At 44.8% G+C, this 144,179-nt stretch overlaps 1 long non-coding RNA gene across 1 annotated transcript; it reads left to right on the plus strand.

Annotated features, from left to right (window-relative positions):
* The first annotated feature begins 5,596 nt into the window (after nt 1-5,596).
* Nucleotides 5,597-108,196, plus strand: LOC138572333 (uncharacterized). Its single transcript, XR_011303903.1, has 3 exons — nt 5,597-5,679; nt 34,929-34,992; nt 108,154-108,196. It is a non-coding gene; the product is annotated as an uncharacterized lncRNA (long non-coding RNA).
* The last annotated feature ends 35,983 nt before the right edge of the window (nt 108,197-144,179 follow it).

Genomic DNA, 144,179 nt, shown 5'->3' on the forward strand with positions numbered 1-144,179 from the left:
ACCATCAATCACCGTCCTAGACTCAGCCAGCATAGAAGAAAAAACAGAAACAATCCAAATATGGATTTTGAAAAGACTGGATGGCATTGCACCAGAAAAACCATTAACCACCTCGCTAAAGAAAGCAATGGCAATATTTATGCTAATAACCTTTCTGGATCCTAGGGTTACTAGAACATCACAGTAGTTGTTCACTGATGAGCCACGTTGCTACATGACCACAGTCACAGGCGTTGGCCAACACTACACCTAGTTCAAAACAAGTTAATTAGATCCCTGCATTCCAGTACTGGGTTCGGTTTGAGCCAAAAATGCTTTTCTGAATTGAACACTGCTACTTCGCAGCAATCCATTTCCTGGAAGCGTACCATAGATGGCGCGCTCCACAACTCATGTGTTGTGCCTGCTTTCTGAGAGGAAGAAATATTTCCTCGTCAATTGTCAACAGGCAAGTTTCAAAAATATCTTTCCATCTTTTGCATAATTTATAGGTTGAAAATCTTGTTCCGCAAGGTATGACAGGGCAGTGCATGCTAGAGACAGCCATGATGACAAATATTGTACAGTAATACTACACCGAGGATAATAATTAACCTTACTGACGAGTTTATGTTCTATTAAGGAGAACACGTAGACAAGCACTGCAGAGAATATTGTAATTAGTTGGCATGTGTGTCAGTGAATCCCAAAATGTCCACAGTCCTTGTAGCTTAAACCCCCAGTGAACATCTGTAGAACTCTAGGGCATTAGAGCAGACCCAGGAGAATGATCTATGAACTACTTCAAGACAGCAGTGATCTAACCAACTATTGGGTGACTTTACCAAAATGAAGTCGGGCCTCTCAAGTGTCAGGCCAGCTGTGATAGTGATAATCGCCCCTAGAAACACTTGTGTACAGGCGCGTTATAAATGACCTATCATATCATATCTTTCGACCTAGACAAATGCACTGTGACCCGTCCAGACCTTCCTCCTTTGGTTAATTGTCACGATCTGAGGTCCACATGGATTAGTATACCTCCGTCCCCAAGTACCAGTCAGAGAAGAGAAAAGAACTCGCTAACCGGTTATTGGGGCCACAGGTGGCAGGAACAGAGAACACTGGGTCCCGGATGGCAGCAAGGAAAACACAAGGTTAGCAGATAAGCACAGTGAGTCTACAATTAAGTGTAAACAGATAGGTAAAACGCACCTACCCTTAGGGATAGCCTATGACAGCTTAGAACCTAACTGTTCCACATGAGGGTGTTGTAGGTTGGGTTAAAGGAAAGGAAAGGGAACCCCAATGTAGTAGGGTCCAGCATGGTCTGGGAGTAACACAACTTGATGCAGTACTTGATTTGATGCAAAGGTGCCTGAGCCAAAGGAGTAGGAAACAAGGTAGTCTGGGAGAGCAAATCCACAGGTCTGAGCAGTTCAAGTAGGCAGTCCACAACAAACTAAATCCAAAGGGCAAAATCAGGAGCAAACCAATATAGCAAGATCCAAGGGTCAAAGCAATGCGAGTAGGTAGTCAAAACAGATCCAAGAGACAAAACCAGGCGCAATCCAAAAGAAAATGAAGTCCGAAATCCAGAAGGTCACAGCCAATAATTCACGGAACACAGGAGTCGCTAAACGCTGCAGGAACAGCTGAGAAGCACTGATTAAGAGGGCTGGTCCTCTTTTATTACGTTCTTCCTGGTCACGTGACCGCTTTACAGGTCACGTGACTGTGTTTCTTGTAACTTCCTGGTCACGTGACCGCTTTCTGGGTCACTTGACCTTCTTCCGTGGCACACCATGTTCAATGGACGGCCGCGAAGGGGGACCGAACTTCCGTGTGCCCACAGGTGCCAGGGTAAGCCCCAAAGTGACCGGGGAAACAAGCGCCAGGGATGTCTCAGTGCGCTGCATCCACCCGGAAGCTGGGGAATTGCGGAAGCGGAAGGAGTCCGCGGCTCGTGCCGCTGCCGCCATGCTGCTGGACCAGGAAAGAGTGAGGAAGGCATGACAGTAATATAACAGATCCCTGAATCACCTGCAAGTACCAGTGCAAAGTACCAGGTCACTCCACTGCTGGAAGAGATTATAGACCCAGCAAATTCACATGAGGGTGAGGTGGTGCACCCCTTCAGGGCAAGAGATGCATGAGATGAAATGTCCCCATGCCCTCTAGTTCCGCAAAACACTAAAAGCCTGGCTCGTTCAACAATACATGCCAGATAAATCTAAATCCCTCCCTCTCTCCCCCAACAGTAAAATGCCAAGCCCAATTCTGGCCCCCTTCTGTTATAAAGCAATCCACGACTGCTGAGCTAGGTTCTTGCTATAAGCAATAAAATAAAAAATAAATGTGTATTGAGGGTTTGGGGGTGGCGGGACACGGGTCCCTCTACCAGCATGGAGAGGTTCACCTCCTCACCAATATGAAGAAGCACACCCATTCAGTGTGCTTGTAAAATCCATATAACCTGCTCCCAAACCGGAGAACTTGTGTCATCCACAGGCCCTGTGTGCTTCATCTGGACCCTGCAGCTGAACTTGCAGTGTCCACATGAAGCATGCATTTTCAGGCTGGCGAAAAAACAATGTATTCCTATGGAATCTGTCTGTTATTTGCACCAGCAAAAATCAGGCAAATTCCATAGGAATCCATTATAAACTCTGCCTGCCATGCGTAAATGGCATGCATCATTTGCTCATTTTGCACTGCAGAGTGCAAAAGAGAGGCATTAAGGCGCTTCAGCCATCATTTAACACCTCCCATTTCCACACTGTAGTGCAAATGATGACAATTGCCCAGAAGGGACCTGTGTGCACATAAGTGCAAATGTTAGCAGGCCCCTCCAGGCAATTTATGCTTTTTTTATTTATTATGTTTTTAAATTGGTCAATGAGATGGCACCATAATCTGGAGATAGGTCTAGTAACTGGAAGACTCATTACGATAAGCTGTCTTCAATTCTAATTCTTCTTGACAGGTTTTGACACTGTCAACCATTCTCTTCTCCTTTCTTCCTTCTCCCTTGGTTTTGATCTTATTTATCTAATCACACTTACTGTGTTTCCTGGCCTAGTAATAACCCCAACTCTTCCTCTTCATCATGGTGTTTCTCAAGGCTTGGTTCTGGGTCCTCTTCTTTTTTCCTTCTACACATGTCCTCTTGCATCTATTATCTCTTCCTTTGCTGCGACACCATTTTTATGCAGATTACACCTAGCTTTTTCTATCCTTTTCTCGATATGATTAATGTTACTATATCCTCTTCTCTCGTGTCTATTCATTCTTGAATGGGCAACTACTATCTTGTCCTTAAATCCTCTAAAACAGAAGTTATTTTCTTCCTTGCTTCTACTATGCCCCTTCTTCTACCTGCCTTTATTCCATTTCCTGCTTCTAATCTGCCCATCGCACAAGTTGTTTGTAACCTTGGATTCTATATGGATTCCTCACTCTCTTTTACTCGCCCTATTTCCTTTCTATTTCGTTCATGCATAGCAGATCTTTACAATATTCACGAAGCTATGCCCTTTCTTTCGTGCCATGCTAGCTCTTAATATCCTTCCTCATCTATTTGCAACATTTCAGTTGCTCCTGTCTTCTATTTGGCCTTCCTGTCTAATGCCTAAGTCCTCTCAGGGCCATCTATAACTCATCTATGTGTATTAACATCAGCATGGATTTTATGCTTAAATTAATGCAATGGAATCCGCCAGAAACTACCACCTGGTAAACCAGGCGGATTCCATAGGAATCCATTGTATATGCCTTTTGCAGTCATTAGTTGTGGGAAGCATTTACACCGGTCCACCACGGTGGAGAAGTAAAGAGTAAACATAGAAACCACCTTTGTTTTAATGCTGAGTTTTCCACTAGGTGTTGGGAAGGAGGACAATTACACGGAGGGGACCTAAAGGAGCCTTTCCCCTCTATGCAATTAACGTGGGGGCCCAACATGACCCTCCATCTCTCATCTTGCTCGATTATAGTTCTAGCCAACATAGCTCCACTGACCTCCATGCAGGTATGTTCATTCTCTCTACTTGCACTCGTACCCCACATCTCCTTTTGCTCATTCTGGAGTGATAGTTTAGCGAGATAACTACTCACTGCAGGCATGTGGCTAGCCTACACTTTACAGCTAAATCCTCTATTATTCTTAAGTCTCTAAAGTGCATTGTAATAATAACACCTAGTATTATAGAGCTTAGAAGCAGGCGGAATTTGCACGAAACACTGTACAATGCGATTTTGTTTGTCTAGACTCATGTACCCCCAAGCCCCTTCTTAAGCTCTGCGGTTGCATTTATAATGCAATCTACATGTATGGGGTGTTAGAACCCGAGCATTTTTAAAGAGGTTCGCCTGTTGGAAAAATGGATAGGAATATCTGCGTGCCCTTTATGCATGCCATTCCACCTCCTCCCCTTGGATGCTTTAGTTGCTGCACTCAACCAACAGGATGTAGGCCGCTGCATTTCTAAAGCCACCAAACTGGCGACTTTTTCCGAAGATGACTTTTTCATACTAACAGGATCATTTAATCACTGAACATTTCTGATGGCCACTGGGGCACTGGTTACCAATTCAACGTCTTTCTTAAGCAATGTCGGACCTGGGGGAAGCTTCAATATTTTACATAGTTTTGCCCAGCTCTGTTGTTGCTAATTGGGTAAGAAAGATGCATGAATATGGTGGGTGAGCATAAGTACCAGAACGCTTGGGCAAAGCAATCTGCAACAATGATCGCTTGCTAATCCAAATTTGTAATGCTTCGGCCTACATGAACACAGGTCCTAGGAGGAAAGTACCCCTCACTTATTAACACGATGCTCTGACTCACAGATGAATACACAATCCACCAAATGCATATGTCTGTAGGGCTTGGTGGTGTTTGATCATCTGACAATTGATTGCGGCAAACAGACCAAAAAAAAACTGCCCGCATGCGATCAATTGTCAGAGGATCAAAGCACAAACCAAATGCGCGCACACCAACCAATACCTCCCACCCCACTCCCTTACTTACCTGTTTGCACACTGCCTGGTCCCCTTCACCCCTGCAGCGTCAGATCCCTCCCTCTAGCAAGGGTCTGATCCAACGGCGCACGGACCCTTTTCTTTTTTTTCAGGTCCACGCCTCCCATGTTGAGGAAGCGTGGGGACAACCCCGCAACCCTCCAAGGCTAAGACATACCGATCATAGGGAGCGCGGGACACCCCCGCAACCCCTGCTCCAAATGTTCAGTATGTACTAGCATAATTGTTTGTTTTTAATCAGTCGAATGGTACAGGTCAAATTCGGTCTAATGTATCATTCGAACAAATAAAAACAAACAATTACGCTTATACCGTCTGTAGCACATGTGTATAGGAACCAAATCTGTTCATTTGGAAAAATCAATGCAAATTAGCCACTTGGAAGGTATATCAAAAGCTAATGTAGATTTCTACTCACCCTCCACCCCTCAATTATTTGCTCGTCCAACCTATCACGCAGGCGTTTCCCAAAACTCACGCGGACAGATAATCACAGTGAGGAATCTGGGCTGGGTGCTCTCGCTTCAGTGTGGCTCCCATGATATCATAATGTCAAACACCCACTCCTGCTTACCATATAAATCCCTGGTGATACAAAATGCTTTCAGTTCATCGCTCAACAAAGGGGTAACCACACCTGGAAGAAGACGCAAGGTATGTTTTGCTTTGCCTGTGATGAGTTGCTTCAGCCTTGTTGCCATTATTAGCCACTGCACTTGACAGGACAATCTAAGTGAGCCCTTTTCAGTTAGAGTCACCTTGCTCATAGAGCGCACCATCAGAGTAAGGGGGCGTGAGGCTAATAACACGTTTAGCTGGTGTATTTGGGGGAGCGAGGCTATCGTCACTCCCTAACCAATCCATAAATGCACCCATATGATTCTCACTGTAATGTGCTGCAAACTGAATGGCACCACAGGGCGGCTTCTTATTATGCAGACTTACTCTTTTTCAAATTCCTACAAGCAGTGAGAAAATTGAAACAAAACATGAAAAAAGCACCACAAGACTCATAATCCTTAGTGTGCCTGCTTGACTCTCTCCTGTGCCCTATCCCCGGCCATGTCCGCTTTTCGTACTCCTGCACGCAGAGGCACCCTAGGTGCCTTGGTTTTCACTTTCTTTGTGCCATTTTGTTATCTGTACAGAGATTGCAGGTATTTTACCTGGTGGGTTTCTGGAACATTTTGGAAACTTAGGTGGTTCACACAGTCTGCGGCACCAAGGTAAGTTACATACTCTTGGTACCTGTTAGGTAAGATTTTCAAAGCAATGATAAATCTTCCTGAACTTTGTCAACCCCAGAACCTTTTTTTGCTTTATTGGTGGATAATGTTTTCCTATACCTCAGTGAGTGGGAACCTTTTTCTACACTCACAGAATCTTTTACTCTTTTTATGGGTGTAATTTTTAAGACTCTCCATAGTGCATTTTTAATTTGAACCTCTTTGTCAACTTTTGGTATATACCGTTTTCTTGTTGCAAGGTTGCCCGTGGGGCTCCCCTTTTTAACTTTCTCTGGCTAACCTTGTGAGAACTCAAGTTCCCAAGAGCAGAAAGGATCTTTGCATCCCTTTTACATTTTGTTAAGTGAAACCAGTGCACACCACCTTATGTGGAATGCTGGGGAGATACTGGGTATCCCCTTTCTCCTTTTACCTGTAACATTTCTGGTACAGGGACAAGCTTAACATTAATGGCTGGTGGCAGTGAACCTTTTTCCTAATTCAGTGCACCTCTACCACAGGCTGTTTTCACAGCTGCGGTAAAGGCACCAAAGGGTGCCCATTTTACCAGAATGGTCCCTTGTCTTCTTTTTTCAACATTTTATTGTACCTTCCCCTGACCTTCAGGGTGGGAAAGTCCTTTGTGTCAATTTCATCTTCGGCAGGAGACCTCAGTTAAGCCCGCCTAGGCTCCAGAGGGTCTGTGAAGGCAGGAAGCGAGTTCAAAACTTCACACCCCTTTGTCTTCCAGCCTGACTGCGAGAAGCCTGTTTGATTGGCTGGGTTCCTACATAAAAATCCAATCCTGGAAGCCGAAGAAGTAGTCTACTACTGGAACCAATTCCAAAGAGGAAGATGAAGACAACATGGCTGAGATGATTTCCAGCAACCTAGAGCCTGCTGTTACCCTTCCTTCCAAGCAACCTGGGCACCCTGAAAACGATTACCCTGACCCAGACACTGGTGAGATCCACTAGACTCAAGAAAACCTGCTTTTTGAGCCATCCCACGTTGTGCTGTGACCTTGCGGGGCTGCAATACCTCAATAAACTGGGACCTCTAGACATTGTCTGGTGCACGGTCTTCCGAATTATGAATCTTGCTGAAACTTTGGTGGCATCCTGCTGGACCTCAGAACGTGAATCAAGTCAAAAAAGTCCCCTCACCAAAGTGCTGGACCTTTCAAACGACGAGAATCCAACCAGCGATATTCAGTCTTCTTCTAGCACCTGAAAAGGGTGCCAAAACCACAGACTGCATTCAACCACGAAAAAACTCTTGCCTGGTGCCTTCCCCATTTACTCTTACTTCAAAAGTCCTTCCATGGTCCTGTCTTCAGTCTTCATGACAAGTATTTCAGCAACTGGGTTTTTGGTTGCAGATCCTGAAGCCCTCCTGATGCAAACTCTGCAAACTCTTCTTCTGTGCTGAGGTACTGTGTTGTCCTGGGTATTAGCTAAAGTCTCTTATGATTCCTGTGTTGCTTTGGGGTGTTTCCTGTCATTGGAAGTCCTTTTGTCCAGTTCTCCCAGGCCCACAACTGGAATCCTCCTAGAGTGTCTTCTCACAAGTCCCTGTAACCTCAACTAACTCTAAAGCGAAATACTTACTTGTTTGACCAGTCTTCCTTAGGAACTCGGACTTTGCTACTTGTGTGCTTCATAGACTGTCTGTTGTATCTAGTGCCCCCTTCTACCAATGAGAACACTCATGCTCTGAGAATAAGGCAATAACTTTCTAAGGATTGGGCTTGTTGCCTAGAAAAGAGAACTAGTGTTTCATAGTTTACTTACTTGTACATGAGTTAGTTGGTAATTGTAGCTCTGAGAGTGGACAGTTACAAAAGTTCTTACCTTGAAATCTTGAATTTGTGTTGTGCCATTCTGAAAAGTATATACAAGGTTAATTTACTCACCTGTGAATCGGTTGTGCCTCTTCCCAAAAGTAATGCTGTTGGCTTCACCATTTTTTTCAGAAAATAAGCATATAAGTTTACCATTTGGATCTTACTTCCCCTAACTTGCTGTGTAGCTTGTTTAGAAAAAGTATGCCTTAGGTTATACCTACCTTGAATAGCTGTGTGCCATTCTTAAAGGAATAGTGCGCTCAAAAATATTATTGTCCCGAGGGTTCGGGCATGTGCTTTTAAGCATACGTTGATCGATCGTACAAACATCTCCTATGCACCTTACCATAGTTTTCCTAATTTTTACACATGCAAAATATGGCAGCAGGGCACGGCCATCTTGTACTAATCTTATCCGTTGCCACATCGCCCTAAGGTGCACTGCCCTGGTGGCACTAAATTATATCCCCCGCCCCTGAGGCTGACATCACCAAACCTAGTGATAGTCTCTGCATGTCTCCATGACATTACTGAGCAGCGTAGCCAAACGTACGCAGTCCTCACCTACGTGTTAACGTCAGTTGACGCAGAACCCGGGATATCAACACACATCATCTCACAACACAGCGTCTCACAATTTTGAATATAACACTATTCTTTTAAAGAAAACAATTTGTTATGTACTTTTATTTCACAATAAACGCTCCGAGAACATCAGACGATTGCCATATTCAAGCAAATGGGTAATTATTTTCTTTGATCTCGATCCACAAATGTTTATTGTGATTCACACATTGTTCCTTTTGGGTATAAGAAGCGCATTTGATGCACCGTGAATTGCAAGGCTTCAGCATCAGCTTGGCTCTAGGCCACTGTAAACGATGTCAGGTTGCTCCTTATCGCTGGTACAGCGTAAGGGCATATCGGCCCGTGGCGATCGTCCCAAAACACCATCATAGTGATCCAGCCATTTAAGTGTATCTGCAGCTGCCTGTTAAAGAAGCCATCATTTGGTATCTGGAATCGATGGCAATCGCAGAAAGGCAGGATGTAGCTGTTTAGAAAACATAACAGAAATGTGTCTTAGTAGCCATTCTTTATTATAATGTATCAATTTACCCGTAAATTCTGCACTGTGTGAAAATGAATGATGAACACAAACGTGAAACAATAAGAACACAGAGAAAACATTGTGGAAAGTAGTCTACAATTTGCTTGAGAGGTTAGTGCTATGGAGTATGTTTAGCTCTCAATAGGATGTGGAATTTGATGCTACAATTCGAAGAACACATAGATGGCATTTTAACTAAATATTGGCATAGAATTTGGCGTTGGTGGAACCTGGGGGAACATGATGTGGACTTCATGCATTTTGATGCTGGACTGCAATATGCCACAAACAACATCGCATTACAATGTAAGCCAGCAATAACGGTCTGATAGTGAAACCTTGACTCGTTCGTCTATAAAATCGTCTAGAGTAAAAACGTACATAATATTCAGCATTTCCATTCTCTCAGCGTAACGCAGAGACTCCATTCAGATCAATGTATTTTCATAAAAAGAAATTGCATGTTCCTTTGTTCAGTTTTGGAATGGTGAACCTTATCATATTTGAAGGTATTACACCCTCTCTTCATTCATTCCTTTCGGAATCCTCCCTTTCTTCCAAGGTCGAAAAACAATTGAACCTTATACTGTGTACGATGCGTGGGTTTGCTCAGCCCCCAAGCAAATTTCAAAGGCACTGACCTTCACTCCGAATGGGAGTGAATAGCCATTCAGACCATAGTGACATTAGAAATATTTTTGAAAAACAAATGAATTGTTTGCTGCCATCCACCAATGCCACGTGAAAATTTCTAGTGATTTACTTTTTTTAATGAAAACAGTTACAGTTAGTTTACGTCCAAATGTCTTACTCATAATGTTCCTCTGGAGAACTTTGCACTCTCCCAGGGTCTCCCACAGCAAGCCCACACCACCTGTCGGCTCAGCACGTCTCCTGTTCACACGGCAAATCACGTAATCATTTTTCGCAAGGAGCGAGTCTCGAGTCCTGACAAAATATGCTTGTACGAGAATGTCAGAGCAAGCCCTGCTGCAAACCCCTCCTGCCAGGCCACGGTCCCCTGAACCCATGACCTCAGTTCTCTTTGAACGCATCTGGTCGCCAAACCCTAACGCTCACTACCTCAACCTCACCTCCCATATACATATTCTGGATTGATCACATATTCTGGTAACGCTGACACCTACCCCCACTGTGTTTGAAATCGTAAGACTCTGAGGGCTGCAAATCAAAGAGTGGCCTCTGTGATAAGGCATCCGATTGTGAAGGCGCTCACTCCCCTCATCACCAACAAAACTCAGAATAAAGGACACATCCCAGTAGGGAATTATGTCACTAGCAAGGTGAAAGGTGTGGGGTCTTGCCCCTGAGGTAACATGTGAGGGTCGGGATTGATAGCTGTCAGGTCTGGCATATCAGAGTGAGAAGGGGGTTGAGTAACACATGTTAGTTTAGGACGGAATTTATTTTGAAAGGGGTCTGGTTTTAAGGGGGCACTATGGGGTGGTCAGCAAGGGAGGTTCACTCTTCTGGTACATCAAAGGAATAGCTTTGGAGGGGCACAAGGTTGAACAAGCACTAATTTTCCAACAGCATGAGTGAGAGGTGCAAGAGCAGGTTTGTTGAGATGGATGAACTAAAGTCATGGTTCGGCCCGGACACACATAGGACAGTGATCTCAGAGGAAAAATGAACTTAATACATTTGTATTTGTTTATTATTCATATCGTGCACCGAACCCTGAGGTAACTGGGCGCAGGGCACATTGTTTGCTTGCAACATCTTGTCTCAGCGCATCCGTGATAAAGGGACCTGGGAGGCACAGGCGCAGGAGGAAAAAGGTGGGGGCTGTCAGTGCTCGCTGTGCGTGGTGCTGCTGAGGGGAGGGGAGACTTTGCAATACCAGAATGCAGCCTAGTCCAAATATGGAGTCAAGGGTACACAAAATGGAGTCCAAGTGTGTCTTGCAATAGCCCTACCTCTGCTTATGTAAGGGCCTTATTCCCTATGGCTGCAGAAGGGCAAAGGAGGCGTCTTCCCCCATTAGTGCAAGAGCAAGTGGTCCCTTTCATGTAGAATGTATGGGGGTGGGGGGCTCAACCAACCCCCTCCTTCCTTACATTAGCACCGACCCCTAACACATGCCGCCATAGAAATATATGTCAGAATGCACCTATTTCACACCAACAACCCCCTTTGATGCGCTGTTTTGCTTACAGTCAGTAGTTCTTGCGTGCCAAGTATCTTATCTAGCCTAGGTCTCATTCCTTTTGTGGGATGCTTAGTTATTCAGCTATTTGGACAAGTGTTTGATAAGGCAAATACAGAACCCCAAAGTTGCTTTCATGCTGTTATCCATCTGACCCTCCCCCGATCAGTGAAGGACCCACAAGAGCTCGACGAAACCGGGACGTGTGAAAGCACAGCGTTACACTTTATGGCATCCTCCAGAAGGTACTACTTGCAAAAAAATTGACAAAGAGGATACATTTCAAAAGACAATTTGGACGCTTTATTTGGACACTTTATATAAACATTGTTGAACAAATAAATAGCTGCTAATCATTTCTACTGAGAAGTGAACTGTTCCACGAGATCTGCTTTCGGTGGACAGGGCACGTTTGCAATGTTTTGTGGCAATGTATGTGTCCTCAGAACAAAATCATGCATGATCTCATGAGTATGTATGTCGAACACAGTCAGAACGAGATCTTTCACAAAATGGAATTCCATTTCCTGGTATATTGGCTTGACCACCCATTTTTTGCTTCTTTTCGTAAAGGCAGTTGTGTAACGAAGCATCCCAAAGTTTCCTGCAGTCCTCAATTGTTCACGCCCCACATTCTCGTTATGCACTAATACCGCTAGTAATGTCCTATATTGCATCCCGTCTATGCCGAAATGCATACTCTTGGGCATGTACTTTAGGCACATATCATGGAACACCTCCAAATCTCCTGTGTGACAGAATTCTGTGAGTCCCTTCAGATCTCTTGATTGAGTTTTATCAAACACAATCTTCTCAAGAGCTTTGTGTGGAGGTGAAGATGGAATCAACCACTTATTCTTGCGTTCCTGCTCCGCCGGCATAGGTCCATGTGCACATTGGTGAAAATGTTGGTTTTCTGTCCAAGAGTGAGTGTTGGAACAGTGATGCATTAGTGAGCGCCATTTTTATGGTAGAATTTCCACAGACCCACCACAAGTTCTGGAGCTCCACCAAATATGGTTGTTGAAAGACTGGGACCACTGTAAAATATTTTCAGAACCTTTTTTTTCTTCCAGCAGCTGAGATTTTTTTATTGATTGATTTGGCAACGTGCCATGCATCAAATTGATGGCGAATATTTGGAAACTGCTCTCTCATGGTCTTGGCTATTGAAACATGTCTGTTGTTGGCTATGAGGTCTATTTGCATTCCCCTCGATTTGCGATCTTCCAGGGATTTGTTAAAACCATGTTTCTCCATGGCCAGTGAGGATTTACATTCAGACACCTGGACGACCACCAAACTCACAATGTGTTTAGTTTCCATGTCCTGAAAGTGGTGTGTGCAGTACTTTGCTAAAAATCCGGGGCTGTCACACTGTCCATCGCCAGCTAGCCTGAACCGTTTGTCAGAGAATGTCCTTTCAATTGACATTTGTTCAATTTTCCAAGCTTCACTAATAGCAGGGAATAAATATTCTCGTTGATATTTGTAGTACTGCGTTTTAGAAAGGAACTGGAGTCCCACACATTGACAGAAACTGGACAACTTACTAAAAGTAGAGCCAATGAAAAGTAAAGCTGCTGCACACAGTAGATATCCAGTTGGCACTTTCCCCAGCATCTGTTGAGCGGACCATAAAAATATAGCATCGAGCAGATCACAGGTGGCTTGTATTTTCAGGTTAGCGCCTTGTGATACACGAGTCACATTCAACAATGGCTTCCCACATACTTCCACCCTCACTGGATGGACACATTTCAGCATCAGTGTAATCTCTTCCAGGCAGCTGTCGAATACAATGTATTTGGGCTCCTTTATTAGACTATCGTCCTCCATGAATGTGGTTTGTGACTCAACTGTGGTGGACATATCGGCCGAACAGGAGAAACTGTAGTCGAGATCTTTGGCTAGTTCCTCGGTCAATTGTGTTGAGGCTTCAGTCTCTGTCATTTCAGCTTGTGTCATTTGAACAAGAGTCAGAGAAACCGTCAATGTTGATTGTTTGTTGGGTAGCCCTTTTTTTGCGGGTGTGATTGTGTCAAGTGGTCTGTGAGTAATTAAAAAGTATCTTCATTATATTCAGTTTAATCTTCATCCTGTGGGGTTCTCGCATTGTAGCAATGGTCCAACAACACTTTGCTGGCTTCGCCGGTCACATTCAATTCATTTTCTGGCCATTGGGCATAAGCATCTCATGTCTGCTTATTGGTTTGAACATGCTGCGCCTCAAATAATAGTTGCTCCATGGTGAAATCAGTTTGGCAAGCAGCATTTCTGGTTTCAGTAGCTGTCTGTGTCTTCATAGTTCGTTTACTTCTGGGCCTCTAGGAGATGGGTTGTAAAAACATGTTCAGTGTAAAACAAACATACAGTATATAGCGCTTTAGATTAAAAAAAAAACATGTTATGAAGACACCAGCCCAAAACACTTTTTGTAATCAAAATTATTTGTTAGTTACCCAAGCTTTCTTGATTTTCTGTAACGATTGCACCAACAAGCTGGTCCGCCACCTCAGATCAACGTGCCTCCTCTTCTATTTCCCGATCTTGTATACATCCCTAGAATAGAATATTCATTAAAAAAAAGTAAATCATATTTGAAATCCAATTCTTTACACGCACACATCGCTTACATACTTACCCTCGTACACTGTGTATGTCATTTAGTCAAAATATAAGTTTCGAATTTCACCTGAATAATGGCTAGTGTACTCAATCAGAGATCACTGTGCGAATGCGGCTGCAGATGCGGAATCAATCACCCATCAGTGCGAAACCCCCTGATAGTAATGTTGCACTCAAGCATTTTCAAGGCGCGACGAGGCAAGGGAGGGGGAACAGAGGGAAGGCAGACAACAATCTTACTAGGCCAGGTGTCATTCAGATCGCGCAAGTACAAGGGAAGGGGGAAAGGTGCGCGGGGTCAGGGGAAGGGGAAAGTGCAGTTCATGGGATAATAAATAAACAAGATCAATAAAAGAACAGAAAGTGCGGTACATGGGATAATAAGTAAACAAGGTAAATAAAAGAATGGCCAGCAGGTGGCAAGTGCAGGGTGAGTGCAGACGTAAGTAATGGTGAGAGGACTGTAGGGATACAGACAACAGTCCCCAGGTGCAGAGTTTGCCAGGGAGGCAGTGCAGGCGTGCAACTGGCAGGGCCTGAGCCTGACATTAGAAGGGTGGCCAGGTAACCAGTGCAGTCTCAGTATCAGCCAGGAATTCAGTAGAGGAGAGGGGGAGAGAAAGCAGAAGCAAAGAGGAAGGTTTTAAGGTGCTTCCGGAACCGAAGGTGGTTCTCTTCAAGTTTCAGGGAGGCAGGGAGGCCCTAGCCGAAGAGAGAGATCTACCCCCAACTCGTTGCTTGGAGAAGTGACTGACCCTGAGGGAGTTGGAGGCGGGTGAGTGAAGAGCTCGAGAAGGAAGATATTTAGGAAGAGAGAGTTGAAGGTATTGAGGCCCCAGGCCCCAGAAGATCTTGTGGACAATGCAGAGTGTTTTGAACTTAATCCTTGCAGCCACTGGGAGCCAGTGCAGAGATTTCAGTCCTGGAGAGATACGATCCCTGGGCTAAAGGCCAATGACAAGTCTCGCAGATAATGGTACATATCAATAAAAACCCAAAATCAAGAAGGCAAGTGTTACTAAATAAAAACCCATAAATGAAATGTTATGTAAACAAACGACAGGATACGTAAACTCTTTCATATTATCTATAATTCCATGAATAATATATTTCCGGAATTGAATAGCGAAATAAAACTACCTGATACACGCTCGAAGTTGTTGTTGACTCCGGCAAAGTAATGGATGCAGAATCTAGAATCTTGCTCCTTCAATTTCAGTGGATTGTCATGGAGTTGTGAAGGGAAAATTAGATTTGATTGAGAAATGTGGGAAGATCAAACTCTGAACAATATGAACATAAAGCAAGTCTGCATGGGTCACCATTGGCAAACTGGACGTGTCGGTGATGTCGTCATTGCCGATAGTCTGTGCTTAAATCAACATGCTAACCTAAAAAAATGTACATGTAAAGCAACCAATTATGACAAGATTATGCTTATTTCCAGGGGCACTATAGCATAGTTTTCTGTGTCCATAAATAGTTTTCTATGATGCTCCTAAAACCAGGGACAGATGTATAGCAAAATGGGGTGTAGTTATAAAGCAATACAATCTTGTCAATATGCATAGTATTAGAAGGAACGTTTAAACCAAAAACACCAATCTGTGCACGTAGTTACCTGTTCACTACCCAAGGTCTACAGCCATATCATGAACCGTGACTCACCTGAGGCAGCGTGTGCATGAATAGAGTTGGAATTGCATTTGGAAGCAATTTACAAGACGTTCTGAGTCAATGCTTCTTTGTGTACTATGACTGGTCATACATATTCGTGGTAAAGTGCAGGCTGCAGATGCGGAATCAATCACCCTTCAAGTCCCTCAAGACATCCTGTGCTCTACTTTCAAGCTCTTCCGGCGCAAATCTGCAATATCTGACCCATTCTCTTATTATATCTATATTCCAAGGGAATATATGGATTATTGTGCCTTTCGGTTTGGTATGTGTCTTAGAACGGCAACTGAAAACCATACAAGCAGGCATTGTTGGAAAATCTGTTTAAAAAAAAGTCCACATTCTTAAAAAAATATTTTTCATGAATGCGTGAAAAAGATGGAATTATATCATACATTTTTCTAGGCAATGTATGTTTTGGTCACAGAAGCAATAAATGTGTAGCGTAGGCGACTGTATTCTAGGATAACTTTCATACACAATTGATTGATGTGATGCAAATTGTTACTCGTCCCTTGAATGTACTATCATGCACCAAAAGGAAACTAGCTTATAGACACGGTCCGCGAAGGATTCAATTCTATCCCAATTGACACTGATGACAATTGCTATATATCGAGAACAGAACAAATTAAACTCAAGTCAATGGTAATGACAATGAGATTAATGAAAATTACACTATTGGGTACATTTGTTCGAAATAGATAGAAATTTAGAGATCAAGAAGATATGATTAGCTGACTTGCCATTACCTTGACCAACAAACAGTTAGATTCAGCAAGCAGGGTAGTTAGTAGCAGGAGAACAGGGAGATGTTCACAGGTAGCACGATGACGAGCTGACTTTCAGTGGTCACAGATGTTCTCAGGTAGCACGTTCACGAGTTGAATTGCAGTACTAACAGATGTTCTCATGATAAATATCAAGGGGTTTATAAAGAATTTGAAAAGTGGGTGTGTATGTGAATGAGTGACGTGTATATGGCGTGGTCTTATGTGGATAGCAGGGGTGCGGCCTGCTTCATGGGAGCCTGCCTGGAGACACTGGGTCTGGGGAGGCCATGTGAACAATGGCCCCTGCGCATAAGATAGCATTGAAGTGTACATGGTGTTTGGCACCTTGGCCATTCCCATCCCTGCCAGCCCCCTTGGGAGTGCACGGACACAGGTGCGAACTGCCATTGATAGGGTGGGGGGGCGGACGGCCAAGAGGCATGCAGGAAAGGGTGGAAACACTGTTGAATGGAGACACACTTATGTGGATTGCAGGGGCGTGGCCTGCTTCATGGGAGCCTGCTTGGAGACACTGGGTCTGAAGAGGGCATGTGAACAATGGCCCCTGCGCGTAAGATACCTTTGAAGGGTACATGGCCATTCCCACTCCTGACAGCCCCCTTTGGCTGCGCACATCCACTGGTGCGAACTGCCATTGATAATGGAGAGGGGATGAAGGGGCATGAGGCATGCAGACAAGGCTCGGAACACTGGTGAATGGAGACACACTTATGTGGATTGCAGGAGAGCGGCCAGCTTCAGGGGAGCCTGCCTGGACACACTGGGTATGAGGAGGGCATGTGAACAATGGCCCCTGCGTGTAAGATACCTTTGAAGTGTACATGGTGTTTGGCGCCTTGGCCATTGCCACCCTGCCAGCCACCTTGGGAGGGCATGGCCACAGGTGTTAACAGTCATTGATTCTGGAGGGGGGATGGAGGGACATGAGGCATGCAGAAAAGGGCCGGAACACTGCTTAATGAAGACACACTTGATTCACTGAAAAATAGAAACAACCATTCATAAAAGTTCTGTTCTATTTCATTTTGTTGCTGATATTGATGGCACAAATGTACTCGACATTATTACTTCGGGTTGCAGCACAGTGTGGGGAAAATCCCCTGTACTAACCGCTGACACTGGGGAATGTGTCTAATGGCACCAACAACGCAGGTGGGTATTACTCTTCGAACGCAGTGTCCAAGCCTCCCATGAGGCCACCATGTAAATGATCGATAGGCCACCAGCCTGTACCACCTGTGGAAGAGAAAGATTCAAACTGTTTTTAAATGAACAAGATAAGTGTATTGAACCTTAGTTGAAAATGCAATCTTTTATCCTATGTCATTGTTGCCAGTACAAATGTTAGTTCACGGATCAATCCACTTCGGCTTTAAAGTGTAGACACATTACAATATTGAACGACTATGAATTCCATTACATTTGGGACACAAAGAAATATTGTTTCATGGTTGTACTTGAAATAAACATAAAATGACCACTATGACTTCCCCAACTCACGAGTGATGTAGATAATTGCAAGACAACCATGAAATGTTCGTGGCCTAAGTGACATCACATCTAGAGTTCACTTACTCGTTACTTGGATTGCGAGGGCGAACTGTTGTACGTAGTTCGTGCATAAGCACCATCATAATCCTCAACACGGACCGTGTGAGGCAGGCTGCCCTGAAGTCATGCAGCTCGGTAATGCATTGTGGCCGTGTCTTGTCTTCCGATATGTAGGACAAGCTTCCAGAGTTTTCTCGGCAGCAGCAGTTCTCCTCCTCGGTTGGCATTACCGCACACCGATTGCAAGGACACCAGGTGGAGACGTCGTCCATACTTTCGAGTAATTCCACTTTGGAATACTCCGGCTCGTACTGGTAGTGCTGTATTGTTGCCATTATGCGACAAAATAAAAATAGATAGTAATGATAGTACTAGTATCTGTTCACACGGGCTACGAGCAACGGAGATAGCTGAACAGACCAGAAAAAAGGCACAGGATACAGAAAAAAAAGACAGTGAAACGATTGGAAAGCAAATCTGATGTTGTCTGATGAGAAGCGTACTTTTTATACTTGTTGTGGAAAGAGGCGTCCTGCTATTTCCACGGTGACACATTATTAGCTGAAGCGCAGAGAATGTTGACACGAGACGTGCATTGGTGTTGTGAAATGAGCGGGACGCGTCTAGTGATGTCAGCCTCAGGGGCGGGGGATATCATTTAGTGCAGCTAGGGCAGCTCACCTTAGGGCGATGCGGCAACGGATAAGATTAGCACAAGATGGCCGCGCTTTGCTGCCTGATTTCGCATGTGTAAAAATGAGGAAAACTAAGGTAAGGTGCAGAGGAAATGTTTATACGATCGATCAGCGTATGCTTAAAAACACATGCCCGAACCGTCGTGACAATAATATTTTTGAGTGCACTATTCCTTTAATAGGTGTATTGAAAGTATTACTTTCCTTAGAAACTGTTTTGCCATTCTAACAGAAAGTAGATAGGAGGTTAATTTTTTCACCTGTAAATTGGGTCCCCCGCTTCCCAAAAGTAATGCTGTTGGCTTATCTTTACTATTCCTGTTAGGATATGAATGTATGGGTGCCCCAATTGGATATTGCTTCCCCATACTTGCTGTTAGCCTCTCTAGAATAAGTCTGCCATAGGTTATATTTACCTTTAAGCTACTGATAGCTCCTTTAAAAAGTCTATAGGTTTTACTTACCTTGAGTTAGCTTTGTGCCATCCTAAAATAAGTTATTGCTTACCTCAATCTGTGTCCCACAGATTTGAAAAGCAGCTGTAGTAGTATATTACAACATTAGGTTTTACCTGCCTAGAAAAGCTGTGTGCCATTCTTGAAAAGTGTTCCATTGGTGTCGCTGACCTTGGTCTGCCTGGTGCATCCTAAATTAGTGTAAATAGTTCTTGCTAATTTTAGACTGTGTTCCACTGAGCTGAAAAGCAACTGCAATTGTATATTACACCTAAAGGTCTTACTCACATAGTATAACAGTGTGTTATCATAAATGTAGTTATAGGTGTATAATGTTCCTTGAATCTGTGTTCCACTATTGCGAAAAGTATCCTGGTAACAGGGTTGATCTATTATGTGATTTCCTTGCTAAGTGTCACTGCATAACTGACAGGGTCTAATTCCCTTGTATTGCAGAAAGTAATCTAAAAGTAACTATTGGTTTTACTGTCCACGAATAGGTGTGGCCTATACTAAATGTGTATGATAAGGCCTGACTTCCCTAGAATTACTGTTAGGTATTCTGAAGAAGGTTTTATGCTTTGGTCTGTGTACCTTAAAGCATTGTGGTGTGTTTCTATAAATGTATTTATGACTCTATAACCAGTTCTTACCCCAACACTTAACTTGGCCTACTTCTATTTATAATAAACCTTTATTTTTGTAATAATACTTCTGGTTGTAAGTTTTTCTGTTGAATGCTTGCTGTACTACATGTTCAGTGTACTTTCCTACAGCCCTCTCTCCCAACTAAGATAAGCCTGGCTACTCTGTCTATGCTAACATATACTCAGGTGGTACAGCCTTATACTAAGAGTGGAGTATTGTTCTGTCACAGTTGAATGGTTTTACTAAGCCCTTAGTTGGACTTCAGAAAAACTGTCCTAACAGTACCTATACTTGCTTATATTTAGGGGTTGCCACTGTGTGCCTATTAACATGGAAGGAGCTAGATCACACGGCCAGAAGCTTAAGATGGGGAGATAGGACTTAGCCTCAGAGGATGATTGCTGGAGTGAGTTTATGGGGTCTGTGGATTCCTCAGTAAATGAAGCTCTGTAGCTGTTTATTACTAAACAAATGGATCCTAGTGCGAAGGCTTTGCAAGCAGTAATTGAGTCCCTCAATATAAGTACCCAATATTCACCAATTGTCTTCCCAGTGGTGAAGGGTGGCAGGTGCCGGCAAAATGGAGTTTGCTCCTCTTTTATCTTCAGCACCCAAATGCACACACAGTGCATAAGAGGGAACTGTGCATAGTGATTTCCTGGTGCCATGAAGTATGTGCCTAGCACACTTTGTCAGCCCTTTGGCCAAGAGGTATCAAAAGATGTCTAAAAGGGCCAGATTGGAACTACTACAATTGCCAGGCGTTTTAGGGAATGTCTCACCTCCTATGTTCCTGGTGGATAATAATACCGGAAGCATTAATTGAGACGCGAAGGCCGCAAGCAGTCCTTGGTCCATCAAAGGTAGGAGTTAGACTGAAATTGGGGCTGGTGCCCATGTCATATTGCTTTTAAATGATGTATAAAACCCATAGAAGGGACAGTATACAAAAAATGAGAAGCGGAGGAGCCGCTTTAAACACTGAGTCGTTGTTCACTGCCTCTTTCCCAGGTCACCCAATTATTGCCTGATCACTTCCACAGCAGACAGGCGATTGGTTCTGTGAGAAACCTGAAGGTGTCTTCCTAGCTAGTTCCCAGGGATCTGTCATCCAGGTGGCCAGGACACGGCCATCGCTATTGGATCCAGTTCCTGGGGGTAGACCAGTGAGGGAGGATTACCTGGATGGGGGTTCCTCGGGGAGTGGGACATCGATGGGTGAGATGCAGTATCCCCCTTCCTTTAACACCTTTTCATCACTGTCTTCCGTAGGACATTCAAAAACACAGCCCCGCTTTCCCAACATGAACACTTTCGCACAACATGAAACACAATGGACTAATGCTAGAGCCGTTTACCTGACATGTCACAAGGGTCAGGCAAAGCCAGGCAATTGACCAGAATCACACACACCTGAAGGCCCTTTCCCTTCCCCACAGGGATAAAAAGTTCAGCAAGAGAGCACAGTACGAGCAAGGCAGACCACACATCGAGACAGCTATCCAGAGATAGCAGTTGAAGAGTAGGAGAAAGGCGGCAAACATTCAGATGCCAAAGTAGAGAGACACAACCTTGCCCTTCTTGACAAAACGCTGTAAAACGTCTGCAGAGGAATCGTAAAACCGAGGACAATAGCCCAAGTGTCCTGTAGCAGATGTCAATTGTACACAGAGCGTATTAACGTTGATAAGCCGGTGCGAGGGAGACTCCTGCTTCCGTGGTACTGGCCTTGACACCAGTTAAGAGGAAAGCCAAGCAGTTCATCACAACCGGTGAGTCAAATGGGGAACCGATAAGAACCGGGCTGTGGTAAATGAAAGTCACAAAGTGGGAAAGTGAGAGAAGTTCAAAGAACTGTAAAATTGTAAAGGAGAGACCAGCTGAAGAAAGGGACCAGCACCTTGTGTGTGCTCCTCTGAGAAACTCTGGTCGATCCTCATCTGAGTGAAACTACAGATACCAGAAGGCCGTAGGAGATCCGCCAAGATAGGTCAAAGTGTTCATACAGGAGGTCAAGAAAAATCACTGTACAGTTGAAAGCCTTTGACCTAAGAACTGTAGAGGAAGAAAGGGAAGTGAATTCCGCTTTGTGAGAAAGCAAGGAAAGTGAATCCCGCAAACATTGAAAAAAAATATGAATGTGACGTTGGCAAGAGTGAACCCGGAAGAGGGATGCTGACGAAGAGGGGGCAAAGTCTAAAGTCCCAAGAAACAGTGTGTTGACAAAGGTGAACCCGGCAGAGGGATGTCCACTGCAACTGTTTAAAAAGACATTAAGATTTGTGAATGAAGGAAAAGCCATAGTGAACCCAGCGGAGGGAGGCTAAAAGTAAAGAGGGGTCAGCGCCCAGAAGAGGGAAACCCAGGGGGGAAGAATCCTCACCCTGAGTAAAACCAGGAAGCAAACTTTCATTTTGTTGAAGGAACTTTTCTTTTGTTATTTGAATGTATCAGGCACTTGAAAGCAAGACTTTCAAGAGAAACGAGACTTGGCCATTGACGGACCTGATAGCTCGAGCGTGAACTTTGCTCCAAGATCCCACCTTACCCCATGCTCAAAACATGGGGAAGGGAGATCCAAGCTATCACATCCTGACATATTATTTGTTAACACTTCTTTCTTTTCTTGAAAACGATCCCACACCCTTTTTGTATTCGTTATTCGTTATAAGCTTTGGCAATGGATTTCTTAGTAAAGGCCCTTTTTATTTGGCACAATGCCACTAGGACTGCCTTATTTTCATTTGATGGTTGATGCTTGCTCCCATCTTAGATTTAGGTTTAGATTAGATTCCAACCTGCATAAAGTTTAATAAACACCCTTGAACTGTGATCCCTTGTGCCTGTCTTTACTGTTGCCACCATACGTTCCTTACAGTTCCTAGACAAATAATAGGCAACAGAAGGGTGTGCAAGAGTATCAGACACTCCTGTCCCCTGCACACATTGATGCTGAATAAATCAGTCAAAATTAAGTAAACAATTTCAAACTTCCAAAGCAAATGATAATCGTTCAACAATATCATACTGTGGTAGCAATAATGCAATTCGAGGTCAATTCAGTGTTACAATCTGTCTTTATATTCAAGGTCATCAGCACAATCAGTTTTGGGATTCAGGCTCCCTTCATCAGGTGCATTTCATTAATCTATAATGTAATTGACAGCGTCAGTACAGTAAGAGACTGTATCATTCAAGTATATAGTACATTCCAAATATTAACAGTGTGGTAGTATTACATTTTTGAATTCTAGGGGCATACACTCCATAAAAAGTACTGACAGCCCAAAAAAACAGGGCCATCATATTTGATCTGTATCGTGTAATTTAAATCTCGAGTGATATAGCACCAATAATAATTTGGCATTTATATAGCGCTACAAACCCTCAGGTATCTGAGCGCTGCTTATTATTACCCACGGTGTGTGGTGCTCATTTATCGACCTCGGAAGGATAAAAGGCTGAGTTTGGCCCTGCCGGGATTCGAACCTGCTTTAGCAGGCTCTGCACAGATGTCAAAGCGAGCGCTCTACTCACTGTGCCACTTGACCGCTTGACCACTACACACGCACCAAGATAAAGTGCATGTGTAGAAATATTGTTCCCAACAGGCTATACTATTTAAATAGTGTCAACATGCCAGAGTAGTATCCAAGGACAGGAACCCTTAACCAAGGTAGTGCACCGTGTAGTCAATTGAAAGCAGGAGAAGTGAACCCAGTACCTCATATGTTTGTAACTGTTCATGGAATGAAGTCAAATAAAGAGTCGAGCGAACTACCTAAGAACATCCAAGAAGGATCCCCTTGTAGGAAGAGCCAAACCGGAGGCATCTATATGTGTAAATAAGGCTGTGGGAAGAGTAGTCAAAAATGGAGGGTAAATAGACATCTGTGTCAAGACGTATGGAAAGAACATTAGAAAAAAGTATTAAGTGTGACCGAATTACCTCACTAGTCACAGTAATTCTGAAATCGTATGGAAGGGGAATGATTGTCAGCCTGTGAAAACAGATACATCAGAAACTGATGTAACCATACTGGGTAGAGCGGTGTTATGTTTAAGATTATTATTAACGTTGCAGTCACCGAAGTATGATATGTTCACCTTTTTATTAGTATACATCAACTGAACTAAATCCCCCAACCTCCGTCACCATTCCAGATCCCTTAACCATTCTACATTCCATTATACTCTAATGTTCCACTATTCCACTATACTTACTACACAACAACCCCCACCCCCTTACTTATTATCTAATTTCCTACACACATATTAATAACATTTACATTTGCTCAATTAAGCGGGTTGGCTTGCAAACCAATCTATGTGGCCGAGAATTTGAGTATGCATCTGATGAACCAGGATTTCCCTTATCTCCACAACTTTCTCTTTCCCCAGGATCCAAACTTACAAAATCAGATCCACTCCCTTGACTACAAATTCCACCATTCACAGGAATATGTCCAGATGCTCCAAAATCATCATCCAATATCATTAGGTCAGTGTTATCTTAATTCTCCAAGGAACCCCTCTCACAATCATATTCCTCTTCATCAGAGTTATCATGAAACAGTCTTTTGAAAAAAGAAGCATTCCTTGTTATCTCACAATCATTCCCTTCTGCAGTTATCATGGATCCTCTGACTTCTTTAACACTCAACGGCCTTGGCCAAAATTTAGAGTCCAGTTTCTTACGCTGTTTCTGTTGAACCAACACTGAATCCCCAACTCGAAAATCATTTCTCTCGCCTTCCTCTTGCGATGAGTCCATTCTTTAATCTTCATCCTCTTTTCTTTATCTCTCTCTCTAATGTCATTGTCCTCATCAGCTGTATAATCATCCAGACATGGAATCCTTGTGCAAGTTTTATATTTTATCATTCATTCTGAAGTTGAATGTCCTGTCATCTCGTGAGGAGTATTGCAATAGCTTCTTAACATCTGAGAAATAGCCTGTGGCATTGACATGTTATCCACAACTGCATTCTGGCGAGTCCGCTTTAAAGTATTCATGAACTTCTCAACCATGCCATTCGCTTGAGGCCACAGTGGCGTTATCTTCTGATGCTTAAAACCCATATGTGATGCAAATTTGCCAAATGCATGACCTTGGAACGGTGGCCAATTGTCTGTCTTCACCACATTAGGGACTCCCAACTCACTGAATAGTTCATCCAGCACTATTACCACATGATGGAATAAAGTGGATGACACATACTTCACCAATGGGAATCTTGAATATTCATCTAGAACCTCCAACAAATATCCTCCTTCATATAAAGGTCCCAAGAAATCAACAGCCACCCGATTCCATGCACCATCAGGAAGTGGCACTAACTGAAGCGGTGTTGGCTTAACATTTGAAGTGGTCACTTGACATGCGAAACAATTTTGCAATGTGTCTTCAACAATTACATCCATACAAGGAAACCACACTTGATTCCTTAGTACCTTCTTGGTGTTCACAACACACCAGAGTCCTTCATGCGCTAACATCACAAGAACCTTTCTCAATCTTTTTGGAGCTACCATTCGACTTCCTCTAAGCAGTACTCCTTCATCAGTTGCTGACAGTTCATTGCTTATTTTCACCAATTTCTTGAGATCTTTCATGTCCCCTTCTTCCACCCCTTTTTCCAAACTAAGACAGTGTCATTTCCCTGCTTTGGTGAATCTCACAGCCACTTGAATCATTGAATCAGCCTTGCTTTTCTCTGTGAACATTTCCTACGTAACTGCCAGCGGCAAAGCATTAAGAGATAAGTATGATATATACTCCTCAGCCATCCTTTGCAATTTACTTTCCACCACACCTTCTGGATGCCTTGACAAATAATTCGCAGGATTTGCATCCTTCCCAGGTTTATGAATAATCTTATAATCATACTCTTGCACCCTAATCCCCCACCTTTAAATTCGGGGAGGCATCTTAACTTTAGGATTTCCGAAAAGAGCTAATAAAGCTTGATGATCTGTGACAAGAATGAAAGGCTTCCCAATCACAAGCCCACACAGCCGTCAAACTTTCCCTTTCTGCTTGTGAATATGCTCGTTCAACGTCACTCAAAGCTCTGCTGGCATATGCTACAATATGTCTTTCATATTTGTGCCCCTCTCTTGGATCTATTTGTGCCAGGATGGCTCCTAGACCCACCGGACTTGCATCCACTATTATTTCAGTCTCCAACTCTGGATTAAAATATGCCAACCTCCTATCACTGACCAATTCTTCTTTAATTTTCTTGAAACTTTTCTCACAATCTTCATTCCACACAAACGCTACATCCTTCTTCAGTAGCTGTCTCAGTGCATCAGTGAGGGTTGCATAATTCGGTAAATAGCGTGCACAATATTCAGCCATTCCCAAGAATTATCTTAATTCTACTATGTTTTTTGGAGCTTCAAGATCCACAATGCTTTTCACTTTTTCCGGATCTGCTCTCATTCCGTTCTCTGAAAATATATGTCCGAAGAACTTCAAACTTTTCTTGCTCACCTCACACTTCTGTTCATTCAAGGTCAATCAATTCTCTTGTAAAACTTTACATAGTTGCTCCAGAGCTTCATCATGTTGACTTTGATCAATGCCATATATTAAAATATCATCACTATAATTAAATGCATTCTTTACTGGTGATATGACCTTTCTTATTGTTTCTTGAAATATTTCTGCAGCAGATGAAATACCAAAGCTAAGTCTCTTATATCTGAACAAATCTTCATGCGTGCTGAAAGTGGTTATGGATCTTGATTCTGGAGCAATCACCAGCTGATTATAGCCCTGATTTAAATCCAGCTTGGTGAACCTACTAGCTCGATTTAGACGTATTATCATGACCTCAATATTGGGTCCCGGGTGTCTTTCCCTCTGTATAGCCACATTCGAATTCTCATGTCTACACAGAGATGGAGACGCTCATCTGCCTTAAGTACCACTACCAATGGGGATACCCGAGGTGTCGGACCCCTTTCAACACTTTCAATGATATTATTGTCAATTAGCTGTTTCAATTCCTGTGACACTCTCACTTGTAAATGAAATCCTATGCGTCTCGGATGCTGAGGAACAGGTTGAACCGATGAGTCAATATGTAAATGTACTGTGTGATTCTTCAATTTCTCAACTCCTTGGAACAAACTTGGAAATTTCTCTTTCAACCTTTCTACATTCAGAATTTCTCCTGAGAGAACTCTTAGATCATGACGTTGTGACGGAACACCTTGTATTGTTTCTGACGGCTTGTATCTCAAATCAATAAGTTTCAGTTCTGTCACAGTTTTACAACTAATGAGGCATCTGCCTACAACCGGACTCTTTATGACATGTACATTAGTTGATACACATTGTCCTTCATGAATTAGATCACATTGCAACTGTCCCTTATGCAGTAGTGTTTTTTTTTGCTCCCCATTGAAAAATGTCAGCTCTTGATGACTGTAGAGGTTATTCGATGCCAATCCTCTCATATGCTTCTTCACTCATAACATTCACTGTCGCTCCAGTATCCACAAAAAAAGTGTATCTCTTGTCCACCCAGGTTCACTGTTACTTTTATGGCTGTTTTACCATCCACTGTATCATATATTAGCCGTACATATGCTTTGCTGTACCTATCAAATTCTTGATAGGGATACATTGCCACTTCTTCTTCTTCAACAGAGACTGGTGGGTTTTCATATGGATCTCTGTATTGTGTTTCCTCTTGTCCTTGACTTTGACGGGACACCAGAACTTGCCCTGTTCTTGACCACCTTGGCTTGCTGTTTCTATCTGTAAATTGTCCATAGCTCTTACATATCCTGGTTGAGCCCCTTGTTGATTTGTTTTCGGCATTACATTGGGTCTTATCATCTGATTTTCTGCATGCATTCGCCCTCCGAAACTCCTCTGATTATCATATCTCCAGTTCGACATCATCTGTGTATTGTAATGACTGGTTGTCATTGTCATTTTTTCACGACACATTGTCTGAAAATGATTCTCCTGTCCACATCTCAGACATAATTGACCCATGGCAGGATACAGACTCTTGTGTGGAAACTCAAATCCACACCTATAACATTGCCTCTCTCCCACATTTCTGCGTCCCAATTCTGATGTTGCATTAGTATGTCTTCTTTGCCATTGTGCATTTTGATTTACCGCAACAATAGTGTCCATTCTCTTTGGATTTTCTATGGATTTTCTATGTTTGCAGCTTGTGTGTCTATTCTCTCGTATATTCTTCCAAAGTATAGTTCCAATACTTTTTTCATGGGTAGAGGCTTTTTCAATAGATGTTGCCTAAACTCAGATGATAAACACCCTTCTATGACTCTTAACCTTATTGCCTCATCATCATTATAATTTATGAATTCACAAAATGTTGCTTTTTTTTGTAATCTCAACACAAATTGAGCTACAGTCTCATGTGAACCTTTTGTACATTGGTTGAATACAAATCTTTCATAATCCCTGTTAAATGGGATTATTAATCAGTCGATGATTGCTGTTATCAATAATTGATATGTCTTTTTCTCTTCTTCAGGTATCGTTTTGACGATGCTCTTCATTTCTTTCCCCACCAACTTTGTGAAAATGTCCAATTTGTTTGTTGCATTTTGGTCTCCCACTGCTCTCAAGAATTTCCTCAAATTCATCAATCCATTCTTGCCACCGTTGACCTTGACTCTCTTGTGGTTCTAAAGTGAAAGGATTTGGACGGCGCAGGTAGTTCAATGGGTCTGTTGACATGGATGTTCCAGAGGTGTTTTGAGAAGTACCTTGTTGTACCTTTATGTCTCCTCCTGCGCTATCTGAAAACATGTTTACTTGTTTGTATATTCAGTCTTTTATTTATATGGTGTCTCTTCACTCTGTTTTTTTGTCACTTTTTGTTTCTTACCTTATATCATTTGAGAAATGGCTGTTCTATTATGTTATCTTATCATTGGATTCTTTGCTTCTTGTTTCACTTCTATGCAGTCATTAGTTTTCTTTTATTGTTATTCTTATTATTTGCATACTTCTGTGACATTCCATTTCATTGTTTTATTGCTTATTGCCATTATATGCCTTGTTTAAATACTTCTTATAAGTATTCAGTACATTACTTGAATTGCGTATTTCTGTCATTCATACATGTTTACTGTTGCTTGCCCAACTGATGCATGTCTTATTTTATATGTGTCCGATCTATTTGTGTTACGTACCTTTCCGACCTCTATTCCTGTTCCCCTCCATTGAGATTTGCGTATTACAGCGCTATGGCAACATTTTTTTTAAGATGGTGGCACGTAATTTGACGCTTTTATGTACTTTCCTCTAATGTATATTAACGGCTTTCACTTTGCTCTCCTCGCGCTACCTTTCGCGCTTTATATAAGTTATTTTGACTTTGAAAAATGCTTCCTTTGCTACTTTCTTTCACTCTGCCATCTCCTTCCAATCATTTAAACACTATCATTCAGACTGCTTTATGAGTCTTACCGGATCTTCATTTGTCTGTTTCTTTTCAATCTTTCTTTTCCTTCGTGCCTCTGCATTGTATTATCTGTTTATTTTCCGTACTGCTGAATAATATATTTTCCGATTTCTTTGCAGCAACCTTTTCCTTGTTTGAACTTCGTTTCCCCTTGTCGCCAAGTTTTTATGTTTAAGATTATTAGTAACATTGCGGAGACCGAAGTATGATATGTTCACCCTTTTATCAGTATACATCAACTGAACTAAATCCCCCAAATTGCGTCACCATTCCAGATCCCTTAACCATTCTACATTCCATTTTACTCTAATGTTCCACTATTCCACTATACTTACTACACAACTACACAACAAGCAGTAAACAATATATTCAAAAGAATACAATGTAATCCATAGATCAAAGTATGTCCATATAGGTATGCCATGGATCTTAATCGTGGTCTGCTGTGATTAAAAAATGAACAAAGGGTCCGTTCGTAAAAGCAGCGAATGCGTGTGTGATCAAAAGTCAACAAGGATTCGTCATGTTGGGGAAATTCCAGTCTCACAAATGTCAGCATAATCATATAATGTAAAAATCGCTAAGTGGTGATCGTAGTAGGGATTGAGTCATGTCATACCTGTACATGGAGGAAATGTTCTTTAGAGTTGGGTCGGTTGGACCCCAAGTGTGCCTCAGGCTTTAAATGTAACTGTGGCAACGGTGAGAGACACAGAAATGAAGGACTAGCTGTAGCAAATGTTGTTGCTTTGCAAACATTGTACGTTGAAGTAAATGGGCAAGCCTGAAGTCAGATGAGGGTAGCAAAGAATAGCAATGGTGAATTGTGAGGTTAGAGTCTCTCAAGTACCGAAATATGTATCATCAATTTAATAATGTAAAGCCTCCTTAGGAGAAACAAGAATACAGTGTACTCTTTGACAAGTGATACTATAAAATGGACGCCGTCCGGAGGAAATAAATAGAACTATGAAATGATGGGAAATGTAGTTTGTTGAATAAATGGAACATAGCATTGCTTATAAGGAGACCAGAATTGTTCACAGCACACGCCATATATCCCAAAGGAGGATATAGAAGTAGACAAATAATATCTGTGCTGTTGATGGTACTGAAGAAAGTGACAGCCAATATGTCACTGAAACCGGTTGACCTGTTATGTGTGTATCCTTTTTGATCCACGTTATAGGGATACCACTTTTTACTCCTTACTTTTTGTTATAGTAATTTGCGTTTTTCTGGGAATTGTCACATGTGGCAACATGCCAACAAATTAATACATTTTCGGGACAAATCACATGGACGCACACTTAAGGATGGATTGAATAAAGAGAAAATCCCCTCTTAAATGCCAGATAGGTTGGTCTTGCGACATTCCACATTGTGTTTTGTATGCGAGCTTGTACCAAGTTGGAAGTTGGCTAAGACAACAAGGTTGAGCTTAGTGGAGGGATACACTTCTATCTCTATGCCATTAAAACAGGTGACGTAACACAACTCCCTAGGGTTACTTTGGGTTCCCAGGGAGAGTTTAGTTCTTCCCTGAGGGACAGTGGCAGGTTTAACAAATGTTTCTAGATTGGGTTTTGGGCAAAATAAACGGTGGTGCTCTTTTTGGGGTCACCCCTGTGTGCTACAATATACGATTTTGGTGATTAAGAGGCTAATTATACATTGAACAAGTTCCCTGTTTATGTTTGTTCTTTCTGGTTCTTGCCCATTCAGCAAGCCGCCTTTGGTATACCTTACACTTAAGTACTGGAACGAAGAAGAGGGACGCGGTGGTAATGCAGGGATTACTTACCAATAATGTTCATTCCTCTTAGTCCTACTTTCGCCTCATTACAGTACTGCATTTCTGCCTCTTGTGTCTTGACTGAATGGGGTTGTGCTTGGGTATTGCTTACTGTGGCCAGTCAGTGGGCTGTGTGGATATTCCCCAGCGAGGTTTGGACCAAAGGACTTTAGAAATAAAGGATTCCTGGAGGAGGTGGGACACCTCACACGTACCTACTGTAACCAGGAACATTAGGACTAGGAGTAATGAAGATTACCAGTAAGTAATCCCTGCATTAAACAGGGTCATTCTTAAACCAGATAATAACATGGTGCTACATCGGCTAACCCTAATGAAGTCACAAGGCAACACTGGAATAAATTCATCTCTTCCTTTAAACTACGAAAGTGTAATCAACAAATTGGGTGCCAGTGAAGCTGTTCCTGCATCCACATCATTTGCACATGTAGTTGCTGGTTCACTTTTTCCTTGTAGGCTATGAAAGGTTTTGCTGCTGTGAGGCGTGCCCTGAGTAGTCGCGAATAGACTTTCCTTGCATAATCACATCACACATTCGTGACTCATCATTCTCAAAGGTATTGCATTTCCTGTTCCCTCCGTGTTGCTCTCAGACATGACACTTGTCTGTGTGTGCCAGTTATGCAATCATGAATGGATGTGTGGTTTCCACCACTCTCGTTGAAGGGTGGAAGTGGTTAATTCAGAAAGAAACACTTGGGCAATGTATAAGTGTTAGTGGAGCTGCAACCTTCAAACCAAACCTGTATCATGCATGGTTTTTCTCACAGACTTAAATAATCAACATTTTATGACCCCGGTCTATTGATGCGAACATGATACATTCCAATCTGTCGGTGCTTATCCAGTACTGATTTTTCTTTGCATTCTGGGACTTATATTTCTGATTTTCCCATTATAAAACTCAGACTACAAGTCCCAAAATGCAAAGGAAAACCAGGACTGGATAAGCACTTACAGATTAGAATGGATCAAGTTGGCAACTATGGTGGTCTCCAGGTTCAACCCCCCAGGACTCCACACAAACCTCTTTCAGGATAACCGCCAACTGTTTAAATAGCACTTTTTTGCATTCAATCAACCTTTGTGTGGATATCCGTAAAACATAGCATTGTGTAGGCTATTCAGAAACAGACTTGGAGACTCTCCTGCGTTTCCTTGAAGACATACACACCAACATGCCCAATTCCATTCGGGAGATACCGGTTTAGCCCTAATTTGTATTTTGCATTCTGGGAGCTTAGTCGTGGGGTTCCCAATTCAAAACTCAGGAACAGAAGTCCCAGAATGCCAAGTTAAATCGAGGACTGGAGTAACTTCTCCCAAATGGAATTGGGCATGCTGGCATGTATGAATACTCGCCTGGAGCCACAACTAATACTTTTAAGACAATGGGCAGATACATTGGTGTGAAGGTCCAATGGCCAAAGAGGGAGTTATGGGTGCCTTCCACAAACTGATGTTGCTTCAAAAGAACAGTGTGCTTTTTCTGAGAATGTTTCATCTACTGGATAACAGGGGTATCCATACTCTATACTGCCAGACAACTTGTGGGACTTATTATGAGTAAACAAGACTTGGGCACCTCCGCCTCCTCTACTGATCCCACCCTGAAAGCATGCATTCCCCTTCTGATAGATTGTCGATGTACAGAAACACGGCCCCTGCAGGTCTTTGTCTTCTGTGACATGTCCAGCTGAGTACATGAGTACATATACAGAGCCTTTGCATGGGGTGCTACTGGGTGGAAGCGCAGAGTTCAGGTTCCAGTTGCAGGATACACATTGAGCAGACCCCATGATCCCAGCTGGGGTATCTGATGTCACTGAATCTGCCAGAGGAAAAAGAATAAGCCTGTATTCTGGGTACACCCTTGAGGGTTTGGCACTTCACCTGGCTTCACATAATAATTTCATGATGTTTTTGCAAAACAACTTAACATAAAATGCATTTGTCCTTAGTTTAGTCAAGAAAACCACTTGGCAGATTAGAGGTGCATTCGTGACATATCAGGTAGATGGACAAGGTACTCTGTAATGTCCCATAATTCCTAAAACATTGTAAATGTGAGCACACTATTTGTGAGGGTTGTACTGATTTAATGTTTTGCAAAGATTATGTAACGTCCCTTAGTCCCTTATAGCTCGAGAAGGCCTAAATAAAGATAGTGAGGGGATGGGGCTCAAGTGACATATCGCTTAAATATGTGCTATGGGCTGGTCAGTGGGCAATGCCTTCTCCCACTTGCAGGGTGGCATGGGAAGAGCGGAGGACCGACCACATTTTCTTTTCTCCTGTCAATGGTACCAAGACATCAGAATTAGGTTGTTGGTCGTTCTGTTGAAAGGTTTCAACTGCCCTGGTTATAGAGTAGCACAAAAGGGCCCTAGGGCCCTCTTTCCCTGAAATCACATGTGGCCCTTCACAAATTAGTGATCTCTGCCTTATTAGCCTCCAAAACTAGAGCTAGGCTATTGCAACTTGAATGACTCTCTCATTGTTATGATTATTGTTAGGAGTGCTTTTTTAACCCCTTAAGTGCCAAGGGCGAGGTATCCCATCCTTGGGATTACCGCCCTGTTGCCAAGGACGTGATAACTCGTCCTTGGCACTTAAGGGGTTAATGAAACAGAAAACGTTAGAAGGCATTGAATGGCGAAATACCAAAATCACCAAAAAAGGCCTTGGGACTGGGGGGAAAACCCATGGCAGTTTTAATCTGATTTTCTTTATTTGTGTTATTAAATATTTATCATGATAGTTTATATCCACCGGACTAATCTTGATAACTAAACACCTTACCTAAAAGACTTTGTTGATGCGCACACAACTTGCTCTTTGATGATGTATATCATACCTCAGTATTTTATGGAACTTTTGTGGAACCAATCTCGGAAATAAAGCAAGAGAGAGATATGTGCTATGGCAACTCGTAGAGACAATCCAAAGCTTCTAAAGATTTTTCGGATGAAAATGTAGAATTCTTAGCACGGATTTTTAATATTCTCTGCAGATTTGAGAAATCACCTGCACATTTCAAAACCGTTTGGCTGTTTTAACCACATTTTCTCTCTATAAGCTTAAAGTTTCCCACTCAACAGACATTGGCAAAGCATATTTCCACGGTTTTCGACAAATTTTTCAGCCGATTCGGGCTGCCTTTAGAATTGTTTATAGGCAAATAAGCTTTTGTGCTGCTCCCATTGCTACCATAGTACTGTTAGGGGGCCCAGGCTTGCCAGGCACAGGAAAGTGGGGAATTGAGTCCAAGCCAGGTGGAAACTAGACACTGGTCGTTGAGGAAAGGAAGAGGCCACGTTGTGAGAGGATAGAAACACCCAGACAGTTTGAAAGGGCCACGTGACTGTAAATGGGCGTTTGAAAGTGATAATAATGCGAATAGGTGTGTCCAGGGAGTGAGTGGCCTGGGGCGGCACGTGCTACCCTTGGAATCTGATTGGCCACCCCAGGTGCCAAAACATTATCCTAAACTATGATCATTATGTGTGTGTGCGCTCATACTTCATGCCACCCCTGCATAGGTCAGTGCCCCACTTGGGCCACCCCAGTCAAGTGTCTGGACATGCCACTGGTATTGGGGCATGTGTCAAGACAGTAACAAAGTGCGCAACTTCCATTCTAACCCGTCTAATGAAGTGACGAAGATATGCGTGAGTAAAACTCCCCGGTTTTCTATGCCTTGCTGAGGATTGCTTGTGTAGATAAATACTTGGCGTCCATAACTTTAGTTTTTGGGCTGATGTTGGAGATTCTTTGGCTATCTGATGTCTAAGCATGTTCTTTTGTTCATGGTTTCAGGCTTGAAGAACTCTCACCATGGCGAGGATCACACTGTTCTGTGTATCTGCAGTGCTGGCAGTCGGTGAGTAAACAGCAACCCCAAAGTGCCGTTCTCACAGGAGTAATGTTCACACATCATTAGCAAAAAAAGATCTAATGCAATGATGTTTGCCCCTTCAAGCCAAGACTCATTATCATGCCACGTCTGGTCGTGCTAGTGAGACGCATCCCACAACGCCCACGTGCGTGAGGCTCTCGAGAGGACCACCTATGTCGGGTATTGCCTAATGTAGAGCCAGACCTGCCAGAAACACAGAAATTAGGACGGGCATCGTTTTCCTTTTGATACCCGTTAATGTAAGCATGTATTTTGAAATCACTGCATGACTATGCTTTCAATAAACACACACACATTAACATATTAAAGGGTGTCCTAAAAACAGAATCAAAATATAACAGCCCCCACAATAAGGCATCATAAAAATATATCACAGTTAAATGTCCACAGCTAGTAAAAAACGAACTTATTTACGTGCCATATTAGCTTTGTGGACCCATGTTCCTTCCTCAGAAGTTTAAAATATTTGCTCCATTTTATTTATACATGCGGGAAAATGGAAGAGAGACAGAATGGTCCGAGCTTTCTTACAGCTCATAAAAAGTAACATAGCTGCTTTTCTTTGTAAGTGATTTCAATTCGGCACTTCACCTAAGTCAATGCCTAGTGTGTAATGCACGACTGAAATCCTTATTTATTTATTTGTGTCTAAAACGTCTTTTATTCTGAACGATGTACCACTGATATCGCGCCCCTCTCTTGGAACCCCCGCGGCCCCCTCGGTCACACTGAACCAAGAATCCGGCTGGTTTGCAAAGTTAAAATATTTATTTATATATTCACAATATAATCACACTATTTTTAATGGCGATACGATAATCACCAACGGGGTGATGTCACACTAATCAATCTCTTTAATCACAAGGAGTAATAATGATCATAAAGAATGCAGCACAGCAATAATACTTATGTGGGTTCAAATCAAATAGCAATGCGGTTACTCTTTCCCCCTGCACGCCGCTCAACCCCCCAATATGCAATGTAGAGAGATAGGAGGAGAGAGAACAGGTTTCAGGAATGCAGAATTCAAATACAAGGTCAATCCCAATTTCCCCCCAGCAAACACAAGAGAGAAACAGAGTTGATTGGCAAACTGTCAAACTGGTTTCTAAAGTTGTCTGAGAATGGATTGGGTAAAACACTAAATATGGCTTAAATCACTGAAATTGTTTAAATTATAATGGGAGCCGCTGTATATTGTTGCAGACAAACACTAGCAATGATTTGACACCAATAAGCAATGTGCAAACTGAAATTTGAGGTCGGGTGCAATGAAAAGCTATTTTACACGTGTAATATTTTGCCAAAACGAAAATTAACGGCAAACTTTTTCATGCGCGGTAATCGCGATTGCGGGAAAACTATGGTGCTATGGAAAGCTGTGGATGTTAGCTACAAGCAGACGTTTACATTTAGTTTCTAGCATAAAATTTGAAGAAGTTATGGACGTTTTTGTGGAGGTTGTTTTTATTGCGATAGGTGCAATAATGAGAAACAGGCATGCTCTTTTAAAAGACAAACAGGATTTCTTTACACTAGGGAATGACTAGGAAGAAGCAAATACTACACGGGATCACAGCCACTAGACCAGGACGCCCCTGGATCAAGTTTTTGCCTGCCGAGGAGCTTGCCTTCTTCAGATGAAATATATCAGCGCAAAGATATGTTTAACAATACTATTACAGAAGGAAGTTAGTAGGGATAAGATAAAGAGTTCAGGAAATTCATAATAATTCTAACAATATCAGGTTCGAAATACAAGAGAGGATGGGTTTGAGATAGGGATTACTATGGACAGTACATAGGCTAGTGACAGTCCTATACTATGGATACTCACTATATATGTTTGAACGGAACCATCAGGAATTCTGGTCAGTCAAGATTTCTGGACAGGAATTCTGCTGGGCACACCGGACTGGGCAGGGTCTGCAATCAGCAAGGCGCTCTGGTCACTGCACGACAGGACTGGACAGGATCGGCACAGCACGCACAGCACGGCACAGGATTGGGTTTAATCTGCCCTGGTTCTGCAGATAATAATTTGGCAGGCAAGCAGTTACAACACAGCTCAGCTGTTTTCTTTGATTTTCCCCTTTGGTGGTGGGATTCTAGTTCTGGAAATTCAAGGCCTAGTTGAAAATGGTTCAACTAATGGAATGGTCCTTTCTGCTTGCAAAGATTCTGGAGTCTGGAGCAAGGATATTGATGGATCTCCTTCAGGGTGCTTCGCCAGGATCGGGGTAGTGGGTGAATCTGTGTCTCCTTCTAAGTCCTCAGCTTTCTCTTCTTCTTTTATGCATTTGATGAAGGGGTGTGTGTGCTGGATTATCCTAAGCGCGCCCCCTAGGCTGACTATAGGTTAGAATTTCCCCACTCCCTTGATTGGAGAATAAAACAGGGTGTCACCATGATGATGTGGTTTTATGGGTCAGAGAATCCTCCCCTTGCCTTTTGAACATGAAATCTACCTTTAGAATAATACATGTTTACAATTTTGCAAACTTTATAACAATAACATATCTAGATCACATATTTTGTGGAGCAAATGCTCTTCCAAGCCCCGTCATTGTAGGATCTTTTGTCGGCTTTTGACAGAATTCTGCCCTTTTGGGCCGGAGCACGATATCTAGTTTGTCCACAAATTTGTACAACTGTGCGCATTGTATCTGGCCACACGCGTGTGAAGTTTCATGCTTTTGACATAATTACATTTGGTATAAAACCACAATTTCTACAGTTACTTCCCAGAACATAGCACCAAGTTCAGGCTCCTCTTAAAATGTGCAGCCAGAAATTAGGTTCAGAAGTCCGGGGTTTACATATTTTTTCCAATTGTACACAGTGAATTATCAGTCTTTTTCGAAATATGCTTTTTGTCCATTGTGAATCAACAAGAGTTGTCTGTCCCCGCCTCCTTCACCTTCTTGCAGCTCAGAAGCAATCTCCGCCCCCTTCCTTCTGGCAGAGGCCATTTATGATCCTTCCTGATTAGCATCTCCTTGCCTGGGAGGAAGTCCATTGTGCCCTTCCCAGAGCAGCCCAAGTGCCCCTCCCCTCTTAATCATCACATGAATGTGAGTTCCTGGTCTAGAGAGCAGAAGGGAGGTGCCTGGCCCTGTGGAGAAAGTTGTTTGTGGTTTGGCTTGGAGTCAGGCTTACTTTAAATGTCATTTTGTTACAAATTTTTCTTTGTTTAAATAAACTTGCAATTTTCAAACAAGCAGCTAGAACACTGATTCCAGACTCTAAACCATGAAGTTTAAATAGTTACAACCTAGGTTCCTCTTGATAACAGGTCACTTAGATTTCAGACATTAATTCTTAATGGTACAAACTTACAGTCTTAATGCAGGCTTTTGAAAACAGTCATTCAGACGGCCGCTGGTACTGCGCCCAGATTTTGATAGATCCCACAGGCAGGCACCTTTTGCTGTGGGTGTTTAGTTGAACAATTCAGCTTTCCAGGATATTGCAATTTCACAATGATTACTTGAATTCAGTAAAATGTGACACCCAGCAAGTAGATTGGATGTTTGTGGGTGTTTTGGACCAGCATTCTGTATTTTCAGCAACCAAGAAAGATTTAAAAACAAGATTCCGGCTTTCTTTCAGCAAGCACTGCTTTTCATGCAGGCTCCATTTTTACTGGTTGGGCAGCCTAATGACATGTTTCAGGAGTGAGGTCTCCATTCCACCACTGACAACATGCATGGTAGATTTGGCAGCCATCTTTTTGTGCGTTGTAGAGCGCAATTTCCATAGGTTTTGGCACGCATAGGGGTTTTGCAGCCATTTTTACGATTCTGACACCACCAGGACACAGTGATGCCACAGGGCGGAGCATAAGTGGGTTAAGACATCCCACATCTTGTAATGACATCTCATTGCATGAACACAGATAACTTGACAGAGGGAGACTCAGAACATATCTGACAAAAAAAGAACATGGTTTATAGTTTAATTGAAAGCACTAGCAGAAGTACCCGTTCTCCGAACTGGTTCTGTAGACAGACATGATACCACTCTCATCAATTGTTGAAAATGAATGATCCTTAATGTCGCTGTTCTGCCTCACCCTGCCGTGGTGCAGTTCGTTGCGGTGCAAATATATTGTAAACTGTGCATCCTAGGGCCTTAAAATGGGATTTTCAAGTTCCCATAGCGACCTCAAGTTTTGTTCCTTGTGCCAGGACCAGTTGGGAAACAACATTTTTTGTTTCCCTTCCCGGTGAACATAGTTTACTGCTTCATCGGCAGGCACCATCTTGCAGAAATCCTCTGGAAAAGTAGTTTCACCTGATACGCAAACATTTGGAAACTTCTGGAATGCTACCGGCCTTCACCTTTGCCTCTTAGGTTCATTTGCCGCTCATACATTTTTTGTTTCCCTTCCCGGTGAACATGGTTTACAGCTTCATCGGCAGGCCACAAACCTCACAAACAAAATTTTACTTTTGTTGAAATCCAGGGAAAGGAGTGGCATGTCCAAATATCATGTAGCCAGTAATGTCCAAAGGGTCCAAACAGGTAACTATGCAACATTTGGTGCAGATTGGTGAAACGGTGTGTAATTGTATAAGGAACAACGCTTCGCCAAGCCACAAACCCACCAACACATTTTGACTTGTGTTGAAATCCAGGGAACCGGGTGGGGTGTCCAAATGTCATGTAACCAGTATTTTCCGCAGGGGCCTAATAGGTAACTGTGCAGAATTTGGTGCAGGGTGGTGAAAAGGTGTGAAATTGTATAAGAAACAACACGTCCCCAAGCCACAAACCCACAAATCCTGCCACAAACCCACATACAAATTTTGACTTTGACATATATAGATTAGCCCTCTGACAGTCTCTGTCCGAGCAGGGGAACTGCCCCTGTAAACAAAGTAAGCACCCTTAAGATTATTGAAACATACTTTGATAAGTTGCCTTACTTGACTATGAAGTTTGCAGCCTTCTAAGTAATCAAAATTAGCCTGATTGCATAGGGCATTGAAAATAGAGCAATACTGTAACAATGACTCCCTGGAATATAACATCTTCCGATCCACCTTTAATGACAAATGAAATGCAAGATCTTTGGCTACTAGAAGTAGCTAGCCCGAGAAAAAGTCCCTAGTATGGGTGGTTGCGCACAGATTTAGCAATTATTGTGAAACTGGATTGATCTAAAAGGTTAGCTGCAGTAGTGAGGCACAGAAGGGTAATTCTCCCGGTATCCCTTCCAAAAAGTGTACACGTGTATTAGAGAATGTCTCACAAGCTGCGCTTTCCCACACGTTTATGTTGGAGGTGTTTTAGCATAGATACATATACATCCAATTTCTGTTTATAGAGACAGGTAACCAGAAGATGTATAAATAAGTAAGTATAGTCTCTGTCAGATAGTTATAGGGGTTTATTCACAAACACTACACGCCAACACGTGTTTCAGCCCTCTCTGGGCCGTCCTCAGGGCGTTTAGAAAGGTAATAGTTTGGATTCACTATTAACATACATTGTGACAAAATAAAATGGCATTACCATAATTGCCATGTATTAGTTTGAAAAGCAAGACAAACCACACAATAATATCAGGTCATATTTACACAATCAGCACCAAGTGCAGGTGCGAGGAGAGAGGACAGAGGCCAAAAGTTTGTGGGGGGAGAGAAAGGAAGAGAAGAAGAAAACAAATTAGTAAGTATTGAAGTATGAGCAACTACTGTAGTTAAACGCATAAAATAGAGAAACCAAAATAATTAGGGTCAGCAGATTTCCATTTAAAATAAAGGCATCTAGTATCCTGCCACAAAATAAGGTGTATAAGAAGTATGGTGTGACCACATCACAATAATGGAGAAAAAGAAGTATAAAGGCGCGTGGTACCTGTTAAAGTAAACTCTTCATCATATGTCTTTGTTAGCTTGATGTCTTTTTCTTTTTCCAAAGCTTACTGTAAAGTAAAAAACGTGCCACTAATTACTAAGTGTATCAGTTGCAGTGTTAAGTAGTGAGGTTAACAAATAAATACCAAAACTGGATAATGGGTTTAAATGTTTGTGCTTACCAACAGATTCAAGCTTATTGCATAGTACAAAGAATAAAGCGCTGCCGTTTCCGTGCTGTAGACTCAGCACAGACGGCTGAAGAAAAACGCCATTCAAGGCGTGGTTTCCTGGCGGAAATCAAAAGATATAAAAAGGGCAACTACCTAAAACCCAATGTCAATTACAAACATGTAAGTTTCCAGAAAACACTCCCTTTAGGTTTGAATATGCCAACAACCCCAACAACCTCAGAGGAAGAAGAGGAAGAGGAGCTAAGAGGAGGGGGAACCGGAGACACAAGGAAAAGATTCACCAGATCCAGTCTCATAGTACCACAACCCAAGCCAATTCTAAAAGCCTAGTCATTAATCTTTCAGACAAACAACTTTCACAGCAACAAACCACTGTTCTCAACTATGGCCTCTCCTTCGCACCGAGCACACTATCTGATATGACTGAGGTACAAATAGACCTATATAAATTTACAAGAAAACTGACATTGAAAAATAATTTCACAATAAACCGAATATTTTTCAACCACGGACAGAGCTACCCCCTACAAGTAGCAAGAGTATTCAGGAGATTGAGAATATACATCTTCTAGCCAACCTTGCAGGTGAAAATGGGCAATCAATTGCTGAGATCCAGAGAGATTTAGGGATACACCAACGGAATATGGACATCTTGGAACTTAAGAACAGATCTAAATTTATGCCACCAAATATTGAAGACAATGCAATAGAAATCTTTTACAAAGCAATTACCAAAGAAATTCATCATTATATTGATGGTCACAACAAAGGGTTCGTCAGTAAAAATCACAACCTGTCCAAAGCTGAGCAATTGGCTCTCCGTGAGTTATCTGCAGATGACACGCTAGTTATTAAGGAAGCGGATAAAGGAGGCAACATTGTCATCCTTAATAAATCAGACTATATCAGTATGGCTCATGAACATCCAGCAACTCCGAACTGTTACCTTAAACTCAAAAATAATCCAACGACCCAAACTGTACAAAATCTTCAGCAACTGGTACAAGAATGGTACGAACGGGGTATGCTCACTGGTGAGGAAAAACAATTTTTGAATAACACCAGCCCCGTTATGCCTACCCTATATCTATTACCGAAGATACATAAACCATTCGCAAAACTGCCATCTGTAAGACCTATTATGAGTGGCCAGGGAGGGGTCACAGAGAACTTAGCAACCTACATTGACTCGTGTATTAAGGACCTTGTACCAGAAATTCCAGCCTATTTGAAAGATACAACGCATATGTTACAAATTCTCGAAAATATCCAATGGAAAACAGACTACTATTTAGTTACCCTAGATGTTACTGCACTATACACATCTATAGAACATACATTAGCCCTCAAAACTATAGACTACCTATTCAGATCACATTCAGCATCACATGCAGCTCATGTTCAGATGCTCAAGCCCTTCGTGGACTTTACACTCAACCATAATCAATTCATTTTTGATGATGAGTACTACACCCAAACCAAGGGAATAGCTATGGGTGCAAAATATGCACCCGCCCTAGCAAATCTATTTATGGCATACTTTGAGGACTCATATATCTTTCACAATAACCCATACATAAAATGTATTCCTGTATGGAGGAGATACATAGATGATGTGTTTGCAATCTGGGAAGGCTCACCTATGCAATTTGATGACTTTATGTTATTTCTTAACCAGAACCAATTTGGTATTCACTTTACTGGCAAAATTGACCCAACTGAGATTATGTTTTTGGACCTTAGGATCTATGTAACCAATGAAATTATTCAAACCTGTAACTTTCGTAAAGACACTGCAGTCAATTCCATTTTACATGCTAAAAGTTGCCATAGAAAGAATATGATTGACAACATACCACACGGAGAGTTTCTCAGAGCAAGGAGAAACTGGAGTGAAGATGCTCAATTTGAAAGAGAATGTAAGACTATAGGAGCCAGATTTCAAGAGAGAGGTTATAAAAAGTCTACCATTTATCATGCACTTAGGAATGTGAAAACAACGACCCGCTCCTCACTACTTACACAGACTGTAAGTAAACAAACTAGCAATGCGACTAAATTTCCACAACATGTCAATTTTATCACCAAATTTTCGAGTGACTCTAAGTTTATTTACTATATTTTGAATAAACATTGGAACCTTTTGCATTTGGACCCAGATTTGGGAACTTACATTACAGACAAACCAAGAATTATTTTTTCAAGGGCACCTACTCTTAGAAACTTACTTTGCCCTTCCTTCATGAAATCTGGCACCAACAGACAGGAAAGTTGGCTCACACAGAGCACTAGACCAAGTGGTTTCCACAAGTGTGGGACCTGTAATTTTTGCCAGTTTGCCTTATCACCTACTAAAGTATTCACATGCCATGGTAACCTGAGCACTAATATTACTGAATTCATAAACTGTCATTCTAAGTTTATTGTATATGGTATCTTATGTGTCTGTAAAAAAGTATATGTCGGCAGTACCATCAGGGAACTGAGAATACGCATTAGAGAACACCTGTCGAATCTTAGTAGTCAAGACATGAAAGGCCTACAAAATATCAAACCACACGCAAGAGGAGGTAACAGGTAACTGAAACTACGACAAGTGGAAGCACGTATGATCTGTAGGCTCAGATGTGTGCAACTTGGTCTTAACCAAGAACATGAATTAAATGTGTTTCTATGAATATTAGCATGTACAACACTCATATCTGTGGTTGTTACCACATCACAAGAGATTAAGCAGTATGTCGTGAGGATCCCAAAACCAATATCAATTTGGCACTTAGAACCCAAGTCTTCGAAGATTACTGCTAGATACTTGCACATATCTGGTTACAACCCTTATTAAACTTGGCGAATTCAACTGATCAACCTTAGTTACCTTAGTTACCTTAACTATTTGCATTTACTTCCTTCCAAGGACCCATGTGAGACATACCAGGAGATATCTAATTGCTTAAACATGGCTTTTCTAGTACTGCTTTAAACACTCTTATCCATCCTGGCACTGTAACCCATACAGTCCTCATTATTGGAGACCTCTTATCTCACTATTATTGTGTAACCATTTATTATTTGGAATACATGCCTTGTATTTTTCAGGTCAGGCACTACTATTTTGCTGATTTAGTCAGGCATCTTAAATTCAGCACCCGTATATATTTTACATTGATAATCACTCCCTAGACTAAACAATGCACGTAGAATGTGACAGTAGCACTTAATATCCATCTGCATTTTCCAAAAACTGGTTGCGGTAGCAGGATTGTTAGTTTTATTGGTTCGGACTTTAAAAACACGGAAGTTTCCGAGATTAAACTCTGTACTTGGTTGCTTGGCAACCCTAATTGCAATGTATCATGTGACCGTGGTCTTTAAGGCCCATCTGTCCTGTGACTGGCTAGACCAGAAAACACCCACATTCCTTGAGGCACACGACTGAAGGACGTGCTGGAGACAGCACCCAGACATGCATTGAAGCGGCTAATGGAAGCAGCTACTGGCAAGCGGTTGCAAGCCTGCCTTTCCTTTGAACATTACGGCACAGATATGCTCAGAGCGGCTAACGGGAAACCTGCCTTTTGTGCTTTTCTCCCATGTTACCCGTAGAACTGAAAATCGATTTGCAGCACGGAAACAACAGCGCTTTATTCTTTGTACTATGCAATAAGCTTGAATCTGTTGGTAAGCACGAACATTTAAACCCATTATCCAGTTTTGGTATTTATTTGTTAACCTCACTACTTAACACTGCAACTGATACACTTAGTAATTAGTGGCACGTTTTTTTACTTTACAGTAAGCTTTGGAAAAAGAAAAAGACATCAAGCTAACAAATACATATGATGAAGGGTTTACTTTAACAGGTACCACGTGCCTTTAGACTGCTTTTTCTCCTTTATTGTGATGTGGTCACACCATACTTCTTATACACCTTATTTTGTGGCAGGATACTATATGCCTTTATTTTAAATGGAAATCTGCTGACTCTAATTATTTTGGTTTCTCTATTTTATGCATTTAACTACAGTAGTTGCTCATACTTCAATACTTACTAATTTGTTTTCTTCTTCTCTTCCTTTCTCTCCCCCCCCAATCTTTTGGCCTCTGTCCTCTCTCCTCGCACCTGCACTTGGTGCTGATTGTGTAAATATGACCTGATATTATTGTATGGTTTGTTTTGCTTTTCAAACTAATACATGGCAATTATGGTAATGCCATTTTATTTTGTCACAATGTATGTTAATAGTGAATCCAAACTATTACCTTTCTAAACGCCCTGAGGACGGCCCAGAGAGGGCTGAAACACGTGTTGGCGTGTAGTGTTTTTGAATAAACCCCTATAACTATCTGACTGAGACTATACTTACTTATTTATACACTTCTGGTTACCTGTCTCTATAAACAGAAATTGGATGTATATGTATCTATGCTAAAACACCTCCAACATAAACGTGTGGGAAAGCGCAGCTTGTGAGACATTCTCTTTGGCTACTAGCCCCAGAATATCGTTCATTTTGGACCAGTGCAATCACCAAAGACTCCTTAAACATATTTTGTAAACTTCTGCTATGGATCCTCCTTAGACAGTGCTTAGCCAGTGAGCCACTCTTGGGGGCTGATTCGCAGGGACGCTCTTTTTTGATTTAATGTCCTACATGTGTAAATTACTCCCAAGCGTGGTCATTAATTGACAATTCACTGAACAAACGCACGTCGCAATGGTGGAGTAGATTGAACACACGTCCCCAAATAGATCACAAGTGCTCCAGGCAGGTTTTGCCCCCTGCAGTCACTGTGGCTAAGGGCAAGTGCCTGAATGCCTTTGTACTTCAAAAGACCCCTATGTCACACGCTCTTTCCCCTTCCAGCACGCCGGTGGCTTGGGTCAGTGGATGTAGGTGCCAGGCGCTTCCACAGCCTTTGGTTGGCATGGTGCCACCTAGTGGTAAAATGATAAACAGCATCTTGAAACGCTATGTACCACCAATATCCAAGATACATTGGGTCCAAACCAGCATCGAGATCTGTGGATGCTGAGACTGATTTCACAGATGAAGAAACAGTTATGTAGAAATGTTGTGGACTGGCACTGAAGAGCCTAAGACACAAAAGGAAATAAAAATGCGAATTACATGAAGAGTGAGCTATTTTAGATGAACTTTCTAGGTATGTTAAAGTGAGTGTAGCCATGAATGTACAAGCTGTAACCAATGGCAGACAATGGAAGTGATGGTGTCCTCCCACAAAGGATCAAATACCAAATCATGTGTTTGATTCTCAAAACAGAAGAACATCATTTTCTTCTCTATTCACTGGCAGTAAAGTATTACTATTTTAACCTAAAATAAGTCAGGCTTTTTATCAGGGCAAATATGTAGAAGCAATTGTGAATTTTGTTAGGTTCTTCCCCATTTAAATAAAGCATTTTTGTAAATTCTGAAAAAATATAAGTTGTGTTGTTGTTTATGCGGCCACGTGTCTGTCCCTTGATCAGGACTGTAGCTACATGCTCTTCCTTCCTTTGCATCTAGGCCATTTATATGTGAAATGTGCACCATGCTCAATTGCAAAAGGGTTAGGCGCCAAACACCGTGGCACAAGGCAGTGCCACACTGGGTGTACATTTGGAAGTCTGGTGGACTTTAAACTAGTCTACTTCAGTTTAGACTGTAATCAAGGGTGCCTTTAGGCTTGGGTAGACCACACATCAGCAAAACAGCAATTTTGGCAGAGACTTGTCCATATAGACAAAGGGTGGGTCCAAAACAAAATAACTGGGAGTAGGGCTTAAAAAATACAAAAGCACCCCAATGCTAACTCTATCGGCGGATTGGGCTACTAAGGAAGTAATTGTGGCTGCGACCACGGTGTATTCATAACTAAATTACGGCTCCCATCAGCCTATTGTGAAACAAAGTTTCAGGGTGATAGCCTCAACCTGTAACCAAAATTGCGTGCATAAAACACCTCTGAACTGGTAGCCATATGGGCTACTAAAACCAGAACACCAGAAAAAAGAGTTGCAGTGGAGGGGAGATTTCATGGGAAGTCCCTGTAACCACAAAAATGAGTTACAAAATAAACATGGAAGCCAGCAACACATGTACTATTAGACCACACAAGGTGATTCTCGAATCGAAACAAGCTCTGAGATTTTCTCTCACCTGAGCCTAGTCAAGTCCTAAAATGAAAGTGGGGGGACTCATCAACAAACGCAATGGGGTGCGGCATTTCCAGAAATTATCACACTGTGATGCTGGAAATGCATCAGAGGGACAGGGCCTCCGTATCCTTGTCCTTTACTGCTTTTTATTGTGTGTTCTGTCGTGTTTTCCACGCAGGAGTTCATGTGGGACTCCTGGCGGTGCACCTCTCTCTCTTTTGGTTTGGTGAACAGACCCATGGGATACCCTTAGGGTACCCATGGGTAGGGGTGCAACCCTGTGCCCCTAGTGTATGATTTTGGGCACCTGTGTGTGACCCACAGAGCAGGGTATGGGCTGGTGGCAGCCCCGTGCTTAAATGTCTGCTGCCCTGAGCGTCCTCCATTTTGACATGCACAGGCCCTGTCATTGGAATCAGTAGATTCCAGATGGAGACAAAATGGCCCCCATGGCCTCTTGCCTTCCATCACCTGCTACCTTGATCTTCCTGAAGTCCCGGGAAGCCCTGCCTCTGTCCCTTCCCCCTGACTGGCTGTTGGGTGGAAGTTCCATGTATGGAAGTGTGGGGAAGTTCCGACCAGACTGGCTGGAGCCTTCTCAACAACCGTATGTTGTGGGTACGCCTGTGGGTGGGACCTGGGTGAATGGAGTGTGTGACGAATATGCATTCTATGCTGTGGCTGTCTAGTATCTGGTGGTTGACACTATGGTTGAGACAGCCCTTTCCGAAACCAGTATGAATGCAGCTTGGAGTGTTGAATGGCTCGGTACATGTCCCAATACACATAACTTGTTGTGAGTGTCTGGAGAGAAGTGAATGGACTGAATGCCCCGTGTGTCTGATTGGCTGCCTGCCTGCATGAATGACCGTAGTCATGATTGGATGCTTGAGTGTGACCCAGCGGAATGAATGGGAGATCAACAGTATATCTGGGGACCTCTCACTGCTAGGAATCGTGTTCAGAAGCTGAAGTCCACTACGACGAGTAACTGGAGTAACTGAAGCTTGATCCTGAAGCCCTGCAGGATGAGAAGAATTGCTGTTGCTCTCCTTCACAATCTGAAAGCTGCTGTGCCTCAAGAACTGACCCAGAGAGGACCTGGTAAGGCGCCCCCTTCCCGAGCTACGAGGGATCATCGTGCACAGCTGATCTTTGCCTAAGCTCCCTGGTAGAAAGCTCTTCGGCAGGCTGTCGACCCGATACGGGGACTGGTGCAGAACTCCAAGGAGAAGCGCCCGGACTGTTGTCCGCCACTGTCGATGACCACCGTCACCGACTGGAGCCACCGTGCTCCCGTTGCCTAAGAACTTCATTGATCCAATGACGCTCTTGTCCGCATCGTCGCCGCTGTATCCTGCTGGAGAAGGCCTGACCATCGACACGCCGAGGAGCATCCACCGGTGGGTTTCCCGCCACCCAAAGACCACAGAGATGCCGGCGACTCGACGCCCTTGCTGGGCCACAGTTCTTTAACTCTTTGCGGTCCAGAACTATTGACACTGAGGTGTCCCGCATGCCTCTTCCTGGCAGGACGTTTACGCTTCCCCGTCAACGAGCACCGCTAGGAACGATGCAGCTACTTCACCGTCGTAGCTTGACTTGTTCTCCGTCGGACGTTCGACAACCCGTGACTCCTGCCTGAAAGGGAGGACACTCAAGAAGGGTTGTCGATTTCCACAACGAGGAACGCTACAACGCCAGGTACTTTGGGGTTGCAGAACTATTGGAAAGTCTAGTGGGAACAATATATGGACTGGGCTTGTATCTTTCTCCTAAAGGTTGCCCAGGTGGGGGGATCTCCACACAGAGCTGTGTTTAACGGTAGTTACCAGTATTCTGCCTATTGCTCAACCATCTTGCTTTACTTCCTCTCTCTACTGCTGGTTTCCTCTTTATTTTGATCTGTGTGTCATTCTGACCGCATGCACTTTAAGGAGATCTAATAACGTTAGTGGTACCACTTTAGAATTGTACATATTTACCATTGTTGATTTTCGGAGTACAAAGTGAGTTATTGTGATCGTGTATATGACCTTGAATATTAATTATATAAAGACTGTGTTTTAACCGATACAGTGTGTGGACATTCCTTCGTGGGTGCTTGGGGACTACACTGTACTTAAGAACCAGCTCGCATCACCTTCCGAGAAGCTAGGCCTTGATTGCTCGTCCATTGCTACCGTAATAGAGAATCATGGCAGGGGTCTCTGTGCCTCCCCTCTACCATATAGAGAGCGGAAGTGCAGACCCCCCCTCCAGTCTTTACAGCTGGTGGCAGCAGTGGGATGCTTATGGTTTTAAGACTCAGTGTATGACTGTGCCACTTACGAAGGATATCTGCACTTTGTTAGATTGAGGTTTAGTCGTGTACAAGATAACTGCATTACAAGCAATGGAATCTATTGCGAATGGTAAATTGACTCGGATGAGCTTAGCGGCTCTCCAGAGTGCTTGTGAATCCAGGGAATTAGACTTTGTGGATAAGTCTAGGGCTGAGCTGATAGCTGGCCTGGTGGACTACCAGATCGATTGTGAAACTCTTGAAGGGGGGGATGCAACCAATGAGGACTCTACCCTGGGGGTTGTCGCCGAAACTGATTCTGGGAATGCCACCATCCCTGCTGCCTCTGTTCCGAACCCCAGCAATTCTTTAGAGCTTGAGTTACTGAGGATGAAGTCAGCCTTTGAATATCGCAAGTTGGAACTAGGTGCTGAGCTTAAGAAAGAGGAGTTGGCACAGCAAGTGGAGCTCAAGAACCGGGATCTTAAGGTAAAAGATAGGGATCTTGAACTCAAAGATAAGGACCTTGAACTCAAGAACCGGGACACTGAATGTCAGCGAATCCAGCTAGAGAAAGCTCAAGTGGAGACTTCAGCGAAACCAGTTGAGAGTGTCAGGTCCCCAGCAACCAAGTTTATGAAAGATTTGGTTGGTGTGTAAGCAGAGGGTTCTGTTATCCTCCAATGGATTGAAGCATTTGAAATGGCTTGTGCAATTCAAGATGTTGATAAGAGAGATTGGGCTAAGTGTTTGTTAAGCAGTGCCTCAAACTGGATATGACTGTATTCTGAAACTGAGTGTGGAAGAAAGGGGTCAGTATGAGTGCATGAAGTCTGTCTTAATTGCCAAGTTTGGCAAAAACGCCTACCCAATATCTTAAACAGTTCAGGGATTTTAAGAAACGAGAGAATGTGTCTTGGGTTGACTGGGTGAGTGCTGCACATAAGAACATGATGGGGTGGATTGATGGTTACAAAGTGAAAACGTTTGTTGAATTATCTCACCTTGATTTTTGAGCATTTTTCGGAAGCCTGTTCACCCGAGCTGCGTCAATATGTTGCTGACCAGAACATTTTGGACCCCTTTAAGCTGGCTAGGTTTGCTGACACGTGGGTCTCCCACCGGGTGTCCCCTAAGGACTCCAGTGGGAAGGACAAGGACAAAGAAAAGGGGGCCTCTCAGAAAGCTGAGGAGTCCCAAAAGCAGTCACAGTCAGGTAAACCAAAACCTTCCTCTCAGAAGACCCAAAAACCTAGTGGGGATAAGTCTGTTGTGGGTGGGAGTAAGAGTAGTGGTCCGCCTGCTGCAAAGCAGGGTTCCAGTGGCTCCAGTACCATACCCCGCACTCCTGGCACATGTTGGGATTGTGCGGCTCTGGACCACCGAAGTGGTGACCCCAAGTGTAAGGGTAAGGCACTTGGAGTCCAGGCTGCCAGCCTGACCTACGCCTACTCCGTACCTGAGGTAGAGACCACTGTCCTCCCCTCCTCTACTGGGATCACCTTCGGTGCTCCCATAGAGATTTCCTTAGTGTCCCATGGGGCCTGGGACCAGTACGCAGAAGTACTGGCGACTATCCCACAAAACACTCGTAGGTTTTTGAGAAGTGTCCTCTTGAATGGCCAGTCTTCTACTGGTTTGAGAGACACTGGGGCAAGCATGACAGTGGTGGACAGGATGCTGCTCAAGCCAGAGGTCTATGTAGGTGCTCCTCTGAGAACCACCACGTTAGCTGGTGGGCCTCCCAAATTATCGCCTGTAGCCTTAGTCAACATTACGATTGGAGACAAGACAGCAAAGCTTCTGGTCCTGGTTCAGGACAACGTGCCTGCGAACATTTTGTTGGGAAACGATTTGGTCGAGTTGGGGATGATCACGGATGGTCTACCCATGGCTGCTGTGGCGGTCACCCGATCGCAGGTCACACAGGGTCCGGCTGCAAGCCCGGCACCCTCCCCGACGGGGAAACCCAAGGCACGAAGGAAACGGAAAAGTAAGAAGGCCGCTTCTGTGGAGGGAGCCCCTGCTCTTCCCGCTGTTCCGGCAGCACCTATTGGGATTCATGCTCCGGACGGGCTGGGCCCAGTGGTAAATCCTGTCTCAACTCCTGCGGGAGACGAGCCAGAAGACTTTCCTGTGGGAGAGGCTCTCAACCCGGAGGATCATCCCGACCTTCAATGCTTGTTGGCTGAAGGGGGACCCTCCCGGGCAGACGTCTGTAAGGGACAGAGAGAGTGCTACTCTCTCGAGGGTCTGAGGACACAGGCCCTGTCCCAGGCACAAGGAGAAGTGCCTAGGACATTTCGGATTTATTGGGAGGGTGAGCTCCTTTTTAGTGAGCCCACTAAGCCTGAACCTCGTGCCCTCAAGAGGTTGGTGGTACCCCAGGTTTACAGGCCCTTCCTGCTGCAGTTGGCACATGAGGTGCCCTTGGCTGGTCATCTTGGTACCAAGAAGACAAAGCAGAGGCTCTCGCCCCATTTTTACTAGCCCCGATAAGTGTATAAGTGGAGTCCCACTGCAGGACCTGCCCAACTTGTCAGTTGTCTGGCAAGAATAGAGGCGGAATCATCGCCCCACTGCAACCATTGCCAGTGGTGGGCACACCGTTTGAGAGGGTTGGCATCGACATTGTCAGTCCCCTTGACCCTCCCACGTCTGGTGGACATCGGTTCATCCTAGTCTTGGTAGATCATGCCACCAGGTACCCTGAGGCTAAACCCCTTCGGACGGTTACCGCCAAGGTGGTTGCCAGGGCTCTCCTGGGCATTTTCACCTGTGTTGGATTCCCTAAGGAGGTTGTCTCTGATAGAGGGTCCAACTTCATGTCGAGTTACATGAAAACCATGTGGAAAGAATGCAGAGTAACTTACAAGTTCTCCACCTCTTACCACCTCCAGACCAACGGTTTGGTTGAGAGATTTAACAAAACTCTCAAGGGCATGTTAGGCGCTTTGGAAGAGCCCCTCAGGAAGATGTGGGATCTTCTCATGCCATGCCTGCTGTTTGCCTACAGAGAGGTACCTCAAGAGGGTGTTGGTTTCAGCCCCTTTGAGTTACTCTTTGGACATCCCGTGAGGGGACCCCTCACCTTGATCCGAGAAGTGTTGGGAGGCTACCTCTCCAGGTCCCGCCAAGCAAGTGGGGGACTATGTCTTAGGCCTCAGATGGAGGATGACACAGATGATGGGTGAGGCAACAGCGAATCTTAAGGCCAGCCAGGAATTGAATAAGTACTGGCATGACCTTAAAGCATCGCAAGTGGATTGGACTCCGGGACAGGAGGTCCTCATGATGGAGCCTACCAAGCCTCGGGCTTTGGCGGACAAATGGACTGGACCCTTCAGGATAATCTCCAAGATGGGCGGGGTCAATTATCTGGTTGACATGGGAGCCTCTGGGATAGCCCCTCAGATATTCCATGTTAACAGGCTCAAGCCTTTCCACAGGCGGGCCGAAGTCTCATGTCTCTTGCTAGCTTCAGGGCAAGAAGAAGATGAGAGTGAGCCCCTTCCTGATTTGCCGCATAGCAACCCTCAGGATGGCTCAATGGAGGGAGTGCACCTCTCTCCCGATCTGATGACAGAGCAGCAGAAGGCCTGCCGGGCTTTGCTCCGGCAGTACGCCTCTCTGTTTTCATGAAACCAGGCCTTACACCGTGGTGTGGGCACGAGATTGACACTGGTGACAGTGTGCCTGTCAAAAGCAGGTGCTACTGTATGTCAAATACCGTCAAGAACCACATCCAGGCTGAGGTCGCCAAGATGTTGGATCTGGGTGTTATTGAACCCTCAACCAGTCCCTGGTCCAGTCCAGTGGTCCTTGTCCCCAAGGCAAGTTCCCAGGCAGGTACCAAGGATTGGAGGTTCTGTTTGGACTACCGAGGAGTCAATGCCGTCACCAAAACTGACACGCACCCTTTGCCCCTGGCTGATGAGCTTGTGGACACCATAGGTGCTGCCAAATTTGTGAGCACCTTCGACCTTACCTCAGGCTATTGGCAAATAGCTCTGACGGACCATGCCAAGGAAAAGACGGCGTTCTCAACACCAGAGGGACTCTACCAGTTTAGAGTCATGCCTTTCGGGCTGTAGAACGCCCCTGCCACTTTCCAGAGATTAGTCAACCATGCGCTCAGTGGGCTGGAAGCCTTTTGTGTGGCTTACTTAGATGACATTGCCGTGTACAGTTCCACTTGGGAAGATCATTTGACGCATCTGGATAAAGTGTTGCAGGCGTTAAAAAGGGCCAACATCACTATCAAGGCTACCAAGTGCCAGATAGCTCAGGGGAGGGTCACGTATCTTGGTCATGAGGTAGGAGGGGGTCAAATCCAACCTCTCCCCAGTAAAGTACAAGACGTACAGACTTTTTGGGCCTCAGTGGGTATTATCGCAATTTCATGGCAGACTATGGAACCATAGCTGCACCAATGACAGTGCTGAATTCGACCAAACAACCGCGGAAGGTTAATTGGATGGAAGACTGTCAGAGGGCCTTCGATGGCTTGAAAGGAAGTCTGTGTAGGGCATTGTGTTGTGCGCGCCTGATTACAGCAAGCCCTTTATCGTTCAAACTGATGCCTGCGATATCGGAATTGGAGCTGTCTTGTCCCAGTTAGATGACAAAGGAAGAGAACATCCGATCATATTCATCAGTAGACAACTTAAGGGTAGGGAACTTAGGTGGGCTACTGTTGAAAAGGAGTGTTTTAGTATAGTTTGGAGCCTTAGGCATTTTTGACCCTACCTTACCAGGTCTACCTTCAAGGTCCAAACCGATCATAAGCCCCTTAAGTGGCTTGTGCAGATGAAGGGTGAGAACCCGAAACTGCTCAGGTGGTCCATTAGTCTGCAAGGGCTAGACTTTACCATTGAGCACAGACCAGGGAAGAGTCACAAAAACTCAGATGGCCTTTCCAGAAGGTATGTTGACCATCTGGATGAGGGTGCCTATCCCGTGGGAGATTAGGCACCCTAACCTCAGTCTGGGGAGGGGGGTGACTGTGATGCTGGAAATGCATCGGAGGGACAGGACCTCCGTATCCTTGTCCTTTACTGCTTTTTATCGTGTGTTCTGTTGTGTTTTCCACACAGGAGTTCATGTGGGACTCCTGGGGGTGCAGCTCTCTCTCTTTTGGTTTGGTGAACAGACCCATGGGATACCCTTATGGCACCCATGGGTAGGGGTGCAACCCTGTGCCCCAAGTGTATGTTTTTGGGCACCTGTGTGTGACCCACAGAGCAGGGTACGGGCTGGTGGCATCCCTGTGCTGAAATGACTGGTGCCCTGAGCGTCCTCCATTTTGGGATGCCCAGGCCCTGCCATTGGAATCAGTAGATTCCAGATGGAGACAAAATTGAACCCCATGGCCTCTTGCCTTCCATCACCTGTTACCTTGATATTTCCGAAGTCCCGGGAAGCCCTGCCTCTGTCCCTTCCCCCTGACTGTTTATTGGGTGGAAATTCCATATATGGTAGTGTGGAGAAGTGCCGACCAGACTGGCTGGAGCCTTCTCAACGACCGTATGTTGTGGGTATGCCTGTGGGTGGGACCTGGGTGAATGAAGTGTGTGACAAATATGCATTCTATGTTGTGGCTGTCTAGTATCTGGTGGTTGACACAATGGTTGAGACAGCCCTGCTGAAAACTGGTATGAATGCAGCTTGGAGTGTTGAATGGCTCGGTACTTGTCCCAATACACATAACTTGTTGCGAGTGTCTGGAGAGAAGAGAATGGCCTGAATGCCCTGTGTGCCTGATTGGCTGCCTGCCTGCATGAATGACCGTAGTCGTGATTGGATGCTTGAGTGTGACCCAGCGGAATGAATGGGAGATCAACAGTATATCTGGGGACCTCTCACTGCTAGGAATTGTGTTCAGAAGGTGAAGTCCACTACGATGAGTAACTGGAGTAACTCAAGCTTGATCCTGAAGCCCTGCTGGACGAGAAGAATTGCTGTTGCTCTCCTTCACAATCTGAAAGCTGCTGCGCTTCAAGAACTGACCCAGAGAGGACCTGGTAAGGCGCCCTCTTTCCGAGCTACGGGGGACCATCGTGCACAGCTGATCTTTGCCTAAGCTCCCTTGTAGACAGACCTTCGACAGGCTGCCGACCCGATACGGGGACTGCTGCGGAACTCCAAGGTGAACCGCCCGGACTGTTGTCCGCCACTGTCGACGACCTCCGTCGCCAACTGGAGCCGCCGTGCTCCCGTTGCCTAAGAACTTCATTGATCCAAGGACGCTCTCGTCCGCATCATCGGTGCTGTATCCTGCTGGAGAAGGCCTGACCGTCGACGTGCCGAGGAGCATCCACAGGTGGGTTTCCCGCCACCCAAAGACCACAGAGACGCCAACGACTCCACGCCCTTGCTGGGCCAGAGTTCTTCAACTCTTTGCGGTCCAGAACTATCGACACCGATGTGCCCCGCATGCCTTTTCCTGTCAGGACGTTTACGCTTCCGCATCAACGAGCACTGCTAGGAACGACGCGGCCACTTCACTGTCATGGCTCGACCTGTTCTCCATCGGATGTTCGACGACCAGTAACTCCTGCCTGAAAGGGAGGATGCTCAAGAAGGGTTGTCGATTTCCCCGACAAGGAACGCTACAACGCCAGGTACTTTGGGGTTGCAGAACTATTACTACCAGTATTCTGCCTATTGCTCAACCATCTTGCTTTCCTTCCTCTCTCTACTGCTGGTTTCCTCTTTATTTTGATCTGTGTGTCATTCTGACCCGTATGCACTTTAAGGAGATCTAATAACGTTAGTGGTACCACTTTAGAATTGTTCATATTTACCATTGTTGATTTTCGGAGTACAAAGTGAGTTATCTTGATGGTGTATATGACCTTGAATATTAATTATATAAAGACTGTGTTTTAACCGATACAGTGTGTGGACATTCCTTCGTGGGTGCTTGGGGACTACACTGTACTTAAGAACCAGCTTGCATCACCTCCCGAGAAGCTAGGCCTTGATTGCTTGTCCATTGCTACCGTAATAGAGAATCTAGGCAGGGGTCTCTGTGCCCCCCCTCTACCATATAGAGAGCGGAAGTGCAGACTCCCCCTCCGGTCTTTACACACATCAAGGCAAAATATGCACATTTCAGTAAATTGGCTTTGCATAACCACCCAAATGGCACAGGAAGAATGCCTTTCATAAAATCAACTCACACAAAATATATAGTGCATACATTCGAAGAAGACATCCAATGTTTCTATTTTAGCCAGGAGGGACTGAGTCCACCCTCTGAATAAAGTGAGTGGACTCTGTTCCCCCGTGTGTACCCTAGGCTCGAGCCCTGCCTCTGAGTGACTCCTGAGAGGCCTCCCACATGCTGTTTTTTTAAACATGGAAGCTCTCTCTGTGAAAGGCCGCTATTTCTCCCAGTGTTTCCACACCTTCAGTTGCAGTGGGAGAGGAAGGAGATTCCCGCCTCCCCTCAATCGATGAACTTGCTTGCCTGGTGCATGAGTAGCTGACAGCAGGTCCTATGGGGCTCCCTTGGGAAAACATGCAGGCCATCCAGCAGCCAGAAAAGAAACTACTAGACAGGAGTACAGAAGAAAGTGGTTCTGAATCATCTAAGGGAAATGTATGTAAATGAGCACACATTAGCACACTAGTAATATATACCTGGGTGTAAGCATACGTGTTGCCTGGGATAAGTAACTTGAAGGTTTGATCGTTAGTAAACAGGCCATAGAAAGTCTCTTCACCGTCAATACACAGGCTGGTTCTGACCAAAGAAAGGTTGTCTTTTCTTTTTTTGTTTTGTTTAATACAGTTTTATTAAGGTTATTAGGCAAATGCAAACAAGACGAGTCCATGGCAGTAGTGTATGTAATATGCATTACCATATAAGGTAAAGTAACGAACACACACTTTCAATACAGTGTAAGGGGATAAGTTAACATATCAGCATACATGAGATAGTTCAGCATAAACAGCAAAACTAATGAGTAAGCCATTGATCAACTGATAAATGAGGCTTGAAACATATGAAGACACAAGTGTATAAACCTTATCCGGAATGCAGAACTACATAATACATGAGCAGTATCTACTGCATTAAGAAATAAATAAAGTGTGCACACAGGGGGAAGACCAACAAAATTAAAAGTCCACATGATACATTATGGGAGGGAGGGGGCGTGGTGAAGTATGACATATTGTCTTTTCTAATCTATGTTTATTGTAAAGCGCACACGACAAACAAACTCGAGAGAGAGCCTAAATTGTTGTTAAGTTTTAGCATAAAAACGCCATCGCAGGAGGATAGCTCGGGGGCAACGTGCTCGCCTTGGAAGCAATACGACACGGAACAAAACAGGTTAAAACCCCGGGTCCGTGCTTAGAAACCTCTGGGTATTAAGCGCGTTACAAATTAACTATCATATCATAATCCATGCCAGGTTCCAAAGTGATGGCTAAATAATTGTGCACACAAGTGCTCTTTTTACTCTTTGCATTGGGTTTCTTGTTTGAGTTTGAACAGGTATATTCCCAAATTCTGAAAATCATGAGGTCAGAAGAGGCTGCATCTCCAGTCATAGATTGTTTCGTAGTATTGTGGCTATTGCAAAGAATCTCCTGTCCCCTATTCTTTTTCATCTTGTTTTGTGTCATTGTGGCTGGTTGTGGTCTGCGGACCTCAGCATAAAATATGGTTGTATCTAGGGGTGTACCGAACTTCGGCTTCGAGTAAACATTCGGCCGAATTCCGGCTGAAACCAGCTATTCGGCATTTGTCCGAATGCTTACTTGAATTGGTACTCGAAGCCGAAGTTGCACCCCTCCCCTACTCAGCACAAGCAGCAAGACGGCCAAGAACACATATAGCACTCCAATAAGGAAACGGCAGGAACCTTCTCCGGGATTAAAGGACTTCCACAGTTAAGGGAGTGTGCATAATGGTGTTGCGAAGATAACCTTTGCAACATTTGTCATCTGCCCCACCCCGCAGCCACTCACTGTCAGCACCCCCTCCTCAGCGGCCTTCCTCTGCAGCATAAGGGATAAAAGACTTTTTGTTTTCAGTAGGTGGCACCGATCTGCCATTGGATTGGGGGGGGAGGCTTTGTCAGTAGGATAAATGCGGCAGTTCGGGAGGGGGTATTGAAAGGAATGGTGCTGTCATGAGACGGAGCTCTGAGGGGAGCGGGGATCTCAGGGAAGTAGGCCTGGGCTGTCAACGTTGCACCCCAACCCTTCAACTGCATGGTCAGGGGTTGGACTGGATGCCTGCAGGATACCTGCAGCACCGAGCATCGTGCCTCACTCCCCAAAAGACAACACACCTTTGTTTTCATTTACTGAAACATGCCACCAACCTATCAGGCAGCTAAAAGGGTTGAGTGCCTGCTGTGGTCACATTATTCTAGCATTCCTTTTGCTGTCGATCCCACGCGCAGCAGCAGGCTATCACCCTTGTGCTGATGCTTTCTAATTCAACATTCTTCATGATACTGGTGTGCCCCCCATGTAGTCCCTACCTTGGACTGGAATGGCTCACAATTTCTCATGTTAGGATGTGCCTGGAAATGTCCCCTATCTCAGCAGGGCAGGTGGGAGAATGTATATTGTATGGTCCTTTCCACCACAACCACCGCTCTTAATAAACCTCTCGTCAATATTATAATATTCGAGTTTACACGGCTAGTGCCAAGAGGCCGTGCAAACGGCAGAGGGGAGCTGTATAAAAGCCAATGATATAACATGGTAGAATGAGCCATGAGTATCCGCAGCCCCTCCAAAAAAAGGGACTATGCAGTGGCTATTAGGTTATGCATATGGTGTTTTGCAAGCTTTCAGCACAACGTATTATTGTTATTATTAGACAGACAGTCCATTATCCCAATAACTGACCTGCTCTATATGTTTAGGCACAATTTAGCTGTTGTGTATATGCTCTTGCCGATATATAACACGTCATAAATACCCCCACGCCCCCCCCACATACACACACACACACACACACACATACACACAACATGTGTGTATTAGTGTCTCACATCCACTAATAGCGCTTCCATGTCTTGGCCTGGTTCTTTTCACTGCGTAGTGAAAGGGGACTCACTAATTGCAGCAAATTATCACCGTGCCCCCCCCCCTTATTTATGTTCTGCTTATTTTTAGAGCACTTCAAATGCATGCCCGTTCCCCTTGGTGGGCTCAGGGCTATTATTCACCCTTCCTTTGGGGCAGCCGCATTAAGTAATCATGGGTGTTGTAAACACTGGGGTTGGGGGGGGCAAGGGTCTGCGATTGATTTCTCATGAAGGGACTATGAGGCCAGTCACCCAACGCCCCACAGCGGCTGAGGTCTCCACAAGCAGCAATGGAGGCCCTTGGACGCAACACACCAGCTGCCCCACGTTGCCAAGCTGTTTAGGGCTTCACCTGACTGCTGGGGAGCAAAGAGACACCTGGGAAGACCCCCAGAGCCTTTCGGAGTGGATATCCTGGTTCAAAACGCAGTGCTATTTAGTGGGGTGTGCAGCGAATAAAGGCATACGACCCAAACTGACACCTCATACAAAAGTGCCATCTGAAAGGCTACACTCCCCACAAACGGCTCTGCTTCTCAATCATTAGCCCCTCATCTGAGTCAAAAGCCGAGTGCTGTCCTGATCCTGTTATCTACTGATTTACTTCCCTGCCCCCCCCTCCAGTGAAATAAACAAATACGGAAAATCCCCCATTTTTGCTGTAACTGGTGGCCGTGTACCAACTCATCGCAAGCTTACCGCCTGTCAAGGTCTTCAATCCATTTCATGTATAAAGAATCACATCGCTTACTCTAAACCACCCTTCCACAGGTCCCACCCATTTCCACATTTCGCTAAGGAGGCTTCACTTTTCCCTTGATGGAGCAGGGACTGATTTGGAAAGACTGGGAGATTACTATTTAAAGTTATTTCTTTGTTATTAGGAGTGTCATATTGTAATATGCAAATGTTTAAGTAATTGGAGTTGTGATGGAACGTTTTATTGGGAAATGAAAGCAAGCAATAATAAAACATCCCTTCTAAGCCTAGTTACAGCTATAAACTATTTATATGTACTATACATGCCCTTCACTGAAGTCCTGTTAAAACAAGCATTGACAAAGCCAACAGTTTTGGCTTGTTATGCATATATTCACATATTTCTAGTAGTTAATTACTATTCGGTTCACTATTCGGCATCAGCCGAATAGTTCAGCCAACTATTCAGTATTCGACCGATTGGTAAATTTACTATTCGGTACACCCATAGTTGCATCTATGTTTATATGTATTGTGTGTAGACTGCAACGGGGATGTGAGGCACTTACAGGCTGAGTAGATGACCTTGAAGGACATCAATTGTGGTAGCTGCAGCCAGTGGAAGATTCTCAGCTGGAGGGGCCCTAGTTGTTGTTTTTCGAGGCAGAAATTGAGTCTACCTACTGCCTTCTCCACCACTTTTTTAAATCCTAGAGTTTAATATTCTGACAACGAGAATATAGTGTGTTAGGTGACCAGTGCCACTACTACTGACATGTAGTTTTCTTTTATAATGTAAGGGTGAATTTGTTTCAGCAATTTCAGCTGTAAAAATGATGAGAGTACCAATAGACTGATTGGTGCTTTGAAGCTTCTGCATCCCACGGGGCTTTCAATGTGATCACCTTTAATTTGACAGGACCTCTTACACAGAAGAAGGTGTACTGGGAAAATGGTTTTGCTTTTGCCTAGGTGTTCTCGTCCAATAACTAGTATGTCCTTTCAGAGCTGTATAATTTACATGCATTTTGGCTCATCCCTATTTTAACTGTTTGAATTCCCTATGACACAGCAGAAGATTGGCCATACTTGCCTGTTACACGGATGTATATCTGTGTGTCAAAAGTATATGAGTGAAATTGTAGTTGAGGTTTCTGGAGTAGGTAGATCAGTGGTCAAATGTAAATATTAGAGTTGGAGAACAGTGAAGAACCCACTGTAAAGTTTCTATTCTGAGCAAGAATTGTGTTTGAACAGGCAGACATTTACTAGCAGGACCCGGCCGGTGGGGGGGAGGAGTTTGAGGGGGAGGGTTGACAGCCTCCCAGCTAATGAGGAGGCTCAGAATGGGGGGATTACCAGTTGGTAATCTCATCGGCCTGAGCTTCCTCAGCGCTGGAGGCCGCCATCTTCCCCCACTTACCTTCTTTTGGTTCCTTTTTTGGTAGCGAACATGCTGCGAACACCTCTGTCCCGATCTGCGACATGCCATGGAAAGGAAGAAGGGACTATGTGTAGTCCCTTCCCGCCTTTCCATGGCACCCATGTTTTTGTTTACTTTTTTTTACTATTTCCAATGGCCGCCATGGAAAGGGAGAACGGACTTCGTTTCCCCTTCCTTGGCATTAATTTTCTTTTCTTTGTTTTCAGTTTCCAAACGCCAGAGCGTTTCGCAACTGAAACAGAAATGCCGTTCTTAAGGGTCGGGGTACTAATAGTATTAAGCCCTTCACTCAGGCCTGTAACTATGGGTCCCGGGGCATTACCTGAAGCAGTAATGTCCCCGACTTCTCTGGGCTTATTGCTTAAGTAGTGTAACGCTTACCTTAGACTCTGCGAGGACACCACTAAAATGCGGACAACCTTCTTCTCTGGGTGCGTTGTGTTCAACTATCTCTATGTCGCTACTCTTCTTCTTGAACCTTTGTCTAGTGAGAGAACCAGGGACAACTATTAGAAAACCTATTCCTATAACTGAAGGCAACCATTCATTCCCACTGTTCTTTATATTACCTTATGTTCTTTTTTGGTGAGCTCTCCATCCTGCAACTGGCAGGGGCGCTTGTTCTGAAGACTGAGGGAACGAGAGGCTAATGATATCGCTGACTGGAAATTGCTGACTAGAAAAACTGACAGGGGTCTGAGAGAACACAGAAACAGCCAGAAGGACTCACACCATTAATTCTGCTGAGATGCTGTGTGGACAACGAGTGTTTTCAATTAACATTAGTGACAAACAACTGCAGGGAAATGCGACATAATGTTTCAAAATTTCTTCACAGAAAAATGTGTGCCTAATGTACAGCAGGAAAATAATTCTGCACCTAAACTAGTCATGAAAAAACATGTGCGTATGTGCTGAAGGAACTCTAGCCTGCGGCGCGTGACTAATTCCTAGAATACGTGTTTCTGCTGAGGAGAAAAACAAACATGTGCGTATGATGCTGAATGAACTCTAGCCTGTGACGAGTAACTAAACACTAGAATTCGAGTACCTGCTGAGGAGAGCAAATTCCCTGAGAAACTCAACGACTTGTCATAACTTAACCATAATGGCACTATTCATGGCGAACGCATAAGATTCCCAGGTGCACCACAAATTCCAAAACTACTCAAAACTTAGGTTACCTTGAAATTCAGTAATTGAATAGCAAGAAAACTGAATCTTAACAACTTCCAATAAGGGAAACAATACTTGCGGAGATTGTGTAACCCTCCGTACTCCGGATTCGATGGAATTTGACTAACTTGCTCTCTGTGAAAACTCGAACAGGAAAATACCAGGAAAAAACAATGACGTGGGCAGAACAAGGGGCAGACAAGGGAGGGAAAGGAAATACGGGCAAAGAAGGGAAAAAATGCTGAGGGAACGCTGCAGGAATTCCGAACCGCGGTAAGCGTCGCTGAAGAAAATTCAGACGCGAAGCGCGGAACGAAAAAGGGGAGGGGCTTAAATACCAAGTGAGGTGAGAGTGATCGCAACTAGACTGCAAATTCTATTTAGGGGAATTTCGTTGGCAGCCATGTTGAAATCCAATAAGTGTTCTACAAGTAACTACCAAGGACTATTTCAGCATTACCCCACAAATACCCTTCTGCACTGGAACCAAAGAAAATCTCTGAAGGGAAACCCAGTGATCATGACAAGTAGCTCCTCACAGCCGCCATCACTAATCCAACTGCCAAAGCACAGAGGGTACCAACCACAGCAGGGCCATTAAGGGGATGATATAGTACAATTCCAATAACATGGTGCAGCCGAACTATCAGTCACAATGCAACATAAACCTATACAACTGGAGTCTGAGCAGAGTCTTGGTGTCTGCTGTGTTCTGCGTGCTGTGGACAATCTGTCATTGATCTCCATTACCTCCATGAAATCTCTGGTAGTCCGCAGAGCGGACGCAGAGTCTGAGCAGAGTCTTGGTGTCTGCTGTGTTGTGCCGTGCTGTGGACAGTCTGTCCTTGATCTCCATTACCTCCATAAAATCTCCGGGAGTCCGGAGCGGCCGCGTAGTCTGAGCAGAGTCTTGGTGTTTTTGGGTCGCTGGGGAGTGAGGAGTCAGGAGTGCCCCCCTTTCCATACACGTACACCGCTAATCCACCTCATTCGATACTGAGGACTCTGTCCACTACACTGCTGGAGGGTCACCCACAAAAGAGTGTTGAGCAACCAGAGGCAGGTGCTTAACCTGTCAAAAACTCTTGCTGCAGTAGTGGAAGACATCCGTAATCGAGTGGACATGCAGTCAAGATGAGTCTGACGATGCTGCAAATTGTAACAACACCCATGCACCTTGTCCGCCTTATCTGCCTCAATGTGACTCTCCAATCTCTAAACTGAATGGGATGGCTAGCGTCCCCACAAATGTGGTGATGACAAATGCGAACTCTGCAGACACCCCAATAATTAACGCTGAAGACACGACTGCTAATACATGTGAGTTTGATGCACAATCTGAACTCGCCGCTACCAGACCAAAACACAATACATTGCTATTTGCCTCTTCAACTGCACCTGCACTCGCAACTGCCTGCCCTGGTATGAATGGTGGAATGCAGTTGGAGCTCACTGATTCCAAACAACTGGAATCAAGCAAATGCCAAGATTGCGTCCACACACGACAACGACAGCCAAGCCGACGGCATTTCTGAGGTTGCCAGAGGTGAAGAAGCCTACCGTACAGAGTCTGCATCCTGTAACTCTAGCACAATGGAGGCTTTCAACGCCTCCTATAAGGCAACAGAAGCTCATAGACTTAAAGGCGAAGCAACTAATAAAAATGCAAACAGCGACATCACTATAAAGCAAAAAATGTCCATGAGCGTTAAAAATGTAACGAACAAGACCGCAAATGCATCACCAATGAAAATCTAGTACCTCGCGAAATAGATCTTCAATGTGCGAGCGCTCGCGATGGCCAAACCTTTGGAAACAGTGCTAGCGACTCCCCTCTGCTGACTTGTCCTCCTACTGAAGTAAGAGGCACAGACATGAGATCACTTAGAGTTCACTTTGCAGGTGCTGCTGCACGGGAGGCCAGGCTTGCGGCACGCCTTAAAGCCAACTTTCTAAATATAAAATCATCAATAACAGACTGTAGCATTCCTTTTAATCATCGACCTGATGATTTTGAAGCCACTATTGTTGGACATTGCTCTTTTATGACAATCCCTTCATCCTCACGAGTGGAATCGAGACAGGTGTCTAGTACAACCCTGACACACAAACCAGCTGACCTAACCAGTACTCCTAGAGCTGGTAAACCATTTACTCTAACAAAATCAACTCAAAGATCCTTGTCACAGTCCAAAGGCAAGGAGCCCCTGAATGATATCATTCATTCAAGTGTAGGGCCATATTCCACCCCTGATAATTCAATAAGTGCAGCCAACACAACATCGCAAGTTGAAACTGGAAGTGAGCAGGCAAACATACAGCACTTATCAGTAGCAGCTGGCCTTCAGATTTACAACAATGTGCTGGCCGATTCTTCGACAGCCCTCATCCCTTTCACGAAATTGTATGAATCTGAACATGACGCAATAAAAGATCAAAATGCTTTACTAGCTGCACTTAACACCAAAGTCAGTGAACTGGAGACGTTGTCAGTTCACATCCACAAATGACTTGATTACGAAGCAGAGACCTCTGCTAAACGGCAACATCGGCTGAGTGACATCAAGAAAGTAGTTGGTGAAGAATACGAACTTATGGAGGCGGTGCTAGAATGCACAAAATGGATGCGTCACCACGTCTACAAACCATCAACGATGGGTACTCCTTGGATGTCCAAGTGCCACACGCCTCAAAAGCCAATGGGTGCCCCAACTAAAGATACTCAATTGAGTCGATTGCCTCCATTGGTCTCCGGAAACAAAGGCTTTAAGATTCCTCATGAGCTGCCGAAAAACAAAGCGTGAAAGACAGTCGCTCCTACTGCAGTTCCTGAAGCTGTAGGAATAATGCCAATACCCGACACCTCGTACGAGAACGCGCTCCTTCCAAGCATTTCACAAACTATTGTAGATCGAAGAAAAGAACCAGAGGCGAAGATGTTAGACACCACAATTCCATCCAGCTTCATATTCACCAGCTCAGCCCCAAAAGAACCTCTTTTATCAGTGCTCCCTGCACCCAACTCAACAAGTACTTCTAAAACTGAAATGTTTGACATATTTTTGGCTTCTAAAAATGCTCCACTGGACCAAACAAATAAGAAAACAATATCTAATGACATCACTAAAACTGCAGCTCTGAAAGTTGGCAAGGGATGCCAGAAAAAGTCTAATATCACGAAGAAATTAATCAGGAACTTAACAACTCCCCCTCCGATTGCCATTTTCAAATGCCTAGAAAAAATGCTTTACTAGTGAGGCCATCTAGACTCAATCAACCTATGGCAAACATAGTAGACACAAACTGTCACCCTGCTAAACGACCAAGACATGAAGATGAAGAGCAAGAAGAACATTACTCCTTTGAAGATTTGGTGAAATCTCTCTACATACTCGATTAATGACAAAGAAGATTTAAGTCATGCTGAAATAAGTGCGAGGCAACTTCAGCTCAGATTCCGAGTCCACTGTTGACAGCCCTCAAACACATGAAAGTTGGCCCTGCAATTTGAATGACTAAAGTGGCAAAACAAATGCTGGATGTGGGAAGTCCTTTGAAGAAAAGCCCTTCCATCCTGAAAAATAAAATCGCTGATGCCAAAGCAGCCCATACCAACTGGGGCGAAGTTGAAGCCGAAATATACCACCTCGCAGGTGGAGAAAAATATTGGGCACTCAAACAAGTGAGTGGATAGCTGTATGGCTGAGAGTTTGAGATACACAAAGAAACTCCAGCTTGAATACATACTACAAGATAACAACAAAATCAACCTGAATCGAAGAAACATCATGAAATTGTTAAATTGTGTGCCATCTCTTAGAACCATCGAATCCAATGACATCAACATAGCTCAATACCTTTCTGAGCAGCGTTCAGATTGGTGGTGCTACATGTTCATTCCCAGTTGGTAGCAAACACCCTCAGAAGTGCCAAAAATGAGCTGCTAACATTTGGATACAAACTGACAGACTACAAAGGCTCGGAGTCCAACCTCCAAAAGATGCCCTTTACCGAAAAACTGCAATGGCAAAGTCTGCTTACGGCCAGTGAAATTAGAAGAAAATCTTTGCAGAAGCAATTTGGGAGCATCAGAGAGGAAAATGAGTCTAAGACATCCTCGCAGGACAGAAACTCACGGTCTAGAATGGAAAAATATAAAAAATCACAGACAAAACATCAATAGCCTTCTCTCAAAAGTCAAGCACAGGAATGTTCTCTAATTTTGTGAAACACGAGAGGCTTTATGCACTTATTCCAGGATAATGAGCTGAACAAGGAACATCACACCATAATTTGCCTCCAAGAAACTTAGATGAGAACTGTGCCAGTATGCATAGGTTTTTCCATGAACTTCACTCCTGCCCTGATATATGTGTCCTCTTGCCCGTTCTCTGGGCTTGTAAATCTAATTAGGGACATTCCAGGCTGGATTGTTCTAAAGTCTTTCCACCCCAATACCTTTGTACAGGGTGTAATCATCGAAATAACCAATGCATCAACAAGTCCTAAGGAGTTCCTACTTTTAGTGAACGTTTACTGGAACCCGGAAAAAATGTCATCAAACCTTTTCATAGCATCAGTCACCTCTTTAATCGACAAATTCATGATAAATGATCAGAACTTTTCAATTATCATATGTGGCAACCTCAACCACTCATGGGTCAACTCACATGGCAACATCCAAGAGCCAAATCATGACCTCAAAATTGGCAGAACGAAGAGATGGTCTGGTGAATTAGCGAGCAGGAACTGTGTAATGTTGAACAGAAAAACGTATGGTGATATACCAGCCTGCGCAACCTGGCACAGAAATGGTTCCTTTAAAACGTTGGATTATATATAGGCTTCCTGTGACTTAAGGGCAAAAATCAAAATATTGAAAATTCTAAAAATGCGACATAGCGACCATAACGCTGTAAATTTATGTTGGATCTGAAAAATAGCACAAAGAACTCAGCTATACAACCCTCCACTTGAGATAAATCAAGGGCTAAACCGAATCAGTATTAGACCCGCAGAGATTGCTGAGCTTACCATGAAATTGGGCCTTGGTTCTATAAACGGCGATGGTACCGTCGAGTATACTCCCTTATTAGCCCAATTCAACTCGTTCGGAAGTGGTTTTAATGTTGTCCATCAAACTCACAAAAATCCCTTCAGCAAAAGAACAAATGACATGAAGAAAAGATTACAGGTCGACCTTAAGTTGCTCAAGCGATCCTGCCAACCAGCTATGTTCTTGGAAAATAAAAGGAAACTACAACACCACTATCGAAACTGGGTACTGGCGCTCAAGTGTTTCCGTGAACAGGAGCAAGCAGAATCCATGTTGAGATTGATCTGCTCTTTCAAGAGCCTCAATCATAAACGCTGGTTCAAGAACTCAGACGGCCAACATGACAGTTGGCGTAAGCGAAAACGTCTGGATATATCACTTTTCTATGGTCTTTATTGCAACACCAGATTATGATCTAGTGCAATACATCAACCCCTCTGTGCCCTGGAACTTTAGATATAGTAGACCAGAGATAGAGGATTTGACTATCAAGCTCAAAAATTCTGGAGCACCGGGGCCTGATGGCCTAACGAACTTGACACTTAAGAAGAATAAAACCCTGTGGGCATCTTTCATTGAAACCCTGTTTCAGAAGATAGCTGAAGCTAGAAAAATTCCTTCCTTATGGCAATCGGGAGTAGTTGTGCCTATATACAAAAGGGTGATCGAGCAGATCCATCCAACTACCGTCTGATTGCCCTGTTGGATGTAATCGGGAAAATCTTCGCGATTGTCAAAATGGGCCAGTGAGGCGAAGATCATTGAAGACCAACAAATAGGGTTCACAAACGGTGTCAGTGTTGAACTGAACATAACCCTCCTTAACTTCCTGCAACTCAAAGCCATGAAAAACCACAAACCCCTCTTCTTGGCATTCATAGACCTACGTCAGGCATTTGACAGGGTTAACCGGGCATCTCTATGGAACAAACTAATCAAATGGAAATGTCCTGCCACGTGGTTGCAGATGGTAATCCAACTCCATTCCAACACCTCGATGAAAGTTCGACTAAATGCCAACAGTGATCTATCAGAAGGGATCTTGATGGAAAGAGGTGTTAAGCAGGGGTGCCCACTGGTTGCCTTAATGTTTAAGCTCTACATTGCCGACTTGCCTGAAGCCCGTTTGGATTGTAACACCTTTCCATCAAAAATTAATGATAATCCAGTGAGTTGGGCGACGTATGTGGACGATGTTGTGCTGATGGACTCCACGCAAATCGGCCTCCAGCGTTTTCTAACAAAATTGGATCTATATCTCAAGATGAACAGCATCGAGATCAATGTTGAGAAATCAAAGGTCATTGTTTTCGGGACCCAATTAGGGAAGCGAGGGAAAGAATTCAAATGGGTTGCTTCGGGGAAACATCTTGAAAGAGTAGAAACAATTTGATACCTGGGGATTCTATTTAATACGTCGATAAGAGAGTGGGAATGGATCAAAGATCAGCAAGTAAAAATGACTAACCTTTCCCTTCAAGGCTCTAAACTACATTGCGAATACAGCAAATTTACAATCATGCCAGTGATCCAATTCTTTCGTCAAAAAGTTGTAGCAGCGATCACCTTTGGCAGTGAAGCTGGCCTAAACATTGACTTTAATACATGGAATCTGCTAGAAGGAAAGTTTAGGAGGAAAGTATTACGCCTCCCGTCAATTGTTTCAATTTCAGCGGCCAGATACGAGCTGGCACCTCAGTACTATGGAAATCCTTTGCCTTATTTGGAAAGATGTTGTTTTCCGATAATGTCACCCAATACACAATACACAATTTTGAAAGAAATCCCTGAAAGACCAAATAATGGACTATTAAAAGACTGAGGGCCTCATTACGAGTCCGGCGGTAACCTGCCGGTTCACTCGTATTACCATTCTGCCTCCGTGATTCCCGGAATTACCGGGGTATTACAACCCCGGTGAACCGGGAATTCTGGAGGCGGAAGTCGGTAAATCCCCATCCCCATTCCCATTGAGTCCCATAGGATCTCGTGATGGTGCCGGTGTTTCCACGTCTGCCTGCAGGCGGGCAGTGTTAAACCTGCCAGGTCAGACCTGGCGGGAATGACACCTCCGCCTGCAGTACTCGAGATCACGGGTATGGAAACAATGGTGGCGGCGGGTTTACCGCCACCGTTATTTCTATACCGGGTGCCTCGTAATGAGGCCCTGGGTGACAAAAATAAAAATAAATTGTATCCATGTGGGTGCTTCTGTCAAACTGCTTCACAAAAATCCATGTGCAGTAAAAAAAGAAAAGGTGAGCCAGTGTAATTGGATTGCGACATTCAATAATCGCTCAAAGCTGAAATCTTGTATAACATCATTTGGAGGCGTCTGTCCAGTAAATCAAATTCTGAGGTACCTGCCACAATTCCCAACAAGATACCATTGCGACCCGTTCATGCAGCTGCAACTAAACCTGCTACCAACCAAAGAGATGCTCCTGCTAAAAAAAGACAAAGATACTGTGAACAATTCTTGTTGGTTCTGTGGTGAGCAAGTAGAATCACTGGAACATTTAGTGGCTGAATGTTTAGCTTTAAAATCAGAATGGACTGTGGCATTCGGAAAGTTTGCCCCCATCAACGGTAACATGAACGATTGGTGGTCTATTTTACTATCTGGTCACAATTATATGATGATCTGTGCTACTGTTGACTATCTTGACCGATGATTGCATAGACTGCTCCTTTTGAACTATTCATGGTCGATGTTTTAGTTCAGGTCTTATTCAGTGTCCCTCTGTTGTATACGAATGTCCTTTTTTCTTCATTTATTTTGTCCTATGGTCTTAAAGCAACTGGAAGTGATTGACACATTGAGGCATTCATGTCTTCTTCTCTTTCTTTTAATTTTTGTCTTCTTTGAATATGATGAATGAACCAACACTAGAAATCTTAAGGGTTTCTCTTTGTTAAAAAGTTTTTGTATGAAACTAATACAAATTAAAAAAAAAAAAAAAAAAAAAAAATATATATATATATATATATATATATATATATATATATATATATATATATATATATATATATTTAGTATATCCTAAAATATAAAGTAGAATGATACAAACCAACACCTACACTCTGCTATGCCAAATGTGATTTCTTTACACTTTCCCCACCCAAAAGAGTAAGTGAAACCACTCTAGGCCAGACTCCAAGATGCTGACAAATGATCCCAGGCAAATGTCATGGGGTGTTTGGTAAGGACTATTATTGAAAGGGCAACTTTGATCTGTGCAAAGAAAGTCATTCCTCACATTACTTAGTCTAGTTTACACATTGTGGCAGGAGCACAATCCCATTTGACAATTGTCTGCAATGTAGTGTGTTTCTTTATTTTGACAACCAGTGCATTGCTACTATGGGTCTATATAGTTGCACACTTCCTACGGGTAAATGGAACCCTTTTTAAGGAGCAGTGTAATGAGTGGGCATATGCTCTGTCTATACTGAGCTATCTATGAATAATTTAGTAGGTGTGGTGAGCATGATCTATTGTTGCAGGCCTGCTCATTCCTTTTCTCATCTCAATCCTTTCAAAGGTTTTAGGATAGTCTTTTCCTTCAAAAAGAGGAATGACAACTGATATCAGGTATTCATTTTTTGTTAGTGGTTAATGAGATAGGGTGAGGTTAGGTGTGGTGGGGTTTGTTATAGAAATCTTGTTTTTGTTTATTCAGGCAATTGTTTCTTTTATCTATCTTCTCCATGAACAAAGTGAGTAGTCTGTTCCATAGGTTTTGGGATTGCGGGATGTAGGAAGCTGTGTATTATGAACATATGAATCTTTTCACCAGCAATTGAAAAGGCAGACTCACCCAAGCAGGGTCCCAGTCAAAGGCACAAGCAGCAAATGGGCAGTGCTTGGTGTGGCACCAGATTTAAAACCAAGATGGCTTTCCCACTTGTTATAGACGCTGTCCCAATAGACTCAGCCCAAGGCGAGTCGCCAAAGAAGGACATTTCAAAGACAATCCATCCTCACAGCCCCCAGGTGCTGCCATCCTCCAGAAGGTCAATCTAGGGTAGGTGTCAGAGCACTATATAAGCCCAAACTACCAATCAGTCTGTGTGGGAGTTTGGAGGATGAAGGGTGGTGGCTGATACAGCAGCACTAGGAAATAATTTGAAGAGAGTTGATGATGGCAGCGGGAAGGAGTAAAGAGGCTGATGGAGTGGAATGGAGGAGTAGGGTAAGGTGACAGAAAGGTACGGAGCTAGATGGGCGCAGGTTTTAAGATTAGGAGGCGCCTGCAAGGTTCAAGAAAGAGATGGAAGAGTTTAAGGAGCAGGATAGAATTTAAGACATATGTTTAAAAGTGTAAGGAGGAGGTTGCAGAGTTCAGGGAGAAAGTGGAAGAATGTAAGGAAGAGAATGTAGAGTTGAAGGAAGGGGAGGAAGTAGAGGAGAGGTGGAAGCGATTTAAGAGAAAGGTTGGAATACTGACAAGTAAAGGCTGCTGTGCTAAGGATAAGGACTGGAGTTTGTTGGAGGAGGAACGTAGGTTAAGGGAGGCATTAAGTGGAGAGAGGAGGAGGTGGTGCTCAAGGGAGCAAAGGAGTTACAAAGTGGAGAGAGGAGGTAGTTGGTGCTCAAAGGAGCAAAGAAGTGATAGAGTCAAGGTAGGAGGAGGGTATTGCTTAGAGGAGCAAATGAGCAACACAGGATATGGAGGATGCTGCACCCCAGAGGGGTGAAGAGACTGAGTGGGCTGGAGGAAAAAGCAGCCCAGGAGTGGTGAACACATAAAGGGTGCAAGAAAAGGAGTTATCTGGAAGGTCCCAGTAGGAGAGCTGAACATAGAAAGTGGTGATGGAGAAGGAAGGTGAATAGGACAGAGGGTCTAGAAACAAGAACCAAGGTGGCGTCCCAAAGGTGAGGTGAAGAGAAGAGTCCTGCTCCTTAGTCTGCCTCAACCTGTGCACTCCGACAATGCCAGGACAGGCTGGGTGGCAAACTCCAGAGCCACACGACCGGCAGCCAATTGGCTATGCTGATTGGGGCCTGCAATTTGCAGAGCTGCCCTGTATACTGGGTACATTGACTCCTGAAATCCTTGCAGCAGGATCTTTGTTTTGATTTGAAAACTTTTTTGACACAAGGAGTACTTTTACTTTGGATTATTTGTTTAAAACGAGCATACTGGAGTACAGCATTTGAAACTTTGGGGAGGTTAGTGACACTGGGCACCTTCATCTCGGGGAACCTTGGGGTATAGATGGAGGGCACTGTTTATGTTATCCCAACCCCCACCAGTACTTTCGGTTACATGTTCCATGTTCACTGTTTGTCTTACACTGTCTTCCTGACCTGCTGTTCTTATAATTTTCTTAATACAATCCATAAACCTGTATTTTGTGCTGGTCACTTGTGGCTATAACCCCACATAGGCTATTTTGCTGACGTCTAGGATATACTGGAGGAGACCATTTAGGAAGTGTGCCTTAATTGATCTGTGTTTTTTACTCTTACTCTCCCCTCTTTCTCCTGACTTGCAATTGCATCCAGGACATTGCTGCTCACTGTGTTCATCTATTAGTATTTATCAATTTCTCTACTTGCTCATAGCCCATGTGTATCTATCAATGCCAACTGTTTGACCCCGCTCCATTGAACCGTAGCTGTAACAATACCATCTACCAGGCTCCATCCCCGCGCTGGCCAGTTCTTCTACATAATAATGCCACCAGTCTGTGTGGAAAGGTAGCAAAATGTCTACGATAACCTCTCCATCTCAGATGCATCGCAGATACTGTGGACAGATCCCTAAAGTCCCCTAAAGAAAAACGTATTGTAGAACTGCCCAATCCATTTGGATGAACATACAATAATAACCTTGCATAAAATAAAGAAATACAAAAAAAACGATTGAAAATAAAGAAAACTTATAATAACCTTACCAAACATGTTAACAACACACAACATTGCATTTGTTGTAAATACAATTGCATGTTGTTGTATGAAAAAAGCTGTTCTGTCTTTTTGCGAGTAAAATATTGTCTAAAGTATGCTTTATTACTTTTAAGCCTAATCAAGGTGTCCAAAATAGTGATATCTATATTTGTATGCCACTTATGAAAAGGCGTGCATGTTAACTGCCTTGTTTTTTCGTGACTCGATGCACCATTTCTGGTTGTTATCTGATGTTTTAATCTCTTATGTTATATTATTTGTATGGTCTGATTACGTCATCGGTTGGGTGGGCTGCTCTTTTTGTTTTTCTGCCTCCCCCTCTAATTCATTCTACTTTGTGTTATGTTCGCTGGTTTATTTTCCTTTATGTTTGCCATTCACTTAGGGTGTCCGAATGCTTTTGAATTATTTTCCTCTCTTTTTCAATTTTTCATATTGTCTCTGGGATACTTATCCTATGATGTTCTAACATAGAACAGCATGTTATAGTCACACATGATCTATATTTAACTGGCCACCACCAAAACATAGAATCGTAATACGGTAGATTCCTAAGAGGTTTAGTGCTGGAATCAAATGTATGACTTTAGTCCCACCACTGAATCTTGGCAGAGAATCCAAACTTTTTTCGCTATTTGTTTTGTGTTCAGAACCTCTTGCAGAGATGGGTGTGGTAGACTTTTACACATTTCTGCAGTTAAAACATAGCACAATATCTGCCACAGTCACAATGAAGAACACCTGAATGTAGGCATGCTACTCAATCCTAGCTCCTGTGTAAAACCTGTCCTATCTTGTCTCCTATTAGTTGCTGTAAAGGTTTCATCACAGCACGGTCTCATCTTCATTTGCCTTTTATGGAACATTAGCACCCTGGGAAGTCCCGTCAACCAATGGGAATGCTCGGAACGTCGGCTGTATTCACTATGGAAAGCCTCCATTCTGAGCATTTTTATTGGTTCTCAGGCACTTCCCTTCCTGTCCGCGCTCCCGCTTCACTTTAGCACCCGTGTAGACCTCTACAGGGATGCTAATGGTATCTTTTTAAAAAAAAACAAAAATAAAAATAAATGTAACTTTGTTCTGCGGCCAGCACCACTCAGTGCTGCCATCTGCAAAGTCCGTTTTCATGTTCATGACGACACAGTCATCAACACGAAAAACCATCTTTAGGAACAGAAGCACAGCTGGCGCCAGGATGTGCAAGCAAGGTAATTTTACTTTTTTTTTAAAAAAAAAAACGACTCTATTAGCAATCGTGAAGGTATCTACATGGGTGATAATAATGATATACCCCTCAGTGGTGAGCTGAGCCTGTAGGTTGCAGCCCGCCACCCTCGTTAAGAGACCCTCGCTGCGCTCAGGACCTTACCTTGGGCAGTGGGCCATTACCTACAGGATTGGCCCGCCACCTCGGGCATATTGCCAGAAAATGACCCTCCTAGTAGATTCCACTCTGATGCCATCACCAATTAGGACCATTGGGGGAACCAACTAAAGAAAATGAGTTTAGGAATGTTTAGGAATGTTGAAATGATAGCTTTGTTTCATGCACAGGCACCAGTAATGAGAGCTTTTGGTTTGAACTAAGAATGGTTGGGGTTATGAAAGGGTGCGGTAGGATTGGGAGTGAGAAAGGAAGCAGGGACGCCATTTAGGGGTCGCCAGAGGTCGTAACTGCGACCTCTGAGGTCTCCCTTGCGAACTCTAAAAAAATAAAAAAGGGTTTTTTGATTTTTTTTGGTAATGCAAGCTCCTGGGCTGTGGCCAGCACCATGTGGCTCTTTACTTCTGGAGTGGCTGGCTTTCTTGTTCAGTCCCTTTAAAAAAAGAAGAAAAATAAGAACAGGAGTGCCACAAGTCTAACACTTTCAGCACTGACCCCAAATAAGAAAGAATAGGAATACCAAATAATGTGTCTTTCTGGAATTCTATATAATAATTGCTAGGCTCATTAAAGATTTATTTCAGGCACACTTCAGGGGGTGAGTCACTGATTTAGTCTGTTCTTAAATGCCTCAACTCAGCCTTTCATCCTTCTGAGGTCGATAAATAAGTACCAACACAGGTTGTGTGATTTTGGGTGTATATTTTTTCTATATAAAGCGCTTAAGCGTAAGTGCTATATAATAACACATCATTATCATTTGGTCATGGACGTCTGCTTGCATTCAGACATATGGTAATATGGGCCTGTTCACACTGATCTTAAGGATACATATGGTGATCCATTCTTGTATGAAATGTACATCACATTACAGTGATATCGTAACCATATTTTTCGTAATGTAAAATGCTATGTGATGCCACTTCCTGTTCTGTCAATGTGTGAAAGGTCCTGTTCCATCGCTACCCGCGATATCACCTCAGGGTGGGGTCAAATGAAATCACTTCCTGTGATATCATCAGGGGGTCAAGGGTCGTGTGATGTCACTTCTGCTACCCCTGGCATTTTGGTGAAATGACGTCCCTGAAAGGAAGTAGGGGAATGGAGTGTTTGTCTTATTGCTTAAATTGTACATGTGCTCTGCAGTTTAAAACAAAATAAATTAAGATTAATTTAAAAAGATCTGTGGTGATTTGGCCAGATTCAACTGGTGACCAATACCTAATGTTTTCCAAGCATTCTGTCAAAGGATTTAGATTGTGCGAGCTTGGGTAATCAAGAGTCTGAAGTCAGTTCTTTACTAGATCTGATGATAACAGTAAAACCTCACACGGTTGGTAACCAGTTAGCATGACGCACATCATTCAAAAATATGTGTTCTTATATCTTCTACAGGACCTTAGATAATGTGGATAACTAGACCCCATCTAGGAACTATCCAAACCTCTTGTGAAACAGAAATCACCCAGTAACAATAACTTCCAGACAAGCATAACTTTATATTCTTTTTTTCTTTGAAACTATAGATTATACTGTCATCTTCAGCTGCTTGGTTACAGTGGTTGCTCTTTTCGAGAAGAGCTTAGTCATAGCTCAAATAGTGTTGATGTGTTAACAGCTGGGCCTTTTGTGCATGTAGTGTAAGGTAGTAGGATATCTTAGAGGCATGTCAGGTATTTAGGTTGGGGAGAGTTGAGTGGGCCTTGCAAGGCAATCCAATCTGGTATCCTCCCTGCACTCCTACTACTGACCTCTTGAAGATAGGTCCCATTTCACCATCTCAGAGTACTACTGTCATGCCCTGCCTCTCTCTATTACTCTCTCTCCCACCTCTCTCTCTCTTTCGCTATCTTCCTTTTGTTCTCTCTGTCTGTCTATGTTCCTCTTAAACCCGCAGCCCCACCATCCTTTTTTCCATCCTCTGCTCAACATGGACCCACCTTCTCTCTGCATCTGTGCTTCTACTCATCTGCACCACTACATACTGTTTACCTGCACTGCACCCAGCCAAAGTCCTCTCTTTGTTTCTCCTCTGATCCTCTTGGATCCCTAGCCCCTCCGGAACATTTCCCTAAGGTCAGTGAAGCCCCAACCCTCTACACCCAGCTCCTGTGGCCTTTGTCGATCCAATAAACCTGTTCCTAACTGTAAGGAAGGCATGGTATCAACAGTAAGACAGACACAAGTGACCACAGTTCAAGGGTGTTTATTGAACTTTAACAAGGGTGTGATTAGCGCCTATCTAAACCTGAATCCAGCAATCTACAACCATCAAATAATAATAATGCGGTCCTAGTGGAGTCTCGTCAAAGTAAAAGGGCTTATACTAAAAACAACCTATTAACAGCCCTTACTGCTAAACATAGATAATGAGGGGTAGTGTTCATGAAAAAGAAAAAAGTGTTCACAAACTTATATGTCAGGATGTTCAGGCCGTTGGCCTCCCTAACCCATGATTTCAGCATGGGACGAGACGGTTCACTCGAGCAAAGCACACACACTGCCAACTTCAGCACGAAGACACAGTTCCATTACCTGCATCAGGGCCTTTTGTGATGCAAGTCACTTTGCTTTCCAAAAGTCTCTGGTCTCAGAGGGTCTGATGTACAAGAACAAAATAAACACAAAGTTCCTTTACTCTTTCGAGTGTTCAATTCGGGTGTCCCACCATGGATCCCCTCAGATTCCTTTTTATATCACAGTCAGTATTGTGAATCTGCATCTTCTGGGCTCAGATCCCCCTTTTATAAAGTTCAGAGAATATTCTCTCTCGGGTGACTCGCAGTTCACCCCGGATCCCCCTCAGCCGGGCTCAGATCCTTTCTCCATCACAATTAGTCTCCCTCAGCTGGGCTCGGACCAATTGTAGCACGCATTCAACTATCAAAGACTTTTGATGTGCTTAGGATTTAGCCTTTCCCGTTGCAGGATCACTTCGATCTCAAAATTCCCCTTTCAAAAGATGACAATTAGTTGGATACCTGACAGATACCTTCGAGTGAGCACCCACGTAGGGCCAGACCACTTTGTCTAGGGTATCTTATTTGCCCTCCCAAAATTCAATAACTCCTCATTTCAATTAAATTCACGTCATTCGTCACATACGTTTCACAAGCTAGTCTCTTTAGATTTCGTAATACAATGTTTCCACTTGCAACATTGGTTCTAACACAGGTTGGTTTGGTATCAATCTCTCCGACTCATTAGCTGTGCTGTCTTTACTGGTGCTGCTTTATTGTAGGAGCCAAGGACAATGCCATGGCGGCAGCCGCTCCTCCCCGCCTTGGTTATCGATGGAGGGAGAGCCCCGGGTACCTCTGACACACAATGTAGGTTTGTTCAGCTTTAGTTCCCCGTTTTAGGTTTGCAAAAGTAACGGACTGAAAAGGTCAAGGGCACTTCCCTCCTTGCAACCCTCTCTGGTCTCGTTATCTTTCTCCTCACATTAAGCTGCCATCTTAGAAACGCTGTTTCCTTTTGTGCTTTGCCTCGCTCGGAGTGTGCTTTCATGCTCCACCTTTAATCTGTGTAGAGAAGTGTGATGGAAGCCAGGTGTGTGTGCAATGATCAGTAATTGCCTGACATTGCCAGACCATTGTATTGGGACATGTCACGTACACGGCTCTGGTTTTAGTCCGTTTTTTCTCATGGTGAGCGGTCCGTGAGAAAGTATTTGTGTCGGGAAAAGGGAGAGGGGGGTGTTCAAGTTCCTAGGTATCGTACCTGGTAGGATGGGGAAAAGGTGTTATAGGGAAGCGGATACCGCATCTCACCTTCTGTTGTCCCACCTCCACTCCCCGAAGACGTTCATCCAGGTGATCTTCCCGCACTGGTCCACCCCCAGTAACTGGATCCAAAAGTGATGGCCATGTCCTGACCACCTGGATGACAGATCCCCAGGGACTAGTGGGTGAGACACCTTCAGGTTTCTCACACAACACTCTCGCATCCCTCCTCAGCTCACCTTGTATCACCGAGCCTCTACAGCCTTGGCTCTCTCCAGCTACGGCTCTGCTCTCCTTTTATGCCCAACTCCTCCCGCCTTTCTCCCTTAACCAACTATTTTGGTTTTTTGGAACAAGCTTCAACACTATGCAAACATCATTCTATGACACTCATCCAAACATATTCTGTACTGATTAGGGCACACATCATTTAACCCCACCTTACTCAACAAAGGCAGCCCCTCTCTAGTTCCTCTCCCTTTCGTAGTGGCAGTTTACACCATGTACATATGACAATTCTTCAGAGTCCTTTCCTATGCCTGAAATGACAACCCTGAAGTCGAAATGAATACTGCATATGTGCTTGGCCTGGTTTCATTGTTCAGCTGCTAAACAAAACTGTTCAAAGAGCTTGGACAGAGACAATCACTTAGCAAGGGCCAGAAATACTGCACATTCGAGATTACAATGTTATTGGACTGATTATTCTATACCCCAACCAAATATCCTTTCTTTAACTGTCAGTTTGGCCTAAAACCGCAGCACCCCCTTTATGGTGCACCAACCCTGGTGTGGTACTTCAAAGAATCCACACACTACCTTTTAGCCTTTCCCACCCATCATGTCATCATGATGAGCAACCTGTGGGGTTTCAGTATCAATCTTAAACCTAATTATGAAGCTGTCACAGCACTAGGTGAGACGTGGCGGCTGTTGGGGATTTCTTTTTATTTTGACCTGTGGCTGTGCGCTCTGTATGAGAGGAGTTCGAGTTGTGTTGGAGACACTGGGGTAGACCTCTGGGAGAAACTAAAAGGGATTTTGGCCCCTCCCCCGATTTCTTGACACACTCCAGGCAGACACTGATTGTTGGCAGTAAATAGCCCCTGCTGGCCAATGTGATTAGCACCGGAGCAACACAGGAATAGGTGCCTGTGGTCCTCATATAACAAACAGCCCTTTGAACCAAAAGTGAACCAAATTTTCTTGCCTCCGGTAAACCTTTGCGTGTAGATTAGGATAATGAGTGGAGTCTGCCCACTTCCTCATCTGTAAATTCATATATCTGTGCGCACATGGGGAGCAATATCTATTTCATAGAGCGAGGTATATTACTCTGTGTACACATATATGAAAATAAGAGATAAAGAGGGGAGAGAGAATGAGAGGAGAGATGGAGGGAAGGAGGGGAGGGAGAGAGAATGAGAGAAGAATGAAGAGAGGAGCGAGAGAATGAAGAGTGCGAGAAGGAGGGGAAAGAGAAAGAGGGGAAGAGAGAGAAGGAAAGGTGAGAGAGAGTAGGAGGGGAGAAGAAGAGTGGGAAGAGAGAAAGAGGGGGAGAGAGTGGGGGAGGGAGAGAAAGAGGGGGGAGAAAGAGAGTGGAAAGCGAGCAAGAGGGAAGAGAGAGATAAAGAGGGGCGAGGGAGAGAGAAAGGGGGAGGGAGAGAGAGAGAGAAAGGGGAGGGAGAGAGAAAGACAGGAGAGAGAGACAGAGACTGAGATAGAAAGACAGACAGACAGACAGACAGACAGACAGACACTAGGCTTGACAGTGCAACGTGAAATTGGACCTGTCTGTAACAGGCCAGTAGTAGGAGTGCAGACGGGGCGCCAGCTTGTTTTGTATTGTAAATATTCTGCTCCCCTTCGCTGACTAATCAACTCCCCTCTAAGATCTCTGTGACAGATTTCCATCTGCAAGGGTAGGATATCCTGAGCTTTTTTGATTTTTATTAAATTAAATGATTCTCGTAAATATGTTTCTGAAACGGATGTTTGCTAAACAGGCTCCATCTTTCACAAATACTGCATGCCAAAATGATAGTGCCTTGCTGTACCCAGTCTACTGATTACAGTGACACAGAGCAGGTGACCAGAGAACGTGTTCTCTGCTGCGTAATGTGTAGGAAGGACAGTGAGAACTGACTGTGATGGGCAGCCAGATGGCACTAAAGAGTGATGGTGGGCAGCAGTAGCAGAGCAACTGGCTCACAGGAGATCCAGGAGATGACAAGAAAGGAAACCTCAAGATAAAGCACAGGGTAAGGCAAGGAAGTAAACAGCCAGGACAGGAGAATGGAGTATCTGGGTGAGAGATGGGTAAGGAACAAAATCCAGGGCATAAGAAACGGAGGCAAAAGAAGGAACAGCTGCAGATATACGCCTCAGGTTGGAAACGAAGCTTGACTCAGCATTGGCCGTTAACCAAAGTGCATTATGTAATTCACATGCCCCGAAAGCCGACGTTGGGCTTCTCTGCCTGCGCCATGCCATCAACATGGCGCTGCCCATGTGCACGTGGTCCATCCTACTTCCATGTCCCCTGTTGGGGGTCATGGGATGGCAGAGCCGGTGAGGCTGTAAGCACCAGGAGAAGCTGAAAAGCGGGAGCAACCGCCAAAAGCCAAGTGTGTGTTTGCCAAAGGGGTAGATATGAATCTTTGCCCCCCGCCCCCCCGAAGACCACAGTGCACCCCAGGTTTCCACAGAAACAATTGGCAGAAACATCTGATGATGTGAGGAGCATTGACATGTGAGGCAGGTTTCCAGGTCCGGTCAAAGGGGGCATAGCCCTTCCAATCTAACAAGAAGTGTAAATGACCTCTGCAGAGACAGGCATCACATATGTCATTCACTTCATACTTCTTCTCAGAAATCTGTGCAGGCATCGGCCTACAAAACTGCTATTTGTATTGACCTTGCAAATACTGTTTCAACTAAGAGACATGGAAGACAGGGTGAAACTGCCATGAAAAAGGCAGCTGAAGATCAACAGCCGACATACAGACATTTGGTGCTCAGAAAACGAGGTGCTAATTTGGTTTCAGAGTTTCCAGGCAGGAAGGTTCTTCGTGGACAGCCACACCTTGGCTCCCACTCGATATGGTGGCAGTTCATACCGATATCTGGTGCTTCTGGTGACTTCGGAACTGTCTAGTATGTTACTCGTGAGATGATTTGTTTCCTATTATTGACGGATTAGAACTTCGACAGCTGGTAGAATACTAGGATGAATAGCAGTTATGGGTATCATTTTGGTGTTAAATCCATAGGGGGCGTAGAATGGGCTGAATTTAGAAGTCGAGTGGATGGTATTGTCATATGACACTTGTGCTAAGTGCAGGTGGCCAATACAATTGGTCTGTAGAGCATTTGAGAAACACTGTAAATACTTATCAATGGTTTGGGCTTTGTGCACACCAAGATGAGTACACAAGGTCTTTCAAAATGTGGAAATGAACTGGGTACCGCGATCTGAAATTATCTTCTTGGGTAAGCCATGTAAGCGGTAGATTTCATTAAAAAAAATGTAGCCATGTGCTCAGCTGATGCTACTTTCTCAAGCAATATAAAAAGGGACGACTTGGTAAAACAGTCTATGATGATCATGATGCATGTGTTTCCATCGGATGGCAGCAGATGGATGATAAAATCGGTAGCAACAGTGTGTCATGGGTAAGGCGGTACTTGCACTGATTGCAATAGTCGAACCGGTCATTTGAATGAGGTTTTATGCTGGGCACACACTGGGCAGATGGAAACATTCTTTTGCATCTGACTGGGTAATACAGTCCACCAAAACAGTCTTTGGATGAGTTCCAAGGTACCATGGATTCCCCTATGTCCAGTAACTTTGGTGTCATCTGAAATACCAACACGTTCTACATCATGGTATTCAGTCGAAGAAGCAAGTATGCGATGCTGGGATCCACACAAGTGTTCTTTTGGATTTGCTCCAATAGCTGAAGTAATGAGGTTTGGAAATGATGGTTATGTAATAAGCGAATTAATAAGGGTGTCTCCTTATTATCAGCAGAAAGGGAGCAGCTTGTTGTTCTGTCGACATGGAATGTGGTTGATATGAGACCCAAATTGAGAAAAAATAAAAACCCAACGGGTCTGGGGAGCATTGGGACAGGTCAGAGTGAAGAAACTGCATGCCTTGCAACAATACTACTCCAATGGCCTGGACGAGGCATCAGTCTCGAATATAAAGGGCTTTGTGTCCTCATGATGTATTAGGACAGGAGCCTTTGTAAAAGCCGATTACAGTTGGTGAATGGCTGTTTCTGACTTGCTGTCCCAGGCGCAAGGTCATCCTTGCAGTAACAGTCAAGTGAGTAATGTCAGTAGATAGCTGAGCATAGCCCTCGATAAAGTGTTGGTAGTAATTGGAAAAGCCCAAGAAATGTTGGACCATTTTCACGTCTTGAGGTCTGGTCCAGTTCCAAATGGGTTGAATCTCTGGATGATACATTTGTATGAATAGAGCACTGATCACCTATACCATAAATTGAATAGAGTGTTGCTGAAAAGGGCGAATAAATGATGGGTCCGGAACCTAGTAAAAACCTCAGATATGTGCGCAATGTGAGAGACTAAGGAAGAGGAGAAGACCAGGATGTTGTCCAAGTAGGCCCATACCGAGTGGCTGAGTATGTCTGCAAAGCAGTGAGTCAGGGCATATAATCACATGAATAACTTTGAAGGAATTACAGTTTGTGAAGTTTCTTGATTTGTGTTTTTATACTGACATGTTTACCTTGCAAGCTTTTTTATGTTTCTCAATAGAGATAAACCAAACAATTTGTGAAGTTCATAAGGGACCATCTAAAGGATGCATGAATGAACTCTGTGTTTTTCATAGAAAACGTGCAAGCGCTAGAGTTGCCACATTGGTAGAGTTGCCCATCACCAGAGATCTTTGTAAACCCCAGGAGGCTTGTATGGCATTTTATACCATGCTTACACAATCCCTCGTAAACCTAGAATGTACAAGTCTATCTCTCAAATTCTTTCAGCTCTTTACTGCAAACAGGCGCGCCTGAGTGGCACAGCCTATACTGGTGACTAGACACCAATGTATTTTAAGACATTTTTTGGTCTTAGTGGTATATTTAAAAGAGGTGGTGGCATGCACCAACCAGTCAGACTCGTTTCTGCCCTCTCTAGGTTCTAGTAGGGCATTCCCATTCACATACCACGTTCTCCAGGCAACATGTTTCAGGATCTTACGTGGATAGCCTTGTTGTGACAATCTTTCAACTAAGCCTTGTGCCTGATTCTCAAAATCTTCATTGAAAAGTGCAATTGCATTTTAAACAGAGAAATTGACCATAGGGTAAGTTATCCCTTAGTGCCTTCAGAAGTTGACATGAGTATAGTAACAAAGTATTACGTGCTGTGGCCTTCCTGTACAGATTGGCATACAGATGTCCATTCCTATGTGCAATCAACAAATCAAAGAATGGCAAAGTATCCATCTCAAAATGGCAAGTAAAAGTCAGATTTTCATTGCACTAATTCAACCAGGCAACCAATTCCAGTAAAGACTCAGTTGTACCTGTCCAGATGAAAAAAATAACATTGCCAACATACCACTTCCACTGTGTTATCTTAGAAGTGTAAGGGTTATTGGCATACATGTAGTAGTCCTCAAAATCAGGCATATAGATATTTGCAAGGTTGGGGGCAAAGAATGCCCCCATTGCAGTGCCTTTCTTCTGGAGATGCAGGTCTGATCCAAAGGAGAATAAATTGTTGCACAAAGTAACCTGAAAGAGCTCTATCATGAAAGACATGGGGATAGAGTGTGGAATTAATCTGGCTTCAAGTATGTTCCTAATTATATCAATCACTTCCATGTGAGGGATATTTGCGTATAAGGCACAGATGTCAAGCATCACCAAGATGTTGTTGAACGGATTATATGTTAACCCCTCTATGATGTTAATGATGGCTGTGTGGCTGAGAAAGGAACGTGTTTCTAGGACCAGAGTTTGCAAAAATCTGTCAATATAGTGGCCACTCAGCTAAAGAATAGATCCACATATCGAAACAATAGGTCTACCAGAGGGATTGGTATTATTTTTATGCATTTATGGAAGAGCATATATAACGGGATTCCCAAGGTCCCTCTGGGTAAAAAAACATTGCCTCATTCTGAGTGAAGAAACCCCCCTCTATCCCATCTGTACATAGATCTTGTAGATGTTGAATAAGTCTATCTGTATGATCTAAAAAACAAATGTGTGTAATGGTCTTCATTGTCCACTAATGCTTGTACCATGTTCATGTATTGTGAACTTTTCATTATAACATGAGCCCCTGAGGCTAGGGATTTCAATGCTTGAAACACAATTTTACTCATGTTGTTGCGGATCGAACTTTGTGTCTCTTGCTTCCAAGGTGAGCACGTTACCCCTGAGCTATGCTCCTAAAATGATCTGTTCTTTCAGTGCCGGGAATATTAACCTCATATCGCACTGCACTGTTAGCATCTGAATAAGCCATAATAAGAGTGAAAGTGCACAACCCGCCTGAAAAGTACACATTTCATCCTTTAAGTAGAAGAATGAAAGAAAATCCATGATAACATGCACTGACAGTGGTAAGTTTGGGAGCTGGCATGCATATCAGTATTCAGGCATGAGTCAAGCCCCAATGGCTATCAGATGCCAACTGATATTTCCTTGATAGAGGAGGAAGATCGAAAGACAGTGTTGACCAAATGATAAGTCAGGATGGTATGGCTGGGTCTCCCTTCTCCACGTTTTTAGCACGGGAAAAGTCAGGTCCTTTGAGCACTGCACACTCCTGGGCCTCACTAGCACGAGGTTACAGTTTGTTTCCAAAGTATCTGTGCCTTCTGTGGCCAAGTCTCTTTCATACAAAGTCTCCTGCCTCAGAGTACCTGATTTGTCACAACCAACAAAAACAAAAGTTCCTTCAATAAATCTTCACAAAACGATTACTCTTCGCCTTAGGATCCCCTTCTGCCGGGCTCTGATCCTTCGCACAACGGCCCTCCATCGTGTTCACTACGGCCTTTCATTCACATTCTCAGGAGCTTGTAATATTCAAGAGTCTTAATGTCTTTTTAAACAACCATTCACTGTGGACAACTCTCAGCTGGGTGCACTCTTCTCGACACAATGTTCACGGGTGTACTATGCTTCACCCCAATTCGCAGGCATCCCTCAGCCGGGTTCACGCTTGCCAAATACACAGTTCACTTTGCTTTCTCACAATGCGAGATTCACTCTCGTTAGCTTTCTCCTTAGCATCCCTCCGCCGGGTTCACATAGCCATTCTAACACAGTTCATGATTTTCTAATACAGTTCATGATTTGCTCATCTCATCTAGCTTTCTGCTGGCATCCCTCCATTGTGTTCCCACTTGCCTTCATTCACAATTTCACAACCTTATTCGAAAGCAGGATTTCCCTTCCCCTAGTTTTCTCTTGGCATCCCTCTGTCAGGTTCGCATAGCCATAGTTTCAGAACAGCCTCTTTAGACCCCTTAGGTTCTTACTTTTTCCTACGTCCGGATCTTAGCCCCCAGTCAGGCTTTCATAAAGCCCCCAGCCAGGCTACACACAGTTCTGTTAACACACTTGTGTCAGAGACTCTTGATTGTACAAGGGGTTTGACTCGACCCTTGTATGACCCCTCTGACTCATCATGCTGGCCTCTCCTAGGGCCTCCTGGCGCTTGTAGTTTCAAAAAAAGGGACCAGCCAGAGTCCTTCGAATGAGCACTGACGTGGCACCTGCCCACTCTGCAACTGGTCCTTCATTGTACTTCCTTCCAAACTCAAACACACAAGTTTTTTATTCACAAGTTCATACAATGTTGCCGTTCCCAACCTTGGGCTCAACACAGTCCAGTTTGCTATCAGCCCTCTCCGACTCACCGGCTGTGCTGAACCCGTGGGCTTGTCTTGCCTCTGGAGTCAAGGATGATATCACGGTAGCAAGCGTAACTCCACGCCTGGGTTATCAATGCGAGAGGGCCCTGTGCACTGCTGACATCTGCTACACCACACGCCAGCTGTAAATCCCGGTCTTATGATAAATTTCACAGAGGCTTCACGGGGCTAGGTTAAAAAGGGCAAGGGCACTTCCCTCCTTGTCGTCCTCTCCGGTCTCGCCGCCTTTCTTCTCCGTTTGAACTGCTGGTCCGAATAGCTGCTTCCTTGTGTGTTTGGCCTTGCTCAAAGTGTGTTATGTGCCTTTTCTCCCTTTGGGAAAGGGAAAGGGCAATCAGGTGTGCATAGTCATTGTCAATTGCCTGGCTCTGCCTGACCCTTGTGTTAGGACTTGTCAAGTGAATGGCTTTGCTTTTAGTCGGTTTTCTGTCATGGTGTGAGAAAGTGTTCATGTAGGAAAAGGAGGGATGGTTTGTCAACTCAGGAAGGTGAAATTTGTAGGTGTTGTAAAACGAATAGTGGGCAATGTGAGGGAGGTAGTGTTTTGAAAAAACACACTGGGAGTTTGGGAAATAATAATCAGAGGGACATGGAGAAGGATGACTGGGAGTATTCGGGTACGCAAAAGGGAAACAGATTCTGGGAGATGTAGTTTTCTAGTGCAGCGCAGTTTGAGTTCCTATTGGATTTACCAGATGCGGGGGGTTGATGGATTCTTGTAAGGGAGATTATTTGGGTGGAAAGGAGGTTGAGTTGGAACAGCCTACAAAAGCCTCAAGGACTTCATCCCCCTTGTCCTCTTCCTCGATGGAATACAGCGTCTCACCTGGGGCAATACCCCGAGCATAAACCTGGGCTCCCCTACCCAGGTGATCCTCCCTCGCTCATCCACCCCCGGGGTTGAGTTCTTAGAGCGCCAGACCTTCTCTGGCCACCTGAATAAAGATTTTACGAGGTCTACTCGGGAAAATACCCACATGTTTCTCACAGTACACACATCTTTCTTTGGAAAATATAAGGCCACATTTATTGATTGAAATTGTGACAGTCAATAGCAAAGCAAAGTAAGTCATCATGGACAATTGCATATTATAAACAGTATGTAAATGGTATGTACCAGACAATGATGTATAGGGGCGGCAGGGGAGCGGTGGCCTTTGCTGCTGCATACAACTGGGAGTGTTACCAGGAGGTCGGAAATCACTCACCTTCAACTATCTACCTCCTGATCCCACTCTCTCCTGCATGCTAGCACTCCCACACACCCTCAATTTAATTACAATTAGCTGCAAAATTGCAACAAAAAATACAATGTTGTGCTTCAAAATGTAAGAAACAAAAATATTCTATTCCTTGTTAAAATATTTATCGGGGAGGAGCAGGGCAGTCTTTTACAACAAAATGTCCGGACCACAAGCACCTCCTACGAGGCCTCCTGAGAGTGGCCACAGTATTCATGGAGGTATTGTTGAGCGCACACTATCTTAGATGGAATAAGGACCGGGGGCCATGTTGCTCAGCCCCTGTAGAGGAGGAGGTGGCATCATCCTTTATTCTCCCAAACCAGTCCAAGTAAACATGGTGGAGGAAGGGTCAGGTAGTTGCGATTGATTGTAAATGGGAATGTCAGTCAGGGGGATGGAGACGGGGTGATATTGCCACACTATTTTTTCTTATTCTCTTTTTCTTTGTGCTTTGTTTATATCTCAATTATAGCATTATGGTAAAAAAAGGTACAAAAGTTTTCTCTTAAGGCATGGTTAATTGGGATCAATTACTCCAACTCTTGTTAAGGGCTCTGCAGTATACAGCTTTAATTTGCCATGCTTTGGCAATAGTTTTCCTTATGGAGATGGGGGAGCGTATGGAAGATGAAGTGAGTAGCCAATGGAAGGTCAAAGTAGTGAGGGAGCTTATGGAAGGAAACAAAGGAGCAAATGGAAGAAGAGAGCAGATGACTGTGAAAGGGGTATTGGAGAGCCTGTGATTTTTGAAGGATGAAAAGGTGGAAGGAGAGCACAGATTTCCCATTTGAACAAATTAAGTAAACCTGGACAAATCACCTCATGTCATCAAAACCTGATGAGGTGAACAGGTGGCTATTTCCAGTCAGAGTCATACCCCTAAACAAACAGTGCCAATTGTAGAAAAGGACACCTTGTTGCACTCAAGACAGAGATGAACTACTCCCACCATAAGCTCAACCCCATGCCCCCCTACCTAGGACCATCTGTCAGCCTTGCCCAAGAATCCCTTTGCCTTAAATCTGCCAGGGAGTACAAACAAGCATCGTTATCAGACATTCAAGTAGTATTGCAGGTAAATGTGTCAACCCTGGTCCTAACAACCTGGGTTTGAATCCAGGCTTCTGCACCTTATAAAACAGTCTAACCGACTAAACCAAATTATGGGCAAATGGATTTTTCAGATCCAGGAAGACATTTCTTTATGGATCACGGTGAACTGATGGACCCCAGACCTTTAAGACGAGGTAGCAATACCCTTGAGATGCATGGGATGCAGAAGTTACTCAAACATCAATAATCAAAATGACTCAGGTAGTTGGCAAAAAGAACACTGTTTTAATATCAATTATCTAAAACAGGTAGTGCAACGGACATCAACTGACGTCTCAGCGTAAGGTCTCTAAATTCATCTTAAAAAACAGAATTCTTTTATAGCAAAAAATCATCATTGATGACGTCAACCTATGTATTTACTAACGTCTTCCTACTTGGCAAACTAAAAAACCTAGTGGCTATTGTGACAGGTTCTTAAGGAACCTATAAGCATATGATCCATACTCATCTAAGAGAGTGAAGAAAAGTGATAAGTTTCTTAACATCAGGTGGGTCAACTAAGCTATCCCCTTAAACTGGTCACTATGAACGTCACTAAATACACAACGTCCCATTCGTTACACAAACTATAGGACCTTTAATCATGCGGCCGCCTACCATTGGTTGGCACTCTAACTTCCGTCAGTACTTTTCTACCTACATTAGCAGCATGCAGACTGGTCTTCCAGGTGCTGGTTAGCTAGTCTTAACCATAGCTTCCCACCAATTAGCATATTCATCTATCATCACCTCAGTGGTCTGCTGTCAATTAAGGCTTTGAACTTGTCCTTGGGAGTGTTATTTTGCTCTGGAGAATTCAGGGGAGTGAAGGCACGCTCTGCCCTCATGCGTAGGTTTGGTCGTCATGTTCGTCCAACTTCATACCTCCACTTGACTGAAGACCCCAAAATCGAGCTCTAGTGTATTTAAAATACTATTTTCTAACTCTGATGTCTTCCTTGTTTTTATCCATATCTTCTTAACAGGAGTTTCGTTGTTTCACACGATTTGTATCCAATGTCTGCTCACACCAGCCTGATAAGACCTTGGCTTCTTGGGACTTGTCTAGCCTTGCCTTTCTGAGTTTCACTCCTGTTAATTTGTTTACTTGTTTTAAAATGCGACACGTTGGAAAAGAGGCCTTCCTTTTTAAGTCCAGCTCTGCTATAATACGTATTGGAAACATACATTCTTTACTCACGTCAATATATGTATGTATTGGCGCATGCTGCAATCTATTCACTATAAAGCTAGCCTCAATAATATTTAGTCTGCTTTTGTTTCTTTGGAAATTGTACACGTGTTAAATAACTTGACATCTTCATTTTTTCTGTAGCATAAACTTCTTCAACTTGATCCTAAAATGCCACTTATCTTTGATACTTTCTTGATGCCTTATAGAATATCTGCATTCTCTTTTCTCTGCATCTCTTCCATGTACATCAGCCTGCTTCATGTGACGTCACCATGCTTCCCTTCCATTCATTGGTCCTGCTTCTTCTGGGATTTCATTCAAATGGCCATCAAACTATCTCGTATGCAGGTATGGCTTTCTCAATGGGAACCTTGCTTCCAGGATTCTCTTCGGCATAAGTATTTTCACTGGTACCGCACGTGTCTCACACTCTGGTTCCCAACATATAGGCAATATGGGCGAAGTGGTTGAGGTGGGGGTACTTGGCTCCTTCTCTACACACCCCCCTCTGGGCGATTCATCGACCACTCTCCCATCATCCTTCATATGTAGACATCCTTGTCTGAAGAAATGCTTCTTTGGGATCCATATCTTTATGACTCCTTTCAGGCATCCAGCTGATTTCACATGCTCATCCTTGTTCCAAGTCATAGGCATGCACTGTCTATTTGGGCTGCACTAAATCCAATTTCCAACATACTTCGTATGCTTCTTTGGATACAGGAACTTCGTTTCCTCAGGTGCATGGATACTGGCCTTCACAAAGTCTCTGATTTCTTCATCTGTCAAGTCTCTGGCCTTCCATCCTGACTCACCATCAATCATGATTTTCATCGCTATGGCTTTCTTTGCTGTCTTCTTGTATTGTCTGATTATTATCTTGATCACACAAAATCCAAGCAATACCAACATGATCAGGGCTCCAAGGATCTTGAACATGTCTGCCATCCATTGTGGAACCCAAGAAAAGAGAGATCCAGACCAGCTGTCATAAGCAATGGCTTCTACTTCATCTTTCACCTAGACGTGTAGTTTTGTCAATATTTCTATGGCCTCTGCCATTCTTGTCATCATGAGGAGGTATGAACATGCAACATGATTCTTTGATTTTTGCACCTACATTCATAGCCGTGATCCTATCCAGGACGTATCTATTCTGAAGAATCATTAGTCATATGGATCTCATTTCTTCTCTGATGGCATTGAATCCCTTTATGGTAGTGTTGATTGTCTGTAGCAATTCCCATCTAGTAATCTGCAGCCCTTTGGTATTTGCTACAACCTGGATTCTCAGCATGAAGATCATCGTGAATAACGACAAATTGTGGCTGAACAATCTATGCTTATATGGGATGGAGTAAAAAGCTTCGAATGACTTGGCTGAGAAATAGTTCTTCCTCTTCATTCGATTAATCAGCTCTGCAGATCTCCTCTTCCTCAGGTGAGCATCTGCTTTTGGGAAACTATCAAGACTCAAGTCACTTTTAGGAATCATGGAACATGGACGTTCACTAGTGAGCATCGTCCTCCCCAATCATTGGGTAGCTTCATATATGCTCTGGATCCACAAACCCAATAGTGATTCATGATTACTGCTGTTCCAAGATTCAATCCTGGTACATCAAAGCTTAAACCACAGTTCTGGTTCTCTCCAACTTTTCTTGTGCCATTGTTTCTAAAGCACAGCTTTGCACTCTCCAAAGGCACTTTCTGCAAGGGTCTTCCTCTATCTTCGACCAAGGTCAGTGGCTTAGCAGGTCTTGGCCATAGAGGCTTGCAGCCATTCTGCACTATGTCAATGGCTGTTTGATAACAACCGATCATCACCCGGGCTCTACAGATCACCACTTCTTCTTCACATCCATCTGGTGATAGCACTGATCCCCAAATCTACATTTGGCCTCTGTTCTTCCATCTACAAATTTCTTCTACAGAGTTTCCTGGACTTTCCAGTTTTTTGTTTACTTCCCATCTGATTCCATCTACTTTCACTCAAGATGTTTTGTATCTGATCACTTGATTCTTAGTATGAGCTCTTAGACTTGCCTTTGTATCTTGGATATAGTCGTCTTCATCTAGAACTGTCCATTCAGTTGCCCATTTGAGATAGGCATCTTGGCCCTGAACTGACCTTTTCTGTCTGGACATCTATTTCAATATCTATGAAGATCTTAGACTTCCGCAAGCTATAAGGCAGGAGTGCACACACACAGCGTTCCTCCTTTGAGGTTCTTCTTCCCAATTCTTTCATATGCTGATACCATATGTTATTCCCCAAGTGTGCTGTACTGTCCAGGTAATCATTCAACTCATGATCATCCACCCTGGCACTTCTTAGGACTTGTTCTTTTCTTACAAGCTTCGCTAACCATCTCATGCAAGGTGTCAGCATAGTTCTTCCTTACTGGACCAATCATAGAGACATTTGTCAGTGTGATGGGTGCTTTTACATGTGCTACCTATGTGGGAGAGAGTTCCAGAAGCTTCATCCTATTCACATAATATGCAGGCTTAAAGATGTCTCGCATAATCTCCATACATGACCTCCCTCTAAAAGGTAACCCAGGCTTATCCATCATTGGACCAGGTGCCCTTGTGTGTATCTCTAGAGTAGGAACAATTACATAAGGTCTCAGCAGCCTTGTAGTTGACACATCTGTACCCTCCTTCTGTATAAGAGGATACACAGGAATGATATTACTATTGACGCTGCCCATTTTTACTCTTTTTTAAGGAAGGAAAAAATAAACTTTAATTGGGCAACATTATGTAATACATTGGAAGCTGCTGAGTCTGCTCCACAAGTTCCCTCAATCAACTTCAGCTGGCTGACTATACGACGATGAACAAAAGTTCCCACAAATTGGCCTTTTACCAGATGACATGAAGATACTCCTTCAGCATGAAACAAAGTACTTTAACCTGTAGATTTTCAAATCTTCTCCTTCGAAAGTCTCTTTCAGTTCTCAGTGTTCTCTCAGAGTAAATGTTCACCTGCGTGATTATGTCTCTTAGTATTTCAGTAACTGCTGCATTATTCCTCGGATCCCTCAGGAATGTCGGGACATCAGTTTGTCTCCCAGTAAGATGCGGGCATGCCTCAATTAGATAGTAGAATGCCAAGCTAACCAGATGATGTGCATCATCCACTGATAGGGGCATTTGTGTTTTCCCCACTGTAATCAGGAAGCTGAAGGATTTGCTCAATGATAGCTGCGAGCAATCTCCTCACGATTGGACCATTCTTAGGATCTTGCAGGAACAGATGAATGCTAGTAGTTCTCCTCACAAGCGCAGGGTATGCACGCAGAATAAACAAGAACACAGCAAGCACGATCCGTGAAATGTTGCCATTGGGCACCACCATGGGCACCTCCGAAAGTAATTCAGTGAAAAAGGAAACAGGGAACTGTTCCCTCTTCCAATCGTTGAAAAGAAACTCCAAATATGGCACACTCTCCTTTATGATCAAGACTGAAACATATCTCAGTCCAATGTCAACAAACTCCTGTGGCTCAAGAACAAGTAGCTTCCCTTAACTCCTTTTTTAATGACTGAAAAGAGTGTCCTGACAATAAGCCACAGTCCAATATACTCTTTTTCTGTTTATTCAACAGATTATGCGTCTTTCTTCCTCGTCATAGATCTACTTTGCATTTGCTGTGGTTCTTCCCCGATGCTTGCTTCTGACAGGGGTGGTGTTGAAGGGGGTTCTCAAGCATAGATTTTCACATCTCTGAGAAATATCCAAGCACATCTGCCTTGGACCTTGACTACAGACAGTGTCATGGCTTCCACTATGATGGGGGCTGTTGAAACGCGGCTCATGCCACTTCCTTGTCAAATTACGAATTTGGACTGAATCACGGGGGAAAAGTTTGGAAAGACATGGTATTTCAACTCTGGTTGTTGTAGCATTTCCTTCTGTGTTCTGAGCTGCCCCACACCACTTCCGCTTGAGCTGATCTGAAATGACAGAGATACTTGAGGTCATGCTTGTTAAGTAATCACGTAACTCCTTTCCTAACAATTCTACTGTTGTCTGGGCATCACTTCTAGTTCTATACAGAGGTGTGAGAGGTGTCCTCATTCGCCTCTCTGTCATTATTTCATGGGGTGTGAGATGGTGGTCTGAGCCTGGTTGATTTCCCAATGCATACAATGCCAATAGTAGGCAATGCAACCAAAGCTTCAATTTGGCTATTCTCTCTTTAAGCAAGCTGTTTAGTCTCTCACAGATTCCGTTTGCTTGCAGGTGATACACCGATTAAAACCTGTGTTTTATGCTAAGCAACAAGCTTATTTGTTCAAGGACTTCATTAACAAAATGAGGGCCGTTATCTGATCTCAATACTTCACATATTCCCCATCTAGGAAATACTTCTCATACTAAAGATTTTGCTGCACCTGTGGAGTCTGGGTGTGTACATGGACCAGCCTAAATCCACCTTGAATAGGGACATACCACTACAATCATATATCTGTCCGCATTACATACTTGCATCATGTCGACATAGTCGATATACAAATGCTAAAAGGGACCATTAGGTCCTGGAATAACTCCCCTAATTGTGTGCAATGTGTGCCAAACAGTAAACTTTGGACATACGGTACAATTTACTACATACAATGCAATGTATTCTACTATATTTGGAACAAACCAATCCTCTACAATAGTTGTGGCGAGGCTCTCTCTAGTAACATGCGTAGGGTAGCATAGCTATTCCAACACCACCCTTAATAAGGCTACAGGCATCACTTGTTTACCGGTGCTGTCTTGTCCCCACAATGCTTCAGAGGGGTTTAAAGAACACCGTCTCTGTGTCCACAAGTATTTCTCATCTTGAGGTGCTTCCCCTTGAATCTCTACCAACTCCTAGACAAGTTATTATAACACTCAGACACACTCATAATCACCACCATGCTTTCATTCACATCAGGCATATCAAACAACATAATAATATCTGAACAAGGAACTTGTTTTGCTTCCTCATCTGCCTTTTGATTTCCACATGAGACAAAGTCTGCTCTCTTAGTGTGTGCTGTGCATTTAACTACTGCTATGGCTACTTGGAGGTGTAGTGCTTTAATAGGTCTGTCCAATAAGGCTGCATGCAACACTGGAAGGCCATCCACTCGGAGGTAGCCCCTCATTTTCCAATGTGCTAGCCCTGCATGCACTGTTGACGTTACATAGGCAGAGTCGCTGTACACTGTTACTTCCTGGTCTGCGTGTGTCTCAAGCCCGATAATCAACGCCTCTATTTCTGCAGCCTGTGCAGAAAAGTGAGATGGTAGTCGTGCACTTATCAATACGTTAAACTCGTCATTGGCCATGTGCTTTACCACAGTGGCACCTGTATATCTTTGTCTATCATTCTGATCGATTCCAGAAGAACCGTCAATAAAGAGAATCTCCCCAGCTGCCAATGCCTTTTCCTTCACCCTTGGGAGTTCGTCATAGAATTCCTCATAGTTCTGGAAATCATGTGCATGCTTGTCCTCTGCCAGTGGTTCTGCTACAAACATGGCAGCAGTCACTATTTTGCATTGGACTATTTTAATCGCCGGATTCGATATGACTACCTCATAGGCATAAGCTCTTTGAGGCATCAGCATGCTATTAGGTTTTTCCAAAATAGCAAACAATGCATGTTCAACAAATAGCATCATGGAACACCCCATTACTATGCTAGCAGTCTTCTCAATGGTGAATGCGGCAGCTGCCAAAGACTGTTTGCATGGAAAGTGGCCCCTCATTACTGGGTCTAGAATCCCACTGTAATATGCAAGGGGCTTGTACCCCAACGTGGTTCTCTGCGTGAGTACAGCTGTCATAACAGTGCCATTTGTGTACGAGAACAAAAATAATTCCTCAGCATAATTGGGAATCCCTAAAACTGGAGCTGTGCAAATTACCTTTTTTTAACTCATCAAACCCTTCTTCCATCTCCTCAGTTGAGACAATTTTTTCCCCATTTACCTGTGCTTTATTCAGAGCTTGCAACAAGGGCCATATGTATGAACTTTAATCAAAGACCCATGCTCTTACATAAATACACAGTCCTAGAAATCTGTGCATGTGCTTTATCATGATTGGCTTTACTGTTTTCAAAATAGCCTCAGTCCTCTCAGGAGTAACTTTCTTTCCCTCATGTGAAATATAGTAGTTCTTGTTGACAAACTGTAATTTCTCCTTGACTACTTTATATCCTTTGTCTGCAAGAAAAATCATCAGTTGAACTGAATCGCATCTGCACTCTTCCTCTGAGGTGCTACAGACCAATATGTCATCCACGTACTGCAACACAACTCTTTCCAAATCAATATTACTCAAGTCCATCTGCAGGACTCTATTGAAAATTGACGGAGACTCAAAGCCCTGGGGCAGGCGAGTACTTTTCAGACGAGTTTCTCTGAATGTAAATGACATCAGATCTTGCGAGTCTTTATGCAATGGGATTGAAAAAAAACTAATTTTTCAAGTCAATCACAGTAAAATATCATGCCTTAACAGGGATATTACATAAGCTTGTCACAGAATTACAGACTAGAGGGAACTCGGCCTCTACAATCTGGTTAATCGGGCGTATATCTTGAATTAAAGGCCACAACCCCCCTTTCCCTTTCTTCACAGGATAAATTGCGGTATTACATGGTAACTCTGTTGTCAGTAGGATGCCCTGTTCCATCATAGGGGATATCGTCTTAAAAATACCTTCATCTTGAATACCTTCATCTGCCTCTCGAGACAAAGGATACTGTTGTGCTTGAGGTAAAATTGTTTCTGGTTTCAATTTAATCTTCTCTTCTCCAACCCCCTTAAATAGGCCTATATCATAGGGGCCGGTTGTCCATAGTGAAACTCGCACTTTTGCCATGTCTTCATCGAAAAATAATTGGGCATTTCTGTGCTAACATCATTTTCTGAGGAACCTCAAGTTTAATTGCTCTTACCCAATAAGTAATGCTCATCTCAAATACTACTTCGTCATCTGACGGATGATCTCCAAACATATCCTCATCAGTGACGTCAGTCAATCTGTAACCTTCCCCAATGGCAATCACTGTGCACCATCGTCTGCTGTCATAATAATTTCCATCAAGCAAAGCCATTTCTCCTCGCACTATGGCTGCTTGTAACTCTAAAGGGAAGACTCGCCCTTCCTCTTCATCCATAGGTATTTTTGGCCTGAATAAAAAATTCATCAGGTATTCTCATAGTTATGCCCACTAAGCCTGGCAGCCATGTTAACAGAATGTGTACCCTATGGTAAAAAAACTTCTGGTTCTAAAGGTACTCCTCATATGGCTATTTGTCCTGCAAATGCCATAATAAATTCACTCACATTCAAATAATGCATTCCTGGTGTTCAACATACTATGCCTTTATCAGTGAATGAAATCGTCATGTGCAATTTGGTCATTAAATCTTGACCTAATATATTGACAGGTGTCTGCCTTGAACATAACAATGGCATAGACATCATGCTCTCCTATGCTCTCCTACAGAGACTGGCAGTTCTTCAGTAAAAGGAACTCTACTTGTAGCTCCTGTGAAACCTTGAGTATTCATGGCATTTCCAGACATAGAAAATGTCCCCCTCTCATTTACATGAGCATGTTGCACCCATTTCTACTAAAAAAAGAAAAAGATTTGCCTCCTATATTGATGTCAACCGTCGGTTCCTCTTGAGGAGTGGGGGTCACTGATGGTATCAAAAACATCAAGTCTCCCAGTGAGGTGTCCTATTGTGGATACATTGTGGATACATTCTCATCCCCGTACGTGTGAAAGGATTCCCTCCTCAACAGTAACACCCCCTATCCTAGGAGTCATTAACTGTCCCATGCTTGTGCTTTGCTTCATCTGCATGGGTGACTGCTGTGATTGCCCTTGTGGCCGATACATAGTTGCCTGCTGTGTTCTAAAGTCTTTTTGCATTCTCGGTGCTTGTGTTTGCTGCACTGTCTGATTCTGAGCAAACCCATCGCCATTCTGCTGAGAATAGTCAGGCGAGTTTGTGGCGCCCCCTCTTGAGAATTGCCCATTCTGCATGAATCCTTGACTTCTACATGTGTGAGCAAAATGCCCTGCCAAACCACATGTCCAAGATATAGGTGGAGGTCTCCTAACTTGCCCCTCCTGCATGCCTTGACTACCCACTTTGATTGTTCTGGAAGTTTCCCTGATTATTCTGGAATCCTCTACTTTGAAAGCCTCTCCTTCCCCGTGGTACAAATCCATTATTACCTTGATCGAACTGCCTTTGGTCATTCACCTGTGGCATGCTTGCTGCTTGCTGTGAACCCGATCTGTCTCCACTAGTCAACATCGCCCCTTCAATGGTGTACTTTGATATTTATTTCTGCACTAACTTTGCCTCTTCACTTTTCCTAACATCGTCTTTCTTTTGATTCTTTTCTTGCAACAGCCTGCAATAATGTGCAATGATCAGTTGAATCTCTGACCATGGCTTTGCATCCATGCCCATTAATTTCTTGAGCTGCTTTTGTACTGCTTCTAGCAACCCTTGGCACTATATATGATAAAAATACAGTTATGGATTTCCCCCAAAAAAGGTGGCAAGTCCCCTCTCTCACCATGGGATCACCCTCTGGGTGGATCTAGCGGCGTCAATGATTCTGATGCCCGAGATTTGGCTAGGTCTAGATCCGACCCTCTTACCTCCTTATCCATTGAAAAACACCCTTCAGGGCCACAAGCATTGCCTTCCTCCTCCCCATGGAAGGTTTCCCTGTCCTCGTCTGACATTTCCTGTCCCCAACTTCTGTGACTTCTCTCCTCTTCATCTCTATTCAGAGTCAGTCTATCTAAAGACAACTCATTTGGCTCAAAACTACATGAGGCTCCCTCTTTGTCGTACAATTGCATACTTTCGAGTCAATCATTTTTCCCCTTCAACTGCAGCACTTTCTTACTCCTCATATCATGATAGACTTTATTGATAGTGTCCCCAATGCTTCTAGAGTCAAATTCTTCCTAAAGATCTGCTCTAGGCAGACCTGCTATTGGCTCATGTACTGGCAAGAACTCTTCTATGGGCCTCATTCCGAGGCTGGCGCTATCCATGGAGTAAATAGCACCATGGTAAGCAACCATGGAGCTATTTACTCCATGGAAATCCGGCATGGTGAATGGAGTAATTACCGGTCCATTCCAAGGTTGGAGGGACCGGTAATTCCCCATTCACCATACCGGTTCCCCATCCCCATTCCTGCCCCCATAGGGCTCAATGGGAATGGGGAAGGAGTAAATTACGGCACTGTAAATTACGGTGCCGTAATTTACTCCAAGATCCCTTTGCGGGTTGGATTTTTAACGCCTGCTAAAAGCAGGCGTTAAATGCCAACCCGCAAAAGGGAACTCGGAATATGGTGGTAAGTGTTAACGGTCACCGTTGCCATTAACGGTGACCGTTAACCCTTACCTCCAGCCTCGGAATGAGGCCCTATGTCTTCCCATGCCACAACCGGATTAGGATCTATTAATTCCTCTTCCACACATTCAAAATCATGTGCTCTCTGCCTCCTCTTTCGTTCTAGTTCATGATCAAACTCTCTTTGTTTCCTTGCTTCTTCTCTTACTGTTGCTTCCTCCTTTCTTTTTGTTGTGTAGTGCTTTGCTGGGTGTGTTGTGCTAATGCAGAGGGGGGAGGTGTGTTGTGTATGACTTGTCTGGATGCAGAAGGAATGTTGTGATTTCATGTAGAGACTGGATGTCTGAATGTTGGAATGTATGGGTGAAGGTTCTAGCCTGGTTATTTGTTTAGCCCTCAGCCTAGGTTATGGACCACCAGTGCTATTGTTCTATTTCTATCTTATGTGTAACCAATGTAACCACTTGTAATGGTACCTAAGAAGCATGTAATAAACATTATAAGTGTACCTAAGAAGGATGGAAGGTGCTTCATTTCATTGGCGACGAGCTGGTCCCTTGGACAACACTGCCTCCAATACAAGTAAGGCCCATCACCCAGGTTGGCAAAAGGGGGAGGAATAGAGCCCCTAATTGGAAGGATGGGCTGTCAATTTGTCTTGTACATAGAGCTGAGCCCAGGGGTTTAGAGTGGTAAGCGTCCCATAAAATGGTGAAGGGCGAGTCCATTATAAGGAGGAGGAAGCTTTCATACCAGCTGGAGGAGAGTGTGCCCGTCACAAGGGTAAAGGACTGCTCCTGTGTGCTTGTGAATGGGCACAGCTCAGTCAAGCAAGGCACTGGAGGGATTGAAGTGACCAGGTTGCGTGTTGGGTAGATTCCTGGTCTAAATGGTCTTAATACACGTTGTTGCGAAGGATTTCTTCTATGTGTGTGTTCGTCTGAGTATGAACAGTTGTGAAGGTGAGCAACAGTTTTGTTATGGCACAATATGACAGTTGGACATGGTGAGATGTTTACCGTACAGCATTTCATGTGGGACTGATGATGCAATTGGCTCTGTGGGAGGAATTGGCGATCGATGGAATGCTTTGTGTGTTCAAGGGATGACAGAGTATATCATCCGATGCATTAGCTTGGCCATTACAGTGGGCTTCAGCACAGTAATATGTAGAGGCTGGGTTTGAGAGGAAAGCACCCTCCGACGTGCTCCCAACGTAATCGGGGAAATTACAGGGAAGCAGTTCATGCACATTACCAGTGAGGCCTGAGTGTAAGAGGAGTTAAGGTATCGAGTCAAGTCGACGCAGCGAGGAGGAGTGGCACGAGTAAGTGCGGAGATAGCCTTATGTTGTGACTTTTTGGACAAGCGTCGGATTGCAAAAAGGGAGTCTTCGGAGTACAGCATGGAGTGGTATGCGGTTGCAATGAGCTACCTTTCTTGTGGAATGGAACTTCTATTCTACGTTTGGGACTGATCCAGGTAGCAGTGATGGTGATCATTGGGAGTGGACGAGTGCTGTGGTGGGACATGAAAAGTGTATCCTTTTCTAAGTAAACATTGGTCTGGTAGACCGGCGGGTTATCTATGTACACAAAGGTAATATGGAGATTTCTGCATTAGAATGTGAAGTTAGGAAATCTTCTTGCCTTGTACAAAAATCACATTAGGAACTGATCATGTTGGATAAGGATGAGTTGCTGACAGTGGTCCGGATGGATGAGTCTGAACAGGGTGGTTGAGTGAGATGTCTATGATTTAAGCATTCTGAGGATTTGCAGCTTTGGGTTGCGGGAAGCGACATGGACTTTTAGCAGCAATTACAATGTTTGGTATGGTATGTTTGGTATTGCATGTTTAGGAGGAGTTGTGTTATATATAAATCTAGACTTAACTACTTTGAGGCTTTGAAGGGGAAGTTGCAAGAATGCAACATGGACACCTAGTTTTAAAAAATTAAATTATTTATACAATTTGGATTAGGGCACACGTCAAAGCATTGCTTAGAGTACAAAGCATGTCTTAGGCTAAGCCTCAACATAATGAAAATGTATGGGTCATTGCAACATGAAGTTAAGGTATAATGTAAATGTTGAAGGCTTCTAGCTCATAACATTGCAGATAAGTCAGACTGGGGTAGTGCCTCTAGTCTGGAATTTCGTGTGGGTATGGATGAATATGCCACAAGGTTATGCACTTGGTAAGCTTGGTGGAAGTTTATACCAGTTATGTAAGTATGGTTTGCTGATGGCATGAGATTGCCAGGTCAGCTTCTGAGGCATGTGTTTCGTGTGCCTTATAAACAAGTTTGGGTTGTTGATGGTATGGAAAATGCCAAGTCAGTACGTTAGGCATGGTTTCTTCGGGTAACTGTGGATTTAAGCCACCCAGGGTCATAGAAATTTATGTTGGTCCTGGGTGGTGGCTCCCCCAGTTGGAGTGTGGGCTTGACTGTGGTTGATGTCTCGCAGGGTTAAATAATGTATGCTTATTAGTGGTGGTAGTGCCACCAGTTGAGTGAGAGTGTGACTGTGTATGTGTCACGCAGGATAAATGGTTATTATAGTTGAGTATGGGTGTGACTGTGGTAAGAGTCACGCAGGGTCTACTGTTATCATTTCTGGGTGGTAGCGCCCCCAGTTAGAGTCGGGGCGTGACTGTGGTTGAAGTCTTGCATGGTAAAACGAGGTATGTGTGCTGAGTGGTAGTGCTCCCGGTTACAGTGTGGGTGTGACTGTGGTAGAAATCATACAGGGTCAAACATGTGCTTTGTTTCTTGTGGTTTTCGCACCACGTCTATTTTGCTTTCTTGCACATAGACAGTTTTTCTTGGTTGTACTGTGTGTTCATTTACGACTCTATTCATCTTCATCAGGGTCCCGTGTTACTCTAATGGCATTGGTTGTGGGCTCCGGTGTGCCTGGCAAGTGCATCGGGTGTGTTGTGAGTGGAAGAGTCTAAGTGTACAGGCTGTGTGCACGCCCTGGTGATATGAGTCGGTGTGAGTGGGTGGTGCAGGTGTGAGTGTGAGTGGAGGTGTGTGTGTTGTGTAGTGTTTTGTTGTGTGTGTTGTGTCAATGCAAAGAGGGGAGATGTGTTGTGTAGCGCTTTGCTGGGTGTGTTGTGCTAATGTAAGGGTGGGGATTTTTGTGTATTGCTTGTCTGGGTGCAGAAGGAATGTTGTGATGTCATGTAGAGAGTGGATGTCTGAATTTTGGAATGTATGGGTGAAGGTTCTCGCCTGGTCAGTTGGTTAGCCCTCTGCCTGGATGATGGGCCGCCAGTGTTATTGTCCTATATCTATCTTATGTGTAACCTATGTAACTACTTGTAATGGTACCTAAGAAGCATGTAATAAACCTTACACCTAAGAAGGATGGAAGGTGCTTCATTTCACTTTTCAACTCTCTCCTTTCATTTGGCTTTCATATCTCCTCGTCTTTTTGTCTTTGTATTCTTTTATCCCTTAATTACTGTTCCTCCTCTTCCTCTCTCTATCTTTCTCGACTTTCTTGTCTTTCTAGTTCTTCAATTGTCCTCTATTGTTATACTTTCTTTGCTACTCTGCTCTTTCCTGCTTTTTCAGTTGCTCATCTTGATCTATACTCTTTTTTGCCCCGTCTCCTTTCAATCTTTCCTCTCTCTCTCTCTCTCTCTCTCTCTCTCTCTCTCTCTCTCTCTGTATCCTTTTTGTCCTGTTTGTCTCAATCTTCCCTTTGCCTTACATCCTCTATGCTCTAACCATCGAGTGTGAGCAAAATCTGACCATCCATCCATTTGTTCTGTATAAGTGCTAACTCATCCGTCTTATGTTTTTCTCCTTTCCATCTCTTTATTTCTCATCATATATCTAAGAATGTACTTGGTCGATCACTTCTCTCCTTGTCGGGTCTCTCCTTGTCCCTCGGGATCTTAGAGATTACATCTCTCTCGTGTATTTTGTCTGGGCTCTAGTGACTGCTTTGCGCAGGCGACTCATATGCCGGGTTGCTGTACCCTGTCGCTGCCTTAAGCTCTCTTAATGGGCATAACCCATCATCTTTCTTACTATCGCCATCTGCTTCGGGTGCAGCGGGCAGAGCAGAAGGCTCCTCATTCCCCCCCTTTGCATATATTCAATATCCAGTCTTCAGGAGCTGGGTCTTCTCTTTCCTACTGGTACATTTTCCAGAGCTCTAAGCACTAATCGCTTATCTATCTTTTTCCCGCATATGCTGCATGCAAAAATGTTGTACATTCAACTTCCGACTCTCGGGATTGTCTGCCTCTTTTTATCAGCTGCTTCAACTTTCCGTCCGTTCAGCTTCCTGTAGACCCCAGGAGGGGATTCTGCCTGAAAAAAAGGGACCTGTCTCACCTAGATTGCAAGTCTGATAATTGAAATATTTCCGCTATCTACAGTGAGCTTCACGTCCTTTCAGCCGAATGGCAGAGGTTGTGCGATATTTCTGGGACCCCAAAGCTTACTATCTCGACGGATTTTTAACCATCCTCTGCTACCACGTGAACTGGTGGACCCAGTCCTTTAAGACGAGGTAGAAATGCCCTTGAGATGGATGTGGATACAGAAGTTACTCAAACATCAATAATCGAAACGACTCAGGTAGGTGGCAAAAAGATAACTGTTTTAAAATCAATTATCTAAAACAGGCAGTTTAACAGTCATCAACAGACATCTCATATTAAGGTGTCTCAATGCATCTTTTTAAAAAAGCATTCTTTTATAGCAAAAAATCATCATTGATGATGTCAACCAACGTATTTACTAACATCCTTCGTGGCAAACTAAAAAACCTAGTGGCTTTTGCGATAGGTTCTTCAGGAACCTCTTAGCCTACGATCCATACTTGTCTAAGAGAGTGAAGAAAGGGATAGGTTTCTAAGCCCTCTCCTTCAACAGGTCACTATGAACATCACTAAATACACGACATCCCATTTGTTAAACAAACTATAGGACCCTTAATCATGCGGCCACCTACCATTGGTTGGCACTCTAACCTCCGTCAGTACTTTTCCACCTACATTAGCAGCATGCAGGCTGGTCTTCCAGGTACTGGTGAGCTAGTCTTAACCATAGCTTCCCACCAATTAGCATATTCATCTATCATTACCTCAGTGGTCTGCTGCCAATTAAGGCTTAATAACATGTCCTTGGAAGTGTTATTTTGCTCTGGAGAATTCAGGGGAGTGAAAGCACGCTCTGCCATCATGCATAGGTGTGGTCATCATGTTCGTCCAACTTCATTCCTTCACGTGACTGAAGACCACAAAATCAAGCTGTAGTGCATTTAAAATACTATTTTCTAATAGACCTCTGACATCTTCCTTGTTTTTGTCCATGTCTTCTAAACAGGAGTTTCTTTCTTTCACACGCTTTGTATCCCATGTCTGCTCATGCCAGCCTGATAAGACCTTGGTTTCTTGGGGCTTGTCCAGCCTTGCTTTTCTGAGTTTCACTCCTGTTAATTTCTTCACTTGTTTTAAACTGCGACAGACTGGAAAAGAGGCCTTCCTTTTTAAGTCCATTTCTGATATAATACATAGTGGAAACATCCATTTTTTTACTCACTTCAGTATATGTATATGTTGGCGCATGCCGCAATCTATTCACTATAAAGCTAGCCTCAAAAAAACTTCATCTGCTTGTGTTTCTTTGCTTCTGTACACGTGTAAAATACATTGGCATTTTAATCATTTCCGTAGCATAAGCTTCTTCATCTTGATCCCAAGATGTGACTTATCTTTGATACTTTTTAAAATATCTGCATTCTCTTGTCTCTGCATCTCTTCCACGTACATCAGCCTGCGTCATGTGACGTCACTATTCCTCCCTTCCATTCATTGGTCCTGCTTCTTCTGGCATTTCATTCAAATGTCCATCATACTGTCTCGTATGCAGGTATGGCTTTCTCAATGGGAACCTTGCTTCCAGGATTCTCTTCGATATCAGTATTTTCAATGGTACCCCGCGTGTCTCCCAACATATAGCCAATATGGGCAAAGTGGTTGAGGTGGGTGTACTTGACACCTTCTCTACAATGGATCTGAGAAAAGTTGGGCCCCCCTGATCACAAACCTGGGCCACCCAGATAAAAATTTCTGGAGCCAGGCCTGCTCCATCAATGGCATGCAGCAGAATCGCCGCAGACAACCTACCTGTTCATGGTAGAGAGCAATCTTTGTTTCCAGTGTGGTGTTGCCGTTGCTTCTGGTGACTCGTTGGCCTTCAGAGATCGTTGGTGTCTCAGCCAGGTAAAGTGTTGTTTTGGTTTTGACTGCATCGGTGTGTAGGTACCCTTAACTAGGAAGACCCTCTAAATCACCATGAGAAGCAAACAAGACTTTCTTAGATTCTGGCAGCATTTACATCTTACTAACAGAAATGAGACCTCCCTTCTCTTTTTTCATCCTCAACTTGGCCTTTTGTTAAGCTGTTCAGTGCCTCGAGCCAATTCCATTTGTATCGGTGTCCTATATACATTTTCTTCATCATCATCCTTGCCGAAAAGTCTGTCAATGGGTTATTGTTTACCTCCCATTTTCCCAGAATGCCACTATGTATGGCATGCTGACCTGCTGTTTTTTCATGGTAACATTTGCATTGTTTCTTGCAGGCTTCTTTACGTTTCTCAATGGCGATAAAGTGAACAAATGATTCTCCTTGTTGGTTGTAAGGTTCTTTTACTTGTTAGAAATGATTACAAACATTTTAATAAAAAGTAAAAAAGAAGAATCCTGCATGTGCTCAATATAATCTCAGCAGAATGACTGCGTTGAGGAAGCTACTGAATTTTAGTAGATTATTGTTAATGTTAATGTTAAAGGATATTTGTACCGCGCACTATCACCACCGGGTTGGTCTGCCGGCACTCTGGTGGATCTGTACTAAAAGGCAGGCTAGGTTAGGCGTGTTAGTTGGACAAATTTGGGAAAAGAGCAAGGGAGCTGTGAAGTACTCTTGGCAGCTTTGGTTCGGTTAACACCATTCGCCAAGCGTATTGGTGTGTTATCCGGTTCTGAGTCTGTCATGTGCTGTGGTTTGGGGGTCTGTGTGGTCTGGTTGTTGTTACAGTGTGGTGAAGTGCGTGCAGGTTGCTGTGGCTTTAAGTGGAGTGGTTGTATTTGGATAGATTGTGAGAGGTGTGTGAGAAGGGGAGAGGTTTTGGTAGTTTTGGGGTTGGTTAGTATTCATGTTAGGAGAGATGCATATTCCTATTGGGTTTCCTTTGTGATTTCGAGAAGGTTGCTTCCTTTCAGTAGTTATGTTTCAGCGTGATAAGGTTCTTAGTCATTATGCTAGCTTAGCTACTTTTGTGTTTCCGTCTTTGCATTGGGCTAGTCCTTTTATCCCAGTTAGTCTTTGCTGTAGCCTAGGTTTGGATTGGTTTACTTGCGAGCTACGCCCGTGCCCTACGTCTTTTCTGAGTGGGTAAGGTTGCTCGTGGAGTTGGTGCAATTGGTCCAAGCGTTCTTCTTGGGCGGTGAGTTTGTGCAAAATAGGTTTTTTCTGTGATGTGGTACTGGTAGCAACAATACTTCATGGTTACTTGATTTGTTTTGCACATGAGTCAGGTGCCTTACCCTAGCCTGCAATTAGTACAATTGTGAAACAAAATAAAAATGCCAAGTAGAAGCCAAGTACACAGTACATTACACTACTTAGGAAACACAAGAAGGCCCTGTGTGGTTCTTGTTTCATTGCTGAAATGAAATCCTCCATGCGAGATTATTTTATCAAAGTTCTTGAGGCGTAGAATCCAATGCAGAGTTATGTGAATATGCACCTGTATCTTGGCTCTGCTGCTTCGATCATTTGTTACTTGGGCTAGTAAATGGCAGAGGTAGCCAAGGCCGTCCCCATGATCGCAAGCCTTTTACTGCCCAGGTGGGGGAGGAACTTTGCTTGCACTGCAGGCATGCCGTCACAAAAAACATCAGTAATGGCGGCCGCCGGACTTCGATCATTTGCTAAGCAAAGGTAGCCAAGGCCGTCGCCATGGTCGCAATCCATTTACTGCCCAGGTGGGGAAGGCAGTTTGGCTTGCACCGCAGGCATGCCGTCACAGATAATATCAGTAATGGAGGCCGCGTCAATAAAATAATTCCGTGTCAGCTTTGCCCGCTTGTATTCCTGCATAAAAAGCAGTCATACTCCAAATGGATTTCAGCTTCACCAGACGCGTGGAAGCGAGATGCAGGTGGAGCTGTTGTAGGCTTGTGTAAAAAGTAAGAAGGCTTTACACCTTTTAGTAGTCCCGCTAACGCAGAGCATGTTTTTTGTTACTTTTTACAGGAGCAACCTTGGTACTTGCAGATGGAGAAGACCAGACAACAGGTACAAGTATGTAGAGGGAAATGATGAAACCTCCCGATCACCACAATACATGGATAATCAATACAATAGGCGCCATCCAGACGACTGCTTTCCAGCCTGCTGCAACACCAGAGACTCGTCTTAATCGCTAACAAATTGTGGTTTTTCACAGGAGGATGGGTTGAAAAAAAATCACAAAAAGTGTCACACAGGTTTTGACAAAGGGTTTCGTTTTCTTTTGTGTGGAAGGAGGAAGGGTCACGAACGTGGTTTAAAAAATCATAAATTGTGTCAAAGATTTTCAGAAAAGGTTTCACAAATGCTTTCACGAAGGGTTTCACAAACTTTTTGTTCACATTTTTTTTGGAGAGGAAGGATACGGAAAAGGAAATGAAACGTACAATCACAAAGCATGTCACAACATTTTTCAAAGATCATTACTCCAAGGTAAAGTTGGACGCATAGAAAATGGTCCGAAATGGCTTAAGCACTGTTTCCTGCTCTCTCCTAGTGTGGATCAACTCTGTTCCTCCCTCTAACTGCCATGCGCCAACCGCAACCCACATACAATCAAACAGGTGGGTTTTTTAAATGCCAACAAAAACCTCCCTATAGATTCTGGAGCTCTGATTGGCAGGCCTGACTCTAGTCTGCTTGCTGAGCTTGCACGATTTTGGTCGGCAGCTGAATCTCATGAGAGCGTGCAGCATGCCGAATCCTGAATACACTCTTTCTATTGGTTCTGGTATCCAGTGGCAGTGGATATTCCCCAGCACTGCCTAACACAGGCCATCCAGGATCGCCTTTACCGAGTCGTGGTGTTTACCCCAGCCTCACTTTACATCGTAGTTTCAATAAGAAAAGCACTGTTGTTTAGAATCGCCACAACTAGATAAAAGCAATCCTGTTGACATTGGCCAATTGCGATGTGTGCAATTTGTCTTTGATGTCTCAACAATATGAAATCAAAATACATCTTGAATATTTGTGAAATCTTTACTGAGTGATTGACAGTGGACATAGGGATTTGGAAGTATGGCTGAACAGTGAAAGTGTAGCACAGATAATATGGGAAAAGTCAAGCGAAGAAGAAAGTGATAGGGTAAGGTAAGGAAGAAGTAAGAAAGAGAAAAGACGGCATTAACAAATTTGTCAGAAAGGAAGTTGCTAATAAGAAAAAAGTAATTGACAAAGTCAGCAGTTTTGGCTCTTGTGTAGCCAAGGGATAGGCATAACCCGTGCATCTGTCCATTTTGGACCCATCACATAGCAATAGCTCATTCCCTTTCCCCCCCCCCAGAAATGTGTAGAATGAGTCTTGCTTTGTTTTTTGGCATAAAAGGCTGCATATTTATTTTCCACAATATCATAAACACCACACTCTACACATTAGTGGAAATCACTCAGAAGATGCGGCGACTGCTCCGTGTCCAAATAACCTGCTTCCCCCTTTTCTTCCAAAGAGTCCAGAATAGGCCCAACTCTCCCAACCCTTTGCGTCCGAGCCTCTCCTGCCCTTGCAGGTGCTCCTGGGCAGGGAGAGTGCCGTTTCCTTGGGGGAAGCTGAGCCCTTGTTGTTCCCCCAGACGTCCCTGCCGCTTAAGCTCCCAAGGGGCGCTGGTCTGAGAAGAGCGAAGACCCTTCCGGCTTTCTCATGGCTCATCCGGAGTCTGTCTCTTCTGTTTGGTTGCCCAAACACACTGCCACAACACAGGTGGGTTACCGGCCACCGTGGCTCCCCCCTGCTCCTCTTCCTACATTTCAAGGATTTTTCTGCAGAGGTTCCAGTAAAAAAGCTCCATCCCCGATGGTGACCAGTGCACTCCATCCTTGAGAAAATATTCCAGGGATTTCAAATTAATCAGGCCATGCCTGATCTGCCCAAAGCCCCTGCCCTGTAGAATTTAGCCATTGCACAATTCAGCTTCCGCCGGGACCTCTCCACAGCGGTGTGATTATCCACGCCTCTCCATTCTGGCCTCGGAATTATCTCTGACCAGATGATTTCGGTATCCACCCGTTGACCCGCCAGCTCCTGTAATGAGAACATCATTTCCTGCATAAGTGCCCCCCTCCTCAGGCTTGTCAAGTCGTTACCTCCTAAATGAATAACCAAAACCTTTTGCTGTTTCCCCAGCATTCTGCGCACCTGCCCCTGCAGCTGCACCCATTTAGTTCCTGGCACCCCGTGCCACCCAATCCTGAACTCAGCAGCTGTCAATTCCTCCTGCTCCGCCATCCAGCTTGCCCCAGCCCTGGACACAAATGAATGTCCTATTACCCAGACCGATCTCCTTCTCTTCCGAGCTGGTGCTAGTGGGGAGAGAAGGTGGCATGTCAAGCTTACAGTTTTTCCGGCCTGATGTAACTCTTAAAACACCCAGACTTCCATCTCCCGCCTTCTTAACCACAACGCCAACTATTCACCTGAACAATGCACATTGTGCAAATGTAAAAACCCCGTTCCCCTTTCCTATTTTGGAGTTCAGTGTACTTTTGTGTACATTTTCCTTTTTGTACACCTTGCTGCCCAGCGCACTTCCTTCTATGCCCAGGGATCTCACCTTCGACAGGTTGTCTCAGATCTGGGAGATTCTTCCGTTCCCTCCACCTTGCCTTCCTGCCTTGACCTGCTCTCACACCACCGGCTCCCAGATTTACCCCAGTTTTTATGCCAATTGCCTCCTCTTTCAACCATCTCCTTAGTAGGCCCAGCTCTCCCTACCCTCTGTGCCTGAAACCCGCCTGCCCCTGCAGGTGTTTTCTGGGTTGGGAGAGTGCCTTTTGCTCGGGGGAAGCCAAGCCCTCGTTGCTACCACCAGACGCCCCTGCCGTTTTTGGCTCCCACGAGGCGCTGGTCCGACTCCACCCTTGCATTGTCTGCTTGGTACTCTGCCTTAACCGGGGCGAGCCTGCTCTGGGGAACACATCTGCCCCTGCCACCTTTCGTTCATGCTTTGGCCTGATTCCGGACCACCGGTTTCTGGTTTTTCCCAGCCGTGAGGTCAACTCGTTTGTCATACTTTGCCCTTATTAAGTTCTTCTCCACGTCCTATCAGGCTAGATCTCCCCCTACCACCCTGTTGCTTCACTTGCCCTTGCAGGTGTTACCTTGCTTTGGGGAGCGCCATTGCCCAACAGGTGAAGTTGCGCATCAATCCATCATTACCATTGACCCAAACTTCGCAGTCACTTCACTCTTGCATCAGCCCTTTCCATATTATCTCAGGCTATCTCGGCCAACCACCAGACTCCTAAGACTGCGCTCCCTCGCCGGAGCTCTTGTACTGGAGGAGTGTTCTTCCTGCCGGAGAAGGTGCCCTTTAATCCCTTCCTTACCGGCCCGCTTATCTTCCAAGGGAAGCTCTCGTTACCATTTCCCTTCATCGTGTCTGCCCTCTACCAAGTGCATCCTCCTCACTGTTACTTGTTAAATGCTCCCAGAAGGATGAAAGGCTGGGTTGGCTTTTCTGATCTGGTAATCTAAAACCATAATCCCAATGTCAAATTACGCCCTTCCTACTTCCCCTTGTAACCTGTTAACACCTAACTCCTGGCCCCAGCATATTTTCAACGATCTAGCCACCGCCTGGGTCAGCTGCCATACATGAGTTAACTCTACCCGAGTCGTGCATGCCACATAGCCATATCGAGCTGTACTCCTAGTGTGAACTGGTGTACTTCACCCATGCCACACCCCCACAACAACCGTGGCCTCATAGTCCTTGTCTTATCACTCTTTACATGGCATCGCTCCCTTATCACTTTTCCCATTAATCCCAGCTTTTAAGCCCCTGCAGGAGCAAAATAGTGCCTTAACCATACTAAGCGCAAGTGCCCCCAGGAGCACCCCCCTGTTGACTCCGGGCTCGACCAACTGCCCAACTTAATCTGCATTGCCTCAGCCAAAACCAGCTTGCGTACCCTTGCCGATAATCCCTGCATTGGGCCTTGCCTTTAATATGTTTACAAACTGCCGGCGCCCAAGACCATGGGCACCCTTCCAGTCCCAACGGAGCCACTGTGATTGACCTGGTCCCCTCAACCATACCAGAGAATACTGAGCCTACGCCACGCGGTCCCCTGCCAAGTGACCATAAGGGAACCGTTGTGATTGATAAACTAGCCATTTACTTCCAAAATGACCATCACCCCTGCCTATACCGCTTTAAGCGGTGAACTGGTCAGTTACATTACAACTGCAACATGCTTGGTGATCCCCTGAGTTGTTGAAACATGTGCGAGGGGGCCACCCCTTCACGCAACATTGCCCTTAAAAACACTTGTGTACAGGTGCGTTACAACTGCCATATCCTACCATAAGAGGGCTACACGCCTGCCAGTACTACCATAAACACACTGCTGCAAATGATGGAATAGCAAAATACATCATTTTTAACTAAGCTCGGTAAACCCTGGGGCTGCAAAAGTGCCCCTGAAACACTTGTGTACAGGCGCGTTACAGTTGCCCTATCCTAAACGAAAGTGTGGCGTACACTTAAGCAACTCTGCCTCATACCTGCACCTGAATTGTCAATTCCCTGCACTTCGCTATTGCCTTCCTGCCAGAATTCTTATCCAACAAGTGCAATATTTGTGCCCACGACGCGCCACCCAATCATGCCTGTCGCACCACTTATACTACTTGCCTCGTGGTGCTCCTAAACCTAATGTAAAGCGCCATTCACTATTGCTTCGAGTGCCATTTGCAATACCTGCCCTGTGACGTTCCCCCACCCTTTGGAAAGAGCCACGCAGTAATGCTTATAGACCATAATGTAATACTTGTCCAATGGCGCTCCCACACCCGACGGGCTGGGTCCTGCAATAATGCTTACAACACCAGGGTGGGTGCCTACCGTTACCTCATGCATCCTTTGTCAAGTTGGTAAAAACATGTTCTATGCTCCTGTACGTGCCCACATAAGACTAGGCTGAAAAACTCGCAGCCTGCCATGACCCACACCCTGGAATGGCCATGCGGTAGCACTAACTCTCTGTCTCGCTAAAAGATGACCCATATTAAAAACAACATGCTTATGAAATAGGGGTCCCTCAATCCATTTTCCTTGGCGAGACCCTCCACGCCAAATGTTCAGGAGGCGCCAGGGCATGAAAAACCCCTTGCTAACCTTATCAAAAGGCAATGTGTTCCGTAATGCACGTGCGGCGCCAAGACCGCAAATCCCACAGTGCCATACCAAAACCCTTCGGCAGGAACTTCTAAACTGCAATGTGTAACCGAATGGACGTGCAGCACCACCCCATGCCTAACTAGGACAACAGTAAGCTGCTGCAATAAAGGGCAAATGTATCTACTGCTTACTTCTAGACCGTCCCTTCTTCCCAAGGAACACTCCCACCTAGGTTGAACCAACGACTGACCCAGCTTGTGCCTAAAATGAACAAGCCGAATATATAGAAGCGCATAACCTCCCCTACCGTTTCGATGCCTACGGATGCACTAAAAGGTCCTTTTTCGAATTAGACATCCGGTTGCAAGGCCTGACCGCCTCAAGCTCAAATCGCGTCTTACCACTATAACTGTTGTTGGCGACTAAACATGCGCCCGGTGCGAAGGCAATGAGCTACCCACTCTCGTGCACTTAGCTGCAGCTACTCGTTCCGCCTGTTAACCAAATGCAGCCGCTCCTAATCCCCATGTGATGTTGAAGCAACTCATGGCCCCTGGTATTACAGACTTGATGTGCCATTGAAATTTAACAAAGTAGAAATGCCACAACCATCTTCTCCGCCCAAGCAAGTATGGAGCCCATCTACCGCCCAATTATGTCACCAGTGCCATGACCAATGGGTTAGGCTCACCACCGCCCACGAGAACCTGAGCCCTTGGAACCAGGTGCCCGTCCATATCAAATCTTATAACCTGCCTACTCTGCGGTATAAATAGTAGAGGTTAAAGTAAGCATCATATTGCACTGAACACACCCAACAACCTTATGAGTTATCGCATCCTCCCAACCTGAGTCCTGCGCTCTGGTGCGTTTCTGCCACAACCCCCGAACTTCAAATACAGGACATCCTACTTACGGTATCCCTGTACCCCTACCGCATTCCACTAGTACCAAATTGCTCACTACTCCTTTGCCTGGAGACCTTGCCGTTATATGCGGCTTCCTGCATGCCGCTCCATGGTCTCGTAAAAACCCTTTTTACTGTTCACCAACAGTTTGCCCCACTGCCGTGCCTAACACGAACGCATTCACTGCAAACCTCGAAGTTATCGAAGTCCAGGTTATGTTATGAGTAACATACTTTTACTGCCCCATTATTAACATATTACACTCATTGACCCTGATTCCCCTTTCACAAGCCATATCGGGCTTGTGTGCTCCCATCCATTTTCCAGTTGCACGCGTCTAATTCCCTTCTAGATGGCCTCTGTTGGGGGTTTGTCCAGACCCCCCATGCGATGCCCGTAAGCCCCCAACATGGCAAGGACCACACCACACACGTCCTTGCTGTTCGGGCTTCCCGGTCGCTCTGCTCGCGTCCGGGAATGGCCCCTTTATTTATGCTGCATGCGGCGGCGTGCAATGTCACGCTGCCGCGAGCGCGTCCCTGTAAAAGGGGCAGCGCCACACTCCTCCTTTTTCGGGAGGACACACAAAATACTATAATAATACACACTGCAAACCACACAAAGTTATTAACACAACCAATCAATACAGTTTCCCCACTGTCCCCTTTATTATCAACCACCCGGGTCCCCTTACTCAACACTCCCCGGACTCAGGTTGATCCGACAATTGTCCCAGCACGTAATCGCTGAGGTAAGCGGGTTTCCATCGGCCAGCCCTCTGGGGGTACCTACCGCTTACCTCCGGCACGGGTAGTCTTTCCGACGACGCCCCCCGGACAGGGGATTCTGGAGTGTTGGGAGGGCCTCCTCCATCGTCCGGTATCTCCACCAAGTCAGGTTCCAGAGGTGGTTCAGTTCTGGGATCCCCCAGCTTCTTAAAGAAACTGACATTCCTGTTAATGGCAGACCTTCCATCACAGGCAGTTACCATGGACCCCTTGATGGCCACAACGTCCAACAGCTCCGGCTCATAGGGGAGGGAGAGTTTCCCGTGGGGGTGTTGATTGGGGATGAGCACTTCGTCCCCGGGCTCCAGCGGCTGCGGGCAAAGCCCCCTTCGCAGGTTCTCTTGCTCGATCCTCACCAGCCGGTCCGCCTCGACCTGTTGGTTGTCAATCACCCCCGGCTCCTTCTCCCCAACCTCGGGAAGCAGACCCCAAGGGCAGCGCCTGAACAACGCCTCCACCGGAGCCACGCCCGTGGAAGCATGCGGGTGGTGCGGTACACCCGCAGAAACTGATAAAGAGCTCTCTAGAGGGACTGTCCCTGTCCTTGGGTGATCCTGAAGGTCTTGTTGAGTGTCCGCATTAGCCTTTCCACCTCTCCATTCGCCCTGGGCCACAGCGGGGTTATCTTCCGGTGTCGCACTCCGCAGCTCTCCATCAGCTCCGAGAACCTTTCACTCTGGAAGGGCGCCTCGTTATTGGAGCACAGCGTATGGGGGAACCCGTGGGCCGCAAACATTTTCTCCACGCCCACCATGACATGTTCGAACACCACAGACTCCACAAACTCCACTTCCGGATACCTCGAGTACGCGTCGACCATTACCAGGCAGTGGGTGCCCATGGTCGTCGATCCAAAGTCTGCATGGACCACTTCCCAAGGTCGCGTGCCCCAGGGCATCGCCTCAATGGCAGGTTCCCTCTGTAATGGGGATGCCGCTTGACACCACACACAGGCCGCTACGAAGTCGTCGACCTTCCGCTCAAGTTCCGGGAACCAAACCTCAGCCGCAGCCTGGCCTTGGTCTTCACAGCGCCCTGGTGTCCATGGTGAGCTAGACTGATCACGTCCTTCACCTTCGACTGGGGAACTACTATCCGGTCACCTCGGAGCAGCAGGCCCGACGCCGAGAATGACAGTTCCTCCCTGACCTTCTACAGCTGCTCCAGTCCAGTCTTGGCTTCCTGAGTCCGCCCTGTCAAAGATTCTAACACTGACTTCCACAACCCCTGTTGCATGGAATGCTTTAGGATTCGAAAGCATTCATCTTTGGCAGCTGCCGCTTCTAGCTCTGCCAGGGGCATGGCGTTGGGAGTGGCCACCTCCACCACCATTTGGATATGATCATCAGCCTCCTCCGAACAGGTGTCATATTCCACTCCCCCACGCACTCCCGGGAGCCGGGAGAGATAGTCTGCTGCGTTGTTGGCCCCAGGTCTGTACATCAAGGTGACTCCATACTCCAGAAGAGCGAGCATCCACCTCTCGATCCTCGCATGTGGCTTCGATGATGACCCTGCCAGAATAGGAAGCAGGGGCTTATGGTCAGTCACGACCGTCACCGTCCGTCCCAGGACATAGAGCCGGAAGTGCCTGCAGCCCCAGAGAACCACCAGTGCCTCGCGCTCAATCTGTGAATACCTTTGCTCAGTCTCGGACAGCGCCTTGCTGGCGTATGCCACTGGCCAGACACCCCCGTCACGATCTATCTGAGTCAGTACGGCGCCCAGGCCAAATGGACTGGCATCCACGATGATCTCCGACGGCAATGCAGGATCAAAAAATGCCATTGTGTCCTCAGCCGCCAGCGCACCCTTGATGTCCTCGAATGCCGCCTGTTCAAGTGGGCCCCAGTGCCAGGTGGATTCCTTCTTTGTTAGTGCCCTGAGAGGTTCAGACCTGGAGGCAAGGTTTTGAATGAACCGCCCACAGTAAGTGACCATACCGAGGAAGCTCCTGACATCGGACACTGATTCGGGCGGCTGCGCCTTCTTGATGTCCTGAACCTTCTTGGGGTCTGGCGATACCCCTCCCTCTTTGAATACGAATCCGAAGAACTCAATGGAGGGGCGCAGGAATTTGCACTTATCCCTGTGAAGGGTGAGTCCCAGTGACTGCAGTCTCTCGAACGTCCTCACCAGCTTCCTCGGATGATCCACCTCATTCTTTGCAAACACCAAGATATCATCACTGATTTTTAGTACGCCCTCCAGATCTGCGAGGGCGCCTCTGATTATATTCTGAAAGACTTCCACTGCCGAGGACACTCCGAAGCTTAGTCTCTTGTAGCGGTATAGTCCCCGGTGGGTGGTGAATGTGGTGATGTACCTCAATTCAGGATGGAGGACCACCTGATTGTAGCCCGCCCGGAGGTCCAGCTTGGAAAAGAAGCAAGCCCCCTGCACTTCCGCAATAATGTTCGATAGTAGGGGTAAGATGCCTCTCCCTCTTAATGGCCTTGTTCGGCAGCCTCATATCTACACAGATGCAGACAGAGTCAGGTTGCTTGGGCTTCCTAGCCACGACAATCGGGGACACCCAGGGGGTCGGGCCCTCTACTTTCTCAATGATATCGAGGTCCACCAGGTTGTCCAGTTCCTTGTCCACCTATTCACAGAGATGGAATGGCACCCTGCGGTGTTTCAGGGCGATGGGCTGCACAGAGTCATCAATATGCAACCTCACGGGGTCGCCAGTCATCCGCCCAATCCCGTTGAAGAGAGCGGCATACTTCTCTAGCAGGTCGTTAATGTCCTCGAGGTATACCAAGTACGCGAAGCTAACAATCCCAAGAGCCTCAGCGGCGGCACAGCTAAGCAGGTTGTTGTTGCTTACTGGCGTCACGTAGAATCGGGCTCTGATCTGCAAGCCCTCGTGCTCCACCTTTGCCACAAAGGACCCATCCAGTGGGATTGGTTTCAGTCCCCCAAACGCAAATATGTGAGCTTTCGGTGTTAGTAGCTTGGGGGGCGAGTCCATGGCATCATAATGTCCCCAGGCCATCACATTGACCGATGCCCCCATATCTACCAGGACCGGGACTGGTGAGTTGTTGACCTCCACTACACACCTCGGTTGTCTCCGGTTCTTTCCTCTCAGGATTCCCACGCTGGTGACAAAGAAAACGTTCTCTTCCTCTGACTCCTCCACCTGGGTGGGCATCCTCCTAACCCTTGTCGATCCTGAGCTACATTTGGAGGGCTTTGGTGCTGGAACCCGGACCGGGACGGGCCTCTCTCCAGCATTACGGGCAGGGCTGCCTTGCACACCCTCGAGAAATGGTCAGGCAGCCCGCACCTACCACATGTCCTCCCCGCTGCCGGACACTCAGTTGGGTGAGGAAGATCATACCCACACTTCTGGCACGATTCACCCGCTCTTCCTGCTCACGGGGGCCTGTCCCAGGTCTTCTGACTCCTCTGCCACCCTGCCACATGGCACACACCTCCTCAGACTTGAATGAGCGGGACCCCGCCTCCATCCTGGCTGCCCGAGCCTCTGCCACCTCATGGCACCGGCCCAGCTCAAGGATGTGGGGGAGAGTGAGTCCCGGCTCTCTCAGGACCTGCCTTCTGAGTTTGCCCGAGGAGCACGCCTGGATCAGCATAGTTTGTATCATGTCCTCTGCGTCTCCCCACGCACATGCCAGCGAGAGGCGACGCAGGCGTCCATAAAAGGTGTCCAGCGTCTCATCTTCCTTTTGTTTCGCCGACAGCATCACAAACCTTTCATAGTCCGAGTTGGCGAGAGGCAGAAAGTGAGCCTGGAGGGCAGTTTTAGCTGCGTCATAGGAGCCATCACCCGGTGGCAGCGCCTCAAAAATCTCTTGGACCGAAGGCCCCGCCGAATACAGCATAGTTGCTAGCCTGCTGTCATCATCTGTCACGTGTGCAGCTCTAAAGTACATGTCGAGGCGGTCGACCCACCTCTTCCATCTGGGCCCAATGCTGGGTGGCGGGCCCGATACGACGAACTCAGGGATGGGCTGTAGGGCCGCCTGGGCACGTGCCTGGGCCATGATGGGAGGCCCTTGCTGAGCAATCTGCTGCACCGCCGGTGGCGCCTGAGGCAAAGGAGCTTGCCCACCTACTTGAACTTGAGGGAGTTGCTGCGGAGCTGCTATCTGTGGCTGCAACGGCGGCACAGAGACCTGACCCCTTGCTGGAGCTAGAGGGACTTGTTGTTGAGCCGCTGCTTTTCCGCCGTCTTGAGGGAGCTGTTGGGCTGCTGGGAGCCCACCGTCTTGATCTTCAGAGTCACTCATGGGCCTGAGCGCACAGGCACCCCCACCTTGGACCTTGGGGGCCGCAACTCAATCGCCCACCACCACAGCACAGTTCTGATGCCCCACCCAGGAAAATGAAGAGTCCAACCTGGGGGAATATGATGATGGTGCAATGCCTCTGACTCCAGGCCGCTTCATGCGCCCACACAGCAACTGGACCTGATGAAGAACCAGAAGAAAAAACTAAAATGGAGGGTCCACCACTGCAGCAATCCTCACTGTTGATGAAGAGGATGAAGAAGAAGCCTCAGCAGCCTGATGATGAAGGGGATGAAAAAGCACCTTAACCCCAGCTGCAGTAGCACCCAAAAATTGAGCAAAGAAAGAGAGCTGGGCTATGCAGGCCCAGCCATTATAGCCCCTCTCCTTGCTTACACTCAGCGTAGGAGACCCAAATTTTGAAGAAAAATCAAAAATCGGGCATGGACATGCAGGTATAACTGCCTGCTAGCAGTGTGTCCAAAAATTAAGCCTGGATGCCACTTGCTGCCCAAACCGGAGCTCAGTGAAGTTCCACGGCCTCATTGACAAAATGGCCGCCAGCCGCGTGTGCGATGCACGGCCACGGCACAAAACAAAATGTCCCTTGATTCCGTTTCAGAGAAAAAATTATGCAACTTCGTCACCGCCGGGCCCATGCATCGTCATCCACCCGTCGCCACTGTTGGGGGTTTGTCCAGACCCCCCATGCGATGCCCGTAAGCCCCCAACTTGGCAAGGACCACACCACACATGTCCTTGCTGTTCAGGCTTCCCGGTCACTCTGCTCGCGTCCGGGAATGCCCCCTTTATTTATGCTGCATGCAGCGGCATGCAACGTCACGCCGCCGCGTGCGCGTCCCTGTAAATGGGGCAGCACCACAGCCCCCGCCCTGCTCTCTGCCCCTAAAGCATGCGATCTTCCTGAATTTAGACCATTTTCCAAAATCACTTTAATACGGTCAGCCGACAATGCGGGCAGAAAAAAGACAGCACCCGGCTCCCGCTACCACGCCACCTGCCCCCAGCGTTACATTTCCAAATCATTGCATGCCTCGCTAACCCTGAACAGCCGGAGGCTGTTGCTGTTCCCATCCGTTTTGCGGCTCCTCCGATTTCACAAGCCGGCCGAACCCTGCTGCTGCCCAGCCCCCTAGACAACTACCACTCCGCCAAAAACTGCCACCCGAGCCAAATGGCCCTGATCACTGCAAAAACACTCTAACCTTCCAAACAGCAGACGCAAGTGCAAAACCTCCCCTGCGCCTGTTCTAGCCCCGGGAATGCCTTGCTTCCGACACGCCAAAGCCGAGCCCCGCTTTCCCTTGCTGCCAAACCTGCACCTTACCCGACGCCCATTCCTGGCTGCTGCAACGTTCCTCCTTGCTGGAACCCGCGGCAAAACTGGAAACTGTCTACCTCTGGATTGGGAACACTGCACGACATCCTGATCAACCCAAAACTGGAAACTTTCTTCATCGGGGTCCGGAACTGCATGGCATTAAGCCCAGCACCACAACTGGAACAAATGAAATCCTCTCCTGATGACGAGCGGGCGGGTGTCCTTCTGCTGAGGCTGCATGCTGCCTGTAGCAAGGAGCCCACCCGTTATAAAGGGGTAGCCCCTCTCCGTTGTTGCCCTTCGCGGGCTTTTCCTTTTTTCGCCGCACTTTCGGTCGGCGCCTCCCCTTTGTCCCAAGAGGGGGAGAACAGGAGGAGGACACTGCCCGGGTTATCGGGGGTGCCTCCTCCATTTTGTTGGGGGCTGTTCGTCGTCACTGGCATTTTCCAGGTGCTGCCATAATTGCACTATCTGATCATCAGATCCCAATAACTGGAAAACTGTGTGAGTATCCGGGCATATGATGTAAGTGCCTGGCAAGTACCTATCTACTCAATGCTTTATTTTATCATGGCTTCCGTGCAAGGAATAGGTGCAAGGACACACATATTTATAAATCAAGCGCCTCAAGAGACACTTAGTTAATATGTTGTTATTACACCAGGAGCTTATTTACAGATGCAAATATGCCATTCACTCTCAGAAGACTGCTTAGGAATGCCACTGGCAAGACCGATTCAGCACAAAGTTGCATTTTACTGTGTAATAGAGCAACCTCAAAGAGATCCCATAAGAGTGTATTGGGCAGGGAAGTACAGTTACTGGGTTAGGAGTGGCAGTACGGATTAGCATTGCCATGGGCGGTCAATAGGTCGGAAAAAATCCAAGCAACACCCAAAAGATGTGTCCCGTCTCACACCCCTTCTCTCGCTTTCCTGTATGCTAATGAATATTTTCAGGTTATAGGTGGTGTTAAAGCCCCACCTAATAGTAAAAACTAAAATAGAAGGAACAACAAAGGAATGGAGAAAAGGGAGCAAGGGCCACTGCTTGAAAAGGGGAATTTAAGATATACATCAGTAGAAGGAAAGGTGGATGTGAAGGAAAGGTGGATGTTTGGGAAAGAAGGAAAGAAATACACATTATTTTTGGTAGATTTAGTTGTCAAGTTGTACTATATAAATTTGACATGTTTAGCTACAACTGGCTTTTCAGCATACATTACACTGCATTCCGGAACATCTAGTTAGCTCTGCGCATAATCACCTGGATATTCAAGGGTTTCCAATGCAGAATTTCGGCCAACATGGGAACAGTGATGGCTAGTGAATTCCTGAACTGGAGAGGTGTAATGTATACACTGAACATGCAGGAGTGACCGAGCACTACGAGGGAGTCACAACCAAAAAAGAGGTGTTCACGGGCTTCTCCCGAGTGAAAACGTTTACAGAACTTTCTGTGAAGAATTGAGCAAAAAGCCACACAGTTTGCTATCCGTTTTGTATGGTAGCACATGAAAAATCCTAACAGATGCAAGTCACGAACAGCGCAAAGTGCCATTTTCCAAAGCATTTTCATGATGCCTTTGCCCACAACGTATGCCAGTATATAGAACATGTTTGTGCTGTCTGTGACCATACATACCCATGCAGGCTTCACAAATATATGCCATTATTACCATTCAAGGACTCCCAACCAGTAGCAAATGCCATGCCACAGAAAGTATATCCAGACTGGCTAAACCAATATAAACCAGTGTACTACGTAATCATGCTTATGTTTGCTTTTAATCTTCAATGCCAAGTGGAGAATGTCTTGATACATAAGGAATATATGAAGCCAGACTGGAACCACTCATCGAAGCAAGTCAAGGCACATAATAACACCCATCATGTTTGCTTTACTGTTGGTGCCATTTCATAGGTAACATATGCCATGTCACAGTAAGAAAGTAAATGCACACTGACACCAAAATTGTAGGCCAGGATAGCCAGGAAATAACACATCATGTTTGCTTTACCCTTGATGCCAGGTAAACAATGCCATGCCACGGTAGGAAAGTGTAGGGAGACTGGCACCACTAGTGTAGGCCAGACTACCCACAAGTAAAAAAAAATGCCCTGCCACATTAAGAAAGTAAATGCAGTCTGGCACCACTAATATAGGCCAGTCTAGCCACGTAGTAACATATATCATGTTTTCTTTACCATTGGTTTATCCTTGATGTCAAATAGAAAGTGCCAGTCAGCATATACTTTCTTAATGTGGCATGCCACATTTTACTATTCCTTTTTAATTCGATCGGGTAACCCCAAATAGAGAACGGTGTGAAGACAATGCCTACTACCAGGGTAGTTCTACAATATAAACAAAAAGGCAATAGTCATCCAATGGTGCCTACTCAAACATTATCGTACACAATACTCTAAAAATACTTTATTACCATACAAAATATATACATACAGGAATATCACAATTTCATAAAACTTTCTGCACATTCACATGTACAATTACACATTTTTAGACGTGTCCAAACTTCCAAATCACCTATGGAAAAAGTAGATCCTACAATCTAAAACATAAAACGTTCCACTGATGGTAAGTATAGCTGTCTAGAATAAACTCAAGATCGGGAGTACACATGAACTATGCATCTCGATTCCCACAAACCAGATCATATTTCAGTTTTAACCCAACATCTTTCTGTTTTATCCAACACATGTTAGACATTCTTCAGGGGTGATCAAAGAAGATTTTCTCTCCTACTCATTGGTCACACTACTAATGAGAAACCAATGCTGTGAAGTATAATTCTTCAATTGTTCTTAGCCAACTCTCTAGATCACAATATCTCAATCTGGACCGCATCAGCCCGGAACTTCTTTCTAAAAGCAACCCAATAACACTCAATTACACATACAAACCACTATAAACCATCATGGTCATGATTTAATTTTTCCGCAATTAGTGTGCAGAATTATGTCACACATACATTATAAGCCATACCTGTATATCCTTCAAAATTGATGGATAGTCACAACATCATGAATATGTTGACACTCTCAATCTGTCTACTTCAAAGGCATCTAGGGTTCCTACAGTTGTATCTCTCTCTAAAGATCAAGCACAGAGCATGTAAACTACATTTTGAACTGTACTTCCAAATCTAGAACTATTAATAAAACAATTCCACAAAGTGTCCACTACCTCACACTTATTACTGTGTACCCCAACGACGTATGTTGTTAAGCTATAGCTTCCTGCACCATTACCATCTCAAACCAAGATCTGAGTGTTGTACCAAATACCACGTGGGAGCCCAAAAGTGTTAAATGTTGTACTCTTCAACCCAGAGTGTAGCTGCGCTCAACTTACAAGAGCGCTCACCTTCCAAGAAATACTTTGTATTCTGGAGCACAATATTCACTATCACAAGATGTCGGACCACATCGAAAGGGTCTCAACCTCACTGCTGTTGTTTACGCCTAAAGAGGATGCAAGCAGTATAACTCCAAACATAGCATAATTTAGGCTACTCAAGCAATCTGCATATTATCCTTTTGCGATTAACGGTGAAAAATATGGTTGCTTACCAAGCTGTAGAACTCCTGTGTGTTTACATAATATCCAACTCCACTGTTATATTCAGAAATCGCATTGCAAGAGGCACAGCATGCAATGTGACAACGTAATGAGTCTATTTAAATAAATCACAGCGAGCCGCTGGTACGTCTGAACTCTTCTTTATTTCAGTGCAAACCAACTCTCGAGGTGTAACCCCGCCTCTGCAACAACACGTGGGGCGCAGCCCACCAGAACAAAACAACAGAAAGGAGACTTGGCTCCTTGGCAAGTGAATTGTCAATGACAATAGAAAGAGGACACAACATCTCCCCCCCACTTAAATGGCTGGTTGGTATAATCAGTTCATCTCCTCTATCCATCTAGAGGGTTTACGTATTGTCCTCTTTGATGGGCTGCGTGGTGGTAGGGATGCCACGATGGGACGGATGTCACTGTCACTGTCATCTGCGTCTCGGTCCTCTCCTCTATATTCAGAGTCTATGTCCAAGAATTTGTCTGCAGCAGCTTTGGTTGAGATCCCCAGTTCCTGATCTCCTTCAAGAGTTCTAAAGAATGAGGAATTTCTTGTGACTGTTCCTTGTGGGCCAGCCGCCGTTATCATGGACCCTTGGATGTGGGTTACTGTCATGGGTTCAGGTTTGAATGCCGGGGTTTCCTTGGCATTTTGAGTTTGTCTGACCAGTACTTGGTCGCCTATCTGTATGAGGCTCAGTCTGGCTTGTCTCCTGTGATCAGCATATGCCTTCATTTTTCTCTTGCTTGTCTTGTCTTTGGCCCATGCGTCGTCGATGATGGTGGCAGGCAGTGTGGCACTTGGGTTGTGAGGAAGTCTTGTCCTTATGATCCAGCCGAACATTAAGGCTGAGGGGCACTCGCCTGTCGAGCTGTGTGGCGTGTTTCGATATTCTCCGAGTAGCGTGCAAATGGCTTGCATGAATGACCCATTGGTGATGGAGCAGATTTGAAGTGTCCATTGAAGGTTGCCCATACATTTTTCGCCCATCCCGTTGGCTTGCGGCCACAGTGGCGTGATCTTTCTGTGTTGGAAGCCTGGATGTTCTGTGAACATTGCAAAGTCATGACCACTAAAAGGTGGCCGATTGTCTGGCTTCACTATCGAGGGGATCCCGTAGGTCACAAAGGTTTTGTCCAAGACTGGTATCACTGCCTGGGCGCTTGTGGAGTGGATGGGATGTACCTCTGGGAAGCGAGACATTTTGTTGACAATTACTATTGCATATTTCCCGTTTGCCAATGGTCCAAACCGGTCGACTGCCACTTCGTCCCATACTTGCAAGGGCATTTCCGAGGGTTTTAGTGGCACTGGGAATGTCCTGGAGCGACTGCTTGACATGCAACGTATTTGCTCAAGAGTTTTTCTACTTTCTCGTCCATTTTGGGAAACCACACTTTGGTCCTGAGTTGCCGCTTCATTGATACCATCCCTGATTTCCAGAGTGGGCAATGGCTAGAATATGGTCTTGCAGACTGGATGGTATGAAAAGTCAATTTTCCTTCAGTAGTAATCCTTCAGAAGATGTGGATAATGTGTGACGTATGAGCTTGAATGTGTGTAACTGCTCTTCTTCTTTGGTGGATAGAGTTTGCTTGTCGCAGCGTCTCCTGTGCCACAGACCTGATTTTAAACACTCCTGGACTGCTTGTAGTAGTCCGTCCCCTCTCGCTGCTTCTAGTATTTGTGCAGTGGTGATGGATTTTGGGAGTGCATTGTCTATGAGGTAGTTGATGTACTGATTTGCTTTCACTCACTGACATTCTTCCTGGACCGGAAGTGGGTATGTGGACAGGAGGTCCGCTGGGTTGCTGTCTTTCCCTGGTCGATGGATGATGTTAAATGAGTATTCCTGTAGTCTAAGCCCCCATCTGGCTATTCGAGGTGGCATTTTGGCAGTGGGCTTGCCATAGATGGTGGTGAGCGCCTGATGGTCAGTGACAATGGTGAATGGGTGGCCACATAGGAACAGATGATAGTGTTCGCAGGCCCACACTACTGCCAAGCTTTCCTTTTCTGGCTGTGAGTAGGCGAACTTGGTGGCAGAGAGGCTGCGACTCGCATATGCCACTATGCGTGTTGGTGTGTTGGGCAGTGCTCCTGGTTTAGATTGTGCCAGAATTGCTCCTAGTCCCATGAGGCTGGTGCCTACGGTAATCTCTGTGTCATATTCAGGGTCATAGTATGCCATGCATGAGGCAGACACAATGCGTCACTTGATTTCTTGGAATGCATCTTCACACTCACTTGTCCACCGGAATTCTTGGTCTTTCCCTGTGAGGAGTCTGAGAGGGGTGCTTACTGATGCAAAGTCTTGGATGTACCTCGTGCAGTAGCTGGCCATCCCTAGAAACGAGCGTACCGCTGATGTGGACTTGGGAATGGGCACCTCTACAAGTGCTTGTACCTTCTCTGGATCTGGTTGCAGGCCATTGTTCAAAAATATGTGTCCAAAGAATTTTAATGTGGTTTTGCTAATTTCGCATTTGTCCGGATTGAGTGTAAGATGTACATTTTCAAGTGCCATGCATACCCTTCTGAGGGTGTTGTCATGTGTTTCTTGGGTGGTGCCGAATATAAGGATGTCATCACTATAATTTAGACAGTTGGGAATGTGTTTGATTACCTGATGGATCTCGTTTTGAAATATTTCAGCTGCAGATGACACCTCAAAGCTGAGTCTTTTGTATCTGAATAGACCCAGATGTGTTGAGAATGTGGTTATGTATCTTGACAATGGATGCAGTTCAAGTTGATGATATCCTTTGTTCAGGTCCAGCTTGGAGAATACTTTAGCACCATGCAAGAGGTGCATCATATCTGTCATTCTGGGCGCGAGATGGCGTTCTCTTTCAATGGCCACGTTTGACGCCCTCATGTCTACGCAGATGCATATGCTGGTTTTGTTGTCCTTTGTTGGCACTGGTACGATCGGTCATACCCATGGCGTCGGCCCAGAGGCTTGCTCAATAATGTCTTGTTGTAGTAATGATTGAATTTCATCCTCAACGTGCTTCTGGATGTTGAGGGGAATGCCACGGTAGTGTTGAGCTGTCAGTGGTATTTGTGGGTTGATGTGTAATTTAATTTGTCTGTCCTTAAGCCTGCCTAATCCCTTGAAGAGGGTAAGAAAAATCTTTTGTATCATGTCCTTCGCATTGGTGGTGTAGGCAGACATGATTTGGTACATTATGTGGATGAGTCCATTTGTATGGCTGTTCTGAAGCTTAGTATGCTTCCCCCTGGGACGTACATTTTTACCTTTTGACACTGGTTCTTATATTGGCACGTGGCGGTGAACATGCCTTGGCAGTCGAGCTGTTTGTTGGAGCCATATGGGTATATTAGCATGTCAGCTTGTTTTAAATCTTTCTTCTTGGTGAGAGCTCTGTTTTGATTATTTAGTTGAAGCAATAATGTCGGGCTATATTCAATTGCTGCGTTGTTGCCAATGGCATGAACGTATGCTCTTTTCCGAACTCCAGTGGATGATGATGAATGAGAGAAATGTCTCCTCTGCTGTGATTTATCTAGATATCTGATTCTTTGTCTCGGTTTTCTTCGTAGAGAATCATGTCTGCTCTTGTGTCGGCTGAACCTGTCGCTCCTCTCTTCTCGTCGACGGGTGGTGGGTGCTTGATCATGTGATGAGCTGTGAGAACGACGCCTGCTGTGCATGGAAAATTGACTTGTGCAGGAGCGCGGGCTTTCCCGCCTTGAATTGCGACCATCTTGTCTGCAGGAGTCTCTGCTGGAGTCTGTTGATTGAAAGAATTTGCAATTTTTGCAAACGGACTGAAAATGATTCTCTCCGCCACATTTGTCACAGTTATAACCAATTGCTGGACACGGCCCCACGCGAGGGAATCTGAAACCGCACCTGTAGCATTTTCTTTTATCTGTCATGTCACTCGGTGTGCAAATGGGGCATTGTGATGTTGCTTAGAGATTCAGCCTGTAATGCTAATGCTGAGTAGGCTCTGGCCAGTTGAAGTATTTCCTCCAAAGGTCTGCTTTTCTGGAGGAGTTTTTTCTGAAATTCTGGCGACCCGCATCCTGCGATAGCCTGTGATTTGAGGGCTTCATCGGTCGAGTACCGATCAAAGTCACAATATTTAGCTCTTTGCCGTAGCCTCATTATGAAGTTGTCCATGCTTTCACTCTTGTCCTGCGTAGTGGTGTGGAAGATGTGTCTTTCATGATCAACGTTTCATAATGGTGCAAAGTAGGTGTTTAATGAGTCAATAATGCCCTGAAATGAGTCTGTATTAGCTTCCGGCATTTCAAATACAATGTCACATACTGTGGGTCCCAGTGAATGTAATATGATGCCTCGTAGGTGGCGTTCATCTCTCACACCAGAAGCATCTATGTTGATATGAAGTTCTTTTAGCCATCTGGCCCACCTGGGTGCCAGGCTACTGGTGTCTGACATTTCAAAATGAGGCGCAGCCTGCAGATGTAGGTACTCTTTGTTCCCTTCTTCTTTGGTTGAACCGTGTCATGGTGTGGAACTGGCCTGGGGGCTTGGAAGCCTACTGTCTGAGTTGCCTTCCGACATAGTGGTTGCACGTGTGGTTGACTTGAACAAATCAGTGACTGGCTGTGAATGCTGTCGGTTGTTGTGGCCTATCCCAGATTATGATGCTCGCAGTGTGACATGTGCTGCTGTATTTTAAGGAGTTATTGAGGAGTAAGTATAAAACTTGCCTTGAAATGGCGTGTGCCTGTGGCTGGCAGGAACGTTCGTGTTGGATTCCTCTGTGGCAGTGCCTGTGGTGAGGGGCCTGCTGTGACGCAGCACATAGCGTGGACTGGAGCCGCTCGCGTAACACTGTTTTCCTCCACGGCGGCACCGTTGCTGTTAAATTATTTCCTTTCACCGTAGAACATGCGACATGCGAAATGGAATGTTCCGTGAGTGTGGCGCGTCAATGTTGCATGCGCCTTCCTGGTGTTGCGGGCTTCACCGGGTGCTAGGCTTCTGAGCTTGCTGTGGTTGTATACGCATCAGGTTTTCATTAGATATTCCTCGTCGCCATTGTTATATTAACAAATCACATCGCAAGAGGCGCGGCATGCAATGTGTCCCGTAATGAGTCTATTTCAATAAATCACAGAGAGCCGCTGGTACGTCTGAACTCTTCTTTATTTCAGCGCGAACCAACTCTCGAGGCGGTAACCCCGCCTCTGCAACAACACGTGTGGCGCAGCCCACCAGAACAAAACAACAGAAAGGTGACTTGGCTCCCTGGCAAGTGAATTGTCAATGACAATAGAAAGAGGACACAACATCCACATAGATAATTGGTGCAACTACACAAATCGCCTACGTTTTTATCTATGCGTTTGACAACTACTCGCACCTCATGTGATCTTCACGTTGCTAGTGCTCCGCGGGTCACATGATCAGTGAACCGCACATATACCTCTTAAAGGTGTAGTGCTCACTCGTTCATTCCATCTTCATCACCATGACGACTCGTGTTTCATAAAAATATGTTTTCAGCTACCAAGACCTCATACCCCCAGATTCACAGCCATGAAGCAGCAAACAAAACAGGTGCTTAATACTTGACAGATAATTTGATTATGTACCAGACAAACTGGAAGATATGTATCTATGGCCGTGTGTTCTTATAACACTTAATACAAAAAAATGTTAACTAAAGGATGTTCACCAAAACCTTATGTCACCGGAAATGTGATGATTTTCAGTACAGAAAAGAAAGTTTGCCAGAGAATGCTCGAAGGTTCATTTTTGCAAAATTCTTAAATCTCTTGAAGTCCCGGCATGCACAGTGCTGTTGGCTAGACACACTGGACTTGCTTGCACCATGTGGACTCTGTAAAGAGAATTGGAGGAAGGAAAAGATAGAAGGAGCAAGTTGAGGGTGACTTAGGTGAGATGGATATGTTGGAAGACAGAGGAGAAAGGAAGGAATTAGTCATAGAAAGGGTGTTGAGTAATGAAGAGAAAAAAGAAAGGAGAGATAACGATAGAGAAGGAGAAGTGTGAAGTAGTGAGGCTCGGGTGTCTGGATGACATTGTGTCACTGAGGCACAATATTAAAGCACTTGCTGGGCTTTGTACAAACCATCTGTATGTGTAATTTCGTCAAATAAAGTTAAGCAAGACAACAGCTCGTGAGGCCTCATTAAAGGTGTGTTGGCTAATATCACCAAACTGAATTATCAATACTGCAAGCAGTGAAACTGGGACTCACCCATAATCACGCAGTAAGATAAAACAAGCAGTATTCAGAAATACTGCGGCTTAGTTTGAGATATACGTCAACATGACGAAAGGGAAAAGTCTGCAGGATAGAAAAAACGAAGTCTATTTAAACACGTTTTCCCTTTCGATGGTTATACATATATCCGGCTCCCCCACCCTACTGACCTTTCATCAGCACACTTCCGTGTGTGCCGCCGACACCCCTGTCTCCCTGCGACACCAGTTCCTTCCACTTCCGTGGACGGCAACCGGCGCTGCAGGGTCCTTTTTATTTGAATCTTTATTTCATAGAAACCGGGGCACACCCCTGCAACTCCCGATCCCATTATAGTGAACAAGGGTGCGGGGGACACCCCGCAACCCCTGCTCCTCTTTTTCACTCTAATGGGAATGTATGCCATTATTGTTGGACTATTTCGGCTGTATGAAACTTTAGTACAGCCGAAATTCTAACAATTATGCCATACGTTTTTTGTTTTCCACAACATTTTGTGCGGAAATGCTCAGTTTTGGCGATTAGTTGTTGCTTAATATAAGCCAAAACTATTGCATTAGAGTTCAGACAGGGACGAATAGCATGTGAGTAAGGACGCACAGCCTGTTGGTGTAATTTGTTTTTTTTTTCCCATTGACTGACCATGGCCATGCTAATCTCTATGGCCATTGCCACCTAGTTCCTGCCCCTCTCCACCTCCTCCTGCAAAGTCTTTGAGCTCGCTTCATTCAAGCCTTACCATCAAACTTTGCACTCAGGTGCTTGCCAGTGTTGTTTCAAATCAGACTTCTGAGAGTTAATGACTTAATGGGAGTTGTAAACCTGCTACGGATGTAATCAAATGTCATAACCCTTTTCCCTTCATCCACTGGATTTATAAACAGTCTGTGTGTGTTTCACTGAAGTCCTGTTAAAAACAAGCATTGGTAAAGCCAACAGTTTTGGCATCTGTAAGTATGCGCATTTGCCAGGCACTGCTATTAGATGCCCAGGTACTCACACCATGTTGCACCTGCTACTATTAATGTCTAGTTAATCCCACTACGGCAATTCCAGGCAAGTGCCTTTCCATTGCCTACACAAAAGCCCAAACTGGTGGCATTGTCAATGCGTGTTTTACTATTAACGTTGCACTTATAATACCCCTACGTGTTAAACAAAAGCTTGGGAGTGTGAAGTGAAAGTGAGACGGACTGAAGGGCTTCTCAAGGAGCTGGTAATGCCATACTTTACGATGCCATATGGAGCGCTCACCCTGTTTCTTTATTCATTCCAAAGTGATGAAGTGTGGAGAGAACATGACGTTTCGCACATGTGGAAGCCACTGTCCAAGGAACTGCAGCAACGTGGATGACCCCGCAATCATGTGTGACAGGATGTGCGTCGCGGAATGCTTCTGCGATGATGGTTTCGTTTTAGAAGATTATACCTCGAGACGCTGTGTTCCCAAGATGCTCTGCAAATCCTGCCAGGGTAACACCAGCTACAGCGCCTGTGGCTCTGAATGCCCGCCCACCTGTGACAACCCTAAACCTAAATATTGCAGTGAGAAGTGTGTGTTAGGTTGTGTCTGTAAGGCCGGGTATATTCTGACAGCTGTCAAATCTGGAAAATGTATACTGCCATCCGAGTGCCGCTCTGATAGGCGGTAAACAGTGGTAGGAGCAGTTACTTGCTCATTTCCACCATTGTACCCAGTTGAATATGTTTGAGTAAATCCCGCCCTTTCTCTTAAGGAATAATTGAAAGCCATTTTAGTTCCTGCCTTGTGTTTATTGTTAACGTGAGAACGATTCCACACCCTGACTTCCAATGTATAATTATTAGGCGTGTACTGAAAAGCTGCCAAACGATGGCTAGTTGATCAAAATAGATGTTTTGTTTTAACTAAAGACTCAAAAACGAATAGACTTAAAAAACTGAACTTTCATGTATCTTTGTATCCATGTGTGTTTATCCCTGGTAGTTGCAATAATATGAATTGCAATATTAGAGCATTAATTCTGTGCCTCCTGTGCAAACTCGAACCCTGGTGTGTTTTGTAACATCTCTGCACCCTTTGTTGGTACTAAAGTGTTCCCATTGCACCTGTGTTCTTACTTCCTTTGGCTACTAGTCCACCTGGGGGGTTTGTGCTCATACTGTGCTGTGCAGCCCTTCCTCTATCCTCCGCCACCTCTATGGCACTCACCGTCTCTCCTATCGTTTCTAATTACTATACTATCACCTATCCTTCCCCGACCACTATCCCCGGCCTACCTATCGCAGACTCCTATGCCAGCGCAACTTCCAGACAGATTTTCACTGATATCCTCTTCTCTACCCCCTCTCCAGATCTATGGACTCCTTATCGCACCTCTCTCTCCTCTCACATCTTCAGCCATTAATGGTGGCACCAAATGGCAAGTACTCTTGGTGGGCTTCGCATCATCCAGGTTTATCATTAATGCCTATCACAATGGCACTATCTTGGTTCAGGGTCCTCAACCCAACCGCCTCCTCTTTTACTGGCGCTTGCCATCCCTCAACTTCCTTCCCACACCTGCTACTCCTTTTTCCACTCTCTCTGTCCCCCTCCTCCGACTGGTGTACCATGCCCCTGTACCCCTCCATGGAAAACTTTCAAAGGTAGTGACCTCTTACACGCGAAATCCTTGTTCTGCCATTAAACACTCTGCTGACATCCGCCCTCTCCTTGAAGACCTTGAGCTCGATATCCTTGCTCTTACCGAGATGTGGTTCAATGACATATCAGTCACTGCTTCAGACTCCCTTCTCCCTGATGGCTATAAGATCATCTCCAAGCCTTGTGGGGTTGCTCTGATTTTCCCTGAGTGGGTCCCTTCTTCCCTCATACCCACCCAGCCTTACTCTTCCTTCGAGTGCCTGGTTTCCAAGCTGGTCATCTCTCCCACCTACTCCCTGACCATTGCCACTATCTACAGGCCACCTGACTCTACCACCCTGTTCATCTCTGAATGGGCTGATTTTGCCTCCTCTCTCCTCACAACCACCTCTAAACTCCTTCTCCTGGGTGACTTTAACATCCACTCGCACCTCCCTCTCCCTCTCCATTCTCCCTGCTGGTCCTACCCACTCGGCTGGACATACTCTTGATGCCTTCATCCACACTGATCTTTTGCCCCCAGCCCCACTGATCACACCACTCTCCTGGTCAGACCATTCTCTCCTCTCCTCTCCTCTCCTCTCACTGCAGTCATCTCAGCCGTCTGACCGCAACTCCCCGAGCCCTGCACTGGCCACACACTTCATTGCATAAACTCAAGAAATCCTGAGCACCCTTCCCTTCCCTCTCCCCCTCCCCTTCCCCCGCCCAATGCCTCCTATGGCCTCCCATGCCTCCTCTGCCTTTCTCTCCTCTTTCTCTCCTATCACACCTGATGAGGTCACCAAAGTTGTCCGCTCCATGAAGGTCGCCTCTAAACAAGTCTCCCCCTGTTCCTCCAGAACCATTAAAGACAATGTGGGCCCACTTACCCCTGCACTTTTGCTACTGGGTCTTCCCCTCCTCCCTCAAGCACTCCCTTGTGTGCACCCTCCTCAAAAACCTTCTGCAGACCAGTCTTGTCCAGCCAACTACCGCATATCTCTATCACCCCCTTCCTTGGAAAACTCTTGGAGAAGCTGGTCTTCCCCCAACAGACCCAGCACACTGAACTTGTTGGTTGCCTACACGACCATCAATCTGGATTCCGAGCATCCAGAGGAATGGAAACTGCTCTTCTGAACACCTGTGAGGAATTAATTGCATCTCTTGACTCCAACTCTCCAGCTGTTCTCATTCTACTTGATCTTTCCTCTGCATTTGACTTTATCCTCATTAAACGGCTCTACAATACCCTAGGTATCTGGGAGCGGTCACTGGACTGACTGATCTCCTTCCTCAGTGACCACCCATCCCAGGTTATTCTGGGCTCTTTCTCCGCCCCCTCCCCTATCTGCTCCTGCGGCATCCCCCAGGGCTCCAACCTTTCACCCTGGCTCTTTAACACTAATCTTGCTCCGCTTGCACACTTCATTTCCACCTTCTCCCCTTACTTCCAATGTTATACAGATGGCACAAAACTCTTCTTCAAACTTCCCTCTGATGCTCTCCTTGCCTCCTCTATCATTCCTGACTGCCTATCGGCCATCCAGTCCTGGTGTACCTCCAATGATCCCTGCGTCGATGCTAGCAAGACTGAGATTCTTCCAATTGGGAATTCTGCTCTCTCTTTCTTCCTCTCACTCTGCCCATCTTCTAGGAGCACCCCCCCTTCTCCTTCATCTGAAGCCAGAAACCTTGGGGTCATCTTCGACTCCTCCCTTTCCTTCCTCCCTCACATGCAATAGCTTCTTCCTTAATCTACCCTCTTCTTCTCTACGATCACTCCAGCTAATCCAGAATAGGGCTGCAAGATTTATCCTTGGCCTCAAGCCCAGGGACTGAATCTTTCCAGCCCTAAAATTTCTCCCCTGGCTCCCGGATGCTGCAAGGATCAAATTCAAATTCCTTTGCATCATCCACAAGGCTGTCTGGGGCCGGGGACCACGCTATCAACAACTGGCTCTCAGTAAATCCTCGCCCTCCTGATCTTTACATTCCTCCGCACCAACTCTCTGTGTGTCAAGCGTTTTGCTAAACAGCAAGCTGGTGGCCTATCTCTTTCCTCGTCAGGCTCCGTCCTATGGAAAAGTCTCTGCCTTCCTCTTCGTCTTGAGCTGGATCTCCTCAAATTCTGGAACCTTCTCTAACCCTTCCTTTTCACCTCCTCCTTCCCTTCCTCCTCTGCTAAACCCCACACTCAGCTGCTCACTCCCTAGCACTTCACTCTTGGTACACAACGAACTTATCCCTCTACTCCCTCACCCCTTCTCTCTCTCCCTGCACTTGCACGTTCTGAATGCTCACAAGGCCTAGTGGGTCTGCCTCTGTCTTTCATTGTTATATTTGCTTTTCATTCCTGTGTTCCCTCCCTGCTTTGAAACATAATTTACTTGAAGTGTAAGCGCCTTACAAATGCTCAATAAATAAATAAACAATGCAAGGAATCCAAAATGACTTGATAAATTCAAAACTTCTGAACGAAAGTGCCTTTTTTTTATCTGAATCAATATTTGATTGAGAAAATAGACGTAACAAATCAACGTGTGATAAGTGAAGTTAGATACCCGTGTTTTGGCCGAAGCTTGATGGGACACCTATCTGAAGGCCAGCTTCATGGCTCAGAATGACTCCACACATCTCTCTTCTGCTTTAGCTTTTTTTGAGCGATCACACACCCACTGATGACGAAACACAGTGAGACCACTATTGATCCACTTTACATTTTTGAGTCATGAATGAGCAACTTTTGTTTCAAAACGTGTCTAATTTGTGTGCACATTTCATATCAATGAAAAAAACTCTTAACATTTCCCTTAGTAACACTGTGGATTCCATTAAACTCGTGGGCCACATGGGATACACACAACCGCAGCAAGACCAAAGTTGTGCAGACACCTTACTTCTGGTCTGTCTTTGAGAGTAACCCCGGATTCCTTGCTTCTAATCTACCATTGAGTGGACCCACACAGACCTTCCTACTGGTCTGTCCCGGTTCTGGGCTTTGGTGAACCATCGCAAGCAACCTCCCAGCACTTAGACTTCCATTCATTCTGCTGGGAAACGGTTCTATGTTCCTTCATCGCCAGTCATTTCTACGTCTGCATTTTAAACGTGTACAAAATTACGAAAAAGGTCATAAATCTTATATTTTCGGGTACCCACCCCAACCTCTCCCCCTCCCCACATATGTTTACCTATTCCCTACCCCCAACCCCTTATCTGCCCTTTCCACAACCCCCTAATAATTTCGTTACACCCCCTGTCATACTGCCTCTCAGTGTGCCACATGCCTACTGCCCCCACAACCACTTCCCTCCACGCTAGTCGTTTTGTTACTTGGCTTCATGTGGTGTCCAGCACTAAACTGCTGTCCAATAAGGTAAGCGGCAGTAGCACAGTCATCAATGGAAAGGCCATAACATGCACTCTTCAACCACCCCCTTTTACCGCTTTCCCATCTCTACGCATTGTAGGCCCAGGCGTGCACACCCTGGTGGGACTACTACGGCGTTAAGCCGCGTTTAGTTAATATGAAGGAAGAGCCTAGTTGCTGTCTACATGATTTCAAAAGGATGGTACCCTGGCTACACTAGTCACTGCCTTCCAGAAATGTCTGCATTTGGGGGCTGACTCAGGAAAGAGGAGGATGTGACCGTTTCCCGGTTGAAAGCCATTGCGCAAATAGGAAGAGTGCATGTGCTCAGATATTTGACATTTGTAGCAAGACTTTGGGCTCGTGACAGTGTGCAAGGTGAAAAGAGCTATTAGTAATGTGCATGACCATCCGCATGAAGCATGAAAAGTGCAAAGGTGCAAACGCTACAATCGGGAATGTGTGTAAAGCTTAAAGATGTTGTTTAAGCCATATCAAAGTATGGGTCCTGTCCCAATGATTATGGACTGTTGGGGTTGGGGCTGGATGTTCCTTGAGTTAGCCACGCACCACATTTCCAGATTTATTAAGGACCCCAAACCCACGAGCCACTATGGTCCACGCTCTAATCTGAGAAAAGCAATGAAGATACATATTTTTAGAAAAGACAAACCCTGTATAACGCAAGAAAGCACTGTACTGGGAAGCATGTCGCCCTGGGTCTATTTGGTAATGGCCTGGCGGCTTGCTCTTAGAGCTGCTGTGATAGAAGTTGTTTGCAACACAAGTCTTGGCCTTGGATTAAATTTGTCCTTTCACACTGGTGTACAGTTCTCTGTCCTTTGTCGGGAAGTTACGTCAGCAATCTTGGCACATTTGTAGAGTGAGTTTAGGCCATGCTAGGTCCCTTCCGAGTACCCCTCTATTCTGAGCTTTTAAATAATGTATTTAGTTACACCTCATGTGCTCAGAGTGGATATACTAAAGCTTGGCTACCCCCTTTTTAAAAGCTCACGTGCCATTACTCTAGGTCTTGTGAAAAAAAGACACCCTAAAATAACCCCCTATACAACAACGCTGGGTTCCACTCAACATAGTAGTGTTAAAAAGTAAAACCTGAATTGTAAGTGGCACCCAGCACTGGGCATTCATTATCCTTGCATGATGTACTGATCCTGACAACAGCAATTTGCATCTCTATGCCAACTGCCGACGAGGAACATTATTGACGGCGAAGGGCAGGGCATTGCTGCTTTGCCATCTCCTGCTTTTGACCCACCTCTGCAGTGGCATCTCCAGGAATTAAAGTTAGGGGACACAGAAGGGGCACAGGCAAAAGTAGGCAGGCGGCCTATACAAGGGCTATTAGTATGCGTTCTCAAACTGACACCTGCCCCACACCTGGCATCCTGCCACCCACTACCCGCAACCCAGGCCCTATGGCATCCTGCCTACCCTCTACCAGAGACCTACCCCATACCTGGCTTCCTGCATCCCCTCTACCAGAGCCCTACCCCATACCTGGTATCCTTCCTTCCCACCACCAGAGCCCAAGCCCTATACTACTATCTTGCCTCCTCAACAGCCAGAGGCACAAGCGCAAGCTGCATACCTGGCATCCTGCCTCCTCATCACCATAGTCCAAGCCGGTACATGGAATCCTGTCTCCCCAACAGAATAGCCCAGGCCCCATAGCTGCCATTCTGCTGCCCTGCCACCAGAACCCAAGCCCCATACCTGGAATACTGCGTCCTCAAAAGCCAGAGGCCAGAACACAAGCCCCAAAGCCCCATAATAATGTTTTCCATTAAAAGAAGCAATTAAATGACTAACTGTGATTTTTCCAAAATGAAAAAGGTTGCTCCCAGTATTTATCACGTGGTCTGTAGAGCAATATATGGTAACAAATCATTGTACACCACCCTAACAAACAACTCATCTTCCCATTCAACTATCAGTGAATCGATACGCATTATGCAATAGAACGCATACCACCCAAAGAAATTCCCTAGACAGCACACTAGCCTACCACAGATACAGCTCCCCACACTCCTTAAACACCACAAGGACAGATAATAATAATCACATAAACAATTTAAGTTACCAACCTGGAGCGCACATTAACCACTGCTCCATACAACTCACAAAATATATAGAATGTAATCACTGCAGCGATTCCTACCTTTTCAAATCATGCACACAACAACATTACAACAAAGCAACCTTCCCCTCTTTCTGCCTTAGTCTCCTACCCCACCTCTTGAAGAGGCTGAAAACTCACTAACATAGCATAACGGGATAGCAACATGGTTTCACTCATTCTCCTGTGGAGCCGTACTATAGACGGCCCATGCCATTTTAGTGACTGGCAGCAATGGAGGAGGAAATCATTGTTGGCTCTGCTAAGGTCAGTCCACTATACATGAAGATATTGCATTATTTGCCCAGGATCATGCACTTTGGTTCAACAGTAAAACTGGGATTTTAACCCAATCTATAGTTTGGGCATTTAAACACATAACCTTCAAGCTCAACTTGCTACAAATATGTACATTTCACAGCCTACAATAATACTGCCTGATAGAGCAGAGTGCACAGGTTTCCCATGGCCATGCGTGAGAAGGTGACCAAGTCCTATTTATGCTTGTAATTGTGAGATGTGCAGTTTTTCTAAATTTTGAATGGGAGATAAAAAAATACAAGTCCCAGAACCCAGAGGGGGAAAACCAGACAGAATGGCCTTCTCATGCCTGACCACTGGAAGCCTGAGAGATCTGATAGTTTAATTGCAAAATACATATATCTCAAATTAAGGTAAGCTTACAATATGTAAATCCTTAGTGAAAAATAAAAGTATATTGTTGTGTTTTTATTTTCCACACCCTGAAAGGAAAAATAGTTGCAGAATGCAAAATATTGCAAGCCTGAAAAAGCCTACCGTTTGCACAACTGTTCTTTTGTCACTTTAAGAATCACTAAAAAAGTTTTTGTGGTAAATTCACCAGGATAATGATTACATTTGTCACAATCCTCCGGCTTGTTGGGCACATTTTTTAGGAACATGTATCTTTCCCTATCAAGCAATCCAATATTTTCTTGTTAAAGTAGTAGACTTAATTACTAACTTTGAAAAAGTAAGCTTTCTTATTTAACTTTAAATGTCTTGTATGTGTACACACACAGTAAGCCATATGTTAGGAATCTCTCAGATGGAATTCAGGACAAGACAAAGGAGTAATTGCAGACCATTAAGGCCACGAGAAAGGGTGGACTTTGCAACACTCCCAGGGCAGGTCTTCACATTCCCTGGGGAGGAGGGGCGCACAGGGGGGGAGGTGGTGTGACAACATTTTGCAGGGGAGGCCCGTGTCCCTCCCACCAGGCCCTACCCTGGCTATGCCACTGCACCTCTGGGCCAGCCAAGAGTCCTCATTTCCTCCATGGCGGCAATGTGATGCTAATGCAGGACCTTCAGCTCTTGGGAGGGAGCCCAATGTTACTTTAAAGCAATCAGGAATGCAGATAGAAAAGGCAAGCAGACCCTATACCATGAAGGAGTGACATTGCATTTTCAAGAGGCCGACTGAGACGAACAGCGTATACCTTCCCAAAGTAGAAGCTCTTTCTCTATATATCAGCCTCCAAGGGAATGCTGATTAGTATGTGTTTCCTCACTGCAGGTGTAACAGAAGTTTGATGAGTCGGAGGATGAGTACCACGCTCATCCCATGCGCTTGGCTTATCTCATGCTTGTGGATGAATCAGACCAATCAGCCCCCAGCTTATCCAGGATTAATACTCCATGCAACTACAGGAGGCAAATACTGAGAGAACCCAGACTTGTACTGCCAGACAATCTGGAAATAGGCTGTGCCCATGATCTAGCTGATGCATGGGCAGAGTAGACGGTGGTGGGTCTGAGCAGTGTGGAGTTCAGAAAGCTCCTCTCGATCAAGTTCAAGGCCAAAGTGTCAGGTATTTGGTCAGCTTGTGCAAGTGAATCAAGGTCACATGAACTCTGCTCCATCCACCTGTCAATCACTGCTAATCTGTTGGCGACTTCTTGTTTCGCAGTTATGTTTTCCCTACTGAAGCAGCCTTCCAGCCTCTTTTCATTTGAAGTTGCTCAGCTGGTGCAAGTGGCTCTAGGCCATGTGACCTTTGCAATAAGCAGCTGTCATTCACTGCTAATCTCTTGGCGGCTTCTTATTTTGCTGCTCTTTTTTCTCTACCATCCTATTAGTTTTGGCTATTAGGTGGCACTGAAAGATCTACCTTCAAGCCAAAACTATTGTCATTAAAATAAGAGCGTTAACATAAGAGCTTGAAATAGGGGCTTTGAATGAGCGTCTCTAATGCTTTTCAATGCAGATGACATATGAGGGTGGAATTGTGTTGTTTGGCTATGTGCCCCACCCATTTAATGCCCATCTCTAAGTCAAATCTATATGAGTTTCCTCCCATTCCCACGCATCTTCCCTCAAACCACACCCCTTTTTGCTCTTTTTACCATGCTGAATTTGTCATTTTTTTCCCTACAGAACCACTATCTTGAAATGTAGTTTTTATAGTTGTATGTTGGTATATCACATCCAACGTTAGAATGTTACGTTTTGATAAAAGTAACTTGTGCAATTGCACTGTTTTTTTTAGCATCATTTTGATTTCTTTGTAAAAAAAATAAAAAGGAATCCATTACACACATTTTAAAAATCTCTATCAATATATTTGGACTCTATCCATAAAAAGAATATATTAATATGGACGACTGCCCGTGTTATGCCGCTTATCACCTCAGTCACTGACAGTTAACAGGAAGGATGATGTCTGTCACAGTGTGTGCCTGGGGCACATCATGCTGCATTGACCTCCCCAAGGACTGGGCCATGACGTCGGTCTCTGTTTAGAGCGTGCTTATCTCGCGCCTTAAGGAGGTAAGCACAAGGTCAGCCCGAAGCACATGGAAACCGATTGTTTAATGTCTAAGGTTGCAGGGACGCCTATCTATCTCGGAAGGTAGAAGGGAAGGTTTCGTGATTGCGGTCGATTTGCACGATTTTGTTTTTAACTGATGACTGCGTGTAATGTTGTAATGTTGATCAACCGCTGTACGTGTCTTTGAGCCTCGCCTTACCAGAGTGGCCGTTGCTGGCTGTAATGGCCCTGGATATACTGTTTCATGACTACAGTTTTTTGGGGAAAATGCAAATAACAACACATTGGCATACCGTGATTTCTCTGCATTGCAAGCATGTGAATTGTGCCCGAACGCACACACAGCCCCAGTGTAAATAGTTTGGTGGCGTTGATGAACGAATCAATGGCATTGATTCATATAATGTTACATGCCACTTAAACATGGATGCCTTCATATAGACGGTTGCGGTAAACACTTCACTTAATCAGCTTAAAATAGGACTTTTAAACATTAATATTTTGACCTGTTTAACGTCTCTGGCATTGGGAACCGTATAGTTGCCTGGGAGGCCCATGGTCTCGAACCCGGAAGCCACTAGCACATTATTCTAGAACCATTTTGGATACCCACACAGAATGAAATGCCTCCTACCATTCAGGATATTGCTAGAATTCTAGTTATGTGCAATTAAAGGTAATATTCACTTTAGGAAAGACTAGTGTAAAACCCTGACCGTTCTAGGTGTACAGCCTTTTCACCCTGGAACATTTTTCTTTAAATATTTATATAAACATAGTATATAAATAGCTCTCATGTTTTCCAAAGTAAACTTTGGTGCTTGGAGCAGTGTCTCCTGTTTTGTAGTTGATAAAAGCCATCCTCCAGGAGTTTACCTGCCTTTTCATCTGAATCGGCCCCATCCATGCTGTCATTGCCCTGCTGCATGCCAGACATCTAACAGTCAGTGAAAATATGCCATCAAATGGCACCTTAGCAGTGTTTTTAACCCTGTCCGAGGATCGGTCACATAGGATGATGTTTTTCACACCAAGGGCCTGATTAATGGAATTATTTGCGCCCCAAACTGTGCGCGTAATCCCGTTTGTCGATTCATGGAATAGAATACGCAGGATTTTACTTGGACTTGCGTGGATTTTGCAGCGGCCCGGCACGCCCCTGCGAGCAGCCAAGTGCATTGTGCGAGATACCATGCAGAGCATGGGCGTGGCTTGCACAGAGGGCTGGGAAGGGGGCGGAATACAGAAAATGTGGAAGAACATGCAAAAAAGTGGGCCTTACAAGGGACGTGCTTCAGTAAGTCCATGCCATGCCCACAATTGCACAAAATGATACATATTCATGGACCCACCCACACAGCCTCTTGAGTGGAAATGGCCATGCAAAACCCTCACAACATCTGCCACCCGAAGGCAGACGTAGTCACACTTGCGCATAGGAATCACTGTGCAGAGGTGGGATTGTATATTGGATTTGGGGTTGCGTGTACGCAGCCGGAGTTCCGAGCTAAGTTAGGGTTCAGCGTATGCAGTGTAGCGGGGTGCAGGAACGGATTATGGGTGTTTGCACGCAGAATTTCTGAGTTTCATCTGAGTTATGAAAAATCCTACGCATGTTGTTGGGGTGCAGTTGACAGTTGTGGGGGACACTGCACAGGGTCCCCGAGGTGCAGGCCTGCTTTCAGGGGACCTCAGGCACTGTTTACAGGGTGCATGTTGCGTGCTCTGGAAGCACGCAGAGGTAGCTGTTTCTGGCTGTTTTGGATTTGCCCAGTGGCGTTTCGGGGCATTCCGGCCACGGCTTGCGCATACGGTTCCGCAAACAATTCCATGAATACGCGGAGCGCGCAGGAAAAGATCTGCACACAAGCTTGTGCCGAGTCGAACTCAGCGTGCAATCTTTGCAGGATAAATACGTACTTTTCCATGAACCGGGCCCCAAATGTATTAACAAATTTAAACTCTTCATGTACAACGAACGAGGCGCTTTCTGAACAAAAAAAAGAGAAGCCCCAGAAATATGAATATGTTTATTAGAGCTCGCAATGCAAGAATAGCAAATGGCAGCCCAGTGCCTGATGCAGCGCAGTCAGCGGTTGTGAATGGGCATTGGAATTCGTTTGACATTCCTGTGTTACGCCCCGTACTCATTGACAACAGTCACTTCTGAAATGTCTAGCCGTTTAACGGCTATGTCAGGGAATGCAAATGTAAATCCACGTTCAACACCCCTTTTTGTTGATGCTCCATTGTGCTGTGATTATCCCCAGTCAGGGGCCCAGATCACCCCAACTGAAGCAAAAAGGAAAACGTTGTGCCCATTAAGATCTCGCTTTTTTAAATTGACGCTGCAGTGTACTGCTGTCTAATGGTTCTTCCTGCTGAGTCATGGGCACAGTTTGAAACACAACAATTTGGGCGAGTCTCCTCAAAATCGTATTAAGAGCCATTCCCTAGTGGTGAGGCCTAGTCAGTCGCTCACTGGGGATTGGTTTTTTAGCTGATACAACGATTTTGTTCAGTTGTAGCTATAATTGCCTGCCACTGTTTTTTCAAAGCAGTCTTCTGAGAATTGAATAAATTGGAACTGTAAATCGGGCACAGGTACAATAAAAATGTCTTAAACGGGTCTGCCTTCAGCCACTCGATTTATAAGCATTATGCATCTCCTTCACTGAAGTCCAGTTAAAAACAAGCATTTGCAAAGCCAACAGATTTGGCTTGTGTATAAATATTAGGCATTTGCCAAGAATTTCTATTAGATATCCAGGTACTAGTCGCACCATCACCATTTTGCAGCTGCTACCATTGATGTCCAGTTAA

This window comes from Ambystoma mexicanum, chromosome 1p (genome assembly GCF_040938575.1).
Source record: "Ambystoma mexicanum isolate Mex_15411 chromosome 1p, UKY_AmexF1_1, whole genome shotgun sequence".
NCBI lineage: Eukaryota > Metazoa > Chordata > Amphibia > Caudata > Ambystomatidae > Ambystoma > Ambystoma mexicanum.